At 48.8% G+C, this 128,252-nt stretch overlaps 4 protein-coding genes, 1 long non-coding RNA gene and 1 pseudogene across 18 annotated transcripts; 2 read left to right on the top strand and 4 right to left on the bottom strand.

The window, feature by feature from the left end:
• Nucleotides 1-20,469: 20,469 nt before the first annotated feature.
• Nucleotides 20,470-21,191, bottom strand: LOC122460787. The gene is made up of 3 exons (XR_006282291.1): nt 21,181-21,191; nt 20,795-20,799; nt 20,470-20,613 (listed from the first exon to the last, which is right to left on the bottom strand). It is a non-coding gene; the product is annotated as an uncharacterized LOC122460787 (long non-coding RNA).
• Nucleotides 21,192-31,893: 10,702 nt separating this feature from the next.
• Nucleotides 31,894-66,762, bottom strand: LOC119856884 (annotated as a pseudogene).
• A 65-nt stretch (nt 66,763-66,827) lies between these two features.
• Nucleotides 66,828-82,984, top strand: LOC119856551 (translational activator of cytochrome c oxidase 1). Of its 2 annotated transcripts, XM_043517323.1 has the most exons (7): nt 66,828-67,226; nt 68,174-68,248; nt 68,439-68,735; nt 69,472-69,578; nt 75,648-75,781; nt 80,849-81,023; nt 81,965-82,984. In XM_043517323.1, the coding sequence occupies exons 3-7, from the start codon at nt 68,474-68,476 to the stop codon at nt 82,163-82,165; spliced, it is 879 nt and encodes a 292-aa protein (XP_043373258.1). In that variant the 5' UTR covers nt 66,828-67,226; nt 68,174-68,248; nt 68,439-68,473; the 3' UTR covers nt 82,166-82,984. The 2 variants fall into 2 exon arrangements, with proteins under 2 accessions (XP_043373258.1, XP_043373257.1); XM_043517322.1 differs by lacking the exon at nt 68,174-68,248 and having other exon boundaries at nt 66,828-67,227; nt 68,369-68,735.
• A 10,144-nt stretch (nt 82,985-93,128) lies between these two features.
• LOC119856883 (zinc finger protein 850-like) lies at nt 93,129-127,510 on the bottom strand. The gene is made up of 9 exons (XM_043516119.1): nt 127,392-127,510; nt 119,764-119,883; nt 117,960-119,132; nt 108,675-109,229; nt 108,171-108,461; nt 107,956-108,080; nt 96,286-96,358; nt 95,612-95,878; nt 93,129-94,678 (listed from the first exon to the last, which is right to left on the bottom strand). Exons 2-9 carry the CDS (start codon nt 119,840-119,842, stop codon nt 93,387-93,389), a joined length of 3,855 nt encoding a protein of 1,284 aa, XP_043372054.1. The 5' UTR covers nt 119,843-119,883; nt 127,392-127,510; the 3' UTR covers nt 93,129-93,386.
• LOC119856525 (zinc finger protein 135-like) lies at nt 99,225-110,537 on the top strand. Of its 4 annotated transcripts, none has more exons than XM_038404118.2 (3): nt 99,225-99,242; nt 100,656-100,761; nt 107,804-110,537. In XM_038404118.2, the coding sequence occupies exons 2-3, from the start codon at nt 100,689-100,691 to the stop codon at nt 109,171-109,173; spliced, it is 1,443 nt and encodes a 480-aa protein (XP_038260046.1). In that variant the 5' UTR covers nt 99,225-99,242; nt 100,656-100,688; the 3' UTR covers nt 109,174-110,537. The 4 variants fall into 4 exon arrangements, with proteins under 4 accessions (XP_038260046.1, XP_038260045.1, XP_038260048.1 ...); XM_038404117.2 differs by lacking the exon at nt 99,225-99,242 and adding an exon at nt 99,895-99,995; XM_038404120.2 differs by lacking the exon at nt 99,225-99,242 and adding an exon at nt 100,973-101,051 and having other exon boundaries at nt 99,917-100,761.
• Nucleotides 116,988-127,523, bottom strand: TBRG1 (transforming growth factor beta regulator 1). 10 transcript variants are annotated; one of them, XR_006282266.1, is made up of 4 exons: nt 127,392-127,445; nt 124,981-125,053; nt 123,682-124,903; nt 116,988-117,002 (listed from the first exon to the last, which is right to left on the bottom strand). XR_006282266.1 is itself a non-coding variant. In XM_043517307.1 (3 exons), exons 2-3 carry the CDS (start codon nt 124,989-124,991, stop codon nt 123,775-123,777), a joined length of 1,140 nt encoding a protein of 379 aa, XP_043373242.1. In that variant the 5' UTR covers nt 124,992-125,053; nt 127,392-127,494; the 3' UTR covers nt 123,356-123,774. The 10 variants fall into 10 exon arrangements, 9 of the variants coding, with proteins under 9 accessions (XP_043373242.1, XP_043373239.1, XP_043373237.1 ...); XM_043517307.1 differs by lacking the exon at nt 116,988-117,002 and having other exon boundaries at nt 123,356-124,903; nt 127,392-127,494; XM_043517304.1 differs by lacking the exon at nt 116,988-117,002 and having other exon boundaries at nt 123,356-124,900; nt 127,392-127,440.
• Nucleotides 127,524-128,252: the final 729 nt, after the last annotated feature.

Raw genomic sequence — 128,252 nt, 5'->3', positions numbered from 1 at the left:
AGCTCCTGTCCCTGTTCTGACCATGTCTATGGGGTCCCTCTGTGTATTATACACACAAAATCTCCAAAAGGCTCTCCCCAATAACCCTGGTCATGGAGCAGCCACGTGGGTTACACACTGAACAGTGCTTCACTCTCTGTATTTCCCTGCTACGTCGGACCAATCGTGAAGTCTGAACGTGCCCATCCCACACGGTGCAATAGGAACTGGCCTGTGCTCCCAGACACGAACTCCTGCAGAGGGGGTGACACTGAATTCCCCACCCCAGCTCTTACCTATATGTTGGGGATTGGTCCTGCTTTGAGCAGGGGGCTGGACTAGATGACCTCCTGAGGTCCCTTCCAACCCTGAGATTCTATGATTCTATGTCTCCTGGCTCCCCTCTGGAGCCTGAATGATCTCTGGCTTTATTTCTTCTGGTAGATCCTAGAACACCGGATCAGGTGTTAACATGGCGCCAGTGGGGATTTCCCACAGGAGAGCTGTAGAGAAGAGGGAGCCTGAGCAGCTGTGGCTGTTTCCGTGGCCTGGGGCCTTTACAGCATGGCTGCAGAGGGGACTCAGGGATCAGCTGGACTCTGCCCCATGGTCTGTCATCCCCTGCAATATTCCCCAGGTGACCAAGATGCCCCAGGAGGTCAGTGAAAGGATTGTGAAAGCTGAGTGTTTTCTTCTCAGTGGGCTGGAGAAGCAGCTCTGTGCGGGGGACACGGGCACTTGTGATCAGCTTCCAGGTGCCAAGAAGAGCAGTTCAAAGAGTTATGAACAGTCCTTGCCAAACTCTATCAGGGAAATCACATCTTCCCTGGTGCCTCCACTCCTTGCTCCCAAGGGCTCTGCAGGCACCCTGGCTCTGTACAAGAGAGACAGTTCTTCCTAATAAATGCAGCCCACAGCCAGGATAAATAATCTACTACTGCAGCTGCCAGCCAAGGGGGAATCGCCTTTATCTCAAGTGGCAGAGGCTGGTCGTATTGAGGCTGAGGGTTTTCGGTCCAGGTTCCCATATGTGCAGCATATGGTAACAGCACCCCTTCTGCGCAGCCTGTGGCTATACTAACCCAAACATAGCAGGATTGATGTTTCCCCTAGAAAGGGGTGGCAGGATTTGGGGAGCAGGAGCAGCGTGTTGAATGGCAAAGGCAGGACAAGGTGTGGATGGATCCTAAGGTTGCAGATAAAAACCTCCCCTTGCCATTTTGGAAATGCCAAGTTGGCTCAATGAAGCCCCAGCACGGCACTGCACCGAAAACAGTTTTCAGAGGAAAACACAAGGGCTCACATCCCGCCATCAGGAAATCTGGAATTCATTGTATTGTCGTTATACAGATTAACGTGCTAAACCACCATGAAGGGAAAGGATGTGAGCCGGGTCACCATGGCTCCACACTGTCTTTCTAGAAATATGAACTTCCAGTCCCACCTCCAGCTCTAGCCCTCTAGACCCCACTCCCCTCTCAGAGCTGGGAATAAAGGCCCCTGGCCTCTCCCCCACTGTCCCCCCTTCCCCGCAGCCTCAGCTCGCCATGCCACCAGTGCTCTGGACGGCAGGGCTGCAAACTCCTGCTGGGGAGCGTGGCTGCAAGAACCACCAGTGTAGTGTATTAAATTGCTCCCCGTAGGAATGTGCTACTTCCAGTACTACTTACGGCTGCCAGTCCTGGTGATCTGAGCGGCATGGTAAGGGGACAGGGAGTGGGGGGGGGGTTGGATAAGGGGCAGGGGTTCCCGGGGGCAGTCAGGGGACAGGGAGCAGTTGGATAGGCGTGGGAGTCCCGGGGGCCTGTCAGGGGCCGGGGGTGTGGATAGGAGTCGGGTCAGTCAGGGTACAGGGAGCAGGGCGGGCTGGATAGGGGGTGGGGTCCCAGGGGGGTGGTTAGGGGTGAGGGGTCCCAGGAGGGGGCAGTCAGGGGACAAGGAGCAGGGAGGTTGGATGGGTCGGGGGTTCTGAGGGGGATAGTCGGGGGCAGGAAGTGCGAGGGGGCAGAGAGGGGGTGGGGGGCAGGCTGTTTGGGGAGGCACAGCCTTCCCTACCCGGCCCTCCATACAGTTTCAGAACCCCGATGTGGCCCTTGGGCCAAAAAGTTTGGCCACCCCTGGTTTAATACAAGCCTGGAGTAGCAAGTATTAATTTTTAGAGTCCTTGCGGGCCTCCACCTTCTGCACTCGAAGTGCCAGAGTGGGCAATCAGGCTTAACAGGTAAAATTCCCTAGCAAGAACACAGTCCGTACCTTCTCTCTCGGACACAGCTCACATTGGTTCTCTCTCGAGGCATCCGTGGGAAGGAAGACAATGCTTCAGATGAGCACATACCATCTGGCATTGCTCAGTGGGGAGAGTCTCCAGGCTGCATTGCAACCGTTCTTGAAACTAATGCCCTTTCTCCAGCCATAGGAAAGGGGCAATTGGCAGCTACAGTACAAGCTGCCCCATGGCACCCCCCACGTCCCTTGGGGCTGGGATCCCAACTTATACAACGTTCTCTAAGGCCATTCATTTAGGGGCTCTTGGTGGGAATGACTAGGACTGGAGTAGCTGAGAGCTTTCCACACAGCCAGCGCTCCTGCCTCACTCCCTACAGCGTCCCCTCCTGGGAGAGGCTAGAGTAGCCAGGAACTCCCCTGCAGCCTGCACTCTAGCTCTGGTCCTGCTGCTGGGAGAGGCTGGGACTGGAGGAGCTGGGAGCTGCTTCCTTAGGCCTTAACCAACCTCTTAAACATTGCTCCCTGGATTTGTTATTATTCCTGCACCAGAGACGGGAGCTGGTGTTCAGACCATTTTTTGTCTTCCCTTTGTCTCCCATATTCTCCCTCCACAAAGAGTGTTTGGCTAAGGAGCAGGAGAAATATGGTCCCTCCTCTCTCTCCTTCCCTTGTACACTGTCTTGATGCCCTCCAAAGCCATCCTCTCCCCTTGCAGGATGTGTCCCAGAACGATGCTCACCTTTTAAATGAGCAAAACACAACTTCCCTCCTGTCAATGAAAACATTGGGATTCCCACAAACCCCCCTTGGTCTGATTTTATCACCGTTCTGTGTCTCCTCCATTTGGTTTGCTCTGTTTTAGGGAACTTTTGCCAAAAACACCAAGCAAGAAACATTTCCCTGGGGAGACAGCTGTCTGTAAGGAGTAGGAAAAGGGGGAAATGTCATGTAGAGCCAGGAAGGAAAACTGTGGAGAACCAGGGGAAATGGGAGGTGAAAATGACAGTGTTGGTTGCATCTCATCGGTCATACAAGGGATGGGATTGCAATGAACTAGAACTGCCTTCATTACTGGCTCCCGCTTCCTGGCTTTTTGAACCATTCCCAATAGTTAGGAGCCTCCGTATAAAAGGAGACATGGCTATAATGGGATTCCCCAAGGAGCCGATCTCCCCTCCCTGACTCATTCCTTACCCGTCCTAGTTACCTCCATGAGTCTCTGTGCCAGGGCAACCCTGTTCATGCCTCTCAGGATGTCCCGGGTCACCCACAGAGCATGTTCCTCCCCATACTCATGGATCAGCTCCTCCATGACCTCCACAGGCTCTGCTGTGTCCAGTCTGTCGCAGGGAACAGGGTTAGAGTCCTGCTCCTGGATGGTCTCAGACACTTTGATCTGGAAGCTCTCAAGTTCCTTCTGTCCCATGCTGCCCCAGGTTTGCATCAGGAGATCACTCACTTTGAAGAGGGCTGACCTCCACTCCCAGGTTTGTCTGATGTAATCCCTCTGCATCTCAAAGTCTTGTCACCTGGGTTCTCTGGTTCTTGTTTCTTAGAACACTCAGGGTTGCTTCTATGGCATAGCCCATCCCATAGTGACTGATTAGCTCCTCCACCATCTCTGCCAACCCTTCCCTCTCCAGCTTGTCCCCATGGATGGGGGGGGGGTTGGTGATAGATGTGTTTCTCAGTTCAACTTCAGTCATTTTGGCCTTGAAGATCCTAAGCTCCTCCTCTCCCAGGTTATCCAAGGTGCAGCGCAGAAGCTCCTTCACTCTGGAGATGGTCAGTAGATGCTCACTGCACTCTTTCCCATATGCCCCCAGTGTCTCAGCAAGTCCTTTTGTGCCGGCCTCTTGGTTCATGACTCTCTGTACCCGAATTGTCACCTCCACTCTGTACTCCATCCCAAAGTGCTTGATCAGCCATCGAGAAGATTCTGCTCCTTCCAGCCGCGCCCTCAAGAGGTTGTCATATTCTTTCCACAGGGTGATGTCCCTTAGTTTGGCCTTGAATCGCTTCAGTTCTCCCTTCCCCAGCTCTTCCAGGGTCTGCAGCAGGTGGTGGCTCACCCTCTTCTCTATGGCACCTCCTCAGCTGAGTTCTGAGCATATGACCAGGGCAGGAGAGAGAGTCAGAGAGGAGCCAGGGCAGCTGAGAAATTCCTGCTCAGAGTGAACCAGCTGTATAGCCCCTTTGTATCAGCCTTTTGTCATTTCCTGTCTTTGTCTTTTCATTTATGTTTGCTGGAATCTACCTCCACCACCTCTCAGCCCTCCAGCTCCAAGCCCATAGACCTTCCCTCCCCTTACCCTCCTCCTCTTCACTTTCCTTCCTCACCCGTCTGTCAAATTACAAACTGTACTTCATTACCAGAGCAAAGTGCCAGCCTGTGAAACTACAGACAGGGCCCTTGGGTCTCTGCTGCGGGAGTTAACAAAAGGCCCAGATTCAGTGGGTTGGGGGTCTTTCTCGGGTGAGAGGACTGGGGTGTGGTGGGAGGCAGAGGGGCTGGGGTCTCTTTGGGGGCTGGGGATGCAGTGAGATTCAGTGGCACTGGGCTCTCCCTGGGGTCTAGAGGTGTGGTGGGATTTGGGGTCTCTCTGGGGGACATAATGAGTCTCTGGGGCTGGAGCCCATGCCAGGGGTGCTGTCCTTGCCCTCCCCCACCCTGGTTCCTCCCTGCTGGCCCAGCTCTGAGCCTGTCCCTACATGGTGCTGGACGGCCAGCAGAAAAGGGTGGGTGCCCCCTGCTGCTCCTCCTACCCCCGCCCCGTTTTTTCGCACTGCTGGGCGTGTACCCACGAAAACTGCTGCTTGCTCTGCTCCCTGGTCTCAGCTCCACGGCGCTCCCCGCGCACAGCACCTCCCACTCTCCTACCCGCCTGGCAGGGACAGACAAGCAGTGGGGCTGCCTAAGGCAGCTGCTGGGACCCTCAGCAAACCCAATGTTACACTGCCCCCCCAGGTCTGCAACTCCCTGAGGACCCTCCTCTTCCCCCTTGCATGTTAGGGGTCTGCTCTAGACCCACAGGGGCAGGTTGGGATGAGGCTGGAAAGCTGCCTGAGAGATGGTCATTGCCTGGACTTGTGTCCTTATGGGAGACTGTAACCTCCCCAGCATACCCCGAAGACCAGATGCCATTAATCCTGGTCCTTATTATCCAGTTATTCCTGGATGGGCTGCGGAACCAAACCATGAACAAACAAGAGGCGGTGCTATTGCAGGCTGGCCTTTGGGAAGCCATGGAGACATTCTAGAAGAGCTGGGCCCAGAAAATAATCTTGGATCCAACCAGCAGGAGTTGATTCCATTTAAGTCAAAGGGAAGGACAAACAAAACCAGGTGGGAACTGAGGCGTTTGAGTTCCAAAGAGCAGACTTTGGGACATGAGGGGAACTGGTTCCTGAAGTCAGCTGGGCTGAAACGCTCAGGCAGTTAAATGTGGAGGATGCTTGGGACTCCCCTCTCCCTTTCTCTTCCCCATCCCATCCTCCTTCCCCACTGCCCCATCCCCTCTTCCTTCCCCAATGCCTCTTTCCCCAAGCCCCACCCTGCCCTACCACAGGCACTCACTGCTGTACAGAAAACAGGATGGCTCCCAGCGGGGGGGGGGGGGGGAACCACCCACACTAGGACCCAGGAGACAGCATCCAGCTGCAAAGTCAGTGGAGCTGAGCGGCACCTTCTTTCAGCCTGGCAGGCAGCTCTGCAATTGCAAAAAGGGGGGTTGGGGGGAGGCTAGTGGTATGTTACCCAGTGTGAACCACCCCCCATGCCTCACCTCCCTGCAAACCCATGGACGTCCCCAGCTGCCCCATGCATGGCTTCCCAGTAACTTTCTGCGGGGAAGCAAAGAAATCTGCAGGGCACCTGTTTTCTACGCATGCACAGTGGAGCAGAATTCCCCCAGGAGTATTTTGAGAATGAATTTTGATCTAATTTTACTCATGAACTTTTCATGTTCATCTTCCATAGCTGCTTGAGCCTTTGAGGTTTATTAGCATGAATACAAGGCAAGAGCAAATTCTTAGCTGAATGTTCATCGAGAGCACCTTTCAAATTGTCATTTCAAGTGTATTATTGTGTAATGTATTGTACTATTCAAAATGGATAGGTTAGGTGCATTAGTCATCCAATCAGGGAACAGAAACAATGCCTTATGATTGAGGTAGCTCTGACTTTTAGTTTGAATTTCAGAACTTAAATATCAATGAACTCTTTGTGGGGCACTGAGAGAGAGAGGGAAAGTGTCAGAAATAACTTCAAACAGCTAAGAAATCTAGGAACGATGAAATGGCTTATGGGAAATCTGCAAACAGAAAAAGAGATGGAATCCAACAAATAAGCAATTAGTTGTTGAATTATCTTCTCAACTGGAAAGATAATTAGCTGCACAATCATGTGACTGGATTAGCCAATCATATCTACAACCAGCCAGTCTGATGATTGAATCACTCTTTTTCTCTTCTCTTCCAGGCGATGTTAAGCTTCCTGCATCATCAGCTGAAGTGCACCCAGGGCAGTTAGTCTCAGGATCTGTGGAGTCCTGCTTTTTGCAAAAGAGAAATCAGAGAGGGAAAAGACCTATTAATGGGTCAATGGCAGGACTAGGAAGAAAACTTAAGAGTGCAGGTTTCCCTGTTCTAACCAATAGAGTACACTCTGCTCCACTTACCCCTCATTGGATCAGAATCATAGATTCCAAGGCCAGAAGGGACCATGGTGATCATTCAGTCTGGCTTCATGTATAACAGAACTTCCCTGAAATCATTGAACCCAGGAGTCTGGATTTCCAGGCCCCACTACTATAACCACAAGACCACACTGCTCCCTCACCCTAAACCAAGTGCAGAACCTCCTCCTCCTGACACCTAGTCCTGCCCCACCCCCTTCCACTCCCTCAAGCTGGATACAGAACCATAGTGTCCCAATTCCCAGGCTCCCTCCTTGCTCTAACAATTAGGTAATAGTCCCTTCCAGGATTGGAAATAAACTCTAATCTAAAACAAGTGGGAAGGGACATCAAGAAAGCAGGAATGGAATCCCCAGGAGAAAAGACAGAGGCCTGGAGGAGAGGAAAAGTGTTCTGATGCAACCCCGAAGAGAGCATTGGTAACCGGGACAGAGAAGTACCTGTAGCGGGAGAGAACAAAGGCCGTGGATGCCTTGTGGGAGGGCAGGGAAGGTCCATGGTTGGAGAGAGAAGAGCATTACGGTGGGGAGGGGATGGTATGCTAAACCATCACTCCCTGGTGGTCGTCTGGCACGACCACCACCCGGATGACGTCTTGACGTTCACCTTTGTCTGGGAGGAGGCCCATCGGTCGTGCCACTCCCTGTTGGACCGCATATACCTATCATGCTGCAATCTTTCACGGGCCCACTCCTCCAGTGTCCGGCCAGCCCCATTCTTGGATCACTACCTAGCCACCGTGACGACCTCTCTCTGCACAGAGAGGCCGGGGCCGGCCTATTGGAACTTTAATAACAGCTTGTTGGAGGAGGTGGGCTTCATGGCCTCCTTCCGGGAATTCTGGCTGGCCTGGTGAGGGCAGAGGCGGGTCTTTCCCTCGGCACGGCAGTGGTGGGACCTGGGGAAGGTGCGCGCCCGGCTCTTTGGCCGTGACTACACCTGGGGCACCAGCCGGTGGAGGGATGCGGCTATAGAGCAGCTGGAATGGGAGGTCTTAGAGCTGGAGAGGCGTCTGGCCTCCAGCCCCAAGGATCCATCCCTTTTTGGAGAGTGCTGGGAGAAACGGGAGAGCTCTGGGCCCTCGAGGACCATCGGGCCCAGGGTGCCTTTGTTCGATCCCACATCCGCCTCCTTCGGGAGATGGATGGTGGCTCCCACTTCTTCTACACCCTGGAAAAAAAGGAGGGGGACCAAGAAGCACGTCACTTGCCTTCTGGCAGAGGATGGCACCCCCTTCACGGATCCAGTGGAGATGTGCGGGAGGGCCAGGGCCTTCTACACAGGCCTTTTATCCCCAGATCCGATCAATCCTGACGCTTGCAGCGTGCTCTGGGATGGACTCCTGATGGTCAGCACGGGCGCCCGAGACAGCTAGAGCTGCCTCTCACTCTGGCCGAGTTCTCGGAAGCCCTCCGCCGCATGCCCACCAATAAATCCCCAGGCATGGACGGGCTGACCGTGGAATTCTACCGCGTGTTCTGGGACGTCCTTGGCCTGGACCTTGTCACCGTCTGGGCTGAGTCCTTGGAGAGTAGGGTTCTCTCCCTGTTGTGCAGGCGAGCCATGCTTGCCCTGCTTCCAAAGAAGGGGGACCCCCACGACCTTCAGAATTGGCGTCCCATCTCGCTTCTCAGCAAGGACTACAAAGTCGTAGCGAAGGCCATCTCTCTGCGGCTGGGTTCAATGCTGCCAGATGTGGTCCACCCTGACCAGACCTACACCGTCCCTGGCTGTACCATCTTTGATAACCTGTATTTGGTCCGGGATCTCTTGGAGTTCAGGTGTAGGGATGGTCTATCGTTCGCCCTCCTGTCCCTGGATCAGGAGAAGCAGTTCGACAGGGTGGACCATGAGTATCTCCTGGGTACTCTGTGAGCATTTGGCTTTGGACCCCAGTTTGTGGGCTTTTTCCAGGTGCTGTACGCCTCCGTGGAGTGTCTGGTCCAGCTCAACAGGACCCTGACCGAGCTGGTCAGCTTCAGGAGGGGAGTATGGTGGGGGCGCCCCCTCTCGGGCCAGCTGTATGCTCTGGTGATCGAGCCCTTCCTCTCTCTCCTCCACAGGAGACTGACGGGGTTGGTGCTGTGAGAGCCGGAGCTGCGGCTGGTCCTGTTGGTGTACGCTGACAACGTGCTCCTCGTGGTCCAGGACCCGGGCGACTAGGTGCGGGTGGAGGCCTGCCAGGCCATCTACTCGGCAGCCTCCACCTGGGCCAACTGGGTCAAGAGCTCTGGCTTGGTGGTAGGGGACTGGTGGCAGGCAAGCTCCCCCCCATCCGCGCTTCCAGCCATCCGGTGGAGCGCACGTCCGCTGCTCTATCTCGGCGTTTACCATTCTGCCACGCATCCCTCCACCGGAGAACTGGCAAGGTTTAGAGGGCAGGGTGGTAGAGAGGCTCCGGAGATGGACAGGACTACTCCAGTGCCTCTCCCTCCAAGGGAGGGCACTGGTGCTTAGTCAGCTAGTCCTGTCCATGCTCTGGCTCTGGTTCAACACCCTGGTCCCAGCCCCGGGCTTCCTGGCCAACCTCTGGATGTCGATTCTGGAGTTCTGGCTAGGACTGCACTGGGTCTCTGCAGGGGTCCTCCATCTACCCCTGGAGGAGGGAGGGCAGGGCCTGAAGTGTCTTTGCACTCAGCTCCACGTCTTCTGCCTCCAGGCCCTGCAGAGGCTCCTGTATGGTGCAGGTAGTCCGGCGTGGAGCGTACTGGCGCACGCCTTCCTCCACCACTTCTGAGGGCTCTGATACGACCGGCAGCTCCTTTATCTCCATCCAAGAGGTCTTCCATGAGACCTCTCTGGGCTGCCGGTCTTCTACCAGGACCTTTACTCCGGCCCTGGAAACTGCTCTCGGTGACCAGGTCCATAGAGGCCACCAAGGGGGCGGATCTCCTCGCAGAGCCCCTGCTACACAACCCCCAGCTCCATGTGCAGTCAGTGGAGTCCTGCTCAGTGCGCCAGAGGTTGGTCCTGGCAGAAGTCACCACAGTCAGAGACCTCCTGGATTATGACCGGGGAGACTGGCTGGATCCCCTGATGCTCGCTTAGAGCATGGGGCTGTCCAGGCCTCGTACTCCCTGGCATGTACTTCAGGAGGTGAGGGCCGCTTTGCCTCCCACTACTTGGGCCTACCTTGACCAGGTCCTGCGAGAGAGCATGCCCTGCCCACCCTCCACCCCAGGTCCTCTGTACCTTTTCAAGAGGCCCCTGCCCCGTGGACCTTCCCGGCCCTCCCGCCCCTTTACTGTGAGCTGGCAGCACGAGTTGCAGCTGGTTCGGTTCCGGACTGCGCCAAGAAAACATCTATACACACTTGGGCTCCACACCCTCCACGTCCTCACCCTCGTGTCCTGCCCTAACACGAAGTGGCGGGACTTCCTGCCACCTCTGGAGGATGAGGAGCCCCGATGGGCCAGCCTATACTCCACCCTGGTCCTGAGGCCTGCCAGGGACATCAGCTGGCGGATCCTTCATGGAACCTTGAGCATGGGCATGTACTTGGCGTGGTTCATCCCCGTCCTGGACACCTGACCCTTCTGCGGTGTGAGGGAGACCCTGCACACGTACATGTGGATTGCGCCGGGTTGCAGCCCCTATCCCAGCTCCTCTTGGAAATCATGTTACGTTTTTGGTTGCACTTTTCCCCTCACCTTCTCATCCACACACTCCCCATCCATGGACCCATGAAGTCATGGGACCTCCTTGTCAACCTCCTACTGGCCCTGGTCAAAATGGCCATCTACAAAACCAGGGAGAGGAGGTTGGCTGACAGGATCTCCTGTGACTGTGGGGCCTATTTCCAATCCTCCGACCACTCACGCATCCGGGCAGAGTTCCTCTGGGTGGTGTCCACTGGCTCCCTTGACACCTTCGAGGAACAGTGGGCACTGTCCGGGGTTCTCTACTCGGTGTCCCCATCAGGTTCCCTTCATTTAGCCCTCTGACCTCACTCCTGCCCCTGTTTGTATACTCTCTTGGAATCCCGGTCCTGTGGATACTCCCCTTTGGCTGGGGGGGAGGTCCTTTAGCAGTGGGCAGGCTTCTGCCCGCCCACTTCCTGGATCCCAATAGGATCACTCTCCTGTAGCCATCTGGCCAGACCCTGTCACACCTGATTGAGGGTGCAGGAACAAACCATCCTGATGTGCAGAAAGAATAGCAAATATGGCAGGCTACCAGCTTGGCTTAACAAAGAAATCTTTGGTGAGCTTAAACACAAAAAGAAAGCTTACAAGAAGTGGAAACTTGGACAGATGACTAGGGAGGAGTATAAAAATATTGCTCGAGCATGCAGGGGTGTAATCAGGAAGGCCAAAGCAATATTGAAGTTGCAGCTAGCAAGGGATGTGAAGGTTAACAAGAAGGGTTTCTACAGGTAGGTTAGCAACAAGAAGAAGGTCAGGGAAAGTGTGGGACCCTTACTGAATGTGGGAGGCAACCTAGTGACAGAGGACGTGGAAAAAGCTGAAGTACTCAATGCTTTTTTTGCCTCAGTCTTCACAGACAAAGTCAGCTCCCAGAGTGCTGCACTGGGCAACACACTGTGGGGAGGAGGTGAGCAGCCCTCAGTAGTGAAAGAACAGGTTAAGGACTATTTAGAAAAGCTGGACGTGCACAAGTCCATGGGTCCAGATCTAATGCATCCAAGGATGCTGACAGAGTTGGCTGATGTGATTGCAGAACCATTGGCCATTATCTTTGAAAACTTGTGGCAATCGGGGGAGGTCCTGGACAATTGGAAAAAGGCAAATATAGTGCCCATCTTTAAAAAAGGGAAGAAGGAGAATCTGGAGAACTACAGCCTCACCTCAGTCCCTGGAAAAATCATGGAGCAGATCCTCAAAGAATCCATTTTGAAGCACTTGGAGGAGAGGAAGGAACAGTCAACATGGATTCACCAAGGGCAAGTCATGCCTGACCAACCTGATTGCCTTCTATGATGAGATACCTTGCTCTGTGATTATGGGGAAAGCAATAGACGTGATATATCTTGACTTTAGCAAAGCTTTTGATATGGTCTCCCACAGTATTCTTGCCAGCAAGTTAAAAAAATATGGATTGGATGAATGGACTATAAGGTGGATAGAAAGCTGGCTACAGCATCAGGCTCAATGGGTAGCGATCAATGGCTCCATGTGTAGTTGGCAGCTGGTATCAAGTGGAGTACCCCAGGGGTCAGTCCTGGGGCCAGTTTTGTTCAACATCTTCATTAATGATCTGGATGATAGGATGGATTGTACCCTCAGCAAGTTTGCAGATGACACTAAGCTTGGGGGAGAGGCAGATACACTGGAGGGTAGGGATAGGGTCCAGAGTGACCTAGACAAATTGGAGGATTGGGCCAAAAGAAATCTGATGAGATTCAGCAAGGACAAGTGCAGACTCCTGTATTTAGGATGGAAGAATCCCATGGACTGCTACAGGCTGGGGACCGACTGGCTAAGTGGCAGTTCTGCAGAAAAGGACCTGGGGATTACAGTGGATGAGAAGTTGGATATGAGTCAGCAGTGTGCTCTTGTTGCCAAAAAGGCTAACAGCATATTGGGCTGCATTAGTAGGAGCATTGCCAACAGATTGAGGGAAGTGATTATTCCCCTCTATTCGGCACTGGTGAGGCCACACCTGGAGTATTGCGTTCAGTTTTGGGCCCCCCCACTACAGAAAGGATGTGGACAAATTTGAGAGAGACCAGCGGAGGGCAACAAAAATGATTAGAGGGCTGGGGCACATGATTTATGAGGAGAGGCTGAGGGAACTGGGATTATTTAGTCTGCAGAAGAGAAGAGTGAGGGGGGCTTTGATAGCAGCCTTCAACTACCTGAAGGGGGGTTCCAAAGAGGATGGAGTTCGGCTGTTCTCAGTGGTGGCAGATGACAGAACCAGAAGCAATGGTCTCAAGTTGCCATGGGGGAGTTCTAGGTTGGATATTAGGAAAAACTATTTCTTTAGGAGGGTGGTGAAGCACTGGAATGGGTTACCTAGGGAGGTGGTGGAATCTCCATCCTTAGAGGTTTTTAAGGCCCTGTGACGTTCCCCTCTAGTGTGATCTGGACTGGTGACCTGCTAGGTCACTCCAGTCCTTGACTCTGGGAGCCAGCCTTACACTGCTCTGCTGTGAGAACCCCCACTCCTGGGCTGTTCATGCACAGCCTCTGGCATGTAAGCTGATCCTTGGATTCTGCAACCAAATGACACTAGCCAATATCTCCAGTCCCAGACACAACCCTAAGAACCTCAGTCTTGCAGTGTCCAGTTATGCCTGCTGGACGCTGCAAGCTTATATGAGTTTGTCAATTTAACAAAGAAATTGATATGTACCAGGCTTGTTATCCAAGGGGAGACTCTGACACACTTCAAACCAAATGCACTGCTTCAGGTAGAATAAACAAACAAATGTATTAACTACAAAGATAAATTTTAAGTGATTATAAGTCAAAGCATAACAAGTCAGATTTGGTCAAATGAAATAAAAGCAAAATGCATTCTAAGCTGATCTTAACACTTTCAGTGCTCTTACAAACTTAGATGCTTCTCACCACAGGCTGGCTGGTTGCTCTTCAGCCATGCTCTCCCCTTTGATCAGCTCTTCAGTCGCTTGATGTGGTGGTGTCAGTAAATGTAGGTGGAAGAGAGAGCAAATGTCTCTCCCTTTCATCATGTCCTTTCTTCCCTTTTGGCTTGCCCCCCCTTCAAAATCAGGTGAGCATTACCTCATCGCAGTTCCAAACTGACCAAAGGAAGTGGGGTGACTCACTCAAGAGTCTAACAGATTCTTTTGTTGCTGCCTTGGCCAGCGTTCTTTGTTTCTGTGAGGCTGGGCTGGGTTTGTCCCATACATGCCCTGATGAGGTGTGAACTGCCGCTCTGCTCTTGGGGAGTTTTTGCCTGGGCTTATTTTAAGCCATGAGGATACATTTTCAGCCTCATAACTACAAACATGAAATTATAACCTATAACATTACTGTAATAATTACTATAACAACAATGCTTAGTGCATCATGAGCCTTTCGAAGACACCTGACATGACAAACTTTGCATTGAATACCAAACAATCATTTAATAAAGATGAACATGGGGATGTAGGGTGTTCCCCTGAGTTACAGAGCGTCACAGGCCTGGCTTGACAAAGTCCTGGCTGGGATTATTTAGTTGGAGTTGGTCCTGCTTTGAACAGGATGACCTCCTGAGGTCTCTTCCAACCCTAAGCTTCTATGATTCTATGACAAACATGCCTATTTTTGTGACTGACTTTTGCAAAGATTGAACCACCACTGATGTTTTATAAGGACACACACCTGGGGTTACACCCTAATTATAATTATAAATAGCATGGTACCACAAAGAAAATGTTTTGTTATTAATATTCTTATTATTATTATGCACGTGCTTGTGTGCAAAAATATTGTAGTTGCAACAAAAACTCCCCAAAACCATAATTTAGTCACGTGACACAAAACATATAACTCACAGACAAGTAATTTCAACATAACAACAAACCATACCACCAATGGATTAAACATTATTGTTCAAAGCAGGTTCAGGAAACCTAAGGGTTGAAATCATTAATCATTCCAGGTTACTCCTTGGTTTGCCTGTAAAAGAGGTCTAATGATTTAGTTAGGAGCCAAATATGTTTTCTTGAGTCTTTAAACCCTAGATTAAAATACAAGGGGGTAAGAGAGAAAATTTTAACATATATTAAAATATTAACTTTTTTTAAGCTAGGTAAAGGAAAAATTACAAGAGATAAGTCGAATATTTTCTTTGTGAATTACGTGAATTACGAATTGTAACAATAATTATGATTTAGATTGCAGATAGCAAAAGCGGCTGCATTTTGCTATGATACTTCCTATGTAAAGCAGAAAGATTATACATTGCTGGCTTCCTTTACCATGCTGAGTATGTTTTAAATCGCAACTAACTTGACACTTATTTTTGGAATCATGATGCACAGCAACTGATTTAAACCCCAAAGTTTTGTGACTGCAATTTGGCTAATACAAATATGCAAATAACAACAAAATATTAATACTTGAATTTCACCTAAGGGCGTTACCCTCACTTCTTTTCCTACTGCCTCCCACTTACAAGTTGGGGTGGAGGGAGCAGTAAGCAAGAGTTTGCGTTACCTTGTACATGTTCATTAGACATAGCCCAGTGAATGTAAAAGGATGCTGAATTAGGTTTTTTATGGGTTGTTAATATTATTCTGTCATAAGCAATTCACTTTGCCCACTTCCTCTTTTCTCCCGAACGCTCAGAAGCATTTCCCTTACGGTTTCTACAGCAACCTGTTAGGTGCTAATCAAAGATTTAGTGAGTTCTTGTTTCCTATCGGTATAGAAATCATAAATTAAAAGTACAGTAACTGTCAGCCTAGCAGAGTACAAGATATGGGTTACAGTCTCTATGACTGGTGGCAGGGACTCAGCTTTCGGTACTTTCTGGTAAGTAAAGGGTTGTTTTTTTTTTCTTTAGAACGTTTTATTTAACCATTTAAATCTAACCATTTAACTAGCGATGGTGAGGAAGGTGATGGTGATGAGGAAGATGATGGCTAACACTTCAACTTGTTCTACAAGGGATGGTGTGAGTATCTGGAAGTGCAGATATACATTCTGTAGTATCTCTATCTTACTAAGTTGGGGTGTTTGTGACTGTGCTAAATGGACTAATAAATTATATTTGGAAATATAAGAGTTTCTAAAGTGTGAGTTTCAGAGTAGCAGCCGTGTTAGTCTGTATTCGCAAAAAGAAAAGGAGTACTTGTGGCACCTTAGAGACTAACAAATTTATTAGAGCATAAGCTTTCATGAGCTTAGCTGTAGCTCACGAAAGCTTATGCTCTAATAAATTTGTTAGTCTCTAAGGTGCCACAAGTACTCCTTTTCTTTTTATAGTGTGAGTTGTTGCAACTGTGCACATCGGGGTTCCCAACTAACAATTTAAATAATACTGGGCCTGATCTCAGGACAAAAACCTGTCAATCCTTAAAGCAATAACTGGGGATTCTTAAGTAATTTATACTTAATTAATTTATTTATAATTAATACACAATCTAAAAATTGAGCAACAGATTGTCACCCCAGATAGGACCCTGCAAGATGCACAGAAACAACCTCCCTACCAGGAATAGGAAACTTTAAGTAAAAATCTAAGTTGAAATTCAACTGATCTCAGTCAGAATTTGATGCTGGTTAGAAACACTGTACATTTTACCAGGGACTTCCTCTTTTTCCTTAACTGTTTCCTTTCTATTTCTTTACCTGTAGTACTTTACTTTTACTTGTCTTAACTGATTAATTTTGCAATAAAGGGAGCAATATGTCCTCCAGTGGGAAATAGTAGACATAGACAAAAAGGAGTGCTTGAGATCTTGACCATTAGACTAACTTGGCGTGCCATGTGGGTGACCACCTGTCTCCCAGCATTAGGTCTCCCTGGATATTGTAATGCTGTAAGGGCCCTTCATTGCACTTCAAGGGCATCCTCATTGGGTATTATTGACTAGTCACTGTGGTTTAGAATCTTGCAAGAAGGAGATTCCTTTATACGTGTGTTAAGGGGGCTTTGTAAGTTGAATTGTGATAATAGTATGGTACCTGAAGTTTAAAATGGCAGTAGCACAGAGCTCGGTGATCCACACTCTATGGTGGCGGGAGAGTTGATTAATTTATGTATTTCATGTATTAATTGCTGCCAAGAGGCTGCAGCAACTTAGAATTTGTACAGTTTGAGATACTTTATTTCTGTCCCCTCAGCTCTTCCAGGCTGTGACCAGATCTGTCTACCACCAGCCTCTCCCTTGCTACTCGGTAGGTCCCAACTGGGTAATAACGTCTCGATCAGCTAAGACATGGGTTCTCAAACTGGGGGTTGGGACCCCTCAGGGGGTCACAAGCTTTTTACATGGGGGGTCACGAGCTGTCAGCCTCCACCCCAAACTCCGCTTTGCCTCCAGCATTTATAATGATGTTAAATATATAAACAAGTGTTTTTAATTTATAAGGGGGGTTGCACTCAGAGGCTTGCTGTGTGAAAGGGGTCACCAGTACAATAGTTTGAGAACCACTGAGATAAGAGCACATTAGCCATCAAGGCAAGAGAGAGTGAGATTTTTAGATTCATTGGATTTTAGATTCCAGGAGCTGCTGCTGCCCCCAGCCCTGGGGTCACTAGCACAGGAGGGATCCAAGTCCCAGCTCCCCTCTGTCCCCAGCTGGGACCAGCCAGTGCCTGAGGGAGTCATTGCCTCTGGCAGCCCTCAGGGAGCTCCCAGCCAGCGTCCTACCTGCACCGGCCCCTCTGCAGTCATTGCCAGGCTCAGCTCCGCCCCACCGGCCGCTTCCTCCAGGCAGCAATTTCCTGCCACCACAGCTTTCCCTTCCTCCCTGGTGTTGTGGAAGAATTTTAGTTATGATGTTGGCCATATTAGTTCTTAACTTGTTGTTGTTGGCCTCCATGTTGGAAGACCTTCTTCATGCCCATGCTTGGCACCCTTTCTAAAAAGGGCAGGAAAGGGGAAAGTTACCTGACTAAAATCTGCCCAGCAACCACAAGGTTATTTAAGGGGCGTTCCCCTGCCCCTTAGGGCTATTTTCCATTTGTCTGCCAGAGGCAGTAGCTGGGCTGTGACCTCTCCAGGTGGCTGAGGGACGGTCCTGTAAGGCTATTTGCCCCCTGGGCTGCCATAAGCAGTAGCCATGCTGCCATCCTTACTACTGTGGGGCTTAAAGGTCAGTGTTGTCCAGCCAGAGAGAAGCGTCTGGTACGACCAGCAGGTAGTAGGAGCGGCCCAGTAACCCACATAGAGCACAGCTGTTGGGGTACACCTAGAACAGATGAGGGTTGCAGACAGGATCTGGTTATTCTTGGTTCTTTAGATCATACCCACCATCTACAACATCACTTGATTCATTCGCATTCTACACACACACACACACACACACACACACACACAAACACACACGTGTCAAGAGCAGAAGAACAGAAGAAAGAAGATAAGCCATCATCTATTTACCGAGGTTTCTGAGTGCCTGGTCCTGAAGTCCTGGTCCTGTATCGTGCAATCCTGTCCCAAGTCCTGTGGCTGATTCCAGATCCCTGTGGCATCCACCTACCTGCTCTCCTGACATCAAGATGTGGTAGTGTGATTAAATTTATTTCTTGTTACATTTCCCCTAATGTTTCTGTAAGGATTTTTGGGTTCTGGCTTCAAGCCAATTCTATCTATTGACAACCGAATTTATTTTATTATTGATAGTTAAGTTGGGGGTCCTTATTATCTGTATGTGATGGGTTCAGTCACAGAAACCCCCTTGGGACTGTCACCTGATGTGCTGAAATTACCTCTGAGCCTGTTTTCCCTGCCAGCTTGGGACTTCCAGAACCCTGTCTTGTTGAGCCAGAGACACTAGCCTGCTGCAACACAGACTCAGGGTCTTGTCCATGCCCCCAAAGCTGCAGACTTACCTGAAAACAGCTCAGCAGGTTTCCTATCTCCCAATGGGATCCAAACCCCAAATAAATCTGTTTTACTCTGTATAAAGCTTATACAGGGTAAATTCATAAATTGTCTGCCCTCTATAACACTGATATGCACAGCTGTTTACTCCCCCAGGTATTAATCACTTACTCTGGGTTTATTAATAAACAAAAGTGATTTTATTAAGTATAAAAAGTAGGATTTAAGTGGTTTCAAGTAATAACAAACAGAACAAAGGCAGAACAAAGTCAGTAATAACAGGCAGAACAAAGTCAGAACAAAAGCAAAATTAAACAAATTTGCAAATCTAAGCCTAATACATTAAGAAACAGATTACAAAGAATATCTCACCCTCAAAGATGTTCCAATAAACTTCTTTCACAGACTAGACTCCTTCCTAGTCTGGGCCCAGACCTTTCCCTTAGTACAGTCCTTGTTAGTTCCAGCAGACATCTCAGGTGTTAAGCAGGGGCTCTCTCATGACTGGCCGCCCCCTTTGTCCTGCTCCACCCCCTTTTATAGCTTTGGCACAGGCGGGAATCTTTTGTCTCTCTGGGTCTCCACCCCTCCTTCTAAATGGAAAAGTACCAGATTTAAGATGGATTTCCTTATCAGGTGACCTGGTCACATGTCACCGTAAGACCCCTAGTCTCCATTCCCTATGAGATGGCCCACACGTACACAGGAAGGCTTGCAGATAAATAAACCATTTACAACCAATTGTCCTAGTCAATGGGAGCCACCAAGATTCTAAGCCACCATTAATGGCCCACACTTTGCATAATTACAATAGGACCTCAGAGTTATACTTCATATTTCTATTTTCAGTTACAAGAATGATCATACCACATGATCCATTGTCTACAGCCAAGCTCTACCATATAACCGCATTTGCTGCAATCCCTCAGACAGAGACAAACACCTACAAGATCTCTATCATGCATTCTTACAACTACAATACCCACCTGCTGGAGTGAAGAAACAGATTGACAGAGCCAGAAGAGTACCCAAAAGTCACCTACTACAGGACAGGCCCAACAAAGAAAATAACAGAATGCCATTAGCCATCACCTTCAGCCCCCAACTAAAACCTCTCCAACGCATCATCAAGGATCTACAACCTATCCTGAAGGACGACCCATCACTCTCACAGATCTTGGGAGACAGGCCAGTCCTTGCTTACAGACAACCCCCCAACCTGAAGCAAATACTCACCAGCAACCACACACCACACAACAGAACCACTAACCCAGGAACCTATCCTTGCAAAAAAGCCCATTGCCAACTGTGTCCACATATCTATTCAGGGGACACCATCATAGGGCCTAATCACATCAGCCACACTATCAGAGGCTCGTTCACCTGCGCATCTACCAATGTGATATATGCCATCATGTGCCAGCAATGCCCCTCTGCCATGTACATTGGTCAAACTGGACAGTCTCTACGTAAAAGAATAAATGGACACAAATCAGACGTCAAGAATTATAACATTCAAAAACCAGTCGGAGAACATTTCAATCTCTCCAGTCACTCGATTACAGACCTGAGGGTGGCTATCCTTCAACAAAAAAACTTCAAAAACAGACTCCAACGAGAGACTGCTGAATTGGAATTAATTTGCAAACTGGATACAATTAATTTAGGCTTGAATAGAGACTGGGAATGGATGAGTCATTACACAAAGTAAAACTATTTCCCCATGTTATTTCTCCCCCCCCACCCCACCCCCCACCGTTCCTCAGATGTTCTTGTTAACTGCTGGAAATGGCCTACCTTGCTTGTCACCATGAAAGGTTTTCCTCCTTTCCCCCCCTGCTGCTGGTGATGGCTCATCTTAAGTGATCACTCTCCTTACAGTGTGTATGATAAAACCCATTGTTTCATGTTCTCTGTGTGTGTATATAAATCTCCCCACTGTATTTTCCACCAAATGCATCCGATGAAGTGAACTGTAGCTCACGAAAGCTTATGCTCAAATAAATTTGTTAGTCTCTAAGGTGCCACAAGTCCTTCTTTTCTTTTTGCGAATACAGACTAACACAGCTACTCTGAAACCTGTCAAGAATGATACATGCATACAAATAGAAGGAATATATTCAGTAGGTTATAACCTTTATTGTGATACCTTGCAAGAGACCTTTTGCATCAAGCTTATTCCAGTTACATCATATTCACACTCATAAGCATATTTCCATAAAATATATGGAGTGCACCATCACACTCTACACTTGTGTATTGTTAAATAAAATTTACATGTTTGCACCTCACTATTCAATCACATCTATCACTAACTAAGCGGGCCGGTGACTAGATATGTGTGTGGGTGGAGAACCTGAGCTTGGGCCCTTCTGAAACACACATACAGTTCTAGGGCTGTATGATTTGGTCCTTGGCCCAGCACTGGGGCTGCCTCTCATTTCATCGCTCCCGCACACCTCACTCCGCACCCCGGGCCTGCAGCTGGGGATCCACCCTGCACACGGGCTGGGCTGGGACCCAGACTGGCCTGGGAAGGCGCCTCTCTTGGCCTGGCCTCACTCGCTAGCGCTGCAGGATGCCCCCAGCTCAAAGGGCCACCCACCTGCGCCGCCAGCCCCAGCAACCCGGGGAGGCCCCAGTGCAAGGACTTTTCAGGTGTACAACAAGAAACTACTCGCTGTAGGAATTTGCTACCTGTAGCAGTTACTCATATGTAATGCATTGTAGAAAACTGCTTTCTGATGTAGCTAATTCCTACAGACATTTCTCACACTATCTGTAGGAATTTGCTACCTGTAGCAGCAAGACATTTCCAGAAGCTTGCCATGCTGCTGCGCTTCACTGTGAAAGGTATGTGTGGGGGTGGGAGAGATGGGTCCTGTGTGTGACACAGTTCCAGCCAGAGGGGGCGCTACAGAGCCCTGCCAGCTCAGCCTGGAGCAGAGGATGCTGGTCTGTGGGGTAGCGTCTTCCCATTTTCATCCTTCCTCCACTGGATCTTTTCTCTGTCTCACAACACCTCCCCTAAGGTGGCTGGGTCTCTGCCCCCCTCTAGCAGCTGCTTTGCATAAGAGGAGGGAAGCCCAGTCCCTGTGGTTCAGGCGGCCCGAGGTAACAGCTAATGGGGATGAAGAGGATGACAGGTGGTTTGGGGGCAGGGAGGGTCAACAGGGGCCTCAAGACTCCTGGGTCCCATCCCCAGCTCTGCAAGGGGGATAGTGGGTTAGAGCAGGGGGGTCTCAGAGGCAGGACACCTGGGTTTTATTCTTGGCTCTGGGAGGGCAGGGGAGGCTGGTGGGCTATAGCAGTGCTGGCTGGGAGCCAGGACTGCCCTGGAATGGGATCCCAGCCATGTCTCCCTTGTGATGCCCCATCTCTGTCCATTGCAGCAGGGGTGACCTAACCCTGATCTCAACACCAACCTGGCCAACATCATCGAGCAGTGCCGGAGCAAGAGCATGCCCAAAGCATCCATTGAGGTGGACATCGAAGGAGGGGTGCATAGCTGGGTCCCACCAGTCCAGCCTACGGAGCAGAGAGGCTCATGAGCTGCAGTGTTGCTGCAGTCTCTGGGCCAGGCCATGCCAAGAGGCATTCATAGCCTTGAATGAGGGCGCGAGGCTGGGCCTGTGGCTAGTGTGCTGGCTGGTCTACAAGACTCGGTTTCTACTCCTAGCTCTGCCACTTGCCACTCTGTGACCTTGTGCAAATCACTAGGTTCTTAGGGAATTGCCAGACTGGTTCAGAGCAGAGGTGTGTCCCCTCCAATGTCCTGTTTCCAGCATCAGAGGCAGGCTTAAGAATCCCTCAATAGCAGATATGGGGATAATCATCCTGTGCTAGGTCTCAGCTTGGTCTGTAGTAGTTACAGTCAGCTCAAGCCCTGAAGCAGGAGGTTTAATATCCCTGCCAGAGGCTGTTGCATTAACTATTCCAGCTCTGGATGTTCTTGTGGTCCATAGAAATATCCAGTCCCTCTTTGAATCTTGTTAAGTTCTTGCTCTCTGTGACTTCCTGTGGCAGTGAGTTCCACAGAATAACCACCCATTGTGTGAAAAAGTATTTCCTATCATCAGCTTTGAATTTCCCATGTTTTATTTCACTTAACATCCTCTAGTCATTGTATTATGAGGAGAGATGATTGGGAAAATGTCCATCCCATGGGAAATTCTGACACTTTTATATTTGTTTTCCTTCTGAATCAGATCAAAAATTGAAATGTCAAAATTTTTAGTGAAAATTCAGAAAAAAAAACCCAATTCAGAAACATTGAATTATTTCCTTTTACTAATGTCAAAACCTTCTAATTTAATAGAAAATATTAAACATTAACTCTACATTAAAATTAATATAATGGAAAATTGGAATGCACTGGAACAATAGTCAAAATGAAATGTTACATTAGCCAAACAAACTTTTATATCATTGAAATAAACTGAGAAATTTGAAGCCTCTTGGTGCTAACTGTCAAAGCTGGGGTGCATAAGGATTACAGGGATCCACATGGTCTGATATTTACATAATGATGTGACAGAATATACTCCTATAGTCACACCTTACTCATTATTGTGATAAATTTTGTACAAGACGTGCCTTGTGAAGTATCATTTGAAAACTCATTCCTTGCTGAGCAGTAATAGAGAATTATGGTAAAACGCATGTAGCAACATTAGAGGTAAAGTTCTGAACATAAGCTGACAGCATGACTGACATGTATTTCCCAGCTAAGTCTGGGGAATGGCTAAGCCAGGTTCACAAACACAAAGGGCAAACTGAGGCCCCAGCTGGGTGCCAACAAAGCTGACAGGCCATTACCTGCCAAGTGGCCATTCTTTGGCAAGAAAGGGGGGACAGGGACAAAGATCTACATTTTAACAAAGAAATACCATGAAGTTTCCTTCCTCCACCAGGCCCCCCGTCTCTTGGTTTTGTCCGGTCAGACAGCCCCTGCGCTGTTAAGGAGGATGAAAGGCTCAAGGAAGGAGAGCAGTCAACAGAAGCAGAGGGAAACCTTACCATAGTTGGGACCCTCCTTCCAGATGATGTTGGGTTAACTCCAGTCATTAGGAAAAGGCAGGTGTTAGTAACGGGAGATTTGATAATTAGAAACACAGATAGCTGGGTTTGTGATGATCGGGAGAACCTTATGGTGACTTGCCTGCCTTGTGCGAAGAATGTGGATCTCTTGAGGCATCTAGATAGACTTATGTGTAGTGCTGGGGAGGAGCCAGCGGTCATGGTACCTGTAGGTACTAATGACGTAGGGGAGGGTAGAAAAGACGTCCTGGAGGCCAAATTTAGGCTGCTAGGAAAGAGACTGAAATCCAGGACCACTATGGTGGCATTCTCAGAAATGCTTCCAGTTCCACACGCAGGGCGAGGTAGGCAGGCAGAGCTTCAGAGTCTCAATGTGTGGATGAGACGATGGTGTAGGGAGGAGGGGTTTAGATTTATTAGGAACTGGGGAAACTTTGGGGATAGGGGGAGCCTATATAGGAAGGGTGGGCTCCACCTAAACCAAAGTGGATCCAGACTGTTGGCATTTAACATTAAAAAAGTTGCAGAGCAGTTTTTAAACTAAGAGGTGGAGGAAAGCCGATTGCTGTAGAGGCGCACGTGGATCGGACAGAGACTTCTCTTAGAGGAGAGTCTATTGATAGAGATTCTCTAGGTTTTAGTCAGGAGGAAAGGATGGAAGAGGATAAAGTATGGGACAGATCAGACAAGAAACATTCACATAAAGAATCTGACAGATCACAAAAGGACAGACAAATAAACAGTGACAAGTTTTTAAAGTGCTTATACACAAATGCCAGAAGTCTAAATAATAAGATGGGTGAACTAGAGTACCTCGTGTTAAAGGAGGATATTGACATAATAGGCATCACAGAAACCTGGTGGAGTGAGGACAACCAATGGGACACAATCATTCCCGGGTACAAAATATATCAGAAGGACAGAACAGGTCATGCGGGGAGGGGAGGGGGAGGCACTATATGCAAAAGAAAACGTAGAATCGAATGAAGTAAAAATTTTAAATGAATCCACATGTTCCATAGAATCTCTATGGATAGTAATTCCATGCTCTAATAAGAATATAACAATAGAAATCTATTATAGACCACCTGACCAGGACAGTGATAGTGACAATGAAATGCTAAGGGAGATTAGAGAGGCTATCAAAATAAAGAACTCAATAATAGTGGGGGATTTCAATTATCCCCACATTGACTGGGTACATGTCACTTCAGGACGAAATGCAGAGACAAAATGTCTCTATACTTTAAATGACTGCTTCTTGGAGCAGTCAGTATAGGAATCCAAAAGGGGAGAGGCAATTCTTGATCTAGTCCTGAGCGTAGCGCAGGATCTGGTCCAAGAGATAACTATAATAGGACTGCTTGGAAATAGTGACCATAATATAACAACATTTAATAATCCTCTGGTGGGAAGAACACCTCAGCAGCCCAACTCTGTAGCATTTAATTTCAGAAAGGGGAACTATGCAAAAAGGGGGGAAAAGGATAGCTCAGTAGTTTGAGCATTGGCCGCTAAACCCAGGGTTGTGAGTTCAATCTTGGAGGGGGCTGTCAAGGTTCCTTCCCCACTCTGAACTCTAGGGTACAGATGTGGGGACCTGCATGAAAACCTCCTAAGCTTACCTTTACCAGCTTAGGTTAAAACTTCCCCAAGGTACAAACTATTTTACCTTTTGCCCTTGGACTTTATCACTGCCACCATCAAACGTCTAACAGATATATAACTGGGAAAGAGCCCGTTTGGACACGTCTTTCCCCCCAAAATCCTCCCAAACCTTACACCTCCTTTCCTGGGGAAGATTTGATAAAAATCCAATTTGCAGGTGAACACAGACCCAAACCCTTGCATCTTAAGAACAATGAAAAAGCAATCAGATTCTCAGAAGAAGAATTTTAATAGAAGTAAAAAAATCACCTCTGTAAAATCAGGATGGTAAATACCTTACAGGGTAATCAGATTCAAAACACAGAGAATCCCTCTAGGCAAAACCTTAAATTACAAAAAAAGGACACAAAAACAGGAATCTACATTCCATTCAGCACAGCTTATTTTCTCAGCCATTTAAACAAACAGAATCTAACGCACATCTAGCTAGATTCCTGTTCTGTCCCGGGCAAAAGCATCACACAGACAGAGAGAGCCTTTGTTTCCCCCCCCTCCAGCTTTTGAAAGTATCTTGTCTCCTCATTGGTCATTTTGGTCAGGTGCCAGCGAGGTTATCATAGCTTCTTAACCCTTTACAGGTGAAAGGGTTTTTCCTCTGGCCAGCAGGGATTTTAAAGGTGTTTACCCTTCCCTTTATATTTATGACACACATCCCAAATCACAGATAGGGTGAAACACTGGCTGTGATTTCTTCCTGGAGCTCTAGGAGAAAACAGAATTAATAAGACACATGCACCTCTAAATATACTATCAAGTATATGAAGACTAACAATATTTTCCACATCTCAAGGACAATTTTAACCAGTTGATTCTGGGAAACTTTCACGGGAGAGAGCATCAGCCACTTTGTTAGAAGCTCCTGAGATGTGTTGGATGTCGAAATCAAAATCTTGGAGAGCTAAACTCCACCAAATAAGTTTTTTGCTATTTCCCGTGACGGTATGAAGCAACTGTAGGGCAGCATGGTTGGTTTGCAGGTGGAAATGCCGTCCCCAAACATATGGGCATAGCTTTTCCAGAGCATAGACAATGGCGTAACATTCTTTTTCTCTGTCTGACCAGTTGCTTTCCCTCTCAGACAGCTTCTTGCTGAGAAACACTACAGGATGGAATTCTTGATCTGGTCCTTCCTGCATTAAAACTGCTCCCACACCACGCTCGGACGTATCGGTGGTTACTAGGAACGGTTTATCAAAGTCTGGGGCCCTTAGCACAGGGTCAGACCTGAGTGTTGCTTTAAGCTGGTTAAAGGCCTTCTGATGCTCTTCGGTCCACTGAACGGCATTTGGCTGTTTCTTTTTGGTTAGGTCTGTCAGTGGGGCGGCAATTTGGCTGTATTGTGGTACAAATCACCTGTAATAACCGGCCAAGCCTAAGAAGAATTGGACCTGTTTCTTTGACTTTGGGACAGGCCACTTTTGAATAGCATCCACTTTGGCCTGTAGGGGGTTGATAATTCCTTGACCCACCTGGTGTCCAAGGTAAGTCACTCTGTTTAGGCCTATTTGACACTTCTTAGCCTTAACAGTTAGTCCTGCCTCCCTTATGCACTCAAAGACTTTTTGTAGATGTTCCAGGTGTTCTGCACAGGAATCCGAAAATATGGCCACATCGTCAAGGTAGGCGACTGCATATTCTCCTAATCCCGCTAGGAGACCATCTACAAGTCTTTGGAAGGTGGCGGGTGCATTCTGCAGCCCGAAAGAGAGTAAATTAAATTCATACAGCCCGACATGTGTGGTGAAGGCTCACCTTTCCTTGGCGGATTCATCTAGCAGTACCTGCCAGTACCCCTTGGTTAAGTCCAAGGTAGAGATGAACTGGGCCCGTCCCAGTTTCTCTAATAGTTCATCTGTGCGTGGCAATGGATGGTTGTCTGGGCGAGTTACAGCATTTAGCTTACGGTAGTCCACACAAAAACGTATCTCCCCATCTGGTTTGGGAACTAGAACCCCTGGAGATGCCCATGCACTGCCAGAGGGGCGGATTAGACCCATCTGTAACATATCCTGGATCTCCTGTTCTATAGCAGTTTTAGCTTGAGGAGACACCTGGTATGGTTGGACTTTAATTGGGTGAGCATTACCTGTGTCAATGGAGTGGTATGCCCGTTCAGTCAGTCCTGGGGTGGCTGAGAACGTCGGCGCTTAGCTAGTGCACAGCTCCTTGATCTGCTGTAGCTGCATACGCCCAAGGGTCATGGGGAGGTTCACCTCTTCCATGCCACCAGCACTTTTCCCTTCGTATTAGACACCTTCAGGCCACTCAGCGGCATCTCCTACCTGGGCTGTAAACTTACAAACCTTTAATTCTCTGGAATAAAAGGGCTTTAGAGAATTAATATGGTACACCTTAGGCTTTCGGTTGGAGGTGGGGAACGCTATGAGATAATTAACAGCTCCCAGACGCTCCTGGACCGTGAATGGCCTTTCCTACCACACTTCCATTTTATGGGCCTGGAGCGCCTTTAAGACCATGACCTGGTCTCCTACTTTGAAGGAACGCTCTCTGGCATGTTTATCATACCAGGCTTTTTGCTCTTTTTGAGCATCCTATAGGTTTTCTTTAGCGAGGGCTAGAGAGATTCGGAGGGTGTTTTGTAGGTTGGTTACAAAGTCCAGAATGTTAATTCCTGGAGAAAGTGTAAATCCCTCCCATTGCTGCTTCACCAACTGTAATGGCCCCTTAACCTCACAGCCATATACAAGTTCAAATGGTGAAAACCCTAAACTGGGATGTGGTACAGCTCTATAGGCAAAGAGCAACTGCTGCAACACTAGGTCCCAATCATTGGAGTGCTCATTTACGAATTTACGTATCATGGCCCCCAAAGTTCCATTAAACTTCTCCACCATGACATTTGTTTGATGGTGGTAAGGAGTGGCAACCAAGTGAGTTACCCCATGAGCTTCCCAAAGGCTTTCCATAGTTCCTGCCAGGAAATTAGTTCCTGCATCTGTGAGGATGTCGGAGGGCCAACCTACCCTGGCAAAAATGTCTGCTAGTGCCTGGCACACACTTTCAGCCCTGGTGTTGCTTAGAGCTACTGCTTCCGGCCATCGGGTGGCAAAATCCATGAAAGTCAGTATGCACTGCTTTCCTCTGGGTGTCTTTTTTGGAAAAGGACCCAGAATATCCACAGCTACTCACTGAAATGGAACTTCAATGGTGGGGAGTGGCTGGAGGGGGCTTTGACCTGATCTTGGGGTTTTCCCACTTTTTGGCATACCTCATAAGACCGGACATAGATAGAAACATCCTTGCCCATTCCCTCCCAGTGAAATGACCTTCCCAAACGGTCTTTGGTCCTGTTCACCCCACCATGGCCACTAGGATGATTGTGAGCTAAGCTCAAGAGCTTGACCTGGTACTTAGTTGGAACTACCAACCGTCTCTGAGGATGCCAGACTTCCTGGTCTCCACCAGAAAGTTTCCTTGTATAAAAGTCCTCTTTCTACAACAAACCTGGATCGATTAGAAGAGCTGAGAGGCGGTGGGTTGCTCCGTGCCACCATCCAAGCTCTCTGGAAGCTTTCATCTGCTTCCTGTTCGGTCTGGAACTGTTCCCTTGATGCTGGAGACATCAGTTCCTCATTGGATTGTGGACCTATGCTTGGTCCCTCTGGAAGCGATGTAGGGGATGGGGCTGTTTCCGTTGACCGTGAACCGCTCTCCGCTGGTGCACTATGTTGGGGTTCAAGCTCCGGCTGAGTCTCTTGTGTAGGGTTATCGGCTGCTGCCGGTTCAGGTTCGTTGGGGCCTTCTGGTGTTGGGGTTGCAAGTACTGGATTCAGTGCTGGCAATGGGTCTGGTGTTAGTTGTTTTGCCGGTTCCGGGACTGGCTCCATCTAGGTCTCTGGGACTGGATCCACTGTTGCTGTTGCAGACATTGGCCTGGGTTCCGGGTCCATCACCTCTGACTGGGTCCTGGTAGAAGTCTCCGGAACAGAGCTAGGCGTGACGGCTTGTTTAGCCTGGCTGGGGGTGATCATTCCCACCCTCTTGGCTAGCTTCACACGATTGGCCAAGTCTTCCCCCAGCGGAATGGGGATGGGATAATCATCATAGACTGCAAAAGTCCATGTTCCTGACCAGCCCTTGTACTGGACAGGCAACTTGGCTGTAGGCAAATTGAAAGAGTTGGATCTGAAGGGTTGAATCGTCACTTGGATCTCTGGGTTGATTAAATTGGGGTCCACTAAGGAAGCGTGGATAGCCGACACTTTTGCTCCAGTGTCCCTCCATGCGGTGACCTTCTTCCCGCCCACACTCACAGTTTCCCTCTGCTCCTAGGGTATCTGGGAGGTATCTGGGCCTGAGAACGTCTGGTGTGATTCCGGTGCAATGAACTGTTGGGGTTCTTGGGGCAGTTGGCCTTTACATGCCCCAGCTCGTTACATTTAAAACATTGTCCAGCTGATGGGTCACTGGGGTGAGGTGGGTTGCTGGAGAATGGTGTGGCGGGACGATAAGGTGTCTGGAGGGTTCCTTGGGGGGTAGGTGGGGCCTTGGGCTGCCTCCCGGTAGTAGGGTGTGGTCTGAGGTTGTCCTTATTGTATCCGCTCCAACTGCGACCAGTTTTTCTCTTTTCTGCCACTTCCACCCATTTGGCTCCAATCTCCCCCGCCTCGATTACAGTTTTGGGCTTCCCATCTAGGATGCATCTTTCTATTTCCTCAGGAACACCCTGTAAGAACTGCTCCATTTGCATTAGGAAGGGCAAATCTTCTGGAGATTTAACACTTGCTCCCGATATCCAGGCATCCCAATGTTTCACAATGTGGTAGGCATGTCGGGTAAATGACACGTCTGGTTTCCACCTTAGGGCTCTGAACCGCTGACAGGAATGCTCGGGTGTTAGCCCCATTCTGACTCACCTTGATTTTAAACAGTTCATACTTGTTCATGCGTTCCTTAGGCATTTCAGCCGCCACCTCAGCTAAGGGTCCACTAAGCTGCAGCCTCAGCTCTACTATGTATTGGTCTGTAGAGATGCTGTACCCAAGGCAGGCCCTTTTGAAGTTTTCTAAGAAGGCCTCGGTATCATCGCCTGCCTTGTAGGTGGGGAACTTTCTGGGATGGGAAGTGGTACCTGGAGGAGGACTGCTAGGGTTTGTTGGTATATTCTGCTGAGCCTTTGCGTTCTCCATCTCCAGTGCATGCTTCCTCTCTTTTTCCTTCTCCTCCAGTTCTTTGGTCCTTGCCTCCATAGCTCTCCTGTGGGCAGCCTCTTGGTTCTTTTCTTCCTCCATAGCTCTCCTGTGGGCAGCCTCTTGGTTCTTTTCTGCCTCCATTTCTTTCCTGTGGGAAGCTTCTAGGGCTTTTTCTGCCTCTTTCGCTGCCTCCGGTCTGGCCAACTCCAATTTGTGTTGTCTTGGTTTCTGTCATCTTTGCCTCTCTGTTTTTAACTAACTTTACACCCAAGAGTCAGAAATAAAACAAAAAAAAAAAAAACTTGGCTTGCAAAATTTTGCTGTGCTGTAATATGATACCTATATTCTCTAATAGTGATTGTCAGCCTACAGAAAAATAAAAAAAACAAAAAAACAAAAAAAAAAACAAAAAAAACCTAACAACTTTGTCTCCAGGCAAATAGGCAGAAAACCCCTCTAGTTGGTCTTAGGTAAAAAACAACTTCAGGTCTATGAAGACTTGTGAATTTCCCTGCAGGAGGTTAACTACCCTGCCTTTAGGTAGAGAAAACTCCAGCTCACAAAAGACAAATTCCCTTTTGTCTCTGCTCTGGCCCCCAAACAGAGACAAAAAAACCCCTCTAACTGCTTTCAGCTTAAAATCTGCTTTCCAGCAGCCCAAAGGAAAAAAAAATATTTCCCTTTCAAATTTTTGCTTCTGGTTCAAAAAAATCTCGAATTGATTTCAAAACGATTTCAAGTTAATCCCACCGCTCTGCCACCACATCAAGGTTCCTTCCCCACTCTGAACTCTAGGGTACAGATGTGAGGATCTGCATGAAAACCTCCTAAGCTTACCTTTACCAGCTTAGGTTAAAACTTCCCCAAGGTACAAACTATTTTACTTTTTTCCCTTGGACTTTATCGCTGCCACCACCAAACGTCTAACAGATATACAACTGGGAAAGAGCCCATTTGGAAACATCTTTTCCCCCAAAATCCTCCCAAACCTTACACCCCCTTTCCTGGGGAAGATTTGATAAAAATCCTCACCAATTTGCATAGGTAAACACAGACCCAAACTCTTGGATCTTAAGAACAATGAAAAAGCAATCAGATTCTTAAAAGAAGAATTTTAATAGAAGAAAAAGTAAAAGAATCACCTCTGTAAAATCAGGATGGTAAATACCTTACAGGGTGATCAGATTCAAAACAGAGAATCCCTCTAGGCAAAACCTTAAGTTACAAAAAGACACAAAAACAGGAAACTACATTCCATTCAGCACAGCTTATTTTCTCAGCCATTTAAACAAACAGAATCTAACGCATATCTAGCTAGATTACTTACTAAGTTCTAAGACTCCATTCCTGTTCTGTCCCGGGCAAAAGCATCACACAGACAGAGAGAGCCTTTGTTTCTTCCCCCCTCCACCTTTTGAAAGTATCTTGTCTCCTCATTGGTCTTTTTGGTCAGGTGCCAGTGAGGTTATCCTAGCTTCTTAACCCTTTACAGGTGAAAGGGTTTTTCCTCTGGCCAGGAGGGATTTTAAAGGCGTTTATCCTTCCCTTTATATTTATGATAGGGGCCATTTAGAGATCTGAGGCAAAAATTGGGGATTGGTCCTGCTTTGCGCAGGGGGTTGGACTAGACGACCTCCTGAGGTCCCTTCCAACCCTGATATTCTATCCTATGATTCTATTCTATTCTAAAAATTAGTGTGTGCTCTGAGGCCAGGGATCAGGGGTTCAGGGGGTGGGACAGGGCTCAGGGCTGGGGCAGCTGTATGGCCACTCCCCTGTGTGCATGTGCTGGTGTATTCTGAGGTTTGAGTTGTGTGCAAAGTCCTTGCTGCAGTAAGCACAGCCATATGGCCGCTCCCCGGTGTGTGCGCGCGCTGATGGGTTCTCAGATGTGTGATCTGTGCAAACCCCTTGCCACAGTCAGTGCAGTGGTATGGCCGCTCCCCGGTGTGTGTGCGCTGGTGTATTCTCAGCTTTGAGTTCTCTGCAAAGGCCTTGCCGCAGTCAGAGCAGTAGTACGGCCGCTCCCTGGTGTGTGTGCGCTGATGGGTTCTCAGGTGTGCCATCTGTGCAAAGCCCTTGCCACAGTCAGTGCAGTGGTACGGCCGCTCCCCGGTGTGCGTGCGCTGATGGGTTCTCAGGTTTGCGATCTGTGCAAAGTCCTTGCCACAGTCAGTGCAGTGGTATGGCCGTTCCCCGGTGTGCGTGCGCTGGTGTATTCTCAGTTTTGAGCTCTCTGCAAAGCTCTTGCTGCAGTCGGCACAGTGGTATGGCCTCTTCCCGGTGTGCGTTCGCCGGTGGAGGGTCAGCATATTGGCACTGTTGAACCCCTTGCCGCAATCGGTGCAGCGGTACGGCCGCTCCCCGGTGTGCGTGCGCTGATGTGTTCTCAGGTGTGTGATTTGTGTAAAGCTCTTGCCACAGTCAGCGCAATGATATGGCCGCTCCCCGGTGTGTGTGCGCTGGTGTATTTTCAGCTTTGAGCTCTCTGCAAAGGCCTTGCCGCAGTCAGAGCAGTGGTATGGCCGCTCCCTGGTGTGTGCGCACTGGTGCTGGATGAGTCCGGAAGGTTTTCTGAACCTCTTGCCGCAGTCAATGCAGCGATGGCGACGCTGGCCCATGGGAAGTCTCTGGTGTGTAGCCAGGTTTGGTCTCTGACTGAGTTTACCCTGGGGATGGACTGTGTCCTGTGCATGGCTCCCTCTGTGGGATGTGGAATCCTGCTTTCCTGCCGCACTCTCCCCACACTCAGACCATTTCCTCGTTCCTCCCGGGATCCCGTGCCCTGTTGGAGAAAGCAGAGGCAATCCCAGTGTTAGCTCACGGTTAAGGCTACAGGTTTATCAAGGATGGAAAGTGTCATGGATAGAGTGATTTCTCCATTTGTCCATGACTGTTTTTTGGATGGGTGCCTCACCCTGCAATGATGGCTCTTGTCCCACAGGGATAGATCCAACGTCTTGCTCTGGGCATTGAGACCTGGCCCACAGGGTTACAGTGCCTCTCAGATTTGCCCCCACTCACATTCATGATAGTTGGGAGGGGGAGGGGTGCGGGCCAAACTTCAGTGAATGGCCTTGCCACCCAGATCTTCTCTAGCCCACACCAACCACTCTGCACCAGGCTGTGGTCAGGGTTGCAGTGATGGGGGGAGGGTGCTTTTTGGGAGGCTAGTGCCCTCTGGGCAGGGCGGGTTTTATTAAAAATCCTGGAGCAGTCACAGTAAATTTAGTAAAATCACAGGTCACTACATTTACTGTGACTGCTCCAGGATTTTTAACAAGAAATTCCATGACAAATCTGCAGCCTTAGTCATGGTGGTTCTACCCTACATTGTTTGTGCAGTGCCTAGCACCTGCTCCCACGTGCCATGCACCCCTTGGGTCTCATTTTATGCTTAAATTGTAGCCTGCCCAGGATACATGCAGCACCTGGCACAATGGGGCCCTGGTTTTGTTTTCAAACTTATTTTGTTTTTATTTTAACCAGAGGCGTTTATTTACCTGGTGCTGGTTCTTCACTTTCTCCTCTTTTATAGCATGAGTCCTGTTTGCCAGATTTTGTGCTGTTTTAACTACATTGGTTTGAAACTAGTTGAGGGGCTACAATCGCCTCATGTGGACGTACCAAGACTGTTTTAAAGCTTCTTAAAACAACGTAGCTTATTCCTGTAGGGGAGTGAGTTCTTTTCAAGGAATTCCTTTTAAAGAAGTCAATTAGCCTCAGCTTGATGTTTCATTCTTTATGCAAAACTAAAACTAAACTAAAATCCTCAAGAGGGTGGGGTTTGGGGTTGAGGGGATGTAACCTGTCACTCAGGGTTTGTGTGATGTAACCTGAAAAACATGTTTGTATTGTTTTACAACCCAATAGATGACAATGCTGTGCTGGAAAGTGAGAGTGGCCTTTGATCTACGGACAGTCACAGACACGTTAGGGCTGTGCTAAGCACTGACACTGAAGCAATGTAAGTGACAACGATTTCGTGCCACTGAGAGAGCAGGATGAGAGGGGATGTGACAAAGGCCATCCCACCCCCTCTCCCTCACACCCTGCCCATACACCAGGTACTTCAAGCCACGGCCCGCAGGATGATTTCGTCTGGCCCCCAAATGCATCAGCTTCCCCTGCAGCAGCTGCCTGGAACCTGGGGCAGTTTTAGAGCATTACAGTGGAGCTCTACAAGTGCCTGAAACCTGCTCTACAAATTGCATCCTCATGTGGCATCCCCTCGCACTCATCGTACATGACTGATCCTGCTCTGCCCCGAGTCATTCCCAGCTTTCTCCTTGCTCGCTGGGTCAGGTTTCTCCAGTCTGAGAGGTTATGTGCGAAGTGAAGTGGCAGAGAGGGGGTGGGGTGGGAACCTTGAGAGGACAGCACCTTCTCTGCCAAGGGTCAGTGACTCTGGGATGCTCTCCCAGGCTGCGAGCAGGTTTTTGCCTCTCTCTGGGCTATATTTGGATCCACATGCCCAGGGCCATAGGACACCAGCACTCACAACTTGAGAGAGGAGGGGCAGAGGCATGAAACTCATCTGAAAAATCTCTAGGACACCCCTTTCCTTGGTATGATTTTCTGAGGTGTGGGAAGAAGAAGAAGGTGGTGATGTGGTCTATGGACTGGCAGGGCTTGTATTTCTACCCACGTGTTTAGCTGCTCCCCCCCCCCAGTGCCAGATCTGCTGACACACACAGATGGATTTTAGCCTCCGCACAGCCCCAATGCCCTCTCCATTACACAGGTGAGGAATCTGAGGCACGGTGGAGCTGTAATGACCCGCTTCTAGAACTGAACCAATATGTAGGGACAAAATTAGAAAAGCCAGGGCAAAAAACAAATTCAACTAGCTAAGGGTATAAAAGGGAACAAGAAATCCTTTTACAAATACATGGGAAGCAAGAGGAAAACCAAGGACAGGCTAGGCCCATTACTAAATGGAGGGAAAGACAATAAGAGAAAACGCCGCAATTGCCAAACTGTTAAATGCCTCCTTTGATTTAGTTTTCACCAAAAAAGTTAGCTGTGATCGGTTGACTAACATAGTGAACATTAAAAAGAAAAGGAGTACTTGTGGCACCTTAGAGACTAAAATTTATTTGAGCATAAGCTTTTGTGAGCTACAGCTCACTTCACTGATGAAGTGAGCTGTAGCTCACGAAAGCTTATGCTCAAATAAATTTGTTAGTCTCTAAGGTGCCACAAGTCCTCCTTTTCTTTTTGCGAATACAGACTAACACGGTTGCTACTCTGAAACCTGTCATAGTGAACATTAGTGTCAATGGAGTAGGATCTGAGCCTAAAATAGGAAAAGAAATAGTTATGAATTACTTAGACGAGACAGATGCTTTCAACTCAGCAGGACCTGATGAAATACATCCTAGAATACTTAAGGATCTGGGGGAAGAGATCTCCGAGCCATTAGCGATTATCTCTGAGAATTCCTGGAGGATACTAGAGAAAACAGAGGACTGGAAAAAGGTAAATATAGCACCATATATAGAAAGGGGAATAAAGACTACCCAGGGAATTATAGACCAGTCAGCTTAAGTTCAGTACCTGGAAAGATAAGGGAGCAAGTAATCAAACATTCTATTTGTAAGCACCTAGAAGGAAATAAAAGTAATAAGTAACAGTCAACATGGATTTGTCAAGAACAAATTATGTGAAACCAACCTAATATCCTTCTTTGTCAGGTAACAAGCCTTGTGGACAGGGCGGAAGCAGGACATGTCACAGCTCAACTTTTGTAATGCTTTTGATACTGTCTTCTCATAAACAAACTAGAGAAATATAGCCTAGGCAAACCTACTATAAGCTGTGTGTGCAACTGGTTGGAAAACTGCACTCAGAGAGTAGTTATTATGGTTCACAAATGAACTGCAAGGGTATATTGAATGGGATCCCACAGGGATCTGTCCTAGCTCCAGTTCTATTCCATATCTTCATAAAGGATTTGGACAATGGCATGGAGTTTATGGACGATTCAAAGCTGGGAGTGGTGCAAGCCCTTTGGAGGACAGAATTAGAATTCAATATGATCCTGACAAACTGGAGAAAAAGTCAGAATTAAATAGGATAAAAATACAATAAGATCATACACAAAGTACTACACTTATGTAGGAATAATCAGTTACACAAATACAGAATGGGAAATGACTGCCTAGGAAGGAGTACTGCTGAAAACCATCTGGAGTTATAGTGGATCACAAACTACATGAGTCAACAATGGAATCGTTTTTTGGGGGGGGAAAAGCAAATATTCTGAGATGTATTAGCAGGATTGTTGCAAGCAAGATGCAAGAAGTAATTCTTCCACTCTACTCTACTCAGCACTGGTAAAGCCTCAGCTGGAGTACTGTGTCCAGTTCTGGACACCACACTTCAGAAAGGATGTAGACAAACTAGAGAGGGTCAGAGGAGAGTAACAAGAATGATTAAATGTCTAGAAGACGTGACCCATGAGGAAAGATTGAAAAAATTGGGTTTGTTTAGTCTGAAGAAGAGAAGACTGGCGGGGAGTGGGGGGGAGCTGATAACAGTTCTCAAGTACGTAAAAGGGTGTTACAAAGAGGAGGGTGAGAAATTGTTCTCCCTATCCACTGAGGCCAGGACAAGGAGCAATGGGCTTAAATTGCAGCAAGAGAGATTTAGGTTAGACATTAAGAAAAACTTCCAGACTCTATGGGTAGTTAAGCACTGGAACAAATAATCTAAGCAGGTTATGGAATCTCCATCATTAGAGGTTTTTAAGAACAAATGAGGCAGACACTTGTCAGGGATGGTCTAGATAATACTTAGCTTTGCCTCAGTGCAGGGGATTGGACTAGATGACTTACTGAGGTCCCATCAAGTCCTACGTTTCTATGATTCAAGATATCAAGGCCAGACAGACTAATTGTACCCATCCAGCCTGGCTTCCTGACTAACCCAGGGCAGAGAATCTCCCCCCAGTGATTCCTGCCTCTGGCCCAGTAACTCCTGGCTGAGTTAGAACAGGGCTTTGAGAGAGAGACACCCCCATCTCCATTGACAGACTCCCAGTGATGGAGAATCCAAGCAGCCAAGAGGGGAGCTCTCCAAATGGTTCCTTCCCCTTCCAGATAAACACTGACCCCTAATTCCCAGCCTCCATTTGTCCCCATTTCAGCTCCCAGACAGTGGATCTCGCTCTGCCTTTGCCTTCTACATCAAGAAGCCCTCTCCTAGCAGCTGTATAAATCAAAAGGGACTGGATTATTACAACTCACCTGAGGAGGGGCTCTCAGGCCCTGAGATTTCCCTGGAGTCCTCGGTATCCTGGATCCAGAGCTCTGCCTCCCCTAGCTCAATCCGGTGGATTAAATCCGGTTTGGAACATGAATAGCCTGTTTGGAGGGGAAAGAATCAATTTTATTCATAAAGTTTTGGGGACAGGGACTCATTTATATATTGGTGCAGCCCAGCACAACAGGGCCCCATCTCGATCAGGATGTGTCTGCCCAGCACCTGGCATGATGGGACACTGATCTTGGATGCTGCTTCCGAGGAAAGCGCAAGAGATCCCAAGCAGGAGAATAAAGAAATAAACATTCCTTAGAGATTTCTTCTCATCTCCCACCAGGCAAGTTTAGTTCATATTCTGAAGCGGCAACATCTATGACCCGTCTCAATTTGCAGTGGGGGGCCCAGTTTTAAATCCTTACTAGGGGAACTCTAGATGTTCCACATAAAGTTCTCATCCTGCTAACATCTTGGCCTCCATGCTATCTTGTGGCAGTAAGTTCCATAGAACAACTGCGTTCTTTAACGAGTTGAAATACATTGAACACCCCATTAACTCTGATTAAGAGACAGGATGGATACAAAGTCCCCAACTACCTCGCTCACTTACCCAACTGTCTCCTTAAAAATTTATCGTGGGGAAGACTTTGGAAGAAGGGAACTTTAGCCCTTTGCCCTCTTATTGCTCAAATTCAACACTTGGCAGCACATCATTAAGGCATAGGCCACAACATGTGCCATGGCAGGCATCACCAGGTGGTGCCATTATATAAATCTATCAGTTCTTTTGCTTAGGTTGCAAGCATTGTTCAACTATACAGTTGTTAAATGTATGATGTGTGTTCTTTTGAGGGAGGTTGGGAGCTGCTGCAAGAAGCAGCTGTGTTTTCTCCCTGCCTTATTTTTCTAACTAGAGTCAGTTTCTGAGGCAGAGTTGCTGCCATCGGTGTCTGGCCAGGATTCCTGGAAGAGGTTGTTGTTCACGTGACTGTTTGCCACCATGGCTGTGCCAGGACTGAGGTACGTAATGCAAGTAAACAAGTTACACTGAGGGCTTGGCTACACTTGCAGATGTAGAGTGCTGGGATTTAAACCAGCCCTCGGAGAGCGCAGCAGGGAAAGCGCTGCAGTGTGTTCACACTGTCAGATTCAAGTGCACCGGCGTGGCCACATTAGCAGCTCTTGCAACGCCACAAAGAGCAGTGCATTGTGGTAGCTATCCCAGCATTCAAGTGGCTGCAACATGCTTTTCAAATGGGTGTGGGTGGATGGAGTGTGACAGGACTGTGTTGTGTGTAAATGGGGAGAGAGAGTTGGTTTTTGGGGGGATGAGAGTGTGTCAGCATGCTGTCTTGTAAGTTCAGACAGCAGCAGACCCACCCCCCCCGCCTCTCTCTCACACACTCACAGCAGCAGCATTCCACAGTAATGGTTGCTTTGTCCCGGAGCAGATAAGCAGCCAGGCCGTCAGAAACGTAGTTTTGAAAGGGCACATCCGCATTCCAACAGCCGAGTTCACAACAATGGGAAGAGCGGCCACTTGACTTAAGGGGATTGTGGGACATTTCCGGAGGCCGATCACAGCGCAGTAATGCAACATGTCGTCCACACTGACACCCGGGCGTTTCAGCCGAGGTGCAGCATTGTGCTTCTCGGGGAGGTGGATTACCAGGAGCGCGCCGGCTGCAGAGTCCAGGCGCTCTAAGTGCCTTGCCAGTGTGGACGGGTCGGAGTTAGGGCGCCCGGGGCTGCTTTAATGCGCTCTAACTTGGCAAAAAGAAAAGGAGTACTTGTGGCACCTTAGAGACTAACAAATTTATTTGAGCATAAGCTTACTCTGAAATCTAACTTGGCAGTGTACCCAAGCCCTAAGATTAGCCCCAGGCTCTATAGCAGCGGTGTCCAATAGGTTTGCCACTAGCCACATGTGCCTACTAGGCTACTGAATGGTGGCTAATGCATCTGGCTTTTTTATAATGTGGCTAATAAGAAAAATTGAAAAGCACAAGTGTGGCTAGGAGCGTGGACAGCATGGACTTTCTAGTGGACACCACTGCCCCATAGTCCTGATTTCTGCTTCAAGAGGAAGCTGACCTGAAAGGGGCTGACATTTGCCAACACCCCACCACGGGGTGGCACATGGCAGCTGAGGCGTCAAGGGAACCCAGGCATTTCACAGCTTTGAGTAAAGATAAATTGGTCCTTACCCAGGGAAACAAGGGCCCGGTAATTCCTCAGCATCTGGTCCCGGTACAGCTGCTTCTCTGGCCGGGATAAGAGCTCCCACTCCTCCCGGGTGAAATACAGAGCCACGTCCTCAAACGCCACCCGGAGCTGCTGGCACAAGCGTTACACACTCAGCCCCTTCCGCCCCAGCCCCAGCCCCAGCCCCAGCCCGGGGGCTCAGCAGGGGACGCGGTTTCTAGGGGAGCGACTCCCAGGAAGCCCCAGCCCAGCAGCTGTGAGCCAGGGAGACCCCCCCGCACAGCCCCCCCCCGGGACGCGGGGTAAAGGGGTCGCGCCTGGCTCCGCATGTCCGCCCGGCTTTGTGGGCGGGGCCCGGGGCCCCAAAGCCGCTCCCCGGCCCCAGCGCTCCGGCGGCGGCAGCCCCTGAGCCCCCGGGCTGCGCTGGTGCAAAGCGGGACCCCGGGCCCTGCCTGGCCGCGCGGAGCCGCTCCCGGCCCGGGGTCACTAGCGCGGGAGGGACCCGGCTCCCGGCCGGGGAGTCCCCGCCCCGCGTCCTACCCGCGCCGGCCCCGCGGCCGCCATCGCCGGGCTCGGCTCCGGCCCCGGCCGCTTCCTCCGCCCGGGCAGCGACCTCCCGCCCCGCGGCTGCAGCCGGGACCCGCCCCGCGCAGGGGCCGGGCTGGGACCCAGGTGCCCGGGAAGGCCCCGCCCCAACCCTGCCGCGCTCCCCGCCGGCGCCTGCGCCGCCGTGGGAGGCCCCAGCGCAGGGACCTTCCGGCCCAGCCCCCCGGACGCCTGGGTCCCGAGCCCGGCCGCCGGGGGCGCTCGCGGCCCCTGGCGCCCCAGTGGCAGGAGCCTGGTCCCCGCCCCTGGGCTGTGCGTGGGGCGGTAGGCAGCTGGCTAGGGCGGGGGGCTGGGAGCCCCGATTCCTGGGTTCTTTCCTGGCTCTTGGAGAGGAGCAAGGAGCCGTGGGTACAAGAGGGCTCAGGCCAGGCTGGGCAGCTTGTCAGTCTCTCGGTAATGGTGTGTCTACACTGCGAAGTTGTCAACACAACGTTTGTCTTTCGCGGGTACTTTAAAAAGCCCCCCCCCCCCCGCCCCGCGAAAGACAAAAGTTTTGCCCGACGCAAGTGACAGTGTGAACGCGGCTTTGTCGGCAGGAGCGCTCTCCTGCCGCCTCTAGGGCTGGCAGTATTTTGTCAGCAAAAGCTTGTTGACCCCCTCAAAGATTCTAGTAGACCGGTGAGGCATGATTTCCCTTTACTAAAACCGTGTTGCCTCTTCCTCAACAAATTATGTTCATCAGCATGTCTGACAATTTTGTTCTTTGTTATAGTTTCAACCAGTTTGCCCGGTACTGAAGTCAGGCTTACTGGCCCGTAAGTGCTGGGATCATCTCTGGAGCCCTTTTTAAAAATTGGCGTCACATTAGTTATCCTGCAGTCATTTGGTACAGAAGCTGATTTAAATGGTAGGTTACATACCACAGTTAGTGCTTCTGCAGGTTCACATTTGAGTTCCTTCAGAACTCTTGGGTGAATTCCATCTGGTCCTGGTGACTTATTGATGTTTAATTTATCAATTTGTTCCAAAACCTCCTCTAGTGATACCTTAATCTGGGACAGTTCCTCAGATCTGTCACCTAAAAAGAATGGCTCAGGTTTGGGAATCTCCCTCACATCCTTAGCCGTGAAGACCAATGCAAAGAATTCATTTAGTTTCCGCAATAAACTTATTGTCCTTGATGGTGTCCTTTAGCATCTCAATTGACCAGTGGCCCCACTGGTTGTGTGGCAGGCTTCCTGCTTCTGATGTATTTAAAAAAAAATTGCTATTACTTTTTGAGGCTTTGCTAACTGTTCCTGAAATTCTTTTTTGGCTTTCCTAATTGTGTAGTGTGTGTGTCTTTCAGGAGGGCTTTACCGTGTGTGTTACAGGAGCTCACACCTGTGTCTCTGCCTAGCGCCATGGGGAGGGCAGCTGCTCCATACAGATGCCCTGTTTTGACCTTGGTGCTGGCGCCCTGGCTGTGTACACCTGTCCTCCCACCCATTGGGCCAGGCCTTCCGCCCCCGCTGGCCACAACAAATGGTCCAAGGTAAAATGCATCAAGGGCCCACAGGATGCCGAGCACAGCCGGTGTAGTGTAGGAAATTGCTCTCTGTAGGAATGTGCTACTTAGGGTGCACTCAGCAAGCTCACACAAACAGAGCATGCTCACTAACTTCTGCTGAAGCCACTGCCCTTCACCCTGCCCTTATTAGCCATAAGATTCTGCTAACTGCTTTTAACAGGAGTTAAAAAGGGGCAAAGGGAGCAAATCGGAGGAAGGGGGTGGCCAGGGTCTGAGCAGGGGGTGAAAATTGACTGGTCGGGGGGTCAAGCAGCTGGAGGCAGGGTTAGGGTAGGGGTTGAAGGCAAAATCAGGGATGCGGTGGGGAGGAGACAAGTTAAGCCCAGGGGTGAGGTGGTGCCAGAGGGCAAAACCCCGGCAGAGGCAGAGGGGGTAACAGTTACTCCGGTGGACAGAGACACCAGTGTTTGCAAAAATAGGGTGTGGGGAGCAGGGGAGGCTTTTTTACTTGTGTGAAGAAGTACTTCCTTTTGTTTGTTTTAAACCTGCTATCTATTAATGTCATTGGGTGACCCCTAGTTCTTGTGTTATGTGAGGGAGCTTTTCACTTTCTCCACACCAGTCAAGATTTTCTAGACCCCCGCCCCCCAATAGTCTCTTTTGCAAGCTGGAAAGTCCCCCAGTCTTTTTAATCTCTCCTCATATAGAAGCTGTTCCATAAACCTAATCATTTTTGTTGCCCTTCTCTGTACCTTTTCCAACTCCAGTATATCATTTTTGAGATGGGATGACCAGAACTGCACACGGTATTCAAGATGTGAGCATACCATGGATTTATATAGTAAATGTAGAGGAGCTTCGTTTGGCAGCTTCATCAGCAAAGCCAATGCTGAATGACAAACTGCGAAAAGGCTGCAAAACTCCAATCCTCTGGACTGCATCAACATGCAGAAAGCCTTAGTGACTTTTTTTTAAAGTGTGTATTCATGTTTCAATTTCAATTCAAATTTCCAACCAATGACTAAACTGGCAACACTGCACCTAACTAGTTGACCACTGGCAGGGGGGCTGTTGGGGAAATTGAGGGGGGGTGTACAGCCCTCTGCGGGGGTGGGGGGGTAGGGAAGTCCTGGTTTCACTGAATTAAGTCTCCTGCTACAGCACCTCAGTAGGTTACATCTAAGAGGAGCTGCAGTGACCTGGCATTCGGATGTCTGTGCCTTTAAGAACCCAGCCCTGGGAAGCCCAGTCTGTGGAAGGGGAAATAGAAAAGCCCCTCTGCTCCCCCCACCCTATTTTTTCAAACACTGGTGTCTCAGTCCACCGGGGGAACTGTTACCCCCTCTGCCCCTGTCTGTACTGGGGTTTTGCCCTCACCCTGGGGTTAACTCATCTCCTCCCCCACCCCCATCCCATCAGCCCCTACCCTAATCCTGCCTCCAACTGCTTGACCCCCCTGTAGCTTGTGCATGGGCAATAGGAGCCCACTAGAGGGCAACCAGCTCCTTGCCCCTGGGCTGTGGGGCTTCGCTGCACCTTGGGGAGCTGGCTAGAGCGGGGGGCTGGGAGCCCAGACTCCTGGATTCTCTCCTGGCTCTGGGAGGGGAGCGGGGTCTACTGGGTACAAGAGGGCCTAGGCCCGGCTGTGCAGCGTGTGTGTCACAGTAAAGGACAGATTGGGCTGTGTGGTGTGTTTGTTGCTCAGCTGTGTGATATTGGTGTGTGTGTTACAGGAGATCACACCCCCGCTGTGTAATGTGTGTGTGTGTGTGTGTGTGTGTGTGTTGGAGGAGCTCCCACCAGCAGGGGGCCGTGTGTGTGTGTGTGTGTGTATATATGTGTTTGTTTCAGGAGCTCTCACCCAGTGCCCATAGCACTGCCCAGATCCATGGGGAGGGCAGATGCCCCATACAGATGCCATGTACTGTCCTTGGTGTTGGTGCCCTCACTGGCTGCCCAGCCCCCCTGTCTGGCCGCCCCTTTCCCCACCCATTGGGCCAGGCCCTGCACACCACAGGTACTACCCTCGTGGGCCACAACAAATGGTCAAGGTCAAAAACACCAAGGGCACCTTGTGGCCTGCAGGACGCCGAGCGCAGCCGGCTCTTCCAGAAGCTTGCCATGCTGCTGCACTTCGTGGTGAAAGATATGCAGAGGGGAGGGGGAGATGGATCCTGTGTGTTGCAGAGCCCCAGCCAGATGGGGGTGCTACAGAGCCCTGCCAGCCCAGTCTTGACTACTAGCACTGACCTTGTTGCCCCTAACCCCAGCACCCCCTAACCTCTGTTAACCCAAGGCCAGCATCCTCCCTGGCTGCTGGAGAAGAGGATGCTGGTCTGTGGGGTAATGTCGCTCCCATTCTCATCCTTCCTCCACTGGACATTTCCTCTGTCTCACACCTCCCCTAAAGTGGCTGGGTCTGTGCCCCACTCTAGTAGCTGCTTCATGTAAGAGGGGGGCAGCCCAGTCCCTGTGGTTCAAGTGGCCTGAGGTAACAGCTAACAGGGATGAAGAGAAGGACAGGTGGTTTGGGGCAGGGAGGGTCACCAGGGGCCTCAGGACTGCTGGGTTCCATCCCCAGCTCTGCAAGGGAGATAGTGGGTTATAGCAAGGGGGTCTCGGAATCAGGACGCCTGGGTTCTATCCCTGACTTTGGGAGGGGACTGGAGGTTAGTGGGTTAAAGCAGTGGGGGCTGGGAGCCAGGCTGCCCTGGAATGGGATCTCAGCCACATTTCCCTTGTGATGCCCCCTTTCTGTCCTGTTGCAGAGCGGGGACCCAACCCTGATCTCAACACCAGCCTAGCCAATATCAACAAGCAGTGCCGGAGCAAGAGCATGCCCAAAGCATCCATTGAGGCAGCCATCAAGGGAGGGGTACGTAGCCGGGTCCTGCCAGCCCAGCCCAGCTCAGGGGGCACAGGGGCTCATGGGCTGCAGCCTTGCTGCATTCTCTGGGTCAGGCCATGCCATGTCGATGGGCATTGGGAGCCTTGAATGAGGGAATGAAGCTGGGCTAGTGGCTACAGTGCTGAGCTGGGCTACAGGACTCCTGGTTTCTAATCCTAGCTCTGCCACTTGCCACTCTGAGACCTTGGGCAAATCACTTAGGTAACAGGGAATTGCCAGATTGGATCAGAGCAGAGGTCTCTCCACTTCTGTGTCCAGAACCAGAGGCTGCAGAGGCAGGTTTAAGAACACTGCAGTAGCAGCTGTGGGGGATAATAATCCTATGCCAGGATTCATCTTGGTCTGTAATAGTAACAATCAGCTCGAGCCCTGAAGCAGGAGGTTTAATATCCCTGCCAGAATTTGGTTACATTAACTATTCCAGCTCTGGATGTTCTTGTGGTCCAGGGAAATATCCAGTCCCTCTTTGAATCTTGCTAAATTCTTGCTCTCTGTGACATCCTGTGGCAGTGAGTTCCACAGGATAACCACCCATTGTGTGAAAAAGTATTTCCTATCATCAGCTTTGAATTTCCCACGTTTTATTTCACTTAACATCCTTTAGTCATTGTATTAGGAGGAGAGATGATTGGGAAACAGAATGTCCATCCCATGGGAAATTCTGACACTTCTAAATTTGTTTTTCTTCTGAATCGGATCAAAAATTGAAATGTCAAAATTTTTAGTGGAAAGAAAATTCAGAAAAAAAACCCAATTCAGAAACATTGAATTATTTCCATTCACTAATGTTAAAACCTTCTAATTTAGTAGAAAACATTAACTCTACATTAAAATTAATATAATGGAAAATTGGAATGCACTGGAACAATAGTTAAAATAAAATGTTACATTAGCAAAACAATTATTTTAGATCATTGAAATAAACTGAGGAAATTGAAACCTCTTGATGCCACCTGGCAAAGAGGGGGTGCATAGGAATTAAAGGCATCCCCCTGGTCTGATATTTACATAATGGTGTGATAGAATATACTCCTGTAGTCACACCTTACTCAATACTGTGATAAACTTTGTACAAGGCATGTCTTCTGGAGTATCATTTGAAAACTCATACCTTGCTAAGCAGTAATACAGTATCCCCTGAAACTGACAATATTTTTTTTCATTTTTTCTAAAGGCCCTCACCCGGCAGAGTACTTCAATGTGCTTAAATCCAAGCACTTGAGCAGTACTATTGATTTCATTGGGACTAATCATATGTTTATAATTGACCATATGCTTAAGAGTTTGCTGGACTGGGGCCTTAATGTTGGAATATATTATAATGAGTAATAATTAAGAACTGGAAAGTCACACTTTGTAACGTTAATAGCAAAAGTAGGTCAGTTGTGAAGCTTTGATCCAAATTCAAGTTCCTAAACTTCAGATCCAAACCCAAGTCACTTCACAAGAGTGTTGGGATTTGAGTTCTGAAATGGCCCATCATAAAAAGAAACCTGAGCTGTGAAGTTGAAATCTGCACCTCGATCTGACTTTCCTCATGTTTCGGAGCGGTCTGGATTCTGTGTCCTAGTTTGGGGTCCATCTCTAGTTAAACGTGAACTGTAAAGAGAAAATAGAATTGTAGGCAAGCTCAGATAGGTGACTGGAACGTCTCACCTTCCTGTGGACCCAGCAAACAGACTTTCAGTTGTGACTGTGGAGTCATGTGATCACATCACCTGATATGGGAATCCATGACAAAATTAGTACTTTTCCGCCGACCCGAGGTTGGGGTGCGGATCATTCTGGAAAACAAAGGATTCCGGCCATATGTAAAACCTATTTAAGGCAGAGGAGTGACATAATCAGTGTTTGTTCTTCACTGAATCCCCACCCAAGATGTTTGCTGTGAACATTTAAGAAACAAAGATGGGGTGGGGAAGAGCTGGAAAGCGGTCTAGCCTGCGAAAGAAACCTCAAGTTTTAAACTGCAAGCAAGAGCAGCTTTCCTTCAAGAACCTCTGCAATCTGCCCCAAATAACATTTAGGGTGAGAAATATATGCATATAACCAGTTTCTTTAGCACATTGAGTTTAGCTTGCATGTTTGTTTTATTTGCAAGGTAATCTGCTTTGATCTCTGTGCTATCCATTATAATAACTGAAAATTGATCTTTTGTAGTTAATCTTGTTTTTGCTTCTCTAAAACCAGTTTGTGAAATTCATAACGGGGGGGCAAAAGCCATGCATATCTTCCTCCACATTGAGGGAGGGGGTGAATTTCATGAGCTTACGCCAGGGGTTCTCAAACTGGGGGTCAGGACCCCTCAGGGAGTCATGAGGTTATTACAGGGGGGGTTGCAAGCTGTCAGCCTCTACCCCAAACCCCACTTTGCCTCCAGCTTTTATTTATTTAACATAATTATAAATAAGTGTTTTTAAATTATAAGAGGGGTCATACTCAGAGGCTTGCTATGTGAATGGGGTCACCAGTACAAAAATTTGAGAACCACTGGCTTACGCCATACAGTTCTTTATGCAGTGCAAGATTATGCAATTTTGGGTTTACACTCCAGAGGGGTTGTGCTCTTGAGTGCTGAGCAATTCCTTAGTTGAAGCCTTCCCATGCAGAGCTGATTTCAGTGTCGGTGTCCTTCTGCAGCTGGGTGTAGCCCTACCCGTGTGTGCTGAAGGAGGCTTGAGGGCCTGGCTCAGCAGGACAGGGTAAGGGAGCCCAGGCTGGTGGAGCCGGTGGGCTCAGTGGTTCCCCAGTACATCAGGTGGCACCCCGGGGGGAGGGGGGAACCCGACACAATGACATCAAAAGTAGGTCTAGAAATCAAAACTCCTTTGTCGCTCGAGTACCTGCCCTGAACCTGCAGTGGAGCACCAGAGCCTTTACATTGTGCCCCACCCCTCCACACCAGCTGTTACCAGTCGCCTTTGCGTATCAGACATTTTAGGCGCCCAGAGGGTGTTAACTCAGATATGAAGCAGTTCGCTTAACACAACCACGTTGTCAATTCATTGACCAGTGTGTAAATATGATTCATTAACACACATGTAAATATACAAAATGATTTTTTTTCTACCTACCTGTTGGAGCTGGCATGGAGGTGACTTCTCTAGCTCAGCTTCACCGTTGCAGTGACTGGTTCTAGAGACGGAGAGGGAGTTCATTCAGGTGATTCACTCAAAGTGCTGTGACAACCATACGCCTGTTCTCTGGGTGGATTTCTCAGCGGTTGTCCAACACCCGACTTTAAAAGATAGAGTTAGCAGGGTGCTTTCCAGCAACCAGAGTGCAGTTGTTACCCAGCAGGGGGTGCTCTCCCAGGCCAGGCCATGATGGTCACACTCACCATCTTGTTCATGCAGACATTTTGACTTCAGGAAGCAACACTTTGAACAACCTGGGACATTTTATACCATTTCTGCTGGGTGGTGCAGCCTGGTCACGCTGCTGGGCAAAGCTGGCCTGGGCCAATAAGGAAATGACCCATACTCATGGCAAAAGCTTGGAACATCCAACCAGGATATGAGTTGTGTCCATTCTCATTGTCCAATGAGGCAATCACAATCCAGAGTGTAATCCAGACCAGGGGGGAGCAGTGTCACCGCCTGCCCTGTACCCTGGGGTGCCCTGTAACGCTTTGCTGCTGTCTCTCCCAACCCGGCCCCCTCACAAACAGCCTCCAGCATTCTGGCCTTACCCCAAGTGCCACGGGGTCAGCCACACTCAGCTCACACTCTGGCTTTCACAGCCTTGGTTATTACTCCAGGGTGACCCCAACACACTCATAGTCCCAGATTTCCCCCCCAAAAAGTGTGGCCTGTATTGTCCAGCCTTTTCCTGGACAGTCCTGGACAACAGGTCCATTGCCCCTCCCAGGGGAATCAAGTTATAACAGTTTCCCACCCCAAATGGAGATAGCCACAGAATTCACAATACTGGATTCATTTCAATGAAAAGAAGAAAACAAAATTTAATCACAAAGGTAGATTTCAGGTGAGTACAATGATGAGGCATCAAAGTCAGAAATGGTTGCAAGAAAAAAAGGATAAAAACACTTCTTAGTACTAAACTGAACCAACTAGACTTGGGGTGAAGTGAAGTCCCTTAGCATAGGTTTCCTATGAAGTGAGCTGTAGCTCACGAAAGCTTATGCTCAAATAAATTTGCTTAGTCTCTAAGGAGCCACAAGTACTCCTTTTCATTTTTCTCCAAGCGACCCCTAGATAAAGTTCACAGTGGGGAGACGAATTTTGGTGGGGAAGAGGTTTCATGCTGTTGTTTTCTAAAATGCAGGTTTGTTTGTTACTGATTGCCTTCCTTTCCAAACAACGGCTACCTGATAGGTGATGACCCATCAGCTTTGATGATACCTTGGCTACAAGCATTAACTTCTTTGTTTTTGAGAAACAGTTTTACCCACTCCCCAGACGTGTCTGGTAAACACACTTCAGTTGAGATTTCAGCTTAGACATAGTTGCTGATAGGTAGTTTGAAATAAATCACCAAAATAATTGAAACTGTGATTATATTGTGTTATTTTGACAAATAAAATATGCAGAATTTTAAAATATAGTTTGCAGAATGTTTAATTTTTTAGCACAGACTTCCCCAAGGAATAATGCAAAAGTCTCTGTGTGCACCTGCCAGTCACACAGTTCATCAGGCCTCATGGTCAATTAGGCCTTAGAACATTTTGATTGGTTTATCTTAAAGATTTACACTTCACGTTGCTTTTCCCTATGCCATCCGAATGCATCAGCTCCTTTAATAACAAAGAAACACCTGGTTAGACAGACCTTTGTTACAGATTAGGTACATAGTTCTTCTTCATCACATTTGAATTTAAAGTAGACCAGCATGAGCAGTTCCTGAGTCTTCTTTCAATCTCACACACCAGGCTGTCCTACCCTGCCCCTCAGCCCAATCCATGCTGAGGCAGGACTGCAATCCCATCTCCAGATGTCCCCTAAGAGTCAACCCCTGCTTGGAACCAAGGTAGGAGTGGGGGGAAGTTCCTGACATGGTCCCATCTAGATGGGGGAGGGTTGTCCTGGCTGCCTCACAGCTAGATATGTCGGGGGGATGGAGGGGAGGCAGAGGGGGACAGAGACACCTGGGTGGACCCCAGGTAGATGCCGGGGGTCCCTATAGAGTAGGCTGTGACCATCTGCTCTAAAATCCCCCCGCCTGTCTGCTCTTCCCTACACTGCTTGGCCAAGTCCCCTTTCCTGCCCCACACAGTCTCTCTGCGGGGCATCATGGGGACAGGACCGTTCCCTGGCCTCCACCTGCTGGCGCTGTGCCAGTTCCACTGGCTGCCAGAAGCCCCTCAAGCCCTGGCGGTGGCAGAGGGGCATTGGTGAGTCAACTGGTGCTGGGTGAGGTTGCCCAATTGAGCAAAGCGTTTGCCAATCAGCACAGCTGTCTGGCCACTCCCTGCTGTGAACGCGCTGGTGTATTCTCAGGTGTGAGCTCCGTGCAAGCTCTTGCCGCAGTCAGTGCATTGGAATGGCCACTCCCCGGTGTGCGTGCGCTGGTGTGCTCTCAGGTATGAGATTATGCTCTGATGCTGGGTCAGATTGTTGGCATTGCTGAACTATAGTCGGCACAGCGGTGCGGCCGCTCCCCAGTGTGCGCGGTTGGTTGGTCGGTCAGCGTACTGGTATTGCTAAAGCTCTTGCACAATCGTCACAGCGAGGCGGCTGCTCCCATGTGCATGCGCTGGTGTTTTCTCAGGTGTCCAATCTGTGAAAAGCCCTTTCCACAATCGTCACAGTGGTAGGGCCGCTCCCCAGTGTGTGTGCGCTGGTGTATTCTCAGGCTTGAGCTTTCTGCAAAGCTCTTGCCACAGTTGGTGCAGCGATACGGCCGCTCCCCGGTGTGCGTGCACTGGTGTATTCTCAGCTTTGAGTTCTCGGCAAAGCTCTTCCCACAGTCGATGCAGTGGTACGGCCGCTCCCCACTGTGCATGCGCTGATGTATTCTCAGGTGTGCAATCTGGGCAAAACCCTTGTCGCAGTCAGCACAGCGATATGGCCGCTCCCCAGTGTGCGTGCGCTGGTGTATTCTCAGATAGGTAATCTGTGCAAAATCCTTGCCGCAGTCAGCGCAGTGGTGTGGCAACTCCCCAGTGTGCGTGCGTTGGTGTCTTCTCAGGTGTGCAATCTGTGCAAAACTCTTGTCGCAGTCAGCACAGCGGTATGGCCGCTCTCCGTTGTGCGTGCGCTGGTGTATTCTCAGGTGTGCAATCTCTGCAAAGTCCTTGCCGCAGTCGGTGCAGTGGTATGGCCGCTCCCTGGTGTGCGTGCGCTGGTGTGTTCTCAGGCTTGAGCTGTGTGCAAATCTCTTGCCACAGTTGGTGCAGCAGCGTGGCCGTTCTCCTGTGTGCATGCGCTGATGTATTCTCAGGTATGCAATCTGTGCAAAACCCTTGTCGCAGTCAGAGCAACGGTAAGGCCGCTCCCCTGTGTGCGTGCGCTGGTGCTGGTTCAGTGCAGAGGAGTTGCTGAACTTCTTGCCACAGTCGATACAGCAGTGGGGACACTGGTCCATGGGGAGTCTCTGGTTTGTAGCCACATCTGGTCTCTGGCTGAGCTTACCCCGGGGATAGACTGCGTCCTGTGCATCGATCCCTCTGTGGGATGTGGACTCCTGCTTTCCTGCTGCGCTCTCCCCACATTCAGGCTGTGCCCTCGTTTCTCCTGGGATCCCATGCCCTGCCAGAGAGAGTAGAGGCAATCCTGGAGTTAGTTCATGCTTAAAGCTACATCTTTAACAAAGATGGAAAAATGTCACGGATGGAGCGATTTCCCCATTCCTCCGTGACTGTTTTTTGGATGGGTGCCTCACCCTGCAATAGCAGCTCCTCTCCCACGGGCCTGGACCCAGCCCCTTGCTCTGGGCATTGAGACCTGGCCTGCAGGGTTACAGCGCCACTCAGATACGCCCCCGGACCCCAGTCATGATGGTGGGGGAGGTGGGCCAAACTTCAGTGAAGGGCATTGCCACCCAGATCCACTGTAGTTCACCCCGACCCCTCTACACGAGGTTGGGATTAGGGTTGCAGCGCTAGGGGGAAGGTGCTTCTTTGGGTGGCTAGTGCCCCTTGGGCAGGCGAAGAGGTGGGCAGGTTTTATTAAAAATCATGGAACAGTCACAGTAAATTTAAGGACCTGTGACTTTTACTAAAATTATAACTGCTCTGTAATTTCTGATATAAAATGCCGTGACAAATCTGCAGCCTGACTCAGGGTGATTCTACCCAATGTTGTTTGTGCAGCGCCTAGCGCCTGCTCCCACGTGCACCATGCACCTCTTGGGTCTTGTTTTATGCTTAAATTGTAGCCTGCCCAGGATACAGGCAGCACTTGGCACAACACAGCCCTGGTTTTGTTTTCAAACTGATTTTCTTGTTATTTCAACCCTAGGGGTTTCTTTACATGGTGCTGGTTCTTCACTTTTTTCTGTTTTATAGCATGAGGCCTGTTCCCCAGTTTTTGTGCTGTTTTAATTATATTGGTTTAAAACTAGTTTAGTTGAGGGGCTGCAATCCCCTCATGTGGACACAGTGAGACTGGTTTAAAGCTGCTTAGAACAATGCAGTTTATTCCTGTGGGAGAGAGTCCTTTTTGGGGAATTCCTTCTAAAGAAGAAATTTACCCTGTGCCTGATGTTTCAGTCTTTATGCAAAACTAAAACTAAACTAAAATCCTCAAGAGGGTAGGGGGTTTTGGAGGGTGGGAAAGGGGCTGGAGGATGACAAGTCACTCAGGGTTTGTGTGATGTAACCATTAAAAACAGGTCTGTATTGTGTCACGTCCAGCTCCCTGGCACTGCTGAGCTGGAGGGAGATAATGGCTGCCACCCAGCAGGCCTCTGATCAACAGCCAGTCACAGAACAAGTTCAGGCTGAGGGCTGTGCTAAGCCTGGACACTGAAGTAATGTATGTGACAACAATTTCGTGCCACAGAGAGCTGGGGGTAGGTGACAAAGGCCATTCCACCCCCTCTCCCTCACACCCAGTCCATACACCAGGGTACTCCAAGTCATGGCCCACACAAGACTTTTGCCTGGCCCCCAAACATGTTCACTCTCCCCATAGCAGCTGCCTGGAACGCGGGGCAGTTTTAGAGCATTACAGTGAAACGCTGCAAGTGCCCGAGACCTGCTCTATAAAATGGCGTCCTCCGCGTGGTGTAACCTCGCACTCATCGTACATGACGGATCCTGCCCTGCGTCATTCCCAGCTTTCTCCTTGCTCGCTGGGGCAGGTTTCTCCAGTCTGAGAGGTCACGTGCGAAGTGAAGTGGCAGAGAGGGGGTGGGGTGGGAACCTGGAGAGGACAGCGCCTTCTCTGCCAAGGGCCAGTCACTCGGGGATGCTCTCCCAGGCTGGGAGCAGGTTTTTGCCCCTCTCTGAGCTATATCTGGATCCAGATGTCCCAGGGCCATAGGACAGCAGCACACACTACTTGAGACAAGAGAGGCAGAGGCACGAAGCCCATTTGAAAAAATCTCTAGGACACCCCTGCCTTGGTACGATTTTCTGAAGTGACACACAGAGATGGATTTTATCCTCACAACCCCAATGTCCTCTCCATTACAGAGCTGGGGAACCTGATGCATGGTGGAGCTGTAGTGACTCGCTTCTAGAACTGAACCAAGGTCTTCTGAATTCTACTGCAATGTCCTACCCACTAGGTAAATGCAGCCCCCATATGCTCCCCCACACCACGGAGACCTCTCTTTACTATAGCACCCCGCAAATCCACCACCCCCAATTGTTCCATATCACAATTCCATCCCTCTTCCCATCTCATCGCAGCCCCATCTCCGATTCATTTCTTTGTTGTGGCTTCGAGACCCCATCATTTTTAGGTCACATCCTAGAGTCAAAGATTAGCAATGTGTAGGAGAGATAGGAAGTATTGTAAGAGGCCCCCTCTGGCTTAACAAGGAGATCTTCAATGACCTGAAACTCAAAAAAAAGAGTCACACAAGAAGTGGAAACTAGGTCAAATTACAAAGAGGAGTATTAAAAAAAAAACAACACAAGCATGTAGGGACAAAATTAGAAAGGCCAAGGCAAAAAACAAAACTAAACTAGCTAGGGATATAAAGGGTAACAAGAAAGCATTTTACAAATATATGGAAAGCAAGAGGAAGACTAATGTAGTGCCCATCTTTAAAAAAGGGAAGGAGGAGGATCTGGGGAACTACAGGCCAGTCAGCCTCACCTCAATTCCTGGAAAAATCTTGGAGCAGGTCCTCAAGGAATCAATTTTGAAGCACTTAGAGGGAGGAAAGTGATCAGGAACAGTCAGCATGGATTCACCAAGGGCAAGTCATGCCTGACTAATCTAATTGCCTTCTATGATGAGATAACTGGCTCTGTGGATGAGGGGAAAGCAGTGAACATGTTATTCCTTGACATTAGCAAAGCTTTTGATATGGTCTCCCACAGTATTCTTGCCAGCAAGTTAAAGAAGTATGGGCTGGATGAATGGACTATAAAGGTGGATAGGAAGTTGGCTAGATTGTTGGGCTCAACGGGTTGTGATCAATGGCTCCATGTCTAGTTGGCAGCCAGTATCAAGTGGAGTGCCCCAAGGGTCGGTCCTGGGGCTGGTTTTGTTCAATATCTTCATTAATGATCTGGAGGATGGTGTGGATTGCACCCTCAGCAAGTTTGCAGATGACACTAAACTGGGAGGAGTGGTAGATATGCTGGAGGGTAGGGGTAGGATACAGAGGGAACTAGACATATTGGAGAATTGTGCCAAAAGAAATCTGATGAGGTTCAGCAAGGACAAGTGCAGAGTCCTGCACTTAGGATGGAAGAATCCCATGCATTGCTACAGACTAGGGACCGAATGGCTAGGCAGCAGTTCTGCAGAAAAGGACCTAGGGGTTACAGTGGACGAGAAGCTTGATAGGAGTCAACAGTGTGCCCTTGTTGCCAAAAAGGCTAATGGCATTTTGGGCTGTATAAGTAGGGGCATTACAAGCAGATCAAGGGACATGATCGTTCTCCTCTATTTGATATTGGTGAGGCCTCATCTGGAGTACTGTGTCCAGTTTTGGGCCCCACACTACAAGAAGGATGTGCAAAAATTGGAAAGAGTCCAGTGGAGGGCAACAAAAATGATTAGGGGACTGGAACACATGACTTATGAGGAGAGGCTGAGGGAACTGGGATTATTTAGTCTGCAGAAGAGAAGAATAAGGGGGGATTTGATAGCTGCTTTCAACTACCTGAAAAGTGGCTCCAAAGAGGATGGATCTAGACGGTTCTCAGTGGTAGCAGATGACAAAACAAGGAGTAATGGTCTCAAGTTGCAGTGGGGGAGGTTTAGGTTGGATATTAAGAAAAACTTAATCACTAGAAGGGTGGTGAAGCACTGGAATGCGTTACCTAGGGAGGTGGTGGAATCTCCTTCCTTTGAGGTTTTTAAGGTTAGGCTTGACAAAGTCCTGGCGGGGATGATTTAGTTGGGGATTAGTCCTGCTTTGAGCAGGGGGCTGGACTAGATGACCTCCTGAGGTCCCTTCCAACCCTGATATTCTATGATTCTATGATAAGACCAAGGACAGACTAGACCCATTACTAAATGAGGAGGGAAAGACAATAAGAGAAAACACAGCAATGGCCAAACTGGTAAATCCCTCTTTTGTTTCAGTTTTCAACAAAAAAGTCGCAGTGATTGGTTGACTAACATAGTGAACATCAGTGTCAATGGAGTAGGATCTGAGCCTAAAATAGGAAAGGAAAATAGTTATGAATTACTTAGACAAGTTAGAGGTCTTCAAGTCGGCAGTGCCTGATGAAATACATCCTAGAATACTTAAGGAACTGGATGAAGAGATCTCTGAGCCATTAGCGATTATCTCTGAGAACTTGTGGAGGATGGTAGAGAGACCCAAGGACTGGAAAAGGGCAAATATAGTACCTAGCTATAGACAGGGGAATAAGGACCACTCAGGCAATTATAGACCAGTCAGCTTAACTTCAGTACCTGGAAAGATAATGGACCAAGTAATCAAACATTCTATTTGTAAGCACCTAGAAGGAAATAAAGGGATAACTAACAGTCAGCATGGATTTGTCAATAACAAATTATGTCAGACCAACCCAGTATCCTCAGACAGGTAACAAGCCTTGTGGACAGGGGAGAAGTAGTAGATATCACATATCTTGACTTTAGTAAAGCTTTTGATACTGTCTAACATGACCTTCTAATAAACCAACTAGAGAAATACAGGGTAGGCAAAGCTACTATTGTTGGGAGATTATATATATATATATATATATATCCATGTAATATGTTATAGGCTTGTGACGAAGTGGGGATTTCCCCTCTGTCATAAACATACAGCTAAGGGTAGCATAAAATCCCTCCTTTATCTGGAAGGGGTTAAGAAGCTCAGATAACCTGGTTGGCACCTGACCAAAAGGACCAATAAGGAAAGAAGATACTTTCAAATCTAGGGGGGGGGGGGAAGGTTTTGTTTGTGCTCTCTTTGTTGGTTCCCTCTCAGGATAAAGAGAGACCAAGCAGGTAACCCATCTCCTACTGAAATGATACTTACAATTTCTGAAATTTTAGATGTAATAGCAAGGAAATGCATTAGATTATCTTTTGTTTTAGCGTGTGAATTTTCTCTCTGCTAAGAGGGAGGTTTATTCCTGTTTTTGTAACTTTGAAGTTGAGCCTAGAGGGGAATCCTCTGTGTTTTAAATCTTTTTATTACCCTGTAAAATTACCTTCCATCCTGATTTTACAGAGGTGCTTCTTTTATTTTTTTCTTTATAATAAAGTTCTTCTTTTAAGAACCTGATTGATTTTAGTGTCCTAAACATAAAGGGTCTGGTTTGAACTTTTATTAAAGGCAATTGGTTGGTATATTAGTCTCAAGCATCCCCAGGAAAGGGGGTGAAAGGGGTTTGGGGGATATTTTGGGGAAATAGGAACTCCAAGTGGTCCTTTTCCTGAATCTTTGTCTAAATCACTTGGTGTTGGCAGAAATACCATCCAAGGACAAGGAAAGGATTTGTGCCTTGGGGAAGTTTTAACCTAAGCTGGTAGAAATAAGCTTAAGGGGTCTTTCATGAGGGTCTCCATATCTGTACCCCAGAGTTCAGAGTGGGGAGGGAACCCTGACACCCTTGTTATGTTGTACGTGAGTCTTACTGTTGACCCTATGTGAGTTTTACTGTTTTGCATGAATAATATGTGCCTCATTTTCCCTGCGTGCTGCACCAATATCTCAGTGGTGGGAATAGGGGTGTGTGACTTTGGCCGAGACCTCTGGGGCAGGTGAGGCTGCTCCAGCTGTCTGCATGTATGCTATAACCGGTGCCCTTTGTAACCTGAGATCCAAGAGGTAATACTCTGCCCAGGAAGCAAGACAAAGACAAGGAGGAGGAGCAACAGGGGGGTATTGGAGGTCCGGTCGCTCGGAGTCTGCTTGGGAGGACTGGAAGAGGGGGAGTCCAGGGCTTCTGGCCCATGACTCCCCAGGATGGACTTGACTGAAAGTGACTGATTTCTGTGCTAACAAGACCTGAAACTCAAAAAAGTCAAAGCCAAAGCTTTGACTTTGACTTAGAGGGGCTGGTGTAAATAGAAGTTGTGATTTGACTCGATACGTGTCAGAGATTATTACAGCACCCTCCTTTATTGGGGAAGAAGTGACAGGAAAAATGTATCATTCAGTAGAAATAGCTATACCCAGAGAGTGGGGGATGTTTATTGTAAAGAACAAATGCTTCAGGTAGATCAGGTAGCTGAGCCAGTAATACTGGGGACTCCTTTTTTGAAGAGGAATCTGTTAGTTTTGGCTTTAACTAATGGAGTTCTGTGGCGTGTGCCCGGCTGGACGGGAAGCGTCCTGACAGCAGGGTACGTTCCAGGAATACGTGCTGCAGAAGCAGTGGAGGAGATTATACTGGATCAACAGGATGTGGGTAAAGGAGTTTCCCAGTGTATGGATTAAGAATAAAGCAAAATATGGTAAAATCAAAGCACGTGTTAAAATCGTGGGGGACAAAGTGTCACCACAGAGACAATATAAATATCCTGTGCAAGCAGAGGCAGGAACTGAGAAAATAATTGAATCATTAGAACAGGGAGTGATTGAAAAGGGGAATTCCACACACAATAGCCCAATTTGGCCTGTATTAAAAGCCTCAGGAGATTGACAGTGGATTTTAGACAAATTAATAAGGCTGCCCCGCCCATGTCACCGATAATAGCAGATCTACTTCAGGTGACGGCAAGAATACGGGGGTCCCCTAAATGATTCTCTGTCATAGATTTGGCAAACTGTTTGTTCGCCATCCCATTGCATCCCGATTCTTGGGCCTGCTTTGCGTTTATGTTTAAGGGACAACAGTACTTGTTTAAAAGAATTCCCCAGGGCCTAAGATGCACTCTGGCTATTAGAAAAGGAGTACTTGTGGCACCTTAGAGACTAACAAATTTATTTGAGCATAAGCTTTCGTGAGCTACAGCTCATTTCAGCCAATGAAGTGAGCTGTAGCTCACGAAAGCTTATGCTTAAATAAATTTGTTAGTCTCTAAGGTGCCACAAGTACTCCTTTTCTTTTTGCGAATACAGACTAACACGGCTGCTACTCTGAACTCTGGCTATTGCACACCAACATGTGGTGTGACTGCTGGATCAGTTATCCAAAGAGGATCAGGAAAATGTCACCTCAAATGTAGATGACATATTAGTGTGAGGGGACACTGAAGAGGAGGTGGCTGGGCGGATTAAAAAAAAGAGTCATCCAGAAAACGGGTTTCAAGGCTAATGAAGAGAAAGCCCAACTAGTGCAGAGGAGAGTGATTTATTTGGGGGTGACCCCAGGGGAACAGGGAATTCAGGCAGATCAACAAAAGGTGAAATCATTAGTGAATTTACCAAGGCCAGAGGATTCTCATGCTTGGAGGGTGATGGTAGGAGGGTTTAACTATTTAAGGAAACATCTGGAATTTTGCCACTATAACTGGATCCTTGTGGCGTTTACTAAAAAAGAAAGGAGTATGGCAGTGGGGGCCTGAACAAGAAAAAGCTCTCTGTCATTTAAAACAAGCCTTGATGCAAGCTCCAGCATTGAAATTCCCAGAGATAAACAAGCCATTTGTGATTAAGTTGGCAGCAACCCAACAAAGTCTAGCATCGGTACTAATGCAGGAAATTGACGGGAAGTTAATACCAGTAGCATACGAGTCTAGAATATTAACCCCCTATGGAGCAGCAGTTTGGGATCTGTGAAAGAGAATGTTTAGCTGCTGTGTGGGCCAGCGAAGCTTTTGCTTTGACTACTGGCACAGCCCCTGTTATAATATAAATATCTCACTCTCCACTGAAGTATAAGGAGTACTGAATGCCAGAATGGCCCAATGGATCTTGATGTTAACTAACACAGATGTTACTTATGAGAATAACAAACAAGCCATGATGTTACCCTATGCCCTCTTGCCCTCCATACTGCAGAGACCACTTCCAGAAACCGAACCGAAGTTAGTTGAAGCACCACCCCTGGTAGACGTTAAGTCTCGGAGAAAAAGAGGTTTGGTTTACAGATGGTAGTTCGTGCCATGAGAACTCTAAGAAACATATGGGATATGCTGCTGTACAAATTAATGGGGAAACTATTTCTGGTACTATGGGTATGACTGCAGCTCAGGTCAGAGCTCTTAGTGACCTGCTTAAACAGAAAAATAATGTTATAGATTGTCTTTATGTCTATATGGATTCAGACTTTGTGGTACAAGAATTGTGATACTAGATTGGGATTTGGAAAAAGAATCCTTGGGAAACAGTCGAGGGGAAAAATTTGGTCCAAAAGGAGGATTGGAAATCTAACTGATTGGTTGAAAAAACACCCAGGAAAATTAAGAGTAAGACATATTAAAGGTCATCAAAAGTGAGAAGGGAATGAAAATTATTGGAATGATAAAGTGGGTGATTTAACTAAATTAGCAGCAAATGAATCTTTGGGAGTTATGGTGGTTACTAGAGCTCAAGCCATAAAACAGGGAGGTTAAACCTGAAGAAAGAAGGGGAAACTGGAATATACAAGGTAACTATGCGGTGAATGAAAAAAAAAACAGGAGAGGTAAAGTGGATACCTGACAAACTTCAAAGAGAAGAGATTATTAACCTGTGTCACTCTATGGTGCATCAAGGAATAGAGAATACTCTCTTTAAGGTAAAACAAATTGGAATATGGCATCAGGTGCAAAAGGATGTAGAAAATTTTGTTAAAAACTCTGTAAGGTGTGCAGCAGATGGGAATACACCAGTGAATTAGAGACCCTTGTGGCACCAAAGAATTGTGGGGCCATGGAATAGAATACAGGTTGATTATACTGATAAATTGCCTAAGACCCAAAGGGGGAATCAGTATTTATTAGTGATAGTAGATTCGTTTTCTGGATGGGGGGAGGCAATTCCCACCAGAAATCATACTGCAGAGACCACTGCCAAAAAGTTATGGGAAGTATCGTTTAGTAGATATGGACAATTATGTGGGGGAGGTCTAGGTTGGACATTAGGAAACACTGTTTCACTCGGAGCGTGGTGAAGCACTGGAATGGGTTACCTCGGGGGAAGGTGGTGGAATCTCCATCCTTAGAGGTTTTTAAGGCCCAGCTTGACAAAGCCCTGGCTGAGATGATTTCGTTGGTGTTGGTCCTGCTTTGAGCAGGGGGTTGGACTAGATGACCTCCTGAGGTCTCTTCCAACCCTAATCTTCTAGGATTCTATGAACTCCAAAATAATTGATTCAGATAATGGGCCACATTTTGTAGGAGGAGTAATTAAAAGTTTATTAAAAGCTTTAGGAATAAAGCAACAACTACATATCCCCTATCATCCTCAATCGTTAGGGACAGTAGAAAGGATGAATCAAACTATTCAACAAGCTCTATGCAAAGTAGTGCAAGAAATTGGCAAAGATTGGGACGATAAATTGCCAATTGTGTTGACGGTCATCCGAAGTAGTGATCTATTGGGTACTAGCTACCAGGCTTATTAAAATTCTCTTTGGAAGGCCTATGAGATTGTGGAGCCCTTTATTGTATCCAGAAGAAGAAGAGGAGGTATCAGTTATACAATGGGTAAGGGTGTTACCAATAGAATTTAAGAAAATGGAATTTAAACTGACTGATGCCATTGAAAAAGCAAGAGACTGTGGATTCTCATGTGGCTCAGGACAGTAAATTATGGAAAATCGGAGATAGAGTAATGTATTTGAAATTATCGAAAAATCATGTCCTGAAGTCTAGATGGGTTGGACCATTTCCCATCATGAATAAAATTTCACCTACTGTAGTGCAGATTAACAAGGGGGAAAAGGGAAAGTGGATCCACACATCACAATTAAAGTTATGGCCTAAATAATGTTCCTTTCTTTTAGTTTATCTTACACAGGGAAAGGAATGCCCAATTGCACAGGAAATCATCCTGTGATTGGATGGAGCGTAGATATGATGCTACAATTTTTGTAATTGGTTTATTGCTTATGGTTGCTTTGCTTTGCATTTTGTGCTTAGTAGAAGGATTGTGTTATGGGCGTTAAATTTTAGGAAGAAAAAAAAATAATACCGGAGCTCGAGTAAAGATAGAAGAGGGTTAGTGTAAGTATTTAGAATAATACAGCTGGAAGCATTGGACATTATTCCTATGGAATAATGGCCATGACTTCAATATTGAAGCTCCTCATAATTCAAAAAGGGTGGAAATATAGTTTTTGGCTTTTATATTTTTTGAATATTTGGGGAAATGTAGGGGTACATAGATATACAAATGGGAGCACCTCTGGGACGGAGGTAAGGATCAAAGGTAAAAATACATTAGACTATTCGTGGGACAGAATGGGAAAAATGGGACCAAACAAAAGCAGATGTAAAGGAAAAACCTTTTGAGGTAAAATTTGAAATATGGCGGGAATATAGCAAAAATGTGACATGGGAATATCTAAAGCCAAAAGATTTGATATTGAGACATTACAAGGGAAAATGTCAGCTTTGGGTAAGATTTTGGGGACTATACAGACACGTGACACAAAATTTTGGTGCATTATCGGAACAAGGAATAAGTAGTGTGGAACTCCAATTGAAACAAGCCCAACCCTTGAAAACGTTTCTAAATGTAAATCTATTTGTTGTGTCTGAGATAGACAATAAAACCGTACAAGCAATACGAGGTGTACAGATGCAAATTTATGGGATGCAATAGATAGAGAGAATGGTTAATCTGTTAAGTAATGGACAATGGCCCTTTGAATGGTTCAAAGATCCTCATATATGGAATCAACAAATTGCAGGATGGAAGAAATATATGGAGTTTAATTGGGATCAAGCCACTCTGAAGGTGGAGTGGAAAGGCAGAATGCTGTTACACAACACAGGGAAGCAAAGAAAAGCAGCAATGGTGTTGGTGTTGCCAAAAATTATTAATGAAGAGTTATGGCAAATAGAAATAAGTGGGACACACTTGATTCAAGAAGAAGTGGATTATAAATTAGTAGAATTAACGAAACATTGTGAAGAGTGGGGACGAAGTAAATGGGTGTGCCCACAACTAACTTGGTCCCTAGAGGGATGTAATTTGAACCATTCGAGCAGACAATGTACCATGCAATATTTAGCCTCTCATGGCACAAGAATGTTTGATTTAGGCAATGGTTGTATTTGTGTGGTAACCACTGAAAAACATGTATTTTGGGGAAGTATGACAGAAAAAGGCCCAATTAAGTCATGTAAATGTAATGTAATAGAGATCATTATTAATGGATTTATTTACTGAGGTCCTCTATTTTTAAAAAAGGAAATTGTTTGGGAACCAAAAGATGTGGACTGGTACTTTGATTTGGGGATACATTGGGAACAATGGGAAAAATTTACTGATGAAAGAGAAAAAAAAAATCAGGCAATATGCAAAAGATGTATCTAAGTCTGCTCAGCTAGGAAAAATAAACATTTTGAGCCATAAAGGCCAGATATTAAAATTAGGGAAAGAAGGAGATGAATTGGCAATTTCTCATTGGTATGATATTTTCAAAGGATGGTCTCCCAGTGCCACAGCTCTTCTAAATTTAATGCTACATCCTATTGTGATATTATTTGCATGAATTATTTTGTTAACTTTTATTATGCTATGTTTATACTGCTGAATAAGAAAGCGACAAGAAGTTTTGGAGCAAGCGATATATAAAATTGAATTGCTTGTGAAATTATAAAGTGATACAATAATTAATGGCATTAATCATGTATTGAGAGGTGGGAATGTTGGGAGATATGTGTGTGTGTGTGTATACATATATACATACATATATATATATATATATATATATATATATATATATATACACACACATACATACACACACGCATATATTGTGATTCATCTATAACATATTACATAGTTTCAGAGTAACAGCCGTGTTAGTCTGTGTTCGCAAATGACATGGATGTGTCATTGAGACCTGGTATGAATGACACATGCTTGACATGAATACATGCATTGCTAGTTGGCAACTGAAGCAAGAACTTACAGTCAAGGACTAACAAATTTATTAGAGCATAAGCTTTCGTGAGCTACAGCTCACTTCAATGCATCCGATGAAGTGAGCTGTAGCTCACGAAAGCTTATGCTCTAATAAATTTGTTAGTCTCTAAGGTGCCACAAGTACTCCTTTTCTTTTTGCGAATACAGACTAACACGGCTGCTACTCTGAAACCTGAGTCAAGGACTGTTAGAACTATCTGTGCAAAAACAATCTTGTTATGTTCAGAGAAAAATATGGAAAATGAGCAGAAAAGGAAACAATGTCAGCTGGATTGATATAAAATTGTATAAGAATTGGAGGAAATGGCACGCCTTGAATCATGGCAGCCTGCCCAGGATTGTCTCTTTGAAATTGTGTGGGTAGAAGGCCTAGTAAACAAAGGCAAAGAACCAATGACATGACAGAATGGACTATAAATGGTTGCCTTCTGCAAATTGGAGTTGTTTATTGATCCAGAGCCCCGTGTGGATATAGATGTGGTTTTCACCGGCTCCCCATATCTTATGATTGGAAGGAATCTCTACTGGCCATCGGGCCCATTTTGACCTTTGGACTCTGGGATAGTATGTTTGGGGTGTGAATGTGGAGTGAGTAAGGTTTGTTTTGTAATCAATAAAGAGCATTTAGAGTATTATATACCAACACTGTGTCCAGTATCATCTATCTGCTCCCCATCCCATAAGGGAGACCTCTACTGAGGGTCTAATACTCCTAGTGATGGAGAATCATTGTCTCCTGAGGAGAGCTCTCCCAGCGGTTTATTCCCATCAAGATAAATACAGGCCCCTAATTCCCAGCCGCAATTTGTCTCTCTTCAGCTCCTTTGCCTTAGTCAAGGAGCTCTTCACTAGCACATGTGTAAATCAGAAGGGACCGGATTATGACGACTCACCTGAGGATGGGCTCTCAGGCCCAGAGCTTTCCCTGGAGTCCTCGGCATCCCAGATCCAGAGCTCTGCCTCCCCTACCTCGATCCGGTGGATTAAGTCTGGTTTGGAACCTGAATAGCCTGTTTGGGGGGGGGGGGGAGTTTTATTACTAAAGTTTTGGCTGCAGGGGCTCAATTATATGTTGGTGCAGCCCAGCACAACAGGGCCCCGACTTCGGTAAGGATGTGTCTGTGCAGCACCTGGCACAACGGGACACTGATCTCGGTCGCTGCTTCAGAGGAAAGCACAAGAGATCTCAAGCAGGAGAATAATGAAATAAACCTTACTTAGTGGAGATTTTTTCCCGTCTCCCACCAGGCAAGTTCAGTTCATATTCTGAAGCAGCAACGTCTATGACCCATCTCAATTTGCAGTGGAGGCTGAGTTTTAAATCCTTACTAGGGTAACTCCAGATGTTCCATAGAAATATCCCATTCTGCTAACACCTTGGCCTCTATGCTATCTTGTGGCACTACGTTCCATAGGACAACTGTGTGACACAGATTTTCTTTAACGAGTTGAAACACCATTGAACACCCATTACTCTCAGATTAAGAGATAGGGTGAGTAGAAAGTCCTCAACCACCTTCTCTTTGGTCATTCACTTACCCAACTGTCTCCTGAAAAATTTATCGTGGGGGAAGATTTTGAAAGAAGGGAACTTTGCTCCTTTGCCATCTTATAGCTGTTGAAAACAGTTTGCAATACGTCATTAAGGCATTGGCCACAACGTGTCATGGCAGGTGTCACCAGGTGGCGCCGTTCAGCGCTACCAGTTCTTTCACATAGGGTGCAAGCATTGTTCAGCTGTACAGTTGTTAAATTTACTATGTTCATTCTTTTGGGGGAGATGGGGAGCTGTTGTAACAGCAGCGTTTTTTCCCTGCCTTATTTGTTTAACTCGAGTCAGTTTCTGAGGCACACTTGTTACTCATGTGACTGTTTGCTACCACTTCTGTACCAGGACTGAGGTAGGGAATGCAAATAAACAAGTTCCACTAAGGGCTTGTCTACACTACTCGCTGGATCGGTGGGCAGCGATCGATCCAGCGGGGGTCAATTTATCACATCTAGTCTAGATGCCCGAAGATTAGCCCCAGGCTTTGTAGCCCTGATTTCTGCTCCAACAGGAAGCTGGCCTGAAAGAGGCTGGCATTTGCCACCACTCAGCCCAGGGGTGCACATGGCATTGAGGGAACCCAGACATTTCACAGCTGTTAAAAAGATGATAAATTGGTCCTTACCCAAGGAAATGAGGGCCCAATAATTCCTCAGCATCTGGTCCCGGTACAGATGCTTCTCTCGCTGGGATAAGAGCTCCCACTCCTCCCGGGTGAAATACAGAGCGACATCCTCAAACACCACCTGGAACTGCTGGCACAAGCGTTACAGCAACTTCCACTCCAGTCCCAGCCCGGAGTCTCAGCAGGGGACGAGGTTTCTAGGGGAGCGACTCCCAGGGAAACCCCCAGCCCAGCAGCTGTGACCCAGGGAGACTCTCTCCGCCAACCCTGCACAGCCCCCCAGGGACTTGGGGCCCTGCTGGCTGGGGACAGGAGTCACCCTTGGCTTCCCATGGGACTCTGAGGCAGGGTGCTGGGAAGGGCCCAATCCCAGGGCAGGGAACAGGCTCCTCTCCCCTCCCTGGCTGGAGTCCACGCCTCCGCCCCAGGCCTGTGCTCAGCCCAGCTCCCGCTCCTGGCTCAGGAGCCAAGAAGGCTAACGGCAGATTGGGCTGTGTTAGTTGGAGCATTGCCAGCAGACCGAGAGAAGTGATTATTCCCCTCTATTCGGAACTGGTGAGGCCACGCCTGCAGTATTGCGTCCAGTTTTGGACCCCCCGCTACAGAAGGGATGTGGACAAATTGGAAAGAGTCCAGTGGACAGCAACGAAAATGATTAGTGGGCTGGGGCACATGACTTACGAGGAGAGGCTGAGGGAACTGGGGTTATTTAGTCTATAGAAAAGAAGCATGGGGGGGGGGATTTAATAGCAGCCTTCAACGACCTGAAGGGGGGTTCCAGAGAGGACGGAGCTCGGCTGTCCTCAGTGGTGGCAGGTGACAGAACAAGGGGCAATGGGCTCAAGTTGCAGTGGGGGAGGTCTAGGTTGGATATCAGGAAACGCTAATTCACTAGGAGGATGGTGAAGCCCTGGGATGGGTTATCTAGGGAGGTGGTGGAATCTCCATCCTTAGAGGTTTTTGTCCATCCTTGACAAAGCCCTGGCTGGGATGATGTAGTTGGGGATTGGTCCTGCTTTGCGCAGGGGGTGGGACTCGATGGCCTCCTGAGGACCCTTCCACCCCTGAGATTCTAGGATTCTATAAAGGGGCCGCGCCCGGCTCTGCGTGTCCGCCCGGCCAGGCCCCAAAGCAGCTCCCCGACCCCAGCCTGGCCGCGCGGAGCCGCTCCCTGCCCTGGGGCAGCGCCCAGCCCCGGGGTCACTAGCGCGGGACCAGCCCGTGCCCGGCCGGGGAGTCCCCGCCCCGCGTCCTACCCGCGCCGGCCCCGCTGCAGCCATCGCCGGGCTCCGGCCCCGGCCGCTTCCTGCGCACGGGCAGCTCGCGGCTGGGACCCAGGGGGGCCGGGCTGGCTCGGGAAGGCCCCGCCCCGCTCCAGCCCCGCGGCGCTGCCCGCCCCCGGCTCAAGGGCCCCGGCCCCGGCTCAGCGACCTTGCGGCCCAGCGGCGCGCCCCGCACGCCTGGCTCCCGAGTCCGGCCGCTGCGGCGCTCGCTGCAGCCGGTCCCCGGGCGATAGGAGCCCGTTGCAGGGCAGGCAGGTGCCCGCCCCTGGGCTGGGCGTGGGGCCCCGCTGCGCCGCGGGGAGCGGGGAGCCCGGACGCCTGGGTCCTCCCCCGGCTCTGGGAGGGGAGCGGGGACTAGTGGGCACGAGCGGGCCCCGGCCAGGCTGCGCAGCGTGTGTGTCACAGTGAGGGACGGGTCGGGCTGGGTAGGTGTGTTACAGGGGCTCACACACCCGGCTGCTGTGTGTGTGTGTGTGTGTTAGAGGAAGCCAGTGTATGTATGAGCGTTACAGGAGCTCACACTTGGCTGTAGTGTGTGTGTGTTTCAGGGGGGCTGAGCAGTGCGTGTGTTATGTGTGTGTGTGTGTGTGTGTGACAGGGGGGCTGAGCAGTGCGTGTGTTATGTGTGTGTGACAGGAGGTCCCACCCAGCTGTGTGTGTGTGTGTGTGTCTCAGGGGGGCTGAGCAGTGCGTGTGTTGTGTGTGTGTGTGTGTGTGTGTGTGTGTGCCAGGGGGGCTGAGCAGTGCATGTGTTGTGTGTGTGTGACAGGAGGTCCCACCCAGCTGTGTGTGTGTGTGTGTGTCTCAGGGGGGCTGAGCAGTGCGTGTGTTGTGTGTGTGTGACAGGGGGGCTGAGCAGTGCGTGTGTTGTGTGTGTGTGTGTGTGACAGGGGGGCTGAGCAGTGCGTGTGTTGTGTGTGTGTGTGTGTGTGTGTGACAGGGGGGCTGAGCAGTGCATGTGTTGTGTGTGTGTGACAGGAGGTCCCACCCAGCTGTGTGTGTGTGTGTGTGTTTCAGGGGGGCTGAGCAGTGCGTGTGTTATGTGTGTGTGTCAGGAGGTCCCACCCAGCTGTGTGTGTGTGTGTGTGTGTCTCAGGGGGGCTGAGCAGTGCGTGTGTTGTGTGTGTGTGACAGGGGGGCTGAGCAGTGCGTGTGTTGTGTGTGTGTGTGTGTGTGACAGGGGGCTGAGCAGTGCGTGTGTTGTGTGTGTGTGTGTGTGTGTGTGACGGGGGGCTGAGCAGTGCATGTGTTGTGTGTGTGTGACAGGAGGTCCCACCCAGCTGTGTGTGTGTGTGTGTGTTTCAGGGGGGCTGAGCAGTGCGTGTGTTATGTGTGTGTGTCAGGAGGTCCCACCCAGCTGTGTGTGTGTGTGTGTGTGTCTCAGGGGGGCTGAGCAGTGCGTGTGTTGTGTGTGTGTGTGACGGGGGCTGAGCAGTGCGTGTGTTGTGTGTGTGTGACAGGAGGTCCCACCCAGCTGTGTGTGTGTGTGTGTTTCAGGGGGGCTGAGCAGTGCGTGTGTTGTGTGTGTGTGACAGGAGGTCCCACCCAGCTGTGTGTGTGTGTGTGTTTCAGGGGGGCTGAGCAGTGCGTGTGTTATGTGTGTGTGTCAGGAGGTCCCACCCAGCTGTGTGTGTGTGTGTGTGTGTCTCAGGGGGGCTGAGCAGTGCGTGTGTTGTGTGTGTGTGTGACAGGGGGGCTGAGCAGTGCGTGTGTTGTGTGTGTGTGACAGGAGGTCCCACCCAGCTGTGTGTGTGTGTGTGTTTCAGGAGCTCACCCCCATGTCCCTGCCCAGCGCCATGGGGAGGGCAGCTGCCCCCTACAGATGTTGTGTTCTGACCTCGGTGCTGGCGCTGAAGGAGCTGGCGCCCAGGCTGGCTGCCCCTGCCCCCCGCTCATCGTGCCGGGCCCTGCACACCTCAGGTGCCACCCCCGCCGGCCACAACAAATGGTCCAAGGTGAAGCACATCAAGGGCCCACGGGACGCCGAGCGCAGCCGGCTCTTCCAGAAACTCACCATGCTGCTGCGCTTTGCTGTGAAAGGTACCGAGGGGGAGAGACGGTTCCTGTGCGTGACCCAGCCCCAGCCAGAGGGAGCACTACAGAGCCCTGCCAGCTTCCCAGAGCCCCACAGGCCCCGCCACAGCCAGAGGGGGCGCTGCGGAGACATCCCAGCCTCCCAGCACCTGATGGGGCCCAGCCCTAGCCAGAGGCTGTGGCTACAGAGCCCTGCCAGCCTAGCCTTGACCACTAGCACTGCCCCTGCTGCGCCTAACCCCAGCACCCCCTAATCTCTGTTAACCCAAAGCCAGCACCCTCCCTGGCTGCTGGAGAAGAGGATGCTGGTCTATGGGGTAGCATCCCCCCTTCTCATCCTTTCTCCACTGGATCTTTCCTTTGTCCCATAGCACCTCCCCTAAGGTGGCTGGGTCTGTGCTCCACTCTAGCAGCTGTTTTGCATAAGAGGGGGACAGTCCAGTCACTGTGGTTCAGGCAGCCTGAGGTGGCTGAAGAGGGGAAGGGCCTTGGGACAGGTGGTTTGGGGCAGGGAGGGTCACCAGGGACCTCAGGACTCCTGGGTCCCATCCTCAGATCTGGAAGGCGGATAGTGGGTTAGAAGGGGGGGTCTCAGAGTCAGGACACCTGGATTCTATCCCTGGCTCTTGGAGAGGAGTGGAGGCTGATGGGTTATAGCAGTGGAGGCGGGGAGTCAGGACTGCCCTGGAATGGGATCCCAGCCATGTTTCCCTTGTGATGCCCCCTTTCTCTCCTATTGCAGAGGGGGGACCCAACCCTGATCTCAACACCAACCTGGCCAACATCATCGAGCAGTGCCGGAGCAAGAGCATGCCCAAAGCATCCATTGAGGCGGCCATCAAGGGAGGGGTATGTAGCCGGGTCTTGCCAGCCCAGCTCATGGGGCAGAGGGGCTCATGGGCTGCAGCCTTGATGTATTCTCTGGGCCAGGCCAGGCTATGCAAAGGGGCGTTGGGAGCCTTGAATGAGAGAGCAAGACTGGGCTTTTGGCTATGGTGCTGGGCTGGGCTACAGGACTTGTGGTTTTTATTCCTAGCTCTGCCACTTGCTCCCTCTGACCTTGGGCAAGTCACTTGGGTCATAGGGAATTGCCAGACTGGATCAGAGCAGAGGTGTGTCCACTCCAGTATCCTATTTCCAGCACCAGGGGCTGCAGAGGCAGGTGTAAAAATCCCGCAGTAGCAGATGTGGGGATAAGTTAGGTCTCAGTTTGGTCTGTAATAGTTACAGTCAGCTCAAGCCCTGAAGCAGGAGGTTTAATATCCCTGCCAGAAGTTGTTTACATTAATTATTCCAACTCTGGATGTTCTTGTGGTCCATAGAAATATCCAGTTCCTCTTTGAATCTTGCTAAGTTCTTACCCCCTGTGACATCATGTGGCAGTGAGTTCCACAGGATAATCACCCATTGCGTGAAAAAGTATTTTCTATGATCAGCTTTGAATTTCCCACCTTTTATTTTACTGAACATCCTCTAGTCCTTGTGTTACGAGTAGAGATGATTGGGAAACAGAATGTCCATCCCGTGAGAAATTCTGACACTTCTAAATTTGTTTTCATTCTGAATCAGATTAGAAAATTTAGATTTTAAAATGTTTAGTGGAAAGAAAATTCAGACAATACAATTCAGACACACTGAATTATTTCCTTTCACTAATGCCATAACCTTGTAATTTAATATAAAATATTAAACCTACATTGAAATTTAATATAATATAATGTAAAATTGGAATGAACTGGAACAATACAGTGAAAATGAAGTGTTACCTTAGCAAAACACATTTTTGTATTCTTGAACTGAGAAAATTGAAGTGATTCATTTTCACATCAAATTTCATTGAAATTTACAAGCTCCTGTGAAATGTTTAGATTCTAACAAAACTACCTTTTCCAATGGAAGACTGTTTTGCTACCAGTGTTTTGACTATCTGTGGTTATAGGGTGGGGAGAGCAGATGCTCTCAATCATAGCCCTCAGTTAGCTCAAGAGCATCCCCGACTTCAAGCTGCCCCATCTTGGAATTGTATAAAGGGACTTGGTTCTCAGGAAGTGCCAGGGTCCTGGTCTCTGGAAGTCGCACTCCTTTATGCCCTCTCAAATTGGGGCCCCAACCCTGTTTGGGCCCCAAAATAAGTGGCCTGCCTCCATTTCCCCCTGAGTCTATTCAACCCTAGGGTTAGGGTTGAAACATACCTGTCATAGACCCAGGACAGCCCAACAGCGAACATGTAATAAATTTGGCTTTGGTTTGTCTGTGCCTCAGTTTCCCCATTTGCAAATAGGGTCTGAGATAATAAACCCATTCGTATTTGCCCAATCAAAAGTCACCCAGTTGCAAAACACACACACGTGCACAGGGGTGAAGACTTCAAAATGAACTAGAGCAAATGGAAAAATCTCCCACCCCACCCCGGTATTGCTACCGGTAACTTTTGATTGGTTAGTTTGGTCACACAGTACTGTTATGTTTTTCTGGGGGGCAGGGGGAATGTGCATCTAATCTTCTTCTCTTGTAAATTCATTTTTGAAAATGTCCTGGTTCAAAAAATGTATCGGGGGGGGAGGGAGGGCGGCTTGTTTCAGAGGGCGGGAAAAAGAATAGCAAAAATAATTGTGAAAGATTTAGTGAAAACTCAAGTACTATTGCACAAGAATAGCCTGTGGTGCCCATTTTCTCCACCCTGTGTCCTGTCTATTTAGATTATACGTTCTTTGAGGCAGGGACTGTCAACTACTTGGTGTATCTGTGCAGCACTTGTTGCGATGGGGGACCTGATCTTGGTCGCCATGTATCTGTCCATGCCCGGGGACTTTTTCTCAATCACCATGTGTCAGAGCAGCGCCCCGCAGAATGGGGACCAAATCTCAGTTCCGAGATGTCTCTGCCGTGCCCAGTGGGACAGGCCTATGCTCTTAGTCATGGTGTGTCTGTGCTGGGTCCAGCCTTGTTCACCATGAGTCTAAGTTCCCCGTAAGCTGTGCAGCCATGCAGCAGTCTATTTAATGCCGTGCAGGCGCTTAGGGAAGCAGCCTGGGAACCTACAGGGGGAGGGGTGCCCCTCCCCCAGCCCCAACTCACCCTGTGGCCCAGGCCTGGCCGCGGCCAGATCAAGCCCAGGTGCGAGCAGGGCGGCACAGACCCAGCTGAAGCCGGATCGGGCGCAGGCAGGGTGGCACAGACCCAGCTGCAGCCGGATTGGGCCCAGGCCCGGCCCGGCCCTGCTGGGGCCATGGGGAGGGATGCCTATCCTCCAGCCCCAGAGCTCCCATGGCGGGGATAGGCACCTCCCCCTCCCCCCCGCCAAGCCCAGGTGTTGCTGTGGGGAGAGAGCACTGGGGGGGAAAGTCCTCTTTCCCCGCAGTAGCCCTGGAGCACCCTCCTGCACCCCAAACCCCTCAGCTCCACCCCAGAGCCTGCACCCCCAGCCAGAGCCCTCACTCCCTGCACCCAACCTTCTGCCCCAGCCCTGATACCCTCATCCCCGGCCCCACCCCAGAGCCTGCACCACCAGCCAGAGCCCTCACACCCCTGCACCGCAGCCCTCTGCCCCAGCCCCCTCCCACAAGAACCCCTCATCCCCACTCCCACCACATGGATTTTGTTACATGCACCAATATGAAGATGATGTGTCACACACCACCTCCATATTGGTGCACATAACAAAATTCATTCTGCACACTGGTGGGAAAAATTAGAGGGAGTACTGCCATGGGTACGTCTACACAGCAATGTAATACCTGTGGCTGGGCTGGGTCAGCTGTCTTGAGCTCATGGGGCTTGGGCTGTAAGGCTATAAGAGGCCACGTAGACATTTGGGCTTGGGCTGAAATCTAGGCTCTGGGTGCTGTCAGTGATAGGAGACTGGGCTAGATGGACCTAGATCGTCAGGCTCAACGGGTAGTGATCAACGGCTCAATGTCTAGTTGGCAGCCGGTATCAAGCAGAGTGCCTCAGGGGGTCTGTCATGGGGCCGGTTTTGTTCAACATCTTCATTAACGATCTGGATAATGGGATGGATTGCAGCCTCAGCAAGTGATGACACTAAGCTGGGGGGAGAGGTAGATACGCAGATGACACTAAACTGGGGGGAGAGGTAGGTACGATGGAGGGTAGGGATAGGGTCCAGAGTGACCTAGACAAATTGGAGGATTGGGCTAAAAGAAATCTGATGATGTTCAACAAGGACAAGTGCAGAGTCCTGCACTTAGGACGGAAGAATCCCATGCACCGCTACAGGCTGGGGACCGACTGGCTAAGCGGCAGTTCTTCAGAAAAAGACCTAGGGATTACAGTGGACAGGAAGCTGGATATGAGTCAGCAGTGTGCCCTTGTTGCCAAGAAGGCTAATGGCATATTGGGCTGCATTAGTAGGAGCATTGCCAGCAGATCAAGGGAAGTGATTGTTCCCCTCTATTTGGCACTGGTGAGGCCACACCTGAAGTATTGCATCCAGTTTTGGGCCCTCCCACTACAGAAGGGATGTGGACAAATTGGAGAGAGTCCAGCGGAGGGCAACAGAAATGATTAGTGGGCTGGGGCACATGACTTACGAGGAGAGGCTGAGGGAACTGGGGTTATTTAGTCTGCAGAAGAGAAGAGTGAAGGGGGATTTGATAGCAGCCTTCAGTTTCCTGAAGGGGGGTTCCAAAGAGGATGGAGTTCGGCTGTTCTCAGTGGTGGCAGGTGACAGAACAAGGAGCAATGGGTTCAAGTTGCAGTTGGGGAGGTCTAGGTTGGATATTAGGAAACACTATTTCACTAGGAAGATGGTGAAGCACTGGGATGGGTTATCTAGGGAAGTGGTGGAATCTCCGTCCTTAGAGGTTTTTGTCCATCCTTGACAAAGCCCTGGCTGGGATGATTTAGTTGGAGTTGGTCCTGCCTTGAACAGGGGGTTGGACTAGATGGCCTCCTGAGGTCTCTTCCAACCCTAATCTTCTAGGATTCTATGACCTTGGTGTTGACCCCATATGACAAAGCCTACAGTCTATTGCTCCCCAGGGCCCCCTCCTTTTCCCCAGTTTCCAGGTCTGATCAGTGCTCCACTCCATACCATAAAAATTCAGAGTGTTTCTATGGCTCCAGTTTGCCGTTGGGTCCCTCATGCATGTGTGTCCAGAGAGGAAGCAGGAGCCATTCCTGGGTAGTGCAGGAGCCACCAGTAACATATATCTGGGGCCTGGTGTTGGATGGAGACTTGGCCTTTATTGTTTAACCCCAGGCCTTCCTGTTAGTATATAGGCCTGTTTGTTAGCCTGGGGCAGAATTTTGGGCTTGTCTTTTGATGCTCTTATTACCTTTGCCCTTACTAATATTTGTGAACAAAGACACTGTGTGATACTTCCACCCAGCCAGATGGGCTTGTTAGTACAATGAGAAGAGAGAGGGTTAAAAAGGTTACTGGGTATGGTGAGGAGTATAACGTATGAGCATATGTTGGAAGGCTGCCTGGCACTTCTCTCAAGCCAAGGTCAAGCAACTAGTTAGGAGGGGCAAGAGGGCATTGGTGGGAGGCATAAGAAACACTAAAGGCCAAAGAAAGTCCTGGCCTTGGCCAGAACACATCATTACTCCTTATCCCTCCCATGGGATACAAAAGAGGTGATACCACGACCCTCTGAAAAGGAACATGACCATACATAGTAAGGGGTGGGACCAGGGGTGGGACCAGGGGTGTGCACTGCCGGTATATTCAGGCCTGCTAAGGAGGTGGAAATAGGGAACGGGGACACAGCTAAAGGTTCTATGGCATCAGAGCCATGGATATGCTTGCTTGAAACTAACCCCAATAAACATTGCATTGCCTGCAATGTTCCCTCTAAGTTTTTTCCATCCATGTGCGGAATAAATTTTATTATGTGCACCAAGGTATGTGGGGATGTGCTCCACCAGTGGAAACAAAAACCCTAGATGTTTTTATTTATTTATTTATTTATTTATATTTAACAGTTACCAGGGATAATTACTCCAGCCAGGACCGGTTAGGCATTTTAGAACTCACTACTCAAAGAATTAAATTTAAATGTAAGAGAGAACTAAAAATTATTAAATGCATAGACCGGTCAAAACACTAAAATAACACACTTTAAAAGAATAAAATTACAGAGAATATGTGCACATTGCAGGAAGTACCAAGAAGTAACAACAACACAAGTATGTGTTGGGAGGTGAGTGTGAACGAGACTGTGCATGTGTATATGAGAGAGAGATGCACACAGATTCTGCGTGTGTGTGTGAGAGAGAGACAGACAGACTGTGTGTGTGTGTGTGTGTGACACAGACAGACTCTGTGTGTGTGCTGGCTGCTGGAGAAAGCCATGCACTGTCTCTTTAAGACACTCACTGAAAGCTCTCCTGCTCTGTCCTGAGCCCTGTTTCGCCTCCCGTGCTCTGCGGAGACTGAGACGGGCTACAGGGGGAGGGGGAGTGTGTGTGTGTGTGTGTGTGTGTGTGTGTGAAAGACTGAGACTTGTGAGCTGGCTGCTGGGGAAATCTCAGGAACTGTGCACTCTCCCTTTACGAAAGGTACCCAGCCACTCACCATTCAGACCTCAGACCGCAGCAGCTCCGAGTCCTGAGCCAGGCTGTCCCCTCTGCTCTGCTCTGTGGAGATGGGGTACTGGGGGAGGGGAACATCCTGACATCAGCACCCTCCACCCTGGTCTGCATAGTCAGCAGGAGGATCTCGGGAGCAGCTGCAGGACAGAGCAATGTGAGGGGAGGGGCACCTGAACACATGTTGCTGGCTATGCAGGGAACACAGATTGCCTGCATTTTGGACTTCCAGTCTTCTGCTTTCTGTCTGCATGACAAGAACCAGGGGTGGGGTAGGTGGGGTGTGTGTGAAGGGAAAGCCTCCTAACACCTCCCAAGACATAAGCCCAGCTGCAGAGCTGAATCTGCCCCTTCTTGCTGCAGGAGAAAGGGAAGAGCTCCTCGTACCTGGTCTACGAAGCCAGAGGCCCTGGGGGATCTGCGCTACTCATTGAGGTGCTGACGGACAATGCAAAGCGAGCCTACCAGGATATCCGGCTCATCCTGAGCCGCAATGGGTCAGTCCTTCCCTGCCGAGCCCGACAATCCTGCATTTCATTGCACAAAGGCCCTTCCCGTGCTCCATGCAATGACCAAACCCGACGCTTCTGGGTCTTAAAACATGAGTGTCTCGTGGTTGAGATAAACACAATGCATGAGTTCAATTAAACAGCCCCTTAGCGCGAACCCGAGTCAGACGCAGGTGTCCAGTTGCAGTGTAGACATAACCTGGGATTCAGCTCGAGCTGGTAGGGGTGGTGATGTCATCTGAATCCCTATCTTTGGCCTGGTCTGGTCAGGACATCCCTGAGGATTAGGATGAAAGGGGTCTGGGTCCAATAGTCTCCATCTGTTCTTCCCGTATTTCCCCCTAAATTGCTTTAAGGACCCCAGAATGTACCGATGCATGGAATAGCCCAGCCCCTTGTTATTCTGTTCAGCAATTAGGCCTAATTTCCGATTCACCAATTTTGGTTCATTAATTTCTAGTTCTACATCTTTGGTGTTTAGCAAGGATGATTTCAATATAGCCCTTGAGTTATACTAGTCTGACTTTTTTTGTTTTAGACTACTTCATTCTTTTTGTCTCTTTCATACCTTTTCCCCTCACCGCTTGTCATTAGGGCAAATATAGTGCCAATCTATAAAAAGGGAAATAAGGAAAACCCAGGGAATTACAGACCAATCACCTTAACTTCAGTACCTGGAAAGATAATAGAGAAACGAATTAAGCAATCAATTTGCAAACACCTAGAAGATAAGAAGGTGATAAGTAACAGTCAGCATGGATTTGTCGAGAACAAATCGTGTCAAATCAACTTAATAGCTTTCTTTGACAGGGTAACAAGCCATGTGGCTAGTGGGGGAAGCAGTAGATGTGGTATATCTTGACTTTAGTAAGGATTTTGAAACTGTCTTGCATGACCTTTTCATAAACAAACTAGGGAAATACCACCTAGATGGAGCTAGGCGAGTGCATAACTGGTTGGAAAAATGTTCCCAGAGTAGTTATCACTGGTTCATAGTCAATTTGGAAGGGCATATCAAGGGAGGGTTCCACAGGGATAACTTCTGAGTTTGGTTCTGTTCAATATCTTCATCAATTATTTAAATAATGGCATAGAAGAGAAGCGTGAGGGGGGATTTGATAGCAGCCTTCAATTACCTGAAAGAGGGTTCCAGAAAGAATGGAGCTTGGCTGTTCCCAGTGGTGGCAGATGACAGAACAAGGAGCGATGGTCTCAAGTTGCAGTTGGGGAGGTCTAGGTTGGATGTTAGGAAACACTATTTCACTAGGAGCATGGGGAAGCACTGGAATGGTTACCTGGGGAGGTGGTGGAATCTCCATCCTTTGAGGTTTTTAAGTCCCGGCTTGAAAAAGCCCTGGCTGGGATGATTTAGTTGGTGTTGGCCCTGATTTGAGGAGGGGATTGGACTAGATGACCTCCTAAAGTCTCTTCCAATCCTAATCTTTGATTCTATGACTGCTGCAAAAAAGGGAACGTTTTTCTGGGATGTATTAGCAGGAGTGTTGTAAGCAAGACACAAGAAATAATTCTTCTACTCTACTGCAGTGCTGATTAAGCCTCAACTGGAGTATTGTGTCCAGTTCTGGGCGCCACATTTCAGGAAAGATGTGGACAAATTGGAGAAAGTCCAGAGAAGAGCGGCAAAAATGATTAAAGATCTAGAAAACGTGACCAATGAGGGAAGATTGAAAAAACTGGGTTTGTTTAGTCTGCAGAAGAGAAAACAGAGAGAGAACATAACAGTTTTCAAGTATATAACAGGTTGTCACAAGGAGAAGGGAGAAAAATTGTTCTCCTTAGTCCTGTCCTCAGAGGTTATCGCTGTGCCTCAGTGGGTCGTAACTGAGAATACCAAATTCAGGACAAACTGCTGAGAAATAGGGCAGACACACTCCAAAACTGGTGGTTATTCTTCCATAAGAGAAACCGAACCAGCAACAAAATTAAACTTCTGTCTCACCACACTGGCTAACGAAAAGTCAGAACTGCAGCCTCCTTAGGCATTCCAGTCCTTTTTTCAACACCCAGACACTTGACTTAATGAGGAGTGGTTATTCAAAACCAATTTTATCAACCAAAGGGTTCTTCTGAGCCCAAAGAAGGAGCCACATACCCAGGTCAATATATAACTCAGATTTTACCCAATAATCACACTCTTGACAATCCTTTAGTATCTAATATCTAAAGGTTTATTTATAAGAGAAAAGAAAAAGGTGAGAGTTAAAATTGGTTAAAGGAATCAAATACATACACATGTTGCAAAGTTCTTGTATCAGGCTTGAAATAAACCGCTGGCCTGTTAAGTCTCTGGTTGCTTCCAAATGATTGGAAGGTCCTCAGTCCTTTGGATGCTCCCGTTAGTATAAGTCCATAGTCCAGAGATCACAGCAGGAAAGAGGCAAAATTGAGATGTTTCCAGGGCCTTTTATAGCTTCTGCCCTATGTAGGGAAACCCATTGTTCCAAGCAAAGCCCTCAGCACAATCTGTTTAAAAGTACAGGCGCAAGATGGAGTTCAGCACCACATGATCTAGTCCAGGAGTTCTCAAAGTGGGGGTCGGGACCCCTCAGGAGGTTGTGAGGTTATTACATGGGGAGGTCACAAGCTTCAGCCTCCACCTCAAACCCTGCTTTACCTCCAGCATTTATAATGGTGTTAAATATATATAAAACATGTTTTTAATTTATAAGGGGAGTCACACTCAGAGGCTTGCTGTGTGAAAGGGTCACAAGTACAAAAGTTTGAGAACCACTGATCTAGTCATATGCCCTTGCAGGCTTCAATGAGTCATAGCAGGGGCCATTAGCAATATTCTGGCTGGAAAGTTCATCAGGTGGGGATAAGCTTCTGCCATGGCCCATTGTATTTTTTGATGGGTCATCAACTTGAATACTCCATTCATAATGTGCTGGCTAGACTGGATGTAAATATCTTGTGGGTATTACCACAGGAGCAAACACATTTGAAATACAGGTACATAGTCAATATTCATAACTTCAGATACTAAAACGATACATGCATACAAATAGGATAATCATAGTCAGCAAACCATAACCTTTCCATTGACACCTTACATGACATACTTGTATAAGATTTATAGCAATTATATAACCATGGTAGCAACAATAATATACCTAATCATATTTTAATCAGATAACGTCACAAGAATAAGAAACAACTGGCTTAAATTGCAGCAAGGGCAGTTTAGGTTGGACATTAGGAAAAACTTCATAACTGTCAGGGTGGTTAACCACTGGAATAAATTAGCTGGGAATGTTGTGGAATCTGCATCATTGGAGATTTTTAAAAGCAGGTTAGACAAACAGCTGTCAGGTATGGTCTAGATCAGCGTTTCTCAAACGGGGGTCCATGGACCCCTGGGGGTCCCCGAGGATACCCCAGGGTGTCCGCAGGCCCCACTGATCAACTTCTCCCCGTCCCTCCCAAAACTCCTTCCCCCTTCCTCCCAGCACCTCCTGCACGCTAAAGATCGGGGGTGCAGCAGGGCTAAGGCAGGCTTCCTACATGCCCTGGCTCCACATCATTCCTGGATGTGGTCAGCAAGTCCCTGTGGCCCCTGGGGGGGCCATGGGCTCTCCACACGCTGCCCCTGCCCTGAGCACTAACTCCGCAGCTCCCATTGGCTGGAAACTGCAGCGAATTGAAGCTGCGGGGGCAGTGCCTGCGGGCAGGGGCAGCACGTGGAAATCCTCTGGCCCCCCCCACCTAGGAGCCACTGCCAGAGGGATGTGCTGGTCGCTTTCGGAAGCCGCCCGAGGTAAGCGCCGCCTGGACAGAGCCTATACCCCCAGCCCATAGCCCACACCCAGGATCCAAAATCCCTCCCAGAGCCCGAACCCCCTTGTGCACCCCAACACCGTGCCCCAGCCTGGTGAAAGTGAGTGAGGGTGGGAGAGAGCGAGCGACGGAAGGAGCGGAGTGGAGTGAGCTGAGGGTGGAGTGAGCGAGGGGCAGGGCCTCAGAGAAGGAGCAGGGCAGGGGCATGGCCTCAGGGAAGTGGGCAGGGCAAGGGCAGAGTGTGGGGACTTGGGGATCCCTGAAAATGTTTAAATCAAAATGGGGGTCCTTGGGTTGCTAAAGTTTGAGAACCGCTGGTCTAGATAATACTTAGTCTTGCATTGAGTGCAGGGCACTGGACTAGCTGAACTCTCAAGGTCCCTTCCAGTCCTATGATTATATAGAGTACTGTGACATCTTACGAATTTTTACATTTTTTTTTACAGTTGATCTCACAATTATGGTAAATTTGCCAGCCCACTTATCACAACACATCTCTGGGTGGACTCTTATATCCGTGCAAGAAAGGCTTAATTGGAGGTAGCTTAAACCTCTTCCCAAACCATTTACATTGTTATGGATTCAGAGAATAGCTGCAAGAGCAATCTGGGGGCTGGAAACCTGCCTCATAGCGAAGGACCGAAGGAGCTCGATCAATGTAGTTTATCTCGGAGAAGGTTAAGAGGTCATGTGATCCTGGTCTATAAGCACTGACATGGGGAGGGGATTTCTGAGAGCAGAGGGTTCTTCAACCTTCAGACAAAAGCAGAGTGAGATCCACTGGCTGGGAGCTGAAGGGAGACAAATTCAGGCTGGAACAAGGAGCTCATGGTTACCAGGGAGGGGAATGAACCACTGGAATAGCTCCCCAAGGGACGATGTGGATTCTCCATCACTGGGAGTCTGTCAGGGGAGATGAGATGTCTTTTTTTCAAAGCCCTGCTCTAGCTCAGCCAGGAGTTACTGGGCTGGAGGCAGGAATCACTGGAGGAGATTCTCTGGTCTGGGTTAGGCAGGAGGCTGGGCTGGATGGGCACAATCGGCCTTTGACATCTCTGGGATAAATTCAGTACACTGGGAGCTTCGAGCTCTCTCTGTGAGGCAGGTGATTCGTTCTTGTGGCTCTTCTCTGAGCCCTTCCTCGCTTGTCTCTATCCTGTGCAAAGCACGAACCCCCTGGACCAGCATCCAGGAATGGTCTCTCATGCTATATAGAAGTGACTCCCTGTCCCTTGATGTCCCCCTTTTCCCATGCAGGGCGCAGATGTCCGAGGGGGCCCGGCACAGCTTTGACAAGAAGGGGGTGATCACAGTCAGTGGGCAGGACTGTCAGCAGAGGCCAGTGGCCCTAGAGCAGGCCCTGGAGCTGGCGATCGAGGCTGGGGCCCAGGATGTGTGGGAAGAAGATGAGGAGGAGCGAGCAGTTCTGAAGGTGGGTGTGTGTTAGCCAGGGAGCCCCTGTCTTAGTGGCAAGTCCATTGTGGCCCTTGCCGCAGGGCAGACTGCTGGGAGAATGTGGGACTCCGGAGTGAGAGATACCATCAGCCAATGGGGGGCAGCAGCTGATGTAATTGCTCAGGCACCAATCAGGGCCCACCTGGTGCTAATCTGGCTCAGGGGACAGGTGCGGAGATATGTGGGGATCTGGCTGGTTCTGATCCAGCCCAGGTGACAGGGGAGATATATAAGGGACTGGCTGTTGCTGATCTGGCCAGGGGAGGGGAGGAATTGTGGGGATCTGGCACTGCTCCGGCCCAGGGGAGGGGAGAGGTGTGGGGGTCTGGCTGGTGTGGCTCTGGCTCAGGGGGATTATACACAGGATCCCTGGGAGGCATTGGGAGGATATGCTTTGCATTTACCCTCGAGAATGCTATGGGAGCATAAGGAGGTTGTAAACTCGCCCCTGCCAGGGTCTTCCCTGGCTGGCATGGGCATCGCACGCTGCCCTCTGTCCCATTCCCTGCTTCCCCAGCGGGGACTGTGTCTGAGTGAAAGCTGCCCCAAGCCTGCTGTAGCATACACCTAGGGGCTCGTCCTGTATGCCCTGTCCCACTGGAGTGACTGCATGGGCCCCCCTTTGCTGCTGTTATGCCTGGGGTGGGGCAAGGTTAAATCTCCTGGAGCCGCGGTGCAGGGACAGGGTGAATGGGGATCAGACAGCGAGATAGATGGTGGCCAGCACCAGGCACTGAACTGGCAACAGTCTGATCTGAAGAGGCAGGCTCTACAAATCAATCCCAGTGGGGGTGGCATGATCTGTTCAGCAAGCAACATGCTGTCTGTTCAGCGGATACCTATGCTGCGACCCAGAGGGCCAGCGAGCAGGTTTGCAGCCCCTCGCAGCCCCTGTCCTATCCTCTCCTCTCCCCTCAGTTTGTGTGTGAGGTGCCATCACTGCACCAGGTGCGGGAGAAGCTGGACTCACGGGGGCTACAGTCGCTCTCCACTGCCCTGGAGTTCATCCCCAATGCCAGGGTGCAGCTGTCAGAGGAGGAGATGGAGCGGGCATCCCAGCTGCTGGCCACGCTGGGCGACTGCCAGGAGGTGATCCGAGTCTACGACAACATCGAGTAGGGGCCAGCGCAGGGGGGTAGCAGATGGAAATCCGCCCAGATAGATGGTGACAAGGCATGTCGTTCCCAGCTTGGCCTAGTCCTGGCCTAAGATCAGCCCATATGAAGGGCAACGGTTGACAGCTCAGCTTGAGATCCTCTCGTATGGACGGCAACCCTTGTGTGGTTCACAGCTTGGTCTAGTCCATTGGATCAGGAGCCCCTGGGGCAACCAGTTCAGGCATCTGCCTCATCCTGCCCTGGGATTGGACCCCTGAACTCCACATGGTTTAGGTCTCAGCTCAAGATTGGGCTTAATTTGAGATTTCTTCCCAGGTTGAACCATCCCCATCGCTGTCAGGCCATTACTAACAGGTGCAGCTCTCTAGGTGCCAGCACTGGGTGCAGTCTGGCAGCACTCTCAGGAGCAGAAGCCCTTGCTCCTGAGGATGGGGCGTGTTCTCTGAGGCACCTGATGGCTCCTAACTCCGTCCCCTGGGATTCGTGACCTGAATGCTTCGGCTCCCCTCTTGAATCTGATCCAGCAGGCCTTCTGCAGTAAGCGTGATGCACTGGCACGTCCCCCTCCCCTTGCCTCTCTCCCATCATGGTGGGTGGAGGGAGCTTCCTCTGCACCCATATAGCACCGAATGCTCCGTGGATAAAGAGTAACACTGTGCCAAGGCGATGACAACCTACGGACTTAACACCTCCCTGTTGTGTGACCCCCTGTTCTCACCCCCAGTAGGAGAGCAATAGGGAGTGCACCCCACCCTCCAAATGTACTGTCTGGGGCGGGCTGCCTTTCCCTTACACTGCTTAATAAATGGTTTGCTTGTCAGTGCTGGGGAGACTCTATTTGGTACGTCCATCCAAATGCAAATGCACCAGGAAGGGCAGAGGGTGCAGCATTAGGAGAGGGGGCCTTTTGGGGGTCACAGAGTGTGGGTGTTGAATAAGCAGTTGACTGGCAGGTAAACAGAATGGTGACAAACTGTTAATGATTCAAAAGAGCCACAAGAATGATTTGAGGTCTGGAAAATCTGCTGTATAGTGAGAGAGTGGAGGAGCATGATCTATTTAGTGAAGAGAAGGTTAAGAGGTGATATGATCCTGGTCTGTAAGCACCTAAATGAGAAGGGAATTGCTGAGAGCAGAAGGCTGTTTAATTCCCAGACAAAGGCAGAGCAAAATCCACAGGATGGGAGCTGAAGGGAGACAAATTCAGGCTGGGAATAAGGGGCCAGTGTTTCTCAGGGAGGGGAATTCACCATTGGAACAGCTTCCCTATGAGGGGGTGGATTTTCCATTACTGGGAGTCTGTCAGTGGAGATGGGGTGTCTCTTTCTCAAAGTATGCAAGGTCCTGGAAAAAATTTTGAAGGAGAAATTAGTTAAGGACATTGAAGTCAATGGTAAATGGGACAAAATACAACATGGTTTTACAAAAGGTAGATCGTGCCAAACCAACCTAATCTCCTTTTTTGAAAAAGTAACAGATTTTTTAGATAAAGGAAATGCAGTGGATTTAATTTACCTAGATTTCAGTAAGGCATTTGATACCGTGCCACATGGGGAATTATTAGTTAAACTGGAGAAGATGGGGATCAATATGAACATCAAAAGGTGGATAAGGAATTGGTTAAAAGGGAGACTGCAACGGGTCCTACTGAAAGGAGAACTGTCAGGTTGGAGGGAGGTTTCCAGTGGAGTTCCTCAGGGATTGGTTTGGGACCAATCTTATTTAATCTTTTTATTACTGGCCTTGGCACAAAAAGTGGGAGTGTGCTAATAAAGTTTGCAGATGATACAAAGCTGGGAGGTATTGCCAATTTGGAGAAGGATGGGGATATTATACAGGAGGATCTGGATTACCTTGTAAACTGGAGTAAGAGTAATAGGATGAAATTTAATAGTGAGAAGTGTAAGGTTATGCATTTAGGGATTAATATCAAGAATTTTAGCTATAAGTTGGGGACGCATCAATTAGAAGTAACGGAAGAGGAGAAGGACCTTGGAGTATTGGTTGATCATAGGATGACTATGAGCTGCCAATGTGATATGGCTGTGAAAAAAGCTAATGTGGTTTTGGGATGCATCAGGAGAGGCATTTCCAGTAGGGATAAGGAGGTTTTAGTACCATTATACAAGGCACTGGTGAGACCTCACCTAGAATACTGTGTGCAGTTCTGGTCTCCCATGTTTAAAAAGGATGAATTCAAACTGAAGCAGGTACCGAGAAGGGCTACTAGGATGATCCGAGGAATGGAAAACTTGTTTTATGAAAGGAGACTTAAGGAGCTTGGCTTGTTTAGCCTAACTAAAAGAAGGTTGATGGGAGATATGATTGCTCTCTATAAATATATCAGAGGGATAAATACAGGAGAGGGAGAGGAATTATTTCAGCTCAGCACCAATGTGGACACAAGAACAAATGGGTATAAACTGGCCACCAGGAAGTTTAGACTTGAAATCAGATGAAGGTTTTTAACCATCAGAGGAGTGAAGTTTTGGAATAGCCTTCCAAGGGAAGCAGTGGGGGCAAAAGATCTATCTGGTTTTAAGATTCTACTTGATAAGTTTATGGAGGAGATGGTATGATGGGATAATGGGATTTTGGTAAGTAATTGATCTTTAAATATTCAGGGTAAATAGGACTAATCCCCTGAGATGGAATATTAGATGGATGGGATCTGAGTTACCCAGGAAAGAATTTTCTGTAGTATCTGGCTGGTGAATCTTGCCCATATGCTCAGGGTTTAGCTGATTGCCATATTTGGGGTCGGGAAGGAATTTTCCTTCAGGGCAGATTGGAGAGGCCCTGGAGGTTTTTCACCTTCCTCTGTAGCATGGGGCATAGTTGACTTTAGGGAGGCTTCTCTGCTCCTTGAAGTCTTTAAACCATGAGTTAAGGACTTCAATAGCTCAGACATAGGTGAGGTTTTTCATAGGAGTGGGTAGGTGAGATTCTGTGGCCTGCGCTGTGCAGGAGGTCGGACTAGATGATCAGAATGGTCCCTTCTGAGCTTAGTATCTATGAAAAAAAAAAAAAAAAGCCCCGCTCTAGCTCAGTCAGGAGTTATCAGGTCAGAGGTGATACCACAAAGATTCCCCAGACTTCATTTTGTGTCCCTAGCTTCCATTTTGAATAGGCAAAAGTCACTCTACCATTAGAAGCCGCAGTTCACATGGTACTTCACGGCTGAAAGTAGGCCAAAAGGTCGAAAGTTCAGCGGGGGGAGGGAAGTGTGGAATAGATTTTGGTAGAAATCCAAAAAGGTGCAGAATAACTCCGTGATAAACAACTAGCGATAAACATGCACCGTAAAGATCTGCTAGCTGACAGGCCAGAATAAAAGGCAGATGGTTACGACTATTCAAACAGGAGTGGAGTGAATGAAAAGATCGAGCCAAGAGCTGACCTGAAAGAGTGGAGCCAAATGGAGTGAAGCAACCTGAAAAACCAGCAGCAGAGTCAACACAGCAAAATCAGCAGATAAGGTGAGTCTGTTAGTTACAATTCTAGTATAGCACAGTACAGTGTTGTGAGTGTGTGTGTGTGTGTGTGGCTGTATGAGTGTTAATTTTGTTTTATATATGTAAAACTCAAAGTACATTTTAAGATTGCGGTCAGCGATCTGTTGCAGACTGGCCATCTGTAATGGAGTGCAACCACTTAGAATCATTTAAACTGTATACTGTTGCAGTTTAAGTGCTCTTTAACTTGTGTTAATAAGGGATATGTGCCTTTAGATTATTAGTATATAAGGGGATTATTATTTTCACCAATAAAAAGGAGCCTAGTTTTGAAAAGAATACTGCTTGTGTCAATCATTTTATCAGAAGGTTATATCTGTGTTGGCCAAGTTTTTCCCTAACTACTTTGGAGACCCAGACCGCGGGAAGGATAGATTTAAGAGGGCGATGGGCAGGTTATTTAAGGGTGCCCCAACACCAGTTTTTCGGAATAACAAACTGGTGAGCCGTCCAGGAGTTGTTAAGGAAAGAAGGACGATTGAAACAGTCAGTTTAACACAAGGCAGTTAGTGGTATAGATAAATTTGTGGGACCATTGAGAGTGGCACATGACCTTGTGGACAAGGACTGTCTCAATAAAGACTTGGGGCTACTGTAATCCCATGTGCATGGCCTTGTGGATGGGGATGGTCTTGTAAGGACCAGGCACTGACACAGTCCCGTATGTATGACCTTGTTAATAAGGATCTTCCTATTAGGACCAGGCATGCATGACTGAGGAGTCCTGTGAAACTTTTATCTGTTGTTACAGCATAGGTGTGGGAGGTGCAGAACTATGAGAGACAATCCCATAAGCAAGCAAGAGGGTAGGAACTAGGGTCATAAACTATGTCCCTGCCATAGTCCACCCAGGAAACTTAAGACTCTGGTATTATTACCTGGCTACGTGTGTAAAAATATCAGAATGACAGCAAAGAAAGTAGAATTAAGTACTGTAAAAGACATGGTATTAGGAAAAGAGCTAAAGGATTTTGTTTTAAAATATGGAGACCTTGGAAGTGTGGTGCTTTTATCGGACCTGGTGCATATCAACTATGAAAGCAATCAAGAGCTCCAGACAGGTTTGCAAATGGTAGCTGCAGTATTAAATAAAGAAGTAAATAGTCTGAGGATAAGGATGCAGGAATTAGAGGAGAAAGAAATAGCGAGAGAAAAGAAGTATGGTTTAAAATTACAGAAGCTAGAGGAAGACAAGGTAGCAAGGGACAAAGAAATGGCTGGTCTAAGAGTGGAGGCTGATGTGCTGAGAGCTACTGTTTAACACAGACCATAGGCGCTGACTCCGTGTGTGCTCCGGGGCTGGATCACCCATAGGGAAAAATTAGTGGGTGCTCTGCACCCTTTGGCAGCCAGCAAGGTAGACAGAATGGGGGAAAGCAAGATAAAGAGGACAATAAAGGTAGAAATTTTAGTAGGAGACAGTGGAGAACCCCTGACTCATTGAGGAGTTTAGTTTGGAAATTATTGTTGAAGTATGAGAACAGGGACCAAACGGAGAGGCCACCCACTGCAAAACTGCTTCAAAGGCTGGCATACCACGAAAAAGCTACACCCACAGCTCCCCTGCCTTCCAAGAAAATAGCATAGGGAGGCTGGACACCCCTGTTTTCACAGTATCAGCACAAGATCCTGCTGGCTTGGTGGCACATTTAGATCAGGATACCTGGCGAAGATCCACAGTTCATGTGGTGGTTAATAAGGGAGCGTTCGGACAAACGATGTTAGTAGATACATATGCCACTTATTCATTAATTCGAACTAAGAACCCCCAGCAACAGTGGAAATGTTACAGATATTTAATGAGGCAAAGTAAAGTTCTGCGTAGCCCTCCAGTCCAGTTTCAGCTGGGAACAAGACAGGGAATAGGGCAATTTGGTCTAATGCAGTGGTTCTCAATTTTTTTTTTTGCGGACCACTTGAAAATCCCCGAGGGTCTTGGCGGACCACTTAATGATCTTTCCAAATGTTGTTTGTACCATTAGCTAACTGTTGTAAAGCGCTTTGGATAAAAGCACTACATAAAAAAAACTTTAATAATAATTAATGTTTTTTTGTTCTACAAATAACAACTCCTATTTTAATATCAGGAGTCTTACCTTTCTAATGTGATGGATATGCTCTCTCTCCCCCGCCATGGCAGTCCCCGAGCTGGGACTGGGAAGGAGGCGGGTCTCCCCTGCCATGGCAGCCACTGAGCTGAGGCTAGGAAGGAGCTGGCAGCCCGGCAGCTGCAGCCCTAGAGCTGGGGAAAGTCGCCTCTTTTTCTGGCCACCGCAGCCCTGCATGTCCCAAACTCCCCCTACCCCCCTTCTCACCCCACTGCCCCCTCCCACCTACCCCCTATTGCCTCCAAAGCCACCACCTCACCTTACATGTGCATCTTCTCCAGGGTCCAGGCACCTCATTAGTGGAGCCATGCCTGCACAGTTCCACTAATTAGGTAGGTGGCCCTTCATTTTCTCGTGTGCAGCCGCCCAGGTGCGCACCTTAGAGGGAAATATCCACAGACCACCTGAATGGAGCTCGTCCGCGAACCACAATTTGAGAACCTCTGGTCTAATGGATTTAGATGACAATGGTATTACAGAAATGGATATGTTAAAATACCCCCACATAGTAGTGGATTTAGTAAATAAGGTATTGTGGGAAATGCCCCCAGATCAATTAAACTTCTTAGAAAGATCAAGCACTATTGAAGCTGGGTACCAGTTAGCTGCCCTTATGGCTGCTGAAGAAATAAAATGGTCTGAATGGCCTGTAGAGATATTAGAAATAGCCCAAAGGCATAAAGAAGTTTGGGCTATTAGTAAAATTGAATATGGAAAACTTGAGGAGGAGGTTCTTATTACTGGACTTGACCCTTCCTCTCAAAAACAGTACAAGTACCGCAAGGAAGCAGAAGCTAGTCTAACCGAGACTATATATGGACTCTTAGATCAGGGAGTTATAGTAGCTGCATTATTTGTGCTCTGCTGTTCGGTTTGGCCTTTTTAAAAAGCAGATGGAAAAACGTGGAGGTTAACAACAGATTTTAGACCACTTAACAGAGTGATGTGTACAACTGCCCCGGTAGTGGCAAAGTGCCTGGCAAAGTGGTAATAGCATGTATAGCAGGAGGGACTCAATGGTCTGCAGTCCTGGTTATAGCAAATAGTTTCTTTGCCATTCCCCTGCATCAGGATTCATGATATAAGTTTGCATTTAGATTCCAGAGATGACAGTTTGTATTTACTAGAGTCCTGCATGGTTCCCTTAACTCCACAGCTATTTGTCATATGCATGTGATTAGGATGTGGGATGAAATGCCTAGGAAGGATAGCATTATATCCTATGAAGATAACATACTTTTTAATACTAAAACTAGGGAGGAGGACATGGAGATATTAGTTCAGGTCTTACAGAAAATAAAAGAGACTGGGATTTAGGTCATTCCAGGGAAGGCTCAAATGTGTCAGCAGCAAGTAAATTATCTAGGAGTTACATTTGGATAAGAAGGGAGGTCACCAGATAGACAGAGGGTGGAATTATTGCAAACATTAACAGCTCCCACAAATGTCTCTGCCTTAAGATCTTTTGGGGGCATAACTAACTTCTCTAGGGATTTTATTGAAGGCTGTGCAGAAAAAGATGCTCCATTGTACAAATTGCTTAAAAAGACCAGAGTGGAAATGGGGATTAGAGCAATGGGAAACCATCATGCAACTAAAGCAAGCGCTAGCACAAGATGCAGTGCTAGCATATCCAGAGGTGGAACAATCCTTTGTGCTTCAGTTAGCGACCACAGACATAGACACGAGTGCAGTGTTTAGCCAGGATCAAGGAACAGGACTTCGACCAGTGGCATATGCCTCTAAAATTTTAAGTGAGGTGAAATGAGAATTTACCCTGCGCAAAAAAGAAGTGTTAGCATTAATCTGGAGCATTAACAATGCATAGTGTTAGCATTAATCCCTTTATAACACTGGGAATATCTGGTAGGATTATCCCCAGTGCTTCTTAAAACACCCCACTCTTGAGTAAAGTATGTGTTAACAGGGCAGATTAATGATGGTCCTGTTTTTAGCCCCCAATATGCCAAGTGGACGCTGGCATTATTCAATAAGAATGCAAATATAGAAAAAAATGCTAGTCTTGTTCCCAGTCCCATATGGTCTCATGACTGAAGGGGAACAGCACACATGCCCCCTGCCTGAAATCCCTCCAAAGGAACCCTTATTGTTCCAAGGTGGAGCAGTGTAAGGGGACATAGCAGAAAAGGTGGATGTAGTTTGGTTTGTGGATGGGTCTAGCTACTATAATGAAGGAAAGCATTACATAGGATATGCTGCAGTAAGTGTAGCTGATGGATTGTTTTTAAGGGACAGTGTATACCTCACTCAGGACAAGCAGCTGAAATAGGGGCAATAGCGGTAGCATCGGAAAATCCACAAATCGATTTTTTAAAAGTAGGTCTTTTTACAGATTCTGAGTGGGTACTAAGAACTGTAGTAGACTAGATGTCCCAGTGGCAGAAAAGAGAAATGAGATCAGCAGGTAACAAGCCTATTGCACATGCCAAGAAATTGCCTTACATTTGGAATTTAGCACAGCAGAGAGAACAGCCAGTACAAATGGGAAAGGTAAGGGGTCATAAGAAAGACTGAGGAGGCTCAGTGGAATAACAGTGCAGGTGAGGAAGCTAAGGAAGGAGCTAACGAGGGGACATTATGGCAACCGTAATTCCAGTTAGTTCCAGTAGCAGTAGTAGAAGGGGATAAAACAGAACAAATAGGTCTAATATCCCTACAGAAAAAAAGATCCAGCAATAAAAAGGCTTGTAGCTAAAGGGGAATATCAAGGGTGGAAAATTTGGCTGCGTAATACAGGATTCATTTTAGCTACCAAAATGTGCCAGTATGGGTTCTCCCAACTGAAATAAGATCTGAAGTGATAACCCTAATCCATAATAATGGACATCTAGACATGGAGGCTGCAAGCAGCAGCTGGTGGCCAAATATGAGGACTGATATAGAGCAGTATGTAAATAATTGCTTGCCTTGTGCTGCCAGTAATGCAGATATTGGACTGGTAGAAGGACCCCCCCCCCCGCCGAGTCATCAAAGGATAGAGGGTCCCTGGGCCAGAATACAAATTGATTGTATTGGTTCATTACCTTAAACTGAAAAAGGAAACCAATGTTGTCTGGTAAAAATTCTGTGTGAGACAAAAGGAAAGAGTGAAGTGAAAAATGGTGTTTCTCTCCTGTCACTCGCCCCTGGGGGATGTCACAGCCAGATGGAGCTTTGGGACGGGCATTGAAGATGAATCCTGCATCCAAAGAGGGGCCATAGGAATCAGAGAATTCCCAGAATTGAGAAAGCGTAAGAGGACCCTTCCCTGCTCCCTGCATCATGATGCCCACTACAGAGCCCCCCCACCTGCTCCCTGCAGCACAGCACCCCTTACTGAGCTCCCACTCCACTCCTTGCATCACAATGCCCCCTACTGAATACCCATCCCACTCTCTGCAGCGCTCCCTAGCACCACACTGGGTTACTGGGCTAAGCACCACTCCCATTGCCCTCCAGGCTGTGTATTGTGTGGGCCCCTGAAAGTAGGCCAGGCTCAAGGGTCGGGCAACCATGCTGGGGTGGCTGCATCTGCCTTCTTTCCTGATTCATGCCACTGCATGTGCTCCTGGACCCTGCCCACGAGCCAAGTTAGGGTCAGCATGGCATGCGGGGTCCCATAGCAACAGTCAGATGCACAGCAGGGGGCCTACTGGGGAGCAACAGGTGGTGCCCTTCCTAAGCTCCACCTACAACACAAGCTTGTACTTGAAGACAAACAATAAGTCCCACCTTTTCAGCCATTGAAGATGTGGGTTATTGTTCGTAGATGTTTCAGAGTAGCAGCTGTGTTAGTCTGTATTCGCAAAAAAGAAAAGGAGTACTTGTGGCACCTTAGAAATTAACAAATTTATTTGAGCATAAGCTTTCGTGAACTATAGCTCACTTCATCAGATGCAATTTTTCCACCGAATGCATCCGATGAAGTGAGCTGTAGCTCACGAAAGCTTATGCTCAAATAAATTTGTTAGTCTCTAAGGTGCCACAAGTACTCCTTTTCTTTTTTGTTCATAGATGGGAATTCATTGGACTTCAACCTAACTTTGTGTGTTTGTACAACTGTGTTAATGTTAATAAAACATATGTGATTTGGAATTTCATGTCATGTCAATATTCCTTGATCCTGGGCACTTTACAAAGTTGAGAAGTTGATTACAATGACAAACCATGACAATGCTATGGAAAAACTGGTATTTTGTTTTGAGTTTTTCCTTCAATTTATTTGAAAGTTCCAGAAAAAACAACCTCACAAAACAAATTTTAAAAGTACAAATATTGGGAATACAACATTTCCATCACAGCCAGTCATCTCAATACAGCCTCCACAGATCAGAGCATGGTAGGGGTTAACCGATTTGTTATCCACAACACAAATATAGGATGTGTGACTCTAACTCACAGCCTCCTTCACATCCCTGTGAGCATTCAAATCTCCAAGCAGCCTGACAAGATCTCCCCTGTGGAGCTATGGCCAATTTACTCCAGCTGGGGATCTGGGCCATTGACTCTAATGAAGCTACTGACAATTGACACCAGCTGGGGATCTGGCCCCATTGACTCTGTTGGGGATATACCTGATTTATGCCAGCTGGGAATCTGGTTTAGCAGACTATACTCTTTGCCTTGTTACATCTGCAAGCTGAGATCTAAGAGACATAGGCTATTACTAGTGACCCGAACTCAATGACTGAATAGTTTAAATGTTTTGATTCCAGCCTTCCCCTGGATTAAAAGTTTTTGCTCTCCCAATGCAATTCTGCCTGGGGAAGCTCCCAGCTAGCGGATCTCTTTCTGCCTTTGTCTGTGAGATTAAAGACCCCTCAGAAATCGAGAGAAATGAATCTAGTTGGGGAGTGAGTTCTAAGTGGATTGTGGGATAATACAGCACAAAAACATCTGTTTGATGTTCCCAGTGCACGTCTGACTGGGTGCAACCACAGGTTGTGTTGGCTGGGCAATATATAGCCTTTATTGAAAAGAGCCGATTGGAACTTTTGTGATGACATATGTCTCCATCAGAAAATGCCATTTCATTGAAACTGCCATTTCATTGAGTGGAAATACATCAATTTCAATGAAATTTCATTTAGGAAAAAAAACTGGAACAAAATGCTTTGACCTTTAGCGGAACATTTTGATTTCCCATTTCCAAATGATGTTTCTTTTCAATTTTTTAAATTGCGTATTACATATATTTTTTAAATTGTATATTATGGTATATAATAAAAAATGAGAAAGTCTAACCCAGAACAAATTGTTTTGATCAACACTAGATGTTCCCTTCCCTTCCCCCACAGATTTTGTTTTTTGGAAAGTTTTGAATTTGTTTCTTTTCATTCTGTTTTGGAATGGATGTCCCCCCCATGCCATCATAGAATTTCCGATGAAATGGAAAACCCGTGTTCAGTCCAGATCCATCTATGAGTCCACTGTGTCGCTGCTTTACCCCTAGCAGGAGAGGCAGGTGCATGTCCAACTGTGTGTAACCCTCTGCTGCCCGGGCAACATATTGTGGTTTGTAATTCCCATCATGTTTCTGAGTTAGCACAAACATTGGAGGCGTGTGATGTTAGACCCATAGTCCCCACGGCGAGCACTGTTACGTGGGTGTGGTGGAGGGCTGCAAGGCTGTGTGGGTCCTTTGGTGCTGGAGATAGCCTGAGCTCTGCCGGAAGCTCTTGCCGCATTGGTGGCAGCGGTAAGGTTTTTCACCGGTGTGGATGCGCTGGTGGGTGAGCAGGTTGGAGTTCTGGCTGAAGGCCTTGCCACACTGCGGGCACTTGTATGGACGCTCACCGGTGTGGGTGGTCTGGTGCTGGATGTAGGTGGAGCTCTGGCTGAAGCCCTTGCCGCATTGGTGGCAGCGGTAGGGTCGCTCCCCAGTGTGGGTGCGCTGGTGGGTAACCAGATGGGCGCTGCGCCCAAAGGCGCGCCCGCAGTCTGGGCACTTGTAGGGCCGCTCACCGGTGTGTGAGGCCTGGTGAGTGATGAGATTGGAGCTCTGGCTGAAAGCTTTGCCGCATTGGTGGCAGTGGTAGGATCTCTCACCTGTGTGGGCCCGGCGGTGCTGGGCCAGGGCTGAGCTCTGCCCAAAGCACTTCCCGCACTCACCGCATCGGTATGGTTTCTCACCAGTGTGGATGCGAAGGTGCTGGGCCAGTGTGGAGCCCTGTGTGAAGCTGCGCCCGCACTCAGGGCACTGGTATGGCTTCTCCGCCTGGTGCACGCCTTGGTGCTTGAGCAGCGATGAGCGCTCCACAAAGACCCGTCCGCACTGGGGGCACTCGTGGCGCTTGACTCCTGCGTGCACCCGCTGGTGGGTCAGCAGGTTGGCATTCTGGCTGAAACTGCGGCCGCACTGTGGGCAGCGGTAGGGCTTCTCGCCCGTGTGGGTGCGCCGGTGCGTGGTCAGGTTGGAGCTCTGGGCAAAGCGCTTGCCGCAGTCAGCACACTGGTAGGGGCGTTCCCCACGGTGAATGCGCTGGTGCTGGCACAGGGCTGAGCTCCAGCTGAAGCGCTTGCCGCAGTCAGGGCACTGGTAGGGGCGGTCCCCGGTATGCGTGATCTGGTGCTGCAGCAAGTGGGAGCTCTGCCCAAAGGTCTTGTCGCACTCGCTGCACCGGAATGGCTTCTCGGCTGGCTGGGGGGCAGAGGTGAGATCTCCAAGTACCCCATCCAGCTGAGGGGCAAGGGTGGGATCTTCAAACACCTCTTCTTTGTTGCACCGGAAGGGCTTCTTGTCCTGCTGGGGGTTAGCAGTGGGATCCCTGAGTACTTTGTCCCCATAGCCAGTGGAGTCTGTCAGGTTCTCCCAGAGGGAGAATGGGCACAGGGAGCTGAGGGCAGAGGGGGCAGTGTTGGCACCTTCCATGCTCAACTTCCTGTCAACAGCTGGAATGAAGAGACAATCCAGATGAGAGTCAGTCTGAGTCAGTCTGTTGTTATAACATCTACGGCAGGGGCACCTACGAATGGGGATGGTGCAGGGCTTAGGGCACTGGACGGGGAGTCAGGAGATCTGCGTTCAATTTCCTGCTCTGAAACTAACTTCCTGAGGGAGGCTGGGTGAAACTCTCTGGGCCTCAGTTCCCCACTTTTAGCGTGATCCTTCCCAGCCTCACAGGGGGTGTGTGTGGCTAAACTCACAAATGACTCTCAGATGCTCAGACCTGGCACGGGTGAGGCCAGATAAATAACATGGATAGACACATGTGCAGGGCCCCGTTGGGCTGGGCACTGCACAGACAGAGTGACAGAGAGTGGGGCCCTGTCATGCTGGGTGGTGCACAGGCACCCAGGAAGTGAGATTGGGAGGCTGGACACAGCAGGGACACAGAGTGACTGAGATCGGTGGGGTGGGTGAGGCAGAGGGACCAAGATCAGCGCGCCGGGCGCTGCACAGATACTCACTGACTGAGAGCAGAGCCCCATCATGCCGGATGCTGCACAGACACACAGTGACTGAGATCAGGGCCCCATCATGTTGGGTGATGCCCAGACACACAGCGACTGAGATCAGGGCCCCGTCACGCCAGGTGCTGCACAGACACACAGCGACTGAGATCAGGGCCCCGTCACGCCAGGTGCTGCACAGACACACAGCGACTGAGATCAGGGCCCCGTCATGCCAGGTGCTGCCCAGACACCCAGTGACTGAGATCAGGGGTTCATCATGCCGGGCGCTGCACAGACACAGTGACTGAGATCAGGGATCCATCATGCGGGGTGCTACACAGACACACAGCAACCGAGATCAGGGACCCATCATGCTGGGCGATGCACAGATATGCAGTAAGGGCAGGGGATGGAGAAGTGATTTGTTACCCATTTCAAGAGGTTCCTCCTTTATGTCACAAAGAAGCTCGCGTTGGTGTCCTGTTTCCTGGAGAGCTTGGGGCTTCTCTTTGGGGATAGAAAGCAGCTCATAGTGGGGTCTTGCAGGTTCACCCTTTCCCTCCTCCTCCTGGGATACACATTCTGGATGGAGCTGCGGCTGGTCCAGCTGGGAACCAGGAGATTCCCATAATGCCCCAGGGGATGCCATCTTCTCCCAGACCACTTGTTCAACCTTCACCGGCATGCACCGTGACCTGGGGAGGAGCGGAACAGGTCACCATGGAGCCAGGCTCTGGGAGGACCCACGGGGGGAGAGGGGAGACTGCAGGGAATATGCCCCAGAGCCGGGGGAGGGGAGCACAGACCCGCGCTCAATCCCCAGGGCCAGCAGGGGGCGCTGGGAGGGCCGGGGGGGGGGGGAGAGAGAGGCCAGTAGCCTTGGCTAGAGCCAGGCTGGGTCTGTCGGAGCCTCCCCCAGGCACAGCTCTGCCGATGCTCCCCAGCCCCGTTCCCAGCCCGTACTGCCCCGGAGCTGGCTGGGGGAGCGGGGGGTCTCTCCAGTCCGGTCCCCTCCTCCCTGCAGCGGCTTCTCCCGGGCAGCGATTTCCTGCCTCTCTCCCCGGGTGCCGCCTCTCGCTGCAGCCCGGCACCCCGCACTCAGCGCCCGGCTGGGGCGATCCCCCCCCAGACCCCGCTGCTCACACGCGGCCCAGACCTGGGGACCTGGGGACCGCGCTGTCAGGAAGGTCCCTCCGTTATCCTGTCCCCGTCCCAGCTCTCTGCTCTGTGAAGAGGCAGACACAGGAGTCACTGGGCTTAACCCTTCCCACCCCAGCCAGGATGCTGCATGAGCCACTAAATACAGCGTGAGAAATGTGGCAGATCCCCCACTGGTGTAAACTGGCCCCATTTCCACTGGGCTCAGTGGGGGCTTGGGTGACCAGAGAGCAAGTGTGAAAAATTGGGATAAAGGGTGCAGGGTAATAGGCACCTATATAAGAAACAAAAAGAAAAGGAGTACTTGTGGCACCTTAGAGACTAACAAATTTATTAGAGCATAAGCTTTCGGATCCGATGAAATGCATCCGATGAAGTGAGCTGTAGCTCACGAAAGCTTATGCTCTAATAAATTTGTTAGTCTCTAAGGTGCCACAAGTACTCCTTTTCTTTTTGCGAATACAGACTAACACGGCTGCTACTCTGAAACCTGTGATTATATAAGAAACAGGCTCTGAATTTTGGGACTGTCCCTATAAAATCGGGACATCTGGTCACCCTAATGGGGGCAGATCCCCAACTGATGTAAATCGGCAACACTCCATTGAGGTGACACTGATTTACACCAGCAAAGGATCTGACCCTGGGGCATCTTTGACATCTCTGTGTTAGGCAAAAATTCCCCAGAATTATCTTGCCACCCTTCAGGCCTTCTCTCTGTCCTAGCCTTTCAGCCTATTGTCTGTCTTTCCGCTATTCCTCTGGCCAAATCTCATTGCAGCCTCTACATGTGGACTGGAAGTTTCTCCCTCAACACCTGAGAGACTAGATCCCTCTTATACTCCTGGTGTATTCTGTGGGTAACCTCTGCCTCCCGCTCTACAGTTGTTTATAACAGCTTGGATTTAGAGTCATGGAGCTCACGGCCAGAAGGGCCCATTGTGCCCATCTGGGTCAGGCTCCTGCCTAACCCAGGCCAGAGAATCTCCCCCAGGATTCCTGCCTCTGGCCCGTAACTCCTGGCTGAGCTGGAGCGGAGCTTTAAAAGAGAGATGCCCCATCTCCACTGACAGACTCCCAGGGGTGGAGAATTCATCCCATCCCTAGGGGAGCTCTCCCAGTAGTTCATTCCCCTCCTAGATAAACACTGCCCCCTAATTCACAGCCTCAATTTGTCTCCCTTCTGCTCCCAGCCAGTGGATCATGCTCTGCCAAGACTAGAGGATAAAGAGCCCTCTGCTCTCAGCCATCCCCTCCATGTCAGTGCTTACACTGGGATCACATCACCTCTTAACCTTCTCTCAAATAAACTAAAGCCATTGAACTCCTTTGGTACCTCACATTTGGCAGGCATGGCAGAATTTTATTCTTTAAAATAATGTTGATGGATCACATCAGTTTGGTTTGAAGCAATTTTTTCAATATTTATATAAATTTTCACAGTTGTGGGAAATTATAGGGGGTCCAACAGTGTGGTGGTGGTGGTGGGGAGATGTCAGACAATAATTATTTAATGATGGTAGACCTCGAGATTAAAAAAGTTAAAGCTTTATATTTACTAAAACACTAATGGTCAATGTCACATGTCAAAATAAAACAAGGTATGTAGCCTTAAATCAAACTCTAGTTCTCAAGCAGCATGTTTCTTGCTTTATCTATCTGTAAATTTTTATTATTACAGCGGAAATTGTTTTTCATCTATGGGTGTGTGTGGATGGTGAAACTGACATTTATTGGCATTTACCAATAAAAATATAATCTTAACTATAGAGCAGGTTTTCCAGACCTCAAATAGCTCCTGTAGCTCTTCTCTGAACCCTTCTCCAATGGTGGGAGAGCTTTGCTTTGCCATCAAAGCCCAAATGCTGCTCTCACTTCCCTGGGATTTCCCCCAATAGACTTTTGTGAGAACAGTGCTGTGACACCAATAAACAAGGTGCCAGCTCATGCCAAGGCCCCTAGGCCTCACTGAATGATGCATAGCTGGAAACCAGACCGGTTCACCTGTGTGTTAGCATTGTTAAAATATATATTAGCTTCATAGAAATGTGTTCTGTGTTTGGACTTTATAAAATGCTTGTGAGCTGCTGCAGGCATTGATCTCAATTATAATATCTGTATCTTCTGTTATAAGGTAATATGTAAGTGTTTGCTCTGTAACTATTAAAGTGTTTGCTATAAAGGAGTACTTGTGGCACCTTAGAGACTAACAAATTTATTAGAGCATAAGCTTTCGTGAGCTACAGCTCACTTCATCGGATGATGAATAAGTATACGAAAGCTTATGCTCTAATAAATTTGTTAGTCTCTAAGGTGCCACAAGTACTCTTTTTCTTTTTGCGAATACAGACTAACACGGCTGCTACTCTGAAACCAGTGTTTGCTATGAAACTGGAAACCCTCACAGTCAGGAGACAAGCATTACCACCTGTGCGATACTCATTTACCAGAAGAGGTGTTACCTCCTGCCCAACAAAAGAAGGCCCATAGACACCAGACAAACCATTGTGGAGTGGAACCAAAATACTTTGTTGATTGTTTTCCTCACAAAAAGGGGACATGCGCTTGTCCCAGCAGGGTTTGAACCCTGGGGAAAGGGAATCAGATCCCCCTCAAGAAGAAATTGTCCGTCACTCTGCTGCTTGGAATGCAGAGAGGGCAATATTACTGAGTTTAAGCAAGCTGCTTAGCTCCAGAGGATTTATAGTGCTTGCACATTACCACAGATTTCATTACCTTTTGGAACCTAAGACTGTAACTCATTTGTGTGTGTAAGTTACTTGCTTTAACTTTGCGAATAACTCTCTTGTTTCCTTTTTTTAGTTAATAAATCTTTAGTTAATTAAAGGATTGGCCACAAGTGTTATCTTTGGGGGAAGATCTAAGATGCCATTGACCTGGGGTAAGTGACTGGTCCTTTGGGACTGCGAGTAACCTGAATATTGTTGTGATTTTTGGGGTAAGGGACCATCTCGCACAAAAGCAGGTTTGCCCGGGGTGGCAAGCTAGACAGTGTGCCCACGGCAACTGCCAGTGACTCCAGTTAAAGCAGGTTTCAGAGTAGCAGCCGTGTTAGTCTGTATTCGCAAAAAGAAAAGGAGTACTTGTGGCACCTTAGAGACTAACAAATTTATTAGAGCATGAGCTTTCGTGAGCTACAGCTCACTTCATCGGATGCATTTGGTGGAAAAAAAAAATTTTTTCCCACCAAATGCATCCGATGAAGTGAGCTGTAGCTCACGAAAGCTTATGTTCAGTTAAAGCAGTTATTCTAGTGCTTGAGGAGTTCACATCTGATACTTGGTTGGTGAAATCTGTGTTATACAACACACAACCCGTTTGGGGTCTGTGCCCTGGTTTGCATCACTCTGCCCTGAGGTTGGCACCCACGTTGATGAGCCACTTGACACCCTGTGTGGACCCAGCCGCTCACTCCCGCAGGCTGCCGGAGGCCCGAGAGGGAGAGAAAACCGCTGCCTTGCCGTCCGGGGAGGGATGGGTTAAACCCACCGAGTTCCTCACCCCAGATCAGAGCAGGAGGAGCCGGCCCAGCATGGGGATGTAATAACTAGAGGGACCTTCCTGTGCCAGCCCCGGCCGACACTTGGGTCCCCAGCCCGGCTCCCGGCCTGTGTGGGCGCAGGGCGAGTCCCCGGTGAGCGGGGGAGACGCGGCTCCGGGGCGGGAGGGAGGAAATCGCTGCCCGGAGGAAGCGGCCGCAGGGCCGGGGGATCGGAGCTGCCCTGTGGCTGGGAGCAGAGAGATTCCCCGCTCCCAGCCCGCTGGTCCCGTGGCAGCTACAGCCTGCCCCGCTCCCGGGGCTCCCGGCTTAGCGCGCAGGGTCCCCGCGGGAGGCGTCTCTGTTCCAGCCCCTGCTGCGGAGTCTGGCTGCGCTTGGAGCTCGGGGCATGTCCACACTACAGGGGCACAGGGACGGTGCTGTCCTGGGCACTCCGGAGCAGAGGCGCTTCCTACAGCAGTGGAAGGGACGTCGTTTAGGTACCTCTCCCAGAGGCAGTAGCTCGGCCCAGGGAGGACCTCTCTCCTTGACCTGGCCACATCTGTTTTGGGCCTAACTGCAGCAGGCAGCAAAGATCCCTCCCTTTGATCCCCATTGCCTGTCACCTTAGCACTTCTTTCACCCAGATGTTTTGTCTTCAGGACCCCCCCCCCATGCTGTGCCCACGGGTCTCCTGGCCCTTTTTGCCATGTCCCGCCATCATATGTCCCTCCAGGCAAGAAGTTCAAACTCACAGAGCGACCTTTGTAACAGCTGTTTAACCCAGCCCTGGTCTCCCCTCTTTTCTGTCCTCAGGGCTGGATTTCCCAGACCAGCCGTGAGTCCCAGATGGAGCCAGAGGTAGAGCCGTGCACGCTGGATCCTCGGTGCTCCAGTGACAGCCACGTCCCTGCAGGCACAGGTGAGAGACACTTCCTAACTAACCCTGGCTCCCCAAGATACAGTGAGCCCATCCAGTCCTGCCTCATCTCATCCAGTTCAGCACGGGAACCAACAGCTGCCACATCAATGTGACGGGGTCAGTTGTGACTCCAGATGGATAAGTAATCTGAGACACACTGGATGGATTTGTTTTTTCAGACTCACTTTATATAACGATTTATAAATGGCAGGTAAAGTGTTAATCAACGAGGCCCAGCTGTTGAAAGCATGGAACAGGCACATGTGGTGGATGATTATAAGCACTAGAAGGTGTGTAGATGATTTTGTTCAGTGTTTGTATAGTGCTTAGGACAATGAGGTCTTGGTCTACCACTTGGGCTCCTAAATGCTACAGTAATGCAAATAAATCACACTAATAGTAATAATAATTATACACCATGGTTTTAAGTAGCTTATTGAGCTGCTGGACACTATATCTATTCAGTCACCATTCTTTAAGACATCTAAGAATCATTTATAAATGGAGCCTTATTATAAAATGGAGCCAACTTTTTGTGCCTTGTGAATTCTCAGATTTGTCAAACAAAATGTTTCTCAAATTTCTCCAGTTAAATAGGCATGTGTCATTCAACCAGGAGTTACTGGGTGGAGGAAGGAATCGCTGGGGAGTTAGGTTAGGCAGGAGAACATAAGAATGGCCATACTGGGTCAGACCAATGGTCAATGTTGCCCAGTATCCTGTCTTCCGACAGTGGCAGGTGCCAGATGCTTCAGATGGAATGAACAGAACAGGGCAACTTATTGAGTGATCCATCCCCTGTCGTCCATTCCCAGCTTCTGTCAGTCAGAGGTATAGGGACACCCTGAGCATGGGGCTAGCTAACTATCTTGGCTAATAACCATTGGAGGGTGGACTGGGTGGTTATGATGGGCCCTGCTGGCCTTAAATTAATTCTTGGTTGGCAGATCATGCTAACAGTGATTGCTATAGAAGTGTACACAACTCACAAACTGGGCTACACTGGTGAGTTTCAGAACCCTGTCAGGCTATCTCCATCCACGTTAATCTCTCTGCCCATCTACCCCATAAGTACTCATCTTTTGGAGAATCCACCCCATTCCTAGGGGTTAATTCCCCTCTAGTAAACATTGGCTGTGGCCAAAAGGGCTAGTGCTCTCCTTGGATGCATAAACAAGGGAATTTCTAAGAGAAGCAGAGAGGTTATTTTATCTCTGTATTTGTCATTGGTCCATTTGCTCTTAGAATTCTGTGTCCAGTTCTGGTGTCCACAATCCAAGAAGGATGCTTAAAAATTGGAGAGGGTTTCAGAGAAGACCCAGGAGAATGATTAAATGATTAGGAAACCTGCCTTACAGTGAGAGACTCCAGAAGCTCAATCTATTTAATTTAATAAAGAGAAGGTTAAGGAGTGACTTGACCACAGTCTATAAGTCTACACTGGGATAGAGAAAGGTCTAACACAATCCAGTGGTTGGAAGTTGAAGCTTAGACAAATTCAGGCTGGAAGGAAGGTGTAAATTTTTATCATTTAGAGTAGATTCATAAATACTAAGGTCAGAAGGGACCATTCTGATCATCTAGTCCGACCTTCTGCACAGCGCAGGCCACAGAATCTCACCCACCCACTCCTATGAAAAACCTCACCCATGTCTGAGCTATTGAAGTCCTTAAATCATGGTTCAAAGACTTCAAGGAGCAGAGAAGCCTCCCTCAAGTCAACCATGCCCCATGCTACAGAGGAAGGCGAAAAACCTCCAGGGCCTCTCCAATCTGCCCTGGAGGAAAATTCCTTCCCGACCCCAAATATGGCAATCAGCTAAACCCTGAGCATATGGGCAAGATTCACCAGCCAGATACCCAGGAAAGAATTTTCTATAGTAACTCAGATCCCATCCATCTAATATCCCATCTCAGGGGATTTGGCCTATTTACCCTGAATATTTAAAGATCAATTACTTACCAAAATCCCATTATCCCATCATACCATCTCCTCTTATCGAGTAGAATCTTAAAGACAGATAGATCTTTTGCCCCCACTGCTTCCCTTGGAAGGCTATTCCAAAACTTCATTCCTCTGATGGTTAAAAACCTTCGTCTGATTTCAAGTCTAAACTTCCTGGTGGCCAGTTTATACCCATTTGTTCTTGTGTCCACATTGGTGCTGAGCTGAAATAATTCCTCTCCCTCTCCTGTATTTATCCCTCTGATATATTTATAGAGAGCAATCATATCTCCCCTCAACCTTCTTTTAGTTAGGCTAAACAAGCCAAGCTCCTTAAGTCTCCTTTCATAAGACAAGTTTTCCATTCCTCGGATCATCCTAGTAGCCCTTCTCTGTACCTGCTCCAGTTTGAATTCATCCTTTTTAAACATGGGAGACCAGAACTGCACACAGTATTCTAGGTGAGGTCTCACCAGTGCCTTGTATAATGGTACTAAAACCTCCTTATCCCTACTGGAAATGCCTCTCCTGATGCATCCCAAAACAGCATTAGCTTTTTTCACAGCCATATCACATTGGCAGCTCATAGTCATCCTATGATCAACCAATACTCCAAGGTCCTTCTCCTCTTCCGTTACTTCTAATTGATGCGTCCCCAACTTATAACTAAAATTCTTGTTATTAATCCCTAAATGCATAACCTTACACTTCTCACTATTAAATTTCATCCTATTACTATTACTCCAGTTTACAAGGTAATCCAGATCCTCCTGTATAATATCCCGATCCTTCTCCGAATTGCCAATACCTCCCAGCTTTGTATCATCTGCAAACTTTATTAGTACACTTCCACTTTTTGTCCCAAGGTCAGTAATAAAAAGATTAAATAAGATTGGTCCCAAAACCGATCCCTGAGGAACTCCACTGGTAACCTCTCTCCAACCTGACAGTTCGCCTTTCAGTAGGACCCGTTGCAGTCTCCCCTTTAACCAATTCCTTATCCACCTTTTGATGTTCATGTTGATCCCCATCTTCTCCAATTTAACTAATAATTCCCCATGTGGCACGGTATCAAATGCCTTACTGAAATCTAGGTAAATTAGATCCACTGCATTTCCTTTATCTAAAAATCTGTTACTTTTTCAAAAAAGGAGATTAGGTTGGTTTGGCACGATCTACCTTTTGTAAAACCATGTTGTATTTTGTCCCATTTACCATTGACTTCAATGTCCTTAACTAATTTCTCCTTCAAAATTTTTTCCAGGACCTTGCATACTACAGATGTCAAACTAACTGGCCTGTAGTTACTGGATCACTTTTTTTTCCTTTCTTAAAAATAGGAACTATATTAGCAATTCTCCAATCATTCAGTACTATTCCTGAGTTTACAGATTCATTAAAAATTCTTGCTAATGGGCTTGCAATTTCAGGTGCCAATTCCTTTAATATTCTTGGATGAAGATTATCTGGGCCCCCCGATTTAGTCCCATTAAGCTGTTTGAGTTTCGCTTCTACCTCAGATATGGTAATATCTACCTCTATATCCTCCTTCCCATTTGTCATGCTACCATTATCCCCAAGATCCTCTTTAGCCTTATTAAAGACTGAGGCAAAGTATTTGTTTAGATATTGGGCCATGCCTAGATTATCTTTAACCTCCACTCCATCCTCAGTGTTAAGCGGCCCCACTTCTTCCTTTTTAGTTTTCTTCTTATTTATATGGCTATAGAACCTTTTACTATTGGTTTTAATTCCCTTTGCAAGGTCCAACTCTACTCGACTTTTAGCCTGTCTCACTTGATCCCTACATGTTCTGACCTCAATTAGGTAGCTTTCCTTGCTGATCCCTCCCATCTTCCACTCCCTGTATGCTTTCTGCTTCTTCTTAATCACCTCTCTAAGATGCTTGCTCATCCAGCTTGGTTTACAACTCCTTCCTATGAATTTTTTCCCCTTTCTTGGGATACAGGCTTCCGATAGCTTCTGCAGTTTTGATTTAAAGTAATCCCAGGCCTCCTCTACCTTTAGATCCATAAGTTCTTCAGTCCAATCCACTTCCCTAACTAATTTCCTTAATTTTTGAAAGTCACCCCTTTTGAAATCAAAAACCCTAGTTGCAGATTTATTTTTGTTAATCCTTCCATTTAGTTTGAACTGAATTAGCTCATGATCACTTGAGCCAATATTGTCCCCTACAACCATTTCTTCTATGAGGTCCTCGCTACTCACCAAAATTAAATCTAAAATGGCATCCCCTCTAGTCGGTTCAGCAACTACTTGATGAAGGAATCCATCAGCTATCGCATCTAGGAAAATCTGAGCCCTATTATTATTACTAGCACTGGTCCTCCAGTCTATATCTGGGAAGTTAAAGTCTCCCATGATCATGCAGTTTCCATTAGTATTTACTTTATTAAAGACATTAAAAAGGGCTTTATCCATATCCAAATTAGATCCCGGAGGTCTATAGCACACCCCAAGCACTATCGTAGGAGAGGCTTTACTAGTTATCTTCCCCAATGTAATTTTTGCCCAGAGGGACTCTGTCTTATCCATTGCATCGCTTCTTATTTCTTTACATTCTACCTCATCATTGATATACAATGCTACTCCACCCCCTTTACCTTTGTTTCTGTCTTTCCTAAACAGCACATACCCTTCAATACCTGTAGTCCAGTCATGACTACTATTCCACCATGTTTCTGTTATCCCTATAATATCTGGTTTCACTTCCTGCACCAGTAGCTCTAGTTCCTCCATTTTGTTACCTAGACTCCTCGCATTGGTGTACAAACATCTTAATTTTTGCTGTTTGGCCTCGCTCACATTTTGTACCCTATTAGGCACAGTCATTCTACAGCCAGTATAACCTATTAGACTAGTATCCACACCGCCCTCACTCCTTATATACATTCTCCTACCCACGGCTGTATCCATTCTTACTTCATCTTCTTCCCTCTCAATGCTAAAATCTGGCGTGGAGATTTTCTGGACATCTCCCATCCATCTCCCCCCAATTCCTAGTTTAAAGCTCTCTTTATCAGTTGTGCCAGCCTCGATCCTAGAAGTCTATTTCCTTCCCTACTGAGATGAAGTCCATCCCGAGAGAACTGACCTCTGTCCGTGAATGCCTCCCAGTGGCCATACATCCCAAAGCCCTCCTTATAGCACCACTGCCTAAGCCATCTGTTGACAGTCATAATCTTGTCACACCTTTGTTGCCCTTCTCTAGGAACAGGAAGGATCCCGCTAAAGATCACCTGAGCCTCAATTTCCTTAAGCGTCTTCCCCAGCCTAGCATAGTCTCCCTTAATACTTTCCAGCGAGAATCTAGCCGTATTATTTGTTCCCACATGAAGGATAATTAGGGGATTCTTTCCCGCTCCCTTTAGGATCCTTTTCAACCTCAGGTCTACATCCCGTATCTTAGCACCCGGAAGACAGCACACCCTTCTATTCTCAGGATCAGCTCTAGTTACAGGCCTGTCTATTCTTCTCAATAAAGAGTCCCCGATCACATAGACCTGCCTTTTCCTGGTGACAGTGCTATTCTCCAGTCTCTCCCCTGTTCCCTCTGGCTGCAAGTTCTTTCCATTCCTATTTTCCCTTACAATCTTCTTCAACCCATCCTGTATCCTCCTGGGGCTCATATTTGGTGTAGTCTCCCTTGACTCTTCCCCTTTTTCTATAGGACTAGACTCTCTTCTCTTCTTCCTTACCCTTCCACCTTCAACAAGTACCTGCTGAGCCCCTTCTTCATTTTCCAACTCTGCAAACCTGTTCCTAAGCTCTATTTCTCCTTCACTAGCCCGTCTTTTTCTCTGCCTGGTTCTTTGAGTCACGTGTTTCCACTGACCACTTTCCTCATCCAGTCTCTCCTCAAAATTCCCCAGCCCTGGTTCCATCTGTGAGTCTGAGCTTTTCCCTTCAGATACCTCATATCTTTGCTCCATCATCTGCTCAAACCCCCTCCTAAACTCAACCAGACTTTCCACCTGCATCTCCAAACCTTGGATCTTTTCCTCCATCAGCTCTATCAGACGGCATTTCATGCAGAAAAAACTCTTACCGGTTCCCCCCTCCAGGATCATGTACATACCACAGCTTCCACATCCAGTCGTCCTCAATGTGTCTTCCACTACAGGAGTCACTCCCACAGCTGCCTCTGTATCTGTCATCGCCTTCCCGCCTAAATCCTGTTAATCTGGGAAACACAAGCCACACCAAAAAGACCACCCCCCCCAGCAAAAGCAAACCCCAAACAAGCACCACAATACAAACTCCCCTTGCAAACTCCCACTCAAACTCCCCTGTTTAGAGCTCTGTTTGCTAGCTCCTGTGCCGCTGCAGCTGTCTGTCTGTCTGAGTAATGAACCATTGGAACAATTTACTTAGGGTCGTGATGGATTTTCCATCCCTGACAGTTTTAAAATTAAGTTTAGATGCTTCTCTAAAAGCTCTGCCCAAGGAATGATTTTTGGGCAGGTCTTTGGCCTGTGTTACACAGGAAGTCAGACTAGATGATCACAATGGTCTCTTGTGGCCTTGGAATCTATGAAGTTATACAGCCAAGGATCTTGATACTGGTTGAAGTTCTCTGGCCTGGGTTCTCAGGCTGTACTGGATGGGCACAATGGGCTCTTCTGGCCTTGACATCTACAGGTGAAGTCTTGGCCCCATTGTAGCCCATGGAATCATGGATTCCAAGGCCAGAAGGGACCACTGTGATTATCTAGTCTGTTCTGCTGTATCACACAAGCCAGAGAACTTCCCTGAGTTAATTCCTGTTTGAACTAGGCCGGATCTTTTAGAAAAACCTCCACACTTGCTTTAAATCTTGTCATTGAGAATCCGCCACAACCCTTGGTAGGTTGTCCCTATGGTTGATTACTCTGACTGTTAAAAAAGCATGCCTCATAAGCCCTATGGGAGCTGCACTCTGGACTCCAGCACATTCTGGATTTCAGCCCATGATACCTCTCCTAGCCTGCGTGTCCTGCTGGGACACTGGCTCCCAGCCAGCTCCATCTCTGGAGGGTGGGTTGGGAGACGGTTTTTCAGCCCAGTGAGGGGTGATCTGTTTCCATGTCGTTCCAGCTGGCGACGAGGTGCAGAGCGGGGACAAGGAGGGGAGTCCTGGCCCGGAGGATGGGGCGCTGTCAGGCGGGTCCGAGTGGGAGTTGTCCCCCAGCCCCAACCAGGAATGGCTTCCAATGACGCTCCCCACTGGCAACTCAGGGAAACCCTACAACTGTGCCGACTGTGGCAAAGCCTTCACCTGGCCCTCGCACCTGGTGCAGCACCGGCGCATGCACACGGGTGAGCGCCCTTACCGCTGTGCCGACTGCGGCAAAGGCTTCGCCGACAGCTCGTCCTTAGTTAAGCACGGCCGGACCCACACGGGAGAGCGCCCCTACACCTGCTCCCAGTGTGGCAAAGGATTTGTGGACAGCTCGTCGCTCACCAAGCATGCCCGTACCCACACAGGTGAGCGCCCCTACTGTTGCCCCAGCTGTGGGCGCAGCTTCGCCGACAGCTCCCGGCTGGCCCAGCACCGACGCACCCATGCTGGGGAGCGACCTTACCGCTGCCCCGACTGTGGGAGGGCATTCAGCCGTCGGGCACATCTGATTGAGCACCGGTACACCCACACTGGCGAGAAACCCCACCGCTGCCACCAGTGTGGCAAAGGGTTCAGCCAGAGCTCCAACCTGACGCAGCACCAGAAGACCCACCTGGCGGAGAAGCCTTTCATCTGCCCACAGTGCGGGAAGGGGTTTTGTCTGCACTCCCAGTTGGCCAAGCACCAGCGGCTGCACAGCCCTGACAACCCACACCGCTGTCCCCAGTGCCACAAGGGCTTTGTGGACCGATCGCCACTCCTCAAGCACCTGAGGATCCACACCGGGGAGCGGCCCTTCCGGTGCACTGAGTGTGGGAAGACTTTCAGCATGAGCTCACACCTCACACAGCATCAGCGAGTCCACACTGGTGAGAAACCCCACCACTGCCACCAATGCGGCAAGGCATTTGCCCAGAGCTCCAACCTGACGCAGCACTTGCGCACCCATACTGGGGAGCGCCCATACAAGTGCCCCAAATGTGGCCGGGCCTTCAGTGATAGCTCCAGCTTCTTGAGGCACCAGCGGCTGCACAGTGGGGAGCGGCCCTACTGCTGCCACCAATGCGGCAAGGGCTTCGCGGATGGCAAGGTGCTGCGCAAGCACCAACTGACCCATAGCGGTGAGCGGCCCTTTGCCTGTGGGCAGTGTGGCCGTACCTTTGCCCAGAGCTCCAACCTGGTGCAACATCAGGCCATCCACACCGGGGAGCGGCCCCACCGCTGCCACCAATGCGGCAAAGGGTTCTGCTTTCCCTCGCAGCTGGCGCAGCACCAGAAGCTCCATGCCACTATTATTGTGGTGGACGATGGTGATAACGAACTCCCCTCCCCACCTGCCAACTAAGCCCCTCCAGTCCCAGGCTGCCCTGGGTGGGGATTGAACCCGGGACTCCTCTGTTGCTTGAGTTACCAGGCCAAGAGGGTGATACAGACTTGTAATCCTTTATCCAGCCACTAGAGAGGGACAGGGAGTAGGTTTAGTGCTAGAGCTGATCAAGGGACAGAAAGAAAAACAGTTTCACTAAGTCAATTTGGTTCTGGAACAAGACACTTTTTTTCTTTTAGTCAAAATTGTTGATGATATTTTCCCCCCAAAAGTCATGTGACTATAGGAAAATCTCAGCTTTTAAAAAAAGTCATTTTCTGATCCTCGTGGTTGGGGAGAAAAGCTGGGAAAATTACTCCAAATGGCTCAGAATCATGACTAAACAGACCCTTACATTTATGATTTTCAACGGCTCATGATGTTTTTAAGCCATGTTTATTCTGGGGACTGACTCATGATTTTTGAATGCTTAGAGTGGCCAGGCTGGTGGGGTTAAATTTTGGAGGCATTTGTGAACCCACTCCAATCCCAATGGAGTTGGTGGAATTTGTTCATGTGTCTCACAGTTGTGAAGGGTTTAGGAATCCACCAGAGGCTGAATTTATAGCCAGGATTCTAAGGCTCAGGTGTAATTCATTGGTTTAATGCCTGTGGCCATGTCTCCCTCTAGTGCACAGCCCTGGCTACTACAACATCCCACTGCTCACTCACAGCTGAGGGAGTTACCCCTTTAGCTCAGGATAGCATGGGATCATGCATTTGGGTTGGGATTGAGTCTAATGGATGAGAGCTGGTCAGGAAATGATTTGTTTGTCCCCATGAAATTTTTTAATGAAAACAAGGTTGGGAAAAATGCGTTTCCTTGAAATTTTTCATCTAAATGTTTGTGGAAAACGTTCAGGGTTTTTGTCAACAAACCTAAAGGTGAGAAAATTTGGGTTCATAGAATATCAGGGTTGGAAGGGACCTCAGGAGGTCATCTAGTCCAACCCCCTTCTCAAAGCAGGACCAATCCCCAATTTTTGCCCCCGATTCCTAAATGGTCCCCTCAAGGATTGAACTCACAAGCCTGGGTTTAGCAGGCCAATGCTCAAACCACTGAGCTATCCCTCCCCCTCAAAACCCAAACAGTTTCCAGGTATTTTTCAATGAACCCACCAACTTTTCCATGGAATGGAAATTTCTAGGGGGAAAAAAAAATCTGTTTTGTCCAAAAAAAAAAGGGGGGGGGTGGAGGTGGGGGTGGGGATGGGACAGACCAACATTTGATCGGCTTTGGAAGAGAGTCATGTGCCCAAATTCCTTCAGATCCTGTAACAATCACCTTTGGGGACTGAGACCCCATGGGTTGGATATACAAGAATAAACACCACATCACAATGGAATTGGCTCCTTGCTTTTCAAGACTTTTTGGAAGTGTCACTCCTATTTGCTTGAAACCTCCCTGGTTTTATATATATATATATATATATATATATATATATATATACACACATAGTGTGACGGGGCAAGGCCAGATGGCTATAGAAAAGTAGTGGGAGATAGATATATTAGTTCCAGGCTAAACAAATCCCTGGTAGCAGGATAAGTGAAGTGGCAGCTGCTCCAGGTCAATTAAGACACCTGGGGCCAATTAAGAACTTTCCAGAAGGCATGGAGAAGGCTAGGTTGATTGGGACACCTGTAGCCAATCAGGGGCTGGCTGAAACTAGTTAAAAGCCTCCCAGTTAGTCAGGTGGGTGGGCATGTCAGGAGCTGTGGGAGGAAGTTGTGCTGTTGGAGAGGCTGAGTAGTACACACCGTATCAGGCACAAGGAAGGAGGCCCTGAGGTAAGGGTGAAGTGGAGCTTGAGGAAGTGAGGGCTGCTGTGGGGGAAGTAGCCCAGGGAATTGTACGTCATGTTTCTAAAAGGTCAGCTACTATAGCTGATACTAATAGGGTCCCTGGGCTGGAACCCGGAGTAGAGGGTGGGCCTGGGCTCCCCCCACCACCTTTGCCCCCTGATTAATCACTGAGACTGGGAGACAACAGAGACTATGCAAGGAAGGATAACTTCTCCTCCCCTCCCTTGCTGGCTTATGATGAAAGTGGCTCAGTAGACTGTGACCCTTGTCTCTAGAGAGAGAAGGGTTATGTGGAGGGTCACAGTGAGCCTCTGAGGCTAGCGAAATCCGCCAGGAAACGCAGGACCCACGGAGGCAAGGACAGAGTATTGTCACAATTATGTAATAGGAAAATTAATATTTTCCTCCATTCTTTTCCCAAAACTTTTATGTATTTAGTTTTTTAGAAAACTAACACTTAAAAATTGTACTTAGGGAAGATTAGAAATAACATCCTACACTTTTTGTTTTATTTGTTAAAACACAAAACAAAAAATGAACAATAAAAACCAAGGAAAGGTTTGTTTTCCCCAGGCAAAAAGCTTTGTTAACTGCAGGATTCTAAAAATAGTATCACAAATTAAGGGATCACAGAATCATAGAATATCAGGGTTGGAAGGGACCTCAGGAGGTCTTCTAGTCCAACCCCTTGCTCAAAGCAGGACCAATCCCCAATTTTTGCCCCAGATCCCTAATGAATAGTCATTAATAACCTTAAATCCGCCCTTCAGGAAGTCTTTTGTTAAAGACTGAGCTACTGTTGTTAGGACTCCACCACTTGGATTTGGATGTTAGGAGTTACACTTCCCAGCTGGGATTTTTCAAAGGAGGTGAAGAGAATTTGGTTTCTAAATTCAATGGGATTAAATTAATTAGAGTGAATTGATATTTTGTAAGCAAAACATATTCCTGGCAAAAAATGAAGTTTAGTGAAAAATGGAGTTTTTCTCATGAAAATGTTATTTTCAACAAAAAATTTTGACTGGTGATTACAAAATGCACGTTTTTGTTTAATTTCAAATTGGATTTTTTTGCTTTGCTTTCCCCTCATCAAACACGCTTTCTGTCTCACTTCTACTTTCACCCATCATTTGCAGTGAGGAAAAAAGGAGGGGAGAGAAAATAACTCAAAAATCCCCAAATTGAAAACTTTTTTCTTTGAAAATCCAGACCGAAATTGTGATTTGAAAATAAAATGTTTATACATTTTTCTTTCTTTCTTTCTTTCTTTCTTTCTTTCTTTCTTTCTTTCTTTCTTTCTTTCTTTCTTTCTCAAAAAAATGAAATTTTTCATGATGAAAAATTTCATCATTTTAACCAGTTCTAGATCAGATTTCTGGAGGGATTTCAAGAGCTTTTGTATGCTGGAAATCTGCCCCGATTCAAGACATCCCCTGCACCAATAGAAGTAATGATTTCCATAGTCTTCCTTAGGGGTTTACATTGGGACAGATACATGACAAGCAGCTGGACTCAGCACAAATCCCAATTTAGACAATGTTTGGGTTAAACTCTTCTTTCCTGAATCCTCCATAACCATATTTATTAGGTGCCACTTTAGAGGCACCTAAGAACGTCTTCACAGATGCATCCAGAACCTGGCTGCTTCTTGTGAAGTGTTGATAAAAGCCATAATTGCTATGATTCTTTCAGGATTAGACCTCTGTGGTCTAAAAGGTTTGGGACATCTTTAAAAGGGCTTGATTCTGAATAAAGGGTTGAGCATTTTCCTCCCAAAATCAGGCCCCCTTTAAGGTATTGAGCTGGGGCGCACACAGCCTTAAAATCTCTAGTCACTTCTGAAAATCTTGGCAGAAGGTATTAAGTCCAAACTCCCAAATATCTGGGGTATTCGCTTTTAGCTACAGCATTCTAACAGTGCCCTCAGAAATGGAGGGATGTGCAGTCATGACCTTAACTCTGCCCTGGAGGATGAATTTTGCTTTTAACTAAAGGACTCTAACAATGATGCAGCAAATTAAGGGATATTTGTTATTAACCTCACCAGGTTAAATATAACCTAATCGTCATAGGTTATATTTATCTGTGGGTTTAGCAACAACTGCTAGCATCTGATGTAGGGTTGCCATTCTTCCAGGATTGTCCTGGAGTTTCCAGGAATTAAAGATTCATCTTTAATTAAAGATTATGTCATGATGAAACCTCCCAGAATACTTCCAATCAAAATTGGCAACCCTAATCTCACGAGGAGGTGGGACTTGGATGTTACCAAGCTGCATTTGGAGGCTTTCATGTTTTCTACTTGCCAAACCCTCTTCCAAACTTTTTTCCTTTGTAATATCGTTTTCAGTCCCTCTTTTGTTTGCACCTTGCCATAAATCCTGTCTGATTCAGTTACATGTGTGTTTCTATTTTTCTCTCTTTAGTCCATTAATAAGACTTGCCATTTCAATAAGCAGTTCCCTGCATTTTTGTCCTGGTTCTGGGTCGAGTTTTTATTTGTTTTTCTTTCTTTGGTGGTTTTTGTTATTGTTTAACAATTTTAACTCAGACATCTTTTCTCCAAACTGCTGCTCAGTCATTTGATTTCCCAAAAGAACTAAAAAAGATGTAAAAAGGTGTAAAGAGTCTGATTCACAATCCCTCAGCAGGTTTCATTCCCAGGCCAGTGTCCTTGCTGCTAGACCATGCTGTCAAAGCTACTGAGAGAATGTGGTGGTGGTGAGGGGGTAGAGTCAGAACCTTGGGTTCTATTCCCAGTCTAGGGATGGGAGTAAGCAGTACAGGAATGTCTGTGCAGTTGTGATCCATACAGTGAGCTGTCAGATGCTGTGAATTCTCAGGGCATCTCCAGCTCAGGTTCCCAACACATCATAACTGGTCTCCTGGGTCTGACATGTGGACAGCTTGTCCCCTCCCTCTAGCAACATCCTGGCATCCATCCAGACTGGATTCAGCTGCTCCCTTCCAACCTCAGCACAAACAGATCCTTCCCACATTGGAATGGGGCTCAGACCCAGATCTCCCCCACATGCACCACTGCTGTTCAGAGTGAATGTGCCAGAGCTATGTGCCTGCCAGACCTCACCCTCACCCGCACCCCAGAGACTGCCGGAGCCAGCTCCCCACCCCATCTATTACACTGTGCCTTCCTGCTATGCTGACACTGTCTCCCTGAAAGAGCAACCCCCCACAAATGCTCTCTGTCACAGCCCCCATTTCAGGAGCAGACCCCATCTCCATTGATCTAATTATTCCCAGCTCTGGGAAGGAAATGGGGTCTAGTGAGTTAGAGGAGGGATTGGAAAATGGGGGAGTCAGGACTCCTGGTTTCTATCCCCAGCTCTGCAAAGGGAGTGGGGTCGAGTGGATTAGAGTTGGGGGGTGGGGGATAGGGTGGTCACTCGCGCCTCCCCAGGGTACTGGATATTCCAGTACTTCCAGGAATGGTGTGCGCTCTCCCTGCCAGCATGACCCGGGCGGAAATTCCTTCCTGACCACAAATTTGGTGAGCAGTTATACCGTGAGCATGCAAGCAAGGCACATCAGCTTTGAGCACAGGTCCACCCTCTGGTGTCCTGCTTCCAGATGTGGTCAATCCCTAATGATACAGAGAAAGGCGAATAAAACAAATAACCAAGAATCCATTGCCCAATTGTGCCGCTGGGGAGAAAACGTCCTGCCTGACCCCTGCAGGTCACTGGCGGAAGCATAAGATTGGATTACAGCCCTTGTCTTCATGCAGACCTGAGTGTTACGAGCATGCAGTGGGCAATACAGGTGACCCTGCTTGGACAGCAGTCCGGAAGGGACCACCACAACCATCACAGAATCATAGAACTGGAAGGGACCTCAAGAGGTCAACTAGTCCAGTCCCCTGCACTTGAGGCAGGACTAATTATCCAGACCATTCCTGACAGATGTTTGCCTAACCTGTTCTTAAAAATCTCCAATGATGGAGATTCCACAACCTCCTTAGGCAATTTATTCCAGTGCCTAACCACCCTGACAGTTAGGAAGTTTTTCCTAATGTCCAACCTAAACCTCCCTTGCTGCAATTGAAGTCCATTGCTTCTTGTCCTAGCCTCAGTGGTTAAGAAAAACAATTTTTCTTCTTCCTCCTGGTAACTACCTTTTACATACTTGAAAACTGTTATCATGTCCCCTCTCAGTCTTCTCTTTCCAGACTAAACAAACCCAATTTTTTCAATCTTCCCTCATAGGTCATATTTTATCTTTAATCATTTTTGTTGATCTTCTCTGGACTCTCCCCAGATTGTCCACGTCCTTCCTGAAATGTGGTGCCCAGAACTGGACACAAGTTGAGGCCTAATTAGAGTGGAAGAATTTCTTCTCGTGTCTTGCTTACAACTCTCTAGCTAATACATCCCAGAATGATGTTCACTTTTTTTGCAACAGCATTATTGACTCATATTTAGTTTGTGGTCCACTATGATCCCCAGATCCCTTCTCGCAGTACTCCTTCCTAGGCAGTCATTTTCCATTTTGTATGTGTGCAACTGATTATTCTTTCCTAAATGGAGTACTTTGCATTTGTCCTTATTGAATTTCATCCTATTTACTTCAGACCATTTCTCCAGTTTGTCCAGATCATTTTGAATTTTAACCCGATCCTCCAAAGCACTTGCAATCCCTCTCAGCTTGGTATCATCCGCAGACTTTATAAGTGTACTCTCTATGCCATTATCTAAATAATTGATGAAGAAATTGAATAGAACCGGACCCAGCACTGATCCCTGCCAGACCCCACTCGTTAGGATCTTCCAGCTTGACTGTGAACCACTGATATCTACTCTCTGGAAATGGTTTTCCAACCAGTTTTGCACCCATGTAATAGTAGTTCCATCTAGGTTGCATTTCCCATTTATTTATAAGATCACGCAGGACAGTATCAAAAGCTTTACTAAAATCAAGATATACCATGTCCCCCCATCCACGAAGCTTAGTACCCTGGCAAAGAAAGCTATTGGGTTGGTTTGACAATTTGTTTTTGACAAATTCATGCTATTACTTATCACCTTATTATCATCTAGATATTTGCAAATTGATTGCTTAATATTTGCTCCATTATCTTTCCAGGTACAGAAGTATCGAGCCTGACCTCTCCCCCCACCCTCCCAAATGCACAAGCTTTCTCCTTGCCTGCTTATTTCCATGTTTTTAAGGTGGTGAGGTGTGTCCTGCCACACTCTTAACTATCCCTCCTGGCACCTTTTATTTGTTAACATGCCCAAAGATTGCATTCCCCTCTTAGCCAGAACGTTGCACTGGAAGTTCATCCACCATGATCATCATCTCCTTTTCAGAGTCCCCGCTTTCCAGGACACAGTACAGCGCCCTACACTAGTGCCTACCTTCTTTGTCCCCAGTTGAATGGCCTTCATTTAACTGTACTAAAACACATGTTCAGCCGAACGCTGTCAGGGGGACAGCAATGCCTAGCAGTTAGCACAGCAGATTGGCACTCAGGTGACCTATTCTATTCCTGGCCCTCCCAATGAGCTTTGGGTGTCTTTGGGTAAGTCTCTGTGACCCTGATCCTCCAAAGTATGTAGGCACCCAACTTCCCTGGATTTCAAAGAAAGTTAGAAGCCCACAGACCTTGGAGGATCTGGGCCTAGCTCTCCCTCACTGCTGGGAGCCAGGGTCCCCTGACATCACCTCTTCCCCTAAAAACCTAACATACAAACAGGTCAATGGGCCTGATTGGCACCTGGTGTAAGTCAGCAGTTACACTGCTGACAGCTGATTTACCACGGCGGGGGAGCAGGCCCTCTATTTCCAAGAGAGTCTAAAGGGAAGGAGTTGCTCAAAGTCAGTGGGAAGTGACCTTTCACTCAAGGAATCTCTTTCTGCCTCAATCCCCAATTGGGTTCTGTTCTCTCTGAGCTTTGTGACTCTTTCATTACAGAAGATCCAAGTGCAGGGGCTCAGGAACGGCCAGCCCCCAGTTCTGGCCCAGGGGGCTCTGGGATTGAGGGCTTTGGTTTTGGAGTGCAGGGTCCTTCCAGATTTCAGAGCTAACCCTCGAGAAAGCCAACGTCTGCTGAGTCTGCAGGCAGTGCCGCCAGCCACAGTGACTCCAGGGGGGAGTGAAGTTTAGGAGAGTGGGAACTAAAGTGCAATGAGGATGACCATGGCTCAGCAGGCAGCTCTGGGGCTCAGTGTGTCGGCCGACCCCATGTTTCACCTGGGAACCACGAAAACATGACAATAGGGTGTGGGCTTTTGTTTTTAATATCAACAAACCTGCTGCGGCTCAAGCAGCACTGGCTCGGGGCGGGGGGCGGCACAGACCCCTGGGCGACCTGCGGCACTGTGGGCAGGGCCCTGCCTTCCTGATGCTGGTCTATACAGCAAAGACGGGCAACTCTCCTAGGGCGGGATTACCCCTGGGGCACCTCTGAGTTTGTCGCCATGGCACAGCCCCAGTGAGCAGCAGACTGGAGCCAGGGGCCAACACTGGCCCTTTCTTCCTTGGGGGGATGAAAGGAGAGAGCTCTGCCCCAGCAGACCTGGCCTAAGTTGGCGGTAATGGTGGGAGGAGGGTTTAGGAGGTGGCGCTTCCTACTGGACGGACAGTTCAGCACCATGGCAGGGAAGAGAGGGCTGGTGCGGCAAGATGGAGGCCTTCCCTGAGGCCATCTGATCCTGCTCCTTGGGGTGTTGCTTGGCTCAGGGCTGCAGAGAATCCAGCCACCAGCCACTTGCTCCTGCCTTGTGCTCTGACCATCACAGCTTACGCCTGCCATGGCCCCAGCCCCAACCAACACCCCTGGCCTTTGGTTCCACCTCAGCCTACACTTGACATGGCCCAGCCCCAGCCAGCCCCCGCCCGGCCTTCGGCTCCCCCTCGGCCTACACCTGCAACAGCCCAGCCTTGTCCAGCTCCCCCGGCCTTTGGCTCCACCTTGGCCCATACCCCCAGTGGCTCTAGCTCTGTCCTGCCTGTCCCAACAAGGGAGTATCTCCACACTCAGTGGCCACCAGCCCCTGGTGGTGAGTCCTCTGGTGCCTGGCCAGGTTGGAGCTGACCCGGAAGGTGCGGCTGCAGTCCTGGCACTGGTAGGGCCGCTCCCCGGTGTGGATTCTCTGGTGCCGGATGAAGTTGGAGCTCCCGGCGAAGGCGCGGCCACACTCCAGGCAGTGGTAAGGGCGCTCCCCAGTGTGGGTGCGGCAGTGCTCAGCGAATGCAGTGCTCTGCCCGAACCTCTTACCACAGTCAGGGCAGCGGTGGGGCTTCTCACCGGCGTGGCTCCGGCGGTGCCGAGCCAGGGAGGAGACACTGGCGAAGACCGCTCCACACTCAGCACACTTGTAGGGTCGCTCCCCTGTGTGGCTCCGCACGTGTTTGACTAACGCAGCCCGGAGCCGGAAGTGCCGGCCACACTCGGAGCAGCCGTGAGGTCGCTCGCCACGGTGGATTAGCTGGTGCCGGCTGAGGTGGGTGGCGCGGGTGAAGCCCTGGCTGCATTGGTGGCAGCGGTAGGGGCGCTCCCCAGTGTGGGTGCGCTGGTGCTCCACCAGTAGGGAGCTGCGGTCAAAGCTGCGCCCGCACTGGGCACATGAGAACGGCCGCTCCCCCGAGTGGCTGCGCTGGTGGATGGTCAGGACTGAGTGGTTGGCAAAGCCTTTTCCACATTGGTGGCAAAAGTGGGATCTCTCCCCTACGATATGCGTTCTTTGGTGCCTGGCCAGCCCTGCGCTCCCTGTGAAGCTCTCCCCACACTCGGGGCAGTGCCAGGGCCCCTCGCCCGCTGCATGGAGGGTCTGGTGCCGGCAGAGGTTGGAGCTCTGAGTGAAGCATTTCCCACACTGGGTGCAGCAGAAGGGACGCTCCCCCGTGTGGACCCGCTGGTGCTTCGTGAGGTTTGACCTGCGGCTGAAGCCCTTCCCGCACATGGGGCAGGCGATGGAGCTTGGGGTGCCACCCACTGACCCATCGCTCATGCCACTCTTCACGCAAATGGAGCCCAGAGGTCCAGGATCCTGCTGCCCTTCCACTGAGCCATCGCCCCCCTTAGGTCTACCGGACACATTCCCTTTGCACCTGGCTGCTTCCCTTTCATGATGCAAAGTCTCTTCCTTGCTTCTACGTGGGATCTCAGCACCTGTAAGAGGAGCCAGATGGGAGTCATTGCTGCACTGATGCCCAGAGGAGGTGCCTTGGGGCAGATCAGGAGTGGCCTGTAATAGTCTACAGCCACTCTATATGTTTGTCTGCCTAATGTACAGAGGGTTACTGCAGCATCTATCAGGTCAGTTCCATGTCCTGGCAGTCAGGAACCATGGCTGGACAATAGCCCAGGTCACAGCTCTTGAGATGTACACCCAGGACTAGCTACCTCTGCCCTCCCACTTCTGGTGGGCCAGACCCACCTTCCTAGGGCTGAGATCCAGATCCTCAAAGGTACTTGAAACTCCTAACTTCTACTGAAATCAATGGGAACCTTTGAGGATCTGTGCCTGAATCACCCCCGCCCCCATGAAGGGGGGAGGGGACAGTCAAAAGACCGAGGGGTTGAAGAGAGAGACACTCCCTGAGAGACTGGTTTTACGTGATGGTTAAGGGGAGAAACTGCTTCCCGGAATCTCCAGAGCTGGAGGTGTCTCAAGGAAGCTAAGCCTGCCTAGCATGGAAGATGAGGGAGTTTGCTATCCTTTCCTCCCTATTCACCTGCCGCAGTGCCAGGAGTGAAATCAAAGGATGGTCCCTCACAGATGGTCTCCGAATACCCTCACCTTCTTGGGTGCCTCTTGGCATCTCCTGTTCCTTGGAGCACTGGGGATCTGGGACTTGCAGCTCTTCCCATGGCTCCATGTGCGACACGAGGTCGGGTTTGGGAATGGGGACGCCTGCCCCTGGAACAGCAGAGAGGAGGCATTGGAGATTATCACAGCACTGAGAACTTCTTACTGTCACTAGCAACAGTAGCACCTAGAAACCCCAGCAGAGATCAGGGCCCCATTGTGCCAGGGACCGCATGAGCACCCAACGACTGAGTTGGGGCTCTGTTGCCCTGGGTGCTGTATGGGCACGCAGTGGAAAACACTGCCTTCCCTGAACAGCTTACTGTCTACTCTAAATAGACAAAGTGCAGGAATATAAACTGAGGCCCAAAGAGGAAAGGTGATTTGTCCAACGTCTATAGCAGAACCCAGGAGTTCGGAGTCCTTGCCCAGCACTCAGCCAGTGCCAGTGTCACAAGTTCGGTCCAATAAAAGTAGGGCTGTCAATTAATTGCAGTTAACACAAGCAATTAATGGAAAACAAATTGACTAGATTAAAAATAGTCACGATTAATCACAGTTTTAATCGCACTGTTAAACAATAATAGAATACCAATTTAAATGTATTATAAATACTTCTGGATGTTTTGCTATATTTTCAAATATATTGATTTCAATTACAACATGGAATACAAAGGGTACAATGCTCACGTTATATTAGTATTTTTGATTACAAATACTTGCACTGTAAAAAAGATAAACAAAAGAAATGGTATTTTTCAATTCACCTCATACAAGTACTGTAGTGCAATCTCTTTATTGTGAAAGCGCAACTTACAAATGTAGAGTTATTATTATTACTTTAGATACTGCAAGTCGAAGCATGAAGGGGCATACTAGTGTTTAGCGCATCTGACACATAAACACCTTGCAGCGCCAACTACCACAGTACCATGAGAAGGCCTGTCCTCACCTTCAGGTGACATTGCAAATAAGAAGCGGACAGCATTATCTCCTGTCAATGTAAACAAACTTGTTTGTCTTAGGTATTGGCTGAACAAGAAGTAGGACTGAGTGGACTTGTAGGCTCTAAAGTTTTACATTGTTTTGCTTTTGAGTGTAGTTTATGTAAAAAAATAATTCTACATTTATAAATTGCACTTTCACTATAAAGAGGTTGCACCACAGAACTTGTATGCGGTGAAATGAAAAATAATATAAAGTGCGCACTATACACTTTGTATTCTGTGTTGTAATTGAAATCAATATGTTTGAAAATGTAGAAAAACATCCAAAAATATTTATAATACATTTAAATTGATATTCTATTATTGTTTAACACCGTGATTAAAACTGTGATTAATTGAGAATATTTTTTATCTCATGATTAATTGTGATTATTTTTTTAATCATTTGACAGCCCCAGATAAAAGATATTACCTCACCCACTCTGTCTCTCTGAAATCCTAGGACCAACACAGCTACAGCTACGCTGCAAATCACAAGAGACATGATGTCCTCCTAAATTGCCATTACTTGGGCATAGGATGCCGGGGCCATTGCTAATGGGTAGGACATCTGATTTTAGGTTTTAGATGATAAACACCAACAAAACACCTCAATACAAAGAAAAGAAATCAAACATTGGAAAGGGTTATAAGGGCTTGTCTAGATGGAGCAGTCATGTGCAGTACAAGAGTATGATTTCTCAAATGAAGGAATGTGTTGAGCATTAATTGGTCCACATGGACCCTGCTGGTGCGCACTAGAAGCTCCCTAGTGTGCTCTAACATAGTGCTGTTTGAAACAGTGCTAGGTAAAAGCACACAAGGGACCATAGCAAATAGATTCCTCATTGCAATATGATAATATTGATAATATAGTAAAGTGATAATACTCTGTTGATTTACTCAAAGTTTAAATTGCAAAATGAAGGATATCGATAAAAAGAGAAAGCCCTGAAAACCCCACCCCCCCCCCCCCCGCTTTTGGATATCTACACAGAACTCAAAAATTGTTAAAAATAATGCCCGAAAAACTGACGTTAATGAACCCCAAAAGCAGAAGCCCCACTAACAGGACACTGAGGGCCCTCAGTGCCAGCCCAACCGCTGTTCCCGCCATGTGGGCATCTAGAGGAGTTGGGCGAGTCCCAGCTCCAGCTGCCACACCACAAACTAACTCACCCTTGGCAGGCGGTGTGGGCAGGGAGCAGGCGGCTCCCTGGAGAGGGAGTCATTGCTCCACCAGACACCAGCCCCCCTCCCTCATGCTTTCTCCACAGCCGGGTTCCTCCCCGCAGCCTAAGTCAGCCCACACCCGGGATCATCGCTGGCACAGCCACTCCCCCCGGGCAGGCCAGCGCCTCGCCTGCTGCACAGCTTGCTTAACCCCCGCGCTGCGGAGCTAGCAGCACAGACCCCCGGGGCTACCCGGGGATTGGGGGCGGGCGAATCTCTCCGGTCCCAGCCGCGGTTCGACTCCGATCCCCCCCCGGCCCTGAGGCCGCTTCCTCCAGGTAGCGATTTCCTGCCTCTGCGGCTGTTTCCCTCCCTCCCGTGGCCGCCTCCCTACTCACCGGACCCGGGCCGATCCCCCGGAGCTGCAGACTGGGGCGGGAGGGGAGCTGGGCTCGGGACCCAGGTGTCCGGGGCTGGCACAGGAAGGTGCCTCCGCTATCCCGTCCCCCCTCCCTGCTTCAGGCTCCGCGCCAGGAGCGTGGGGTCTTTAACCCATTCATGCCCCGGCTCGCTGGGGAACGGAGAGGTAAACTAGGAGGGAGATTCCTGGTGGGAGGATTTGAACCCGGGGCAGGGGGCGCAGAGGCAGCAGGGTGGTACAAAATCAGAGGCAGCCCCTGGGTTATGGCTGCCACAGCTGGGATTAAAACCCAGGCCCCCCAGCTCTAACCAACTAGACTCCCCTCCTCCCCCCAAGCTGCAAAGAGAACCCAGGAGTCCTGAGTTCCACTCCCCTCCCAACCCACTCGACCTCATTCCCCTCCCAGAGCCAGGAATAGCCTGGTCAGGTGAGACAGGGTCTGCCCTGACATGCGGGGGGGTGGGGGGGGGTCTGATGGGAAATGCAGTGTGTGTGTGTGTGTGGAGGGTGGGACACATTGCTTGATCTCCCAGGAGACACAGCGTCAGCACCGCAGGAAGGCACAGTGTTATAGACAGGCAGGGGGAATGGGGCTGGCTGGCACATAGCTCTGGCACATTTACTCTGAAAGGCAGAGGATGGATGCGGGTGAGAATATGGGTCTGCGCCCCAGTCCAATGGAGGAAGGGTCTGCTTGTGCCTAGGTTGGATAGGAGTGGCTGAGTCTAGTTTGGAGGGAGGGGGTAGCCCCAGGATGCCGTTGAAGAGGTGATTGGCTGCCCCATCTGTCTGAACCCCGCTGCCCAGCTCTGGGTGACCCCTTAGGCTCACACTCCACATGGCTGAGTGCACAGAGATGGGGATCCAGATTCGGATCCTGCTGCTAACACTGGATAAGCCAGGGAAGGGCCACAAGAACAGGGCAGGGGTAGCTCACCTGTCTGGCTGCCCCTTTGTTCCCCTCCCTCCCACACCTAGGAAAGGGAGCAGACAGAGCTAGGGATGTGGCTTCCACCATCATCTTTATTAGTGAGCAAAGTGTTCACAGAGGGCGGGGACAAGCCCCACCTGGAGTCAGCTGCACATGTTCCCACAGAGAGTACCACCACCAGGGCCAGCAATGCTGGGGGGCCTTATGCTGGGGTGGAGAGCTCCTCAGTGGGGGAGCTATGGGGGTCATGCCAGGGGCATGTGAGGCCCACACGGGAGGAGGGGGGAGTCAGTGCAAGGAGCTGTTGGGCCCTGCTGTGCTGGTGAGAGATGGAGGTCTCAGTGGTCAGGGCTGCCACAGACGGGGGGGCTCAGTGGGAGGAGCCATGGGGGCTACACTGGGGGCTCCATGGGAAGAGCTGTGCAGGCCGTAACCGGGGGGGGGGGGGGGCTCCATGGAGGCCACACCAGGGTCGAGGGGGAGACGGGATCTCAGTCATCAGAGCCATCAGGGCTGCCCTGGCTGGGGGACGCGGGAGGGCGGCTCAGGAACACGTCCCCGTAGGAGCGGGGGGAAGTGAAGGCCTGGGCAGGGGTCAGCCCCAGTGCACGCCCCCCAGCCCCACCCCCTCCGCGGTCCCGTTCCTCCTCCTCCTGGGCTCGGCGGCGGAAGGACTGGAAGTCAGTGGCGGCGCAGTTGTCGGGCAGCCCCTGAGGCACCTGTCCGTCCCCGGGACGACACACCTCGAAGCGCACCCAGCGGTAGGCCCCGCACTTGCGGGCCCCGGGGCAACTCTGGATCAGGTTGTGCACGGCCGGGTGCGAGAAGCCAAAGAAATCAGCCCCAGCTGGCTCCAGCTCAGGGTAGGGCCGCCCCCGGGCAGCACTGATGGCCGCCAGCAGCTGGGTGTGGCAGGTGTCAGCCGTGGTGCCTGCCAGGGCACTGCCCGGCTCATCCTCAGGCACGATCTCGAAGCGGGGGCCTGCCCCGCCATCTTTGATCTGGCAGGTGTAGAGGCAGCGCTGCTCAGGGCGCCGCATGCTGGCGTAGACCCGTGTGCTGCAGAAGCCCACTGGGTAGATGGCTCCCTCATCGTGGAAGCCTGGCCGGTCGGCCACGATCTCCCCCAGGCTGTAGACCGTCAGCCCACCCAGCGCGATGGGGAAGACAGGCCGACCCGAAGGGTCCAGCGGTACTGGCTGCACCAGCCGCCGCACCCCCCTGTCTGGTGCTGCCCGCCGCTTGGCCGCACGGCCGTTCTCCTTGCCCTTCTTGGGCCGCTTCCCCGCAGGTGCTGGCTCATCTGGGCCAGGCGTTGGTGCCACGCTGTACCCTGCTGAGATGCCCCCCAATGGCACCACCGGGCTCTCCTCCTCGGCCGCCAGCGCCTGCAGCTGCAGCAGCTTGGTGAAGAGGAATCGACGCTCCTCTCTCGCCCGCAGGAATTTCTCCTCCAGCCGGGCAATCTCATCGCACAGTGCTGCATTCTCGAACACCATGGCCTTGGCCGCCCGGCGCAGCCGGCTGTACTTCAGCCGGTACTTCTCATTCTGGCTCTTCCTTGACACCTTCTTCATCCTCGGCTCACCACGCCTGGAGTGATAGCCACGTTCAGACCTGCTGGAGCACAGAGCCCGGGCACTATGGGCATGCACAGACACAGACATTCATAGATTCACTCTCACATGGGCACTCACACAAAGATCATCGTTTCCCATCCATTCCCAGAGCTCCCTCCATTAGCTCTGTCCCTGCAGAGGCTGCTGGACTCTGAAGAACAGCACATTTCATAAACGTTAAGGCCAGAAGAAAGGCCCATTTTGCCCCTCCATCCCAGCCCCTCCTAACAATTCTTGCATCCTGTCTGAGTTACTGACGTTGCAATTTTATTGCTCTGTATGATCTGTGCCCTCCTGTGCTCTATATGATTAGGTAAAAGAACATTAAGGTATTAGACGTGGTGCAAAGTGTCTCTCTGTGACTGGTACCAGTATAATGACAGCTGTATAATTATATAGCTATACCAGTAAATTTCCCTGTGTAGACAAGCCCTTAGTCTCTTGCTGTAAGGCAGGTTTTCCAGATCTAGAATCGTTCTTGTAGCTCTTCTTTGAGCCCCTTGCAATTTGGCAACATCCTGTCTGAAGTGTGCACATCAGAACTGGACAGAGTCTCCAGTAACAGTCTTACTAATGCCCTATACAGAGGTAACCCCCCATCCCTGCTTCTCCTTGCTACTCCTCTACTCAGACAGCCAGGGACTGCTTATTCCCTCTCAGCTACACCCTCCCACTACCAGGTCACGTTCAGCAGGTTTCCACCATGACCCCTAAGCCCTTCCCAGGGCTTCTCCTTTCCAGGAGACAGCCCCTCATCTATTAAGTGTAGGCTTACCTCCTCTGTCGGAGGTGTGTAACTATGCATTTGGCCCTGTTAAGACACACACTCAATAGGAAAAGGAGTACTTGTGGCACCTTAGAGACTAACAAATTTATTAGAGCATAAGCTTTCGTGAGCTACAGCTCACTTCATCGGATGCATTTGGTGGAAAAAACAGAGGAGAGATTTATATACACACACACAGAGAACATGAAACAATGGGTTTATCATACACACTGTAAGGAGAGTGATCACTTAAGATAAGCCATCACCAACAGCAGGGGGGGGGGAAGGAGGAAAACCTTTCATGGTGACAAGCAGGTAGGCTAATTCCAGCAGTTAACAAGAACACCATACAAAGCAAAGCTGCAGCGATTAGCAAAAGATCTTCTAAAGCAGTTCCAAGTAAAGAATATCAGAGGAACAGTGGGGGGTGGGGTGGGAGGGAGAAATACCATGGGGAAATAGTTTTACTTTGTGTAATGACTCATCCATTCCCAGTCTCTATTCAAGCCTAAGTTAATTGTATCCAGTTTGCAAATTAATTCCAATTCAGCAGTCTCTCGTTGGAGTCTGTTTTTGAAGCTTTTTTGTTGAAGTATAGCCACTCTTAGGTCTGTGATCGAGTGACCAGAGAGATTGAAGTGTTCTCCAACTGGTTTTTGAATGTTATAATTCTTGACGTCTGATTTGTGTCCATTCATTCTTTTATGTAGAGACTGTCCAGTTTGGCCAATGTACATGGCAGAGGGGCATTGCTGGCACATGATGGCATATATCACATTGGTAGATGCGCAGGTGAACGAGCCTCTGATAGCGTGGCTGATGTGATTAGGCCCTATGATGGTATCCCCTGAATAGATATGTGGACAGAGTTGGCAACGGGCTTTGTTGCAAGGACTTATCACTCTCCTTACAGTGTGTATGATAAACCCATTGTTTCATGTTCTCTGTGTGTGTGTATATAAATCTCTCCTCTGTTTTTTCCACCAAATGCATCCGATGAAGTGAGCTGTAGCTCACGAAAGCTTATGCTCTAATAAATTTGTTAGTCTCTAAGGTGCCACAAGTACTCCTTTTCTTTTTGCGAATACAGACTAACACGGCTGCTACTCTGAACACTCAGTAGGGTGGCTCTGTATAACTGACCTGCCCTTAGCGCTGTTTACCGAGCTAGTGGGCCAGAGGCAGGAATCGCTGGGGGAGACCCTCGGTCCTAGATGACGCAGGAGGCCAGGCTGGATGGGCTCAGTGGCCTTGAGCATCTATGAAGAAGGCAAGTGACTGGGCCCCTTCACTCACCAGCCACCACCGCTGCTGTCTGATTGGCTCTGAGCAGAGCGTGGCTGGCTGGCTCAGGGGTGTGGGAGAATATTGGACATGGGATGGGGGGGGGTCCTGGCTGGCTCAGAGATGCGGGGAATGGGAGGGGGGGGGAATCTCTGATCCAGCCTCAGGGGGACTGGCTGGCTGGGGGGTACCGCTAACGTGGTGGGGTTGGGGGGATCCTGCAGGGCTCAGCTGCACAGACCCCCCCCAACCCGTGATGCCCCGGAGCTGAGTGGGGGTGTCTCTCTCTGCCTGCCCCCCCCCGGGGGCTCAGATCCCCACCTCGCTCTGCCGCTTCCTCCAGGCAGCGATTTCCTGCCTCTGTTGCTGGGTCTGTTTCCCTCCCGCCCCGGGGCCGCCTCTCGCCGCGATTCTGGGTCTCCCCGGCGCCCCCACTCACCGCCTGGCCGGGGCGACGCCCCCGGGGCCGCGCTGCAGACGAGGCCGCCCCTTGCGCACGAACGGGCCGGGAGCCGTCTCAGGGGTGGGGCCCCAGGTGCCTGGGGGCTGGCACAGGAAGGTCCCTCTGTTATTCCGGTCCCACGCCGCCTTGCCTGCGCTGTGAAGTGGAGGAGTTTTAAGCCCTTTCTCCCGGGTTAGGGTGCTGCAGGGTTGTGTGGATTAGAGTTGGAGTTGGGGGTATAGGCGGATTAGGTCTGGGGTTGGGTGATGCAGATTAGGGAGCGGGGTGTAGCACTGTGCAGATTAGGTCTGGAGTTAGAGTTGAGCAGATGAAGGACAGGACTCAGGTTCTGCAGGTTAGGTTTGTGGTTAGGATTATATAAATTATGGGTGGAGTTGGGCACATTAGGGTTTAGGTTAGGGTTATACATTTTAGCCTGGTCACCCAGGTTTTATTCTTTCTACGCTGATTTTGCATTGAGCTCGATTCTGTGCTGCACCAAGTCAAAGAGCCTGTAAAAGTCAAGTCTATTATATCCACACAATTACACAGAGCAGCTAAAGCGGTCAGCTTGTTTTAAAATGATAGCAAGTTTGTGGAGACGGTCAAAATATAAATTAAAAAACATAGTTCCGTTCGGAAGAAATGTTGAGGTTGTTTTCATTCCAAAGTTTCAAGAGATGTTTTTCATTTTTCATAACATTAATCAAAAACTTTGTAAACATAAAAAGAAAAGGAGGACTTGTGGCACCATAGAGTCTAACACATTTATTTGAGCATAAGCGTACAGCTCACGAACGCTTATGCTCAAATAAATGTGTTAGTCTCTAAGGTGCCACAAGTCCTCCTTTTCTTTTT

The sequence above is a fragment of the Dermochelys coriacea genome, chromosome 6, assembly GCF_009764565.3.
Source record: "Dermochelys coriacea isolate rDerCor1 chromosome 6, rDerCor1.pri.v4, whole genome shotgun sequence".
Taxonomy (NCBI): domain Eukaryota; kingdom Metazoa; phylum Chordata; order Testudines; family Dermochelyidae; genus Dermochelys; species Dermochelys coriacea.
Note: the sequence above shows the minus strand (reverse complement) of the source record. Positions and strands in the feature narration are given on the sequence as shown.

Excerpts from the sequence above, each read along its gene's own strand:
- LOC119856551 (XM_043517323.1), top strand. The coding sequence starts at position 68,474 with ATGTCCCTGCCCAGCGCCATGGGGAGGGCAGCTGCCCCCTACAGATGT. Across the intron at positions 68,736-69,471 it reads GCTGCGCTTTGCTGTGAAAG|AGGGGGGACCCAACCCTGAT; the intron begins GTACCGAGGGGG and ends CTCCTATTGCAG. Across the intron at positions 81,024-81,964 it reads AGGAGCGAGCAGTTCTGAAG|TTTGTGTGTGAGGTGCCATC; the intron begins GTGGGTGTGTGT and ends CTCTCCCCTCAG.
- LOC119856525 (XM_038404118.2), top strand. The coding sequence starts at position 100,689 with ATGGAGCCAGAGGTAGAGCCGTGCACGCTGGATCCTCGGTGCTCCAGT. Across the intron at positions 100,762-107,803 it reads CCACGTCCCTGCAGGCACAG|CTGGCGACGAGGTGCAGAGC; the intron begins GTGAGAGACACT and ends ATGTCGTTCCAG.
- LOC119856883 (XM_043516119.1), bottom strand. The coding sequence starts at position 119,842 with ATGGAGCCATGGGAAGAGCTGCAAGTCCCAGATCCCCAGTGCTCCAAG. Across the intron at positions 108,462-108,674 it reads TGTGGACTCGCTGATGCTGT|ATGAAAGGCTTCTCCGCCAG; the intron begins GTGAGGTGTGAG and ends CACTGTGGGCAG. Across the intron at positions 108,081-108,170 it reads TGTGGGTACGGGCATGCTTG|GACGAGCTGTCGGCGAAGCC; the intron begins GTGAGCGACGAG and ends TGCTTAACTAAG.